Genomic DNA, 144,179 nt, shown 5'->3' on the forward strand with positions numbered 1-144,179 from the left:
CCTCTCATGAAATGGAAAATATAAACCCACTCCCTCCAAAACCTTCTAATTTTGAAATTAAGGGGCTCTCAAGCAAAGATATGGGAATAGGAATAACAGTTCTTTACTAGGAAAAATTAAAATAGAAATACTTTAATACAAAATTTAAAAAAATAATTAAAAAAATAAGTGACAGAGTCAGAATACAACCTGTTGGTCAGGGTGTTGGTAGCGGTCCAATTAAATGGTGGCTGCAGTCGTCCTGGAGTGACAGATGTGGTTCAGTTGAAGCAGTGGTCCTGTAGAAGGGTGCAGTTTTCCTCCAAATGTCCAGTGATGATGTAGAAGGGCCTGGTTTTCCTCTGGAAACCAGTGGCAAAAGGCTGCCCTGATGTTCAAAATCTCAATTTTTATCTAGGTAGGAAATACTTGGCTTCTCCCCCTGGCTGTAGCATCTCACAATGGGATGATGTAATTTTATCAGTCATGCAGTGGGACTCAATGGCCTATTAATGGAATATATCTCCCTGGACAGAGGATGGGTTATGGAAGAGATAAGGAACCCTGCCCCACCTGGTTTCAACAGATGGTGATAGAATACAGACTTTTGGTTACATCCTGCTTTGCAAGCCAAGACAGACCAAGATCTGCTTTCTAACAGGGGTGTGAAGATGGTTTTATTGGCAATTCCTGAACACAATTTTTACTGTGTGCTGCCACTGGCAGTGGTGATCCAGTTGGAGGCATATCTGAGGCATAACTTCTTGAACTGGTTAAATGAAAATTTGATTAATCTGCAAACATTTTTGTCCTGGTGGCATCTTCATGACTGAAGAGGAGTAGCAGTTACCTATGTATTTTCCTTCTTACATGTCAGGTGCTCCAAAGAGACCGACACGTAAAAGAATGTCCTGGTATTTTATAGTTTTCAAGGAAAATCTAACAGTAAGTATGCCAGTTAAATGGCTATATGTATGGAAAAGTTTTAGGTAGACACTGGCTTTCTGGAACAGGACTTGACCATTCTTTATCCTGTAAACTGCACTAAAAAAGAGCTAGACCTCTGTATTACATGGTGTCAGATCAGTTCTCTGATTTTATCTCAGATGGACTAAGGTTGTATAGAATGGCTTTTTACTTGCAGATTTAGCATTAGGTTTTATTTGAATTTTTTTATTTGTGTGCTATTAATTACTCCTAGGCAAGGGTTCAAATTAGACTTATATTCTCAATAACTTGTCATCCATTTTAAACATTATGATCATTATCAAAACCATTGTTAAAATGTCAACAAATTATTTCATTTTAGAATGCCAAAGGAAAATTATTTAATATACTTAATTTAAAACATTATTAAAATGGCCATGGGAAATCTATGAAAACTGGCTATTATCATCGGGTGTTATTATCATTATCATATTATCATCATTAGAAGTGCATGTTTTTGTAAAAAAAAAAACAAAACTATTTCCATTTAGCAAATTCCTTGTCATTTAAAATTTCAAATAATTCTAAGGCACTACAAAGAAAAATTGGAGACAATTTCTACATTTTAGAATTATTTCTGCATTTTGTAAAAATACAGCATTTCTACAAAGATCCCTTGCAAAGCAGTAAATACAGGAAAGTCTACTGATACAATTGATGTTTAACTTTCAAAAAGCCTCTGACCTTACTGCCCACAAGAGGCTACTGATAAGATCAGTGCTGTGATCCAGCTTCTGCTTCCATCAGTAGCATTCTTCACTCATGTGATGCCCCATTAACATTAAGAGACCTATCAGTCTGCCCACATGAAAGAAATTGCAGTCTGCTCCCACAAAGACACTGATAGGGTAGTATATGATAAAATGGCACTGAGATCTGAAAAAGTGTTTCTCACTCTAAATGTTTCCTTGTTTTCTGCTACTTGCTCAACTTCCTTTTGAGGTTTTTAAGCCCTTTGGAGCAGAGACTATTCTCCACAGTGCTTGGCTGTAGACCAAGCAATGAGCTGGTTATACTTTACAGACGTATGAAACATCAGAGGTACTGTCACAGGATCTGGGGTTTCTTTGTGCATCATAGTACAACCCATGCTGCCCCACAGTTCTGGGTCCATTACCATAGAAGCAATAAACCCAAAAGGATACCTCATAATTTGAGAACAAAGTTATACTTAATTTAAATAAGAAACACAGTGTGACCCTTTTTTTCATAGTTCTTTTTACAATAGCATATGTGGAACTTTTACAACAGTCTGTGGAACTTGCTATCTAAAAGATACTTCCAAACCCTAATTCTGAGGGCAGTGTCAGGAAGCATTTGATTAGGGAAGTGCACAGTTCATGGTAGGAAAGAATTAATTTGTCCCCCAGATAAGATTAGACCATGTGTAGATTGAAAAGGTGCCTGTTTCATTCTCGATAGCATACCAGCTATGTTGAAGCATTAAGCCAGGAGTACCTTCCCTTTCACCTCCAGGAAACAGTATTGGACGCATCTGAATAAACAGCAATGTAAAATTTACTGTCACTGAAAAGATAATTTTTCCCTACAGTCTTAATTTTCTTCTTTGAGTGTGTTCAGGGCTAAAAACCTAAGGAGAAAAGCCAAGACATCTGATGGTAGCCAGAATTTTTCATGCTCAAAGGAATTGCTCAGGAACTTGATAGGTTCCTGATTTACATTACAGGGGCGCTGTCAGATATTTTAAAACTGTTTCATCTTTTCTTGTGTAAAGTTTGTGTCTGCATCTCTAATTTCAGCTCAGGAAAACACAAACAGAAAAAGGGATGCAGGCATCTCCTGTCAAATGCTCAAATAACTGATACCTGCACAGTAACTGTGACATGCTCCAAATACCTTGGATTTTTACTCACTTCAAGTGCAGTTGATCTTTATATGTGTGCTGGCCATTTATCAAGACAGACTTCACTTGATCTGCACTACTGCATATCCACTCAGGTTGGTAGCTGTCCAGAAAGCCCAGACATAAGACCAAATTTCTGGTTTTCTCAGTCAACAAAATTTAGGGAGGGAGGGCAAGAAAGGACAATGCATGAAAAGAGTTACGATATGTAAGTGAATTCTCAGCTTTTCACAAAAGAATGGATTTCTCCTCCACTAACCACTACAGGTGCTGTTTGTCACCAAGCACCTCCCCAGCTCCCAGAACACAGCACAAGGAAATTACAAGGGCAGAGCAGTGCAGCATTGCCAGTTCTAAGCCTTCTTCACCACGCTCTGTGCATGGCATGGCCCAGCATCTTCTTTCAGTGGCACCTGTAGGACAAGGAATAGAATTAGGAGTGTGGTTATGGCAGAATTGTCTGGATGAGAACAAGGTGCAGCGGGCTCAGTGATGAAAATGCTTGGAATTAGCAAGGCAACTCCTCCCTGCTTGCAACTCTGGTGTAGCCATTATTTCCTGGCAGTATCCCTCAGAGCAATGCCCTCGGGATTTCTCTCTCCCCCTGCACCATACAGTCTGTGTGTCAGCACTACACAGGTGAAAATAACCACACAAGTAATTCATTAATTGGGAGGAGAGCGTGAAATGCTGAGAATTTGCCTTTTGTGAAGGGGCAGAGGAAAACCTTTAAAAACTGCTGGTCTACTGATTATAAAATACCTATTTTCCCTCATTCTTGCCTTTATAGGCCTTATTATTATTTATAACAAAAATTATCAAATGCTTGCTAAGTTTTATCTAGTCCATAGAAAAGAAACCATCATTCTTCAGAACAATTTATCATTTCTGAAGTTCCAGTCATACAGGTTTGCAGATGTCTCTGCAAATGACTGAAGACTTACAGACTCTAACTAATAACTTTACTCATGAGCAGTCCCAGGAAACTTCCTGCATCCATTTCAGTGCATAGGTATTTACAGAAACAAGATCCAGTTGTCCTGGAAATCCATATATTTTGTAAATTTATAATTTGTTATGTCTGAGCCATTGTCTCAGGTCTGTTGTGATGACATTGTCATATATTTTTGAGTGGAAACAAGCTGGTTAAATTTTGCTTCCAAATACTTTGTTTCCAAATGCTTTTCTATTCTTGTTTGTCTTTTTAGGTGTCATCCTGACATCTGTACTCTGAAAAATATAACCTTCTCAGTCTGAAATGCTGTTCTTGCAACGAAAAGATTTTATAATAAGATTTATCTCTGTCCACTAAACATCACACTCTTATTTAAAGAAAGATTTTACAAGTTCTTGAATATTGTAAGAAGAGTCTTGAGTCTCAGTTTAAAGTCTCAAAAGCTTGTTGGTCATATTTGTGGAGCTTTACACTGTGTTCTGAGAATCCATAGTCGCATCTCATTTATAATAGCAAGATGCAATGAAATAACCTAGGAGGGGTAATTTGCCTGCAATTCTTGGTGCTTTGGCTTTTGTTTTTTCTAAAAATTGCAAAGGGATTAATTCAGCCTATGGATTGTGTAAGCAATAGGGGTTAAACCTAGTTATAATTTAAGCCATATAATTCAAGCCATGTTGAAGGGGCTGCAAGAGGAAGAAAGAAACAATTTCCTCATAGAGACACTTCAAAGAGAAGTCTTAGCTGTGTAAATCTGGATGCTCCAGTTCTAGCAAGAAATCCTATGTGTGTATGTAATCAGCCTTCTGTCTAACAGAGCACTTAAGAGCTTCCTCAGCAGCACTGTGGTTTACATGCCTCCTCCTAAAACCAAAGGGAGATTGTGGGACTTCATGCACCATTTGTGAAGACCAGGTTCTACAAGCTGTCATGAGGGTACTTGGGCAGACTCAGCTGCTCTGGCCAGCCTTGATCCCTACAGTCATTTCATAACTGTATGCCAGACTTCTTGTATTGACAGTCTGCTGTTTGCTACATTTGCCTGAGTGCCTTTTGGACTGTGAACAGCTACTTGTGCAGCCAGTATGCCAGGTATTTTCTCAGTTTGCTGCCACAGACATTGCTGCTGCTAAACCTTATATGATTATTAACCAACAGAAGGTTGGTAAGAGGGAGCTTCTTGACTCCTATCCAGGATCTAGGTGTTGCCGTAACACAAATGGTCTTTAAAATCAGTATTTCATGCACTTTCATTCAATTTTCACATCTGTCATTATAAGTTGCATGAACTTGAAAGGTTCTTTGTTTGTTTGCTTTAATGAATCTTTGGCAAGACATGGACTTACTGCAAGACTCTTAGGACATGTGAGCCCTCAGGTCACATAGGACACGGGGTGTTGCATGTCAGGCTCCATTTTCAGACACCTGCATCAGCACACAACTTACAAACAGCTGCTAAACACAATTAAAGATCCTCAATAACTCCCAAGCCAAACCATCCCCTTATTTTGCCAGGCTGCTCCAATAAGATTGTGTTGATGACCAGAGTGTTTCTCTCCCTTCTACAAAGTAATCACTGTTCAGCAAACACCAACCTTGCTCCTCAACCATGAAATGTGATGCCATCTCATGCTTGGGAAAATATATGGCACATGCCTAGGAGTTCTTATTCACACAGGTACCTAACGAGATGTCAAAGTGATGAGTAATAGGGAGACTCAGCAAGTTGCTAATCAGTTATTAATTGTGTGCTTCAGTAATTAGCTTCTGCTGAAAACCAGTTCTTCACAGTCCACAATTTTAGGATGGAAATGGCAAGTTAAATGAGAAGCACACAAAGATGCTGTGGTTAACCTTGTCAATCAGTAGATGGCTCTATTGCTTCTAGCCAGCTTCAGGGAGCAACACTGCATTGCCACAGCCAAGAAGGAGAGTTCCCTTCCCCAGGGATACAAGGAGCCACTGACATTGCACACAGGCCTTTTTATTTCGTTGTTTCCAAATGGTTCATGTTGCACACAATATTGTTCATCTTTTTATTTTTTTTAAGTGGTTTGTTAATTGCACAAAAGCCTTGTAACTCTCTGGTTGAGCAGTCTATGCATTACTGTTTTATACAGCTTAGTTTAAGTAATTATCTGCTCTTGACATCACCATAATTTCACAGCAACAGGTTACAAATGCCCCACTGTGAAGGAACTGGTTATTTCAACTGTTTAGAAGTGGACTGTGAGTTTCTTCAGTTGTGTATCATAGTCACTGAATGGTTCCTTCTCATTCTCACCTTGTGGCCTAGCAATTGTGCAAGTGATGGGCTTCCTGTCAGCTTAAAACATGGCAACACTCTCATCACCAAAAAATTACATTGCTTCATTGATTAGCCCCAGTAGACAGAGTGAATAAGCAGAGAGTTCAAGCGACTCTTCCCTTCCAAAGAAGCAGTCACACCAAATTGGAATTGCATAAGAATGCCAGGGCATCAGGAGGTAGCTTGCAGTGTTAGGCTCCTTCTATTCTGCAGATAAAAACAACATTTCGCTTACCCAGAAAATCTACTTATGAGTTTTCTCATGCATTAAATAACCACACAAAACCCTCTTCACTTCAGTCCTAAAAACACAAATCATCATGATGCCAGAAGAACTCAGTGCTGGCAGAATTTGCAATGGGCACAAAGGAGACTGTATTGGCTGCAATGAAAAAAAAGTGAAAAAATAAGTTTTATAAAAGAAAAACAAGTTTATTCTTTGGCAGTTGTGAGAAGATACATCAAAACTAGCAGCAGATGTAAAAAGTTCAGGAAAAAATATGAAACACTTTCAGATGCAGGTGGATTAATGTTCAGAGGGTGGTAATACTATCTGAGATCCTGGATCAAGGAAAGTAGGTCCTGTAGGCAGGACTTCTGGAGGCACTGCAAATGTTTTTATGGGTTTCAATAGCCTGTAGAGCTGCCAAATGTCATGCATTTCACTCAGGCTAGTGAGGACTTTCTCACACTGGCCTGGCTTTCAAGTTGTTTCTCAGGCACTCAGGCTGGCAGTGGGAAAATGTGTCAGGCTTTTGGCTTGTAGTTCTGTCTTTGGACTGTCAGTGACCCCCATGGCTCTACTCCTGTGTAATCATGATCTCTCTGTAACTGGAGTATGGCCCTAAGCAGTGGACCCGATCCAGGACAAGGGTACCAGGATAAAGGTTCCCAAGCTGACACATCTATTGTCAGTGATAGCAGGATACCCAACATTTTGCTCCACGGGTAAAGAAGCTTCTACTTCTGGAAAGCCAGAATGTTGACTGTTTTTCTCACCCAGCAATGTCTTACTCATTCATCATCCTTCTGCACTGGAACCACATGGGTCTGATGTTCTCTGAGCTTCCCGTCTGATGGTACTACTGTCAGCCTTCTGACCATTTCTTCCCATCAGTCCCCTTGCTACTTCCCAGCAGCATCCATTAACCCTCTCCAACACTGCACTACCCCACACCTCTGTTCTGCATGGCTTAGACTAGTGGCCTGCTAGTCTGAAAATTGTTTGCAAGCATGTGTAAAATTGCACATAGGGAGTGTGGCACCCTTTGGAATAGGTGTTTCAGTCCCAGTATGGGGCAATATAATGAGGACAATAATCACAAAATCGAAACAAATTTGCAACTTGTGGAAAATGCCTGCAGTCAAGGAATGACTGCACTGCATGTGGAAATGAATGACCAAGGTCTGGAACAAGATTGGATTTATATTGCCATAGATTTCATATTGGATGGCAAAAAACATCACAGAGATTGAAATAGCAGAGGAATTTATCTATAAAATGCTGCCTTACAGAGCTATGAGAACATGGAACATTGAAAATCCATATTCACTGAGGGGTCAAGGGAAATACTTAACTTTTCCTGGGTTGTACACATACAAAAACTTGTGTTAGATAGTTACAAGCTTTAAAGAAGGCTGACCCATTTTGCTGTTTAAAATGTTCTGAGACTTCCATGGAGACTTATTTGACGCCACCTATATATAATGACCTCGATTTGTAAAAAAGTTGAGAAGCAGACATCTGGAAATCTGCTGTGCATTTTAAAATTTTCCATACAAAGATGGAGTGTAAACTGGCAGTTTAATTTCACTTATGAAGGACCAAAATGCTTTTAGGACTTCCCAATTATATAATTAGGATTGTCTTGTTTGGAAGATGGCTGTGAAGTGACAACAGAGCCATACTTTCCCTGTCTGTTGGGGTGACTTTATGATGCTTCTATCCCCAGTTGTCTATTCTGTTGGTGTTGAATATTGAGTTCTGCAGCTTTAAGACTGGTTCCAGGAGTGAAGGGGGAGAGAAGAGGTGCAGAGTTTGTTATCAGAGACTGCACTTGCTCCTCTGCATCCTTCACACAACACATCCCTGTGTTGCTGGCAGTGGACAACAGGAGAGAGCTCTCCTTTGCTTTTGTTTTTGTTTTGTTTTGTTTTGTGGTTTTTTGGTGTTTTTTTTTTGTTGTTTTTTTTTTCTGCCTAGCTGAGGCAAAGTTCCCTGGACTGTGGATTTTCTTTCCTTTTTCTTGGAATTGTTCGAACCTGCTCTGGACTGAATACCCCAAAGAGCACCAGGAGCTCACACCTGTGTCCCACCAGGCCTGGCCTGGGCTGCAGCATTTCCCAGGCTGGAGGGACTGAGAACAGCCTGAGTGAGCTGAGCTGCAACCCACGGAAGGGTCTCTTCTGAATCTGTCATCTCTTCAGAGAGGCAAGAGGTTTAGCTGTTTAGAATTATTCTTTTTTTTGTGCTGGCAAGTGCTTTGCCTGTTAAATAAACAGATTTTTTTCCCACTTCTCTCTGAGGAAATATTTCCTCAAACCAGTTGTGGGAGGGACTTCTTGAATCTGTTTCCTAAACGTACCCCATTCAGAGGTTTACTCCCTAAATTTGCCCTAAACCAGGACACCCCACCCCCACCAGATTCCTGTCCTAAATGATGCTCAGGTAAGCACAGGTCTAACGTCATTGCTATCTAATAACTATGCGGTTGTCTGTGTGTCATATCTTAATATGCTTATTAATAAATGAGTGTCAGTGTCACAAAATTCACAGGCACCACTAGTGCCTGCTGACTGAGTTTTCGCAGTGACTGACTAATGAAGCAGTGAAGAGAATTAATTACTTTGCCAATGTGAACCACTCAGAATAAAAGAGATTTCATGATTGGGATGAAGCACTTTACAAGATACCTTTTCCTCTCCTCAGATTAACAGGCTTCCGTCTGCAGCTATATTCTCTGGAGCTCACTCAACCATCCAAAGCATCCACTATGTGAAGTGGCATTTCCTGGAGTTCAGCAGGCAGGCTGCCAAAAGAATCTCTTGTACTCCTATTTTAATGTGAATTTCTATGAGTTGGAGAAACTAAATCAAGCAGTCATATAAAAGGGAATTGCTGAAAATACTGGGGGTGGGGGGGTGGGAATAGAAAAGGAAACTAAAATGTCCCTTTTCATATTTTAAATAAGAAAAAATATCCCAGAGCCTCGTAGGCTCAGGGATCCAAAGGTCAGCAAAAACAATAAGTAGTAAGCCTTAAAAAAAAAATCTAATAGAGGGGAAAAAAGAACATTTGTAATAATAAGCAAAAGCAAGTTAAAGGGTAATTAGTGAGATAAATAATATTGATTTCCAAAAAAATATTTCAGCTGACAACAGTGGGACACAAATATGTTTTTAGTAGAAGTTGACCAAAGATAATTAAAAATTGATCTATGGGAGAACAATTGGCTTGATTGACACAGCTCTTTTTAAATAAGAGTTTTGAGGTAATGAAAACAGTTGTGTGATACCACTGAAAGTGCTCATTAAAATAAAACTGGCATTTATGCAGGCTGCTAGCAAAAATTTCCTATTAAAAAGTTTGATTAGAGTTAGCTTTTCAAAAACTCTCTGCACAACTTTTGGAGGCCAGAATGCACATGGAGACAGAAAAGTAGATGCACTGTCTCTCACAGTTAAAAACCTTAGTGAGTCACATTATAGTCACATAATAAAATAAATGCTCATTTTAATCCCCTGCAAGTCTCACAAGTGCTGTGTTACACAAACAAGGATGACCCCAGACACAACAGTTACGTTTTGAGAAATATTAAGCTAGATCATCTTTCACCAGAGCAAATAAAGAAAAGATAACAGAAAAGATGACATACTGTGAAATTATGTTATCCTGTTTTTGCAGATGTCAAGGAAAATTCTGTTTGATAGTAGCAATGCTAAATTAAGTCAGAGCTAAATACTAAAGTGATTATTGTTGTGCAGAATGATACAATGGCAGACATATGTGCTATGAATCAGAACATACCAGATGCTTGTTCAAATGAATCTTTTCAAAAATTTGGTCTAGTGCAATAAATTTCAGAGCTTCAGCTTCTCATAAGAACATGCTTTGAATTACTTCTCATAAATGTTTGTTGGTTACTCTTGCAACTCTTCTTATTTCTTGAATGCAGTCCTGCTAGTATGAGATGATGTTCCTTGAGTCTCTTGAAGTCCAATATCAGAGGGAACTTCCACCTGTTTTATGTTGGCCCTGTGGCCCAACAAACTGGTTTTGGATGAGACGAGCATCAAAGGCATTTGAATGTCAACTGGAAGTTCCAGGTGGAAACCCTGGGCAAAGGAAAGCTTGCAGTGGTGCAGCAGACACAAAGAACCTGAGTAGAAGGCAAACAAAAAAGCTTGGAATGGACAGAAGACAAATGCTACCAGATGCTTTAATATGACCTGAGAAATATCAGGCAATTTTCACTTAACTGTTCTTTCTTACGACTGTGTTCTTTTGAACACAAAGAAGCTTTGCCAATGCCTCCCATTCCTAACTGCACTTTTGCAGCAGAGAATTTAAACCTCAAAGTACCCAATATGGTACTGCTGGCAGAAGAATGGATTTTGCACACAATTTTAAAAAAATACAAATTGAACTAAATGTTTTAGTGTATACTATGATTTCCAGAATTGACTAGATTTTCAGAAATTGCATATCTTTTATACCAACTTTAATTAAGAATAACTCAGATAGTAAGAGCATTTAGCCACTTTACCATCTCATAGATTGCAAAATTGTCTTCCCAACAATTTATACCTCATGCCCTCCCCAAACATGACAAGAGTCAATCCCCAGAAGTTAAATGAACCACATCCTCTGTGAATATACCAGTTCCCAACCATATGCAGAAGACCTGAGAAAACAGAGCTAGTAATATAACCCAGAAAATCAACAAACTGATTCTTTCAGATCTGCACTATTTTGAATTTGTAGATAAAAGGCAAAGCTTTCTGAGGCTTTTTTTTTTTCTATATGTAGAGCATTTTGCCAAACTTTCTAAAGACAATTCAGAGCTATGTTAGTCTTCAGCTTTTCACACTTATTTGATATTTCCTAATTACAATTCCCTTCAGTGACAGTACAATTGAAATTCCTATGATTCTTGTTGTAGCTATTTCACAGGCTTCCTTTATCTACATAAACATTACTTGTTCTGATTTCTCATCCTCCTCCAGTGTCATTTAATGGCTTCCTATTGTCATTTTTTTACCCTTTCTTTCACTTGAGTCCAAATTGATTTTCACTAGTGACAATTCTGTCTGTGATAGTTCTTGGGTTAGAAATACACAACTCCCCAAGTGAAGAGGTTTTGTGTGTGCTACCAAGTGCTTTAGGTAAAATATATAGTGCAATGTTTAAAATTCTTGACCACATCTTAATTTTTGACCAGAGCTACAGCACAATTGGTTCAAGTTCTGCATCTCACCCTTTTGTAATTTTTATTCCTGGGTAGTTTATTATTTATAGAACACCATAGGTTTAATTTAGCTACTGTACAGGTGCTGTATTTCTCTGTGATTTATAGTTTAGCACTATGATTTACTATGGAGCCTGCAGTCTGACTGAGATAGTTAAAAACCACACAGCAAAAAACAAGGGAAAGACAAATGCTGAACAGCACCAGTATGGAAGCTAGTTCATTAAAGTCAAGTCAAAGTCAAGCTAAAAAGGAGGAGTCTTAAGGAGGTTCTTAAGTCTTTTTTTATGTGGAGTAAGAGACGAACCTGAGGAAGGTCCTGGAAATGAGCCAGAGTGGTATTTGTCTATCCTCACCCCCACTGCTGTGCTCTGACTGAAAAAACTTTCTTCCAGTGAGTGTTTCGTCCCTCTCTTATTGCCTTAAATCACAGTAGTAACTTTTACAACTTTTGCTTCTCATCATCTTCCTTTCTAGCCATAAAGTTTATCAGTATCCCCCAGATACCACTACTGGCTCTGTCCCCTTACTAGCTTTACCAGTCCCTTGTTTTTTCTCTGCCTCCCACTCTGGATATCACCATCATGTGCACTTAATCTGCAGCACATTTTGCTGCCAGTCATTCAAACCTGACCCACGCTACAGCCCAAGGGATTCTCCCACTAACACTTAAAGGTGTTTTGGGCCCTCTTTGATGGTTTTAATTTCAAAAAATGTAGAAGCCTGGTTCTTTTCCTTTCCCTAAAGGCCCTTCATCAAATACAAGTTTCATTCTCTGAGATGGTGAGTGACTCCATCCTCTACACCTGCAGATCCTGTTCTATTAGTGGGTCTCAGTTCTCAAGTAAGAGTTCTCTTCTTTAACTTGCCTGAATTCCCTCATAATTGTCATGATTGTGTATGGCCACCACATAAAATTTTCTGCTTTACTAAAACAAGTGGGCCATTTTTTAAGGTTCTGCATGTTGTTTAAGAGGAAGATGTTGTACACATAGCTTCTCCTACATCCAAGAATTATATTGGTTCATTCTCAACTGGATTTTCTCTCCAATAGCTTTTATCTTTTGAGAAATTAGCAGATATAAAGTAGTTAAAAGAAGAGACAAGGGAGATAATTTAGCAGGAAATATATCCCTGCTTCTGTTGAAGGAAGATTTATAACAGAATATAGAATATCTGATATAGAATATATAGAAGATAGAATAGACAATTTCAGCTGGATGGGACCTAAGATAATAATCTTGTCCAACTGACCACTTCAGGGCTGACCAAGTTAAAACATGGTATTAATTACTTTGTCCAAAGAAATGCCTCTCGAACACTGGCAACTGTGGTACATCAACCATCGCTCCAGAAAGCCTATTCCAGTGTTTGATCACCTTCTTGGTAAAGAACTGTTTCCCAGTGTCCAGACTAAACCTTCTCTGGTGCAACTTTGAACCATTCCCATGTGTCCTACCACTGGATCCCAAGGAGAAGAGATCAGCAACTCAAAGGATATGACTTCCTGCCCTTTCACCATCTTTTGTGTCCTCTGGACACATCCAAGGATCTTCATATCCTTTTTAAATTTTGGGTCCTAGAACTACACAACATACTCAAAATTAGGTGGCACCAACTCAATACAGTGAGATATTTATCCCTCTTGGCTGGTAAGTTGTGCAGTATTTGATGCATCCCAGGATGAGGTTTGCCCTCTTGGCTGCCAGGGCACACATGCTGACTCCTTTTGAGACTCCTGTCAATTGGCACCCCCAGGCCCCTTTCCATGGGGCTGCTCTCCTAGTTTATACTTGTACCCAGTAGTATTCTCCCCCAGGTGCAGAATCTGGTATTTCAGGTGGCTAAATTTCATTCCATTAATCATAATCCAATGTTCCTGTCTATCCATATCCTTCTTCAAGGCCACTTGTCCTTCAAAACAGCCAACAACACTTTCCAGTTCAGTATAATCAGCAGACTTGCTAATTGTGCATTCAACTCCTGCACCCAAATAATTGATAGATATAATGAACAAAACTGTGCCCAGAATTTAAGCCCTGAGGGGCACTGCTGATGACGGATCTCTATCCAGATGTAGCCTCCTTCCCTCCAGTCAGTTAAAGCTTGAGTAAACAATATGTACCTTGCCATCTTTTTTTAAAAGCAAGCAAAGACCTGCATTTTTTTTTCTTTGCCAGATGAATTTCTGTAGCAAATGTGTGTTCTTCACACTCTGTCTCCTCAACTGATCTGAGTTTCATTTCAGTCAAGACAATTATATCATCCCCTTTGAGCCAAGTATCCCTGGAGTAGTAAGAAGGGAAATACAGTCATTAATGGGGTTAAACCCTATCCTGCAGAAAGCCAAAAAAAAAGATCATTGTTCTGGTTTAAAGCAGTGACTGAATGGGGAATCACTAAGCTGCAGGGAGATATGTTCTGAGTTGTATGTATTTGCCTTTGCAGCTCAAGAGATGCATAGCTGTACAGTGAACTGGTTAGTGCTTTGAAACAGCTTTCTGGACATTTTAAAAGATGGAACATTCCCATCTTCCAGTTTAGAAATAGCTACAGGGATAGATGCCCCAGCCACAAGAAGCAGGTTGGATTAAGATGGAAGGTGTGTAAGATTACTTCATGGGTGTTCACTCATCAGAACTAGATACTGCCTGGGTGTTTATATCCTTGATACTCTCTAATATATAATCTCTCCTTAGCAACTGATGGGAGAAGGGGAAAGATGTGATTTCCTTGAAGTACTGTCCCATCTATCAGCTCTACTCATCTTTTCTTCAAACTTATTTTGAGATAGCTTATTTTCTCCTCCTGACATTCTCTATTCCTAGGTTTGTCTATAGTTGGATGATTGTTATGTTCAGTTACAGATTATGAGATACATACAACTGTTCTCTTTAGAAATCTGAGGTATCTCATCAAGTGACAAATGTTGACAACCAGTTTTCCATGAGGGGATGTGAAGCAAGAAGATAAACAATACGATTCTCTCAGATATTTCTGCAGGGAGTGCAGATATAGCATGACCCCATTGATCCCAGATAGCTTCTGTAGAAAAGCAGCCAGATCTGCAGTTCGTTTGTGTTGAGCTGATGATAAACCTTGCAGACTTTTACCAGAGATAAGAGGATCATATTCTGCAATGGTCATAAACCATGCTAAAAAGGTTTGTATTGCTGTGAAAGCTGTGAATTACTGAACCTGGCTTTTTCATATTTTTCTTGAACTTAAAAAGTACAGTGATCACAATAAATAGATTCTCTTATATGTAAATGTGATTCTTTCATTGAATAACATCTGGATCATGTATGTGGGAAGAAATTACACATCTTTTAAAACTGTGTCTGTTCTGGTAATTGTAACCTTGCAAAGACTGGTTTTTGGCTTTTAAATTTTCTTCTTTTGACTAAAATAAAGTAGGACTTCATTTTAGGGTATGAATTATTTTTACTGGCCCTCTGAAGTCTCTCCAACAGAGCATAAAGGCAGAAGAGGTTAAAATGACAAAAAAAGGCACATCCTCATACAATCAGGAGGCTAAATCCAGCTGAGCAAAGCAAACGGAGTGCAGATACAAGACAGAAGTAAAACATGCAGCAAACTCAGAATTGAAAGAGTAAAGAAGTTAGTATGGCAGACAGTGAGAAACTAAGCAAACACACTGAAAACACAGCCCACGAAAGAAGCAAACACACACTACATGTAATGAGGAAGGAAAAGTCATACTCAGGCCATCCCCACTCATTGGCAACATATGAAGAGAGTCAGCAAAAGCAAGCTGTATGGGTTCCTCTGAAAATAAAGGCTTTCAATTTCAGAAATGCAATGTTCTTCCTACGAAGTAGCATATTGCTTTGTAAAAGTCAGTCCCTCCAAAAAAGTCAATGCAAATACCAGAATGTGGTTTAGGGTTTTGTCTTCTGGGGAAATGTTTATCCACATTAACTGGGGACAATTGGAAAGGAATCATTATAAATTATCTGTGGAACTTTGAAATTTATCTCTTGCATTGTGTCATGTTCTGGCAGTAAAGCAAAAGTAAGTTAATACTGGTGGTTCAGGGAAAAAGCTGGAATGGGAAACATCAGGAAAAGTGAAGGCAGTGAGTATTTACTCACAGCATAATTTGCAATATGTGGATGTTACACATGCACCTGGAGCAAGATGTGAACCTGTACTCACGCATGTATACACACACACCTTTGCCATGCAGACACTGAGACAAGAGGCAGAAAGACTAAAGCAGAAAACTGAAACAGAAAGCTTAAGTACTCTGAGTCCATGTTCACATGTGTTAGACCTCTGTCCTGAGTCCACCCACACCAAGCCCTTTTTGTTCACTTTGGTAGCCTTGAAAAATGTGACAAAGAGCCCTGGCATGTGGGGAAAAGCTAGTGGTTTGCTAAAGCTCTTATGGGTTGGTGTGCTTTTATAATCCTTTGTTAAATGCGATTGCGGCTTAGAATTCATTATTTTTTATGTTTCGCAAATTGAATTAAAAATAAATAAATAGCTAAAAGGAGCTTGCTGTCAAATTTGTTTCATCTGTGTATTGTTAAAATTCAGCTAGCAAACACCAAGTTTTTCAAAGGAGAACATCCAGGGCTTATGGCTTAAAAGATCAAAAAGCAGAAACAAGGGAGCAAGGAACTACATTCTTTGCCACCAGCCCAGCATCCATTACTAAGACTTTTATTCCTAAATCACACAAAGGCAGCAGTGAGCTGCCTTTGAGCTCAGGAAGATCTCATTTTTCACACAGATGGAACTGACAGAACTTTTAAATATGTGTCATATTAAAGGGTAATGAATAAAGATAGATATATCTTGTTCCATACTCCAGAAAGGAGCAGCTATTCAGAATGGGGAACTGAATAAACCTATTATTTCACATCACTTTCAATTATTCTAACATAATTTTCACAGCCAGGATAACTTAATGGGAAAGTGGCACAGGTCACCAATGTAATAAAAAGTTGAATGTTAGATGGCATGCAAAAATACTCAGTAGTTTTAACACTATCAGGAGAATTGGAGGCTTGGCTTTCCTTAAGCCAGGTCTATCTGCAACCTGCTCTCACTGCATTTGCACTGGGGAAACTGCTAGTGCAAACCAGGCAAAGCAAAATGAAGCTCAAGTAAAGAGCTGTTTCTGAAAGGTGGAAAGGTCTAAGCACAACAGACATCTCAGGCTGACAATGTAAATTCTGTAAGGACTCAAACCGAAACGGGCAATTACTGCCTTGTGCTTGAACTTGAATCTTAAATTATGGGATAGTTTCCTAGAGAGGGGGAACATTGCCGGAGACAGCTGTGGTGGACGGAAGGGAACACTGCTGTAATTACAGATCCTTACACATCAGTGACAGAAGCTACCAAACTCCAGGGGGAAACACTTTCATAATGTGTGTTATTGCAAAATCAAATATCATTCTCAGTTTGCAGTTGAATGGATACATTCAAGTATGGGAGTCTTAAAATTGGATTTCAGCCCTAAATGATGAATGTTAGGAGCTGGACTGCATTGGCAGAGGTGAGTTAATGTGCTGGGATCTTAACTCAGGCTTGAGTATACGATAACAGTGGTCAACTAGAGAAATGCAAGATTTGTCAGTGGGACTGGAGAGGGAGAAAAGAAAGAAAACCAGCAGACAAGTCCTAGGCAGAACATATGATATAGCATAATCAGAACAAACTTGTTCCCTTCTTTCAAGATGACTCCTAGCAGCAAGGGTGTTGAATGTTTCATACACTTTCTTGTGACACAGAGAATATTACTGGATAGACTGGAAAAGCAATTCTTGGTTTAACACCTTTTTTTGCCTTTGTAAGCTATATAGTCATAGACAGCAGTCTAAAACATGTGGCCTGCAGACTCCCAGGGTTCCAAAGATTACTTCCAAGGGCTGCAGCAGAAATAACTAAAGAACAAGCTGTTTTCTAGTCATTATTCAAGGATTTGCATCTCTCCAGTGAAGTTTACAGGGGTCTACAGGTGAAGAAAGCTTAAAAGCTTTGCATTTATACTATTACTATTGCATGAGAAGAAATGGATGATATTTTTCCAATTAGCACTTCCAGGGATGACTCAGCTCCTACTAGCATGATACACAACTATATTTTCAGAATATCTTTGCTTCGGCCAGTACACAGAATAAGACCTGATTATGTAATTAGCAACTGTTCAATGATTTGTGTTCTACTGGTTGTTTAATGGGGCTACAGACTTTACTCTGCTGTATTCTTTTGTAAAGAAGGAAAGATTTTTTGTTCCCCAAAATGCTTGTTTATTGGCATTTAACAGTATAAAATCTGAGTATTACACAGATATTTGTTTTAGGAAATCTGTGAGATGAGTGGATAAAAAATAGGGGAAAATAAAATAATCTTGGCAACCCACGTGCGATATTAAAACCTGGTCCTTTTAAGCACTTAATGTTTGGGATTTGTTTTTTTCATATATGAAAAATATAGCCCCCATTGACTTTAGTTACAACTCTGAACACAGAACTTTCTCACATCAGGAGTCACATCGACCATTAGGGAAATCAGGAGCTTCCAGGCAAACATATACAAAATTTGCTTGGAATGCAAGGAGTTCTGGTGCAGTGGGACAGAGTCCAAGCCAGCATTTAAACCCCAGGGGCCATTTATCCATACCACATCTTCTCCTTGCTCTCAGCTTTAAGTCCCGTACTTCTGATTGATGCAGTTCTTATCTCCACTCTGCAAACTTCCCACCCAGTCCCAATATTCTTGCACAGCAAAACCTAGGCCTTAGTAAATCCAAGATGAATGGACTACAGACACCAGCCCCACGTACAGCTTGTTTCTCATACCAGCACTGTTCCCCCTCTCCTTGTCTCAGCATCAGTGTTTCCATTGCCTTTCTCCCTTTCTCCTGTGTCAACGCAGCCAGGTTCAACCACAAGTTCTCTTTGTGAGTATTCCCAAGCTCTGATGGTCTCTTCCAGCTTTCACCTTGCACTTTACTTCATCACCAGTGCTCTCCCTCATCTCTGATTCTGGTTTAAAACTTTTGTCCTTCCTTCTGTCACCTCCAGGATCAGTTTCCACTATTCTGAGGCTTCTGCTGAGCAGCAGCTTCCCCTTTCCTCCACAGTGCTAGCCAGGGGAAGCTGGCTGAAAACCAGGCTGTGCCCCTCTCTCAGTTCAGATCTCAGCATTAGGTTTGACCTGCCACAGAGCCAGCCTTGTAACAACCACACTGGGGAAAACGTTATCTTAAATTTGGCTTGGAGTGTGCTCAGAGAAGACAAGTCATCAAGGAGGTTAGCTGCTAAAACTGTGAAGATTTCTGCTGAACACTTATGAGTGACAAACTTTCAAGGGCCTCCTTCTGACTGAGCAAACTGTGGCTGCATTTGCTGAAGGAGTGTACAAGAAAAGGTCTTTCAGCAAGACCACTTCTCCCTCCTCTCTCCAGACCTCCTGACTGCAAAGGCCAAATCTCCACTCCAAATGCCTTTGAGCTGAACAAGCCTTTTATTTGAATTTTATTTTTTATTTTATTTATTTTATCTGAAAATTACAGCCATGTGCACATAGGTGTACCTAGCAGAACCAGACGGCTCTGAACAGCTCAATTCTAGGAGCTGAATTCAGAAGAAATCATAACTGGTTGTAAACAGGGCTTTGTGAGTATGCAGACAATTTTAATAATACCTGGAGCCACCAGACTCACCTACAATAACTGATTTCATTTGGAGAAATCCATACAAAAACTGTTTTGGTACAGCCTACAGTAAACAAGCTTTTGTTTTATCCTCCTCCTCCCCATGTTAATTGTGACAGATACAGCCTGACATCACTGTAATCTGGGAAACAGATACTTAGGAAAGGAATTGCAGCCACACCATCACCTAGCTTTCATCTGACTTCTTTCTGCTCTTTGATCTCTTAGCTGGCTAATTAAGAAGCTTGAATCAGCACCCTGCCAAAATAGGTTGTGCCTTTTTTCCATACCTGTGACCCTCAGAAAGAACAACCAGTGTACTCATTTTCAGTGAAAGAGGCATTGCTTGTGAGTTTTTTAGCTCTGTTCATTTAGGTCACCATATAAATGTGTGCTGTGTTCAAGTGTGGACCCTCCTCTTTCTGCATTTCCTATTTTAAGATTAATTGAGGGGGGGGGGAAATATAAGCCTTGACAGCACATTTTGCAAAGGAAGCAAATGTGCTCCTCCCTAAATCTAAATGAATGGCCTTTTAAGGTGGCTGCTGAATTAAATTCCTGTATGATGAAATCAACAGTCATGAGAAAGTTCTTATTTCTGAAAAAGAAAAATGCTGCAGGGAAAAAAAAAACAAACGACAACTAACAAAAAATCAGCTAGTATGTGATTGCATGCCTGAGAGCTGAATAGGAGCTGTTTACACTGACTCAATAAAGATACTCTACTCAGCTTTGGTAGTAAGGCAGCTTTGCAGGCTGAAGGGAAATGGGGATATACATATTCTGAGCCTGCTACGCTTCTCTAATGTAAGACATGTGCATTTTGCTGAAGTCCTGAAATACCTCACTTAGAAGAAAGATGACTGAACCCCAAGCACATCTTTCTGTTTATCTATCATATATTACATAGTTCTGACATACTTTGAACAGTACTGTTTGCAGCCAATATCAGTCTTTATATACATGCCTGTAAAGTATGCAGCTAAAACCTAATTTCTGTGAAGACCTAAAATACTCTTAAAAAGTAAATACCCTTAAAAGAGTAAAAATAATCTCATTAGGGGAACAGGATGCATCTGGACATTCTCAGGATAGAAGCTCTACCCAAGCACAGCCTGCTGCTTTACCGTCACAGGGGGAAATCACAGGGAACCAAATGACCATGAAATGCAAAAATTAAAGAATCTCCCTGAAATCTTGAAAAAACGAGCCAGGGACCTCCATGAAGGCCATAAATTTTGTAGAGGTCAGGAGGTCACTAATGGTTGATTAACATTACTGAAGCACTTTTCTCTCATATTTCACAGTGATACTGTAGGAACATGATAATACAGTGGACATGAAATCTGGCTCCAGATTTTTACCTCTCCTTATACCTGCTGCCCCATGTAACCGTAAAACCTGGGTCCTCCTCCATGTCTTCCATTGTTGGGATTTCTCTTGTGGCTGGATTGTTGATAGAAATAATAGCTTTAGGGCAGGAGAGGTCCTTTAAGGTGTTGGTATTTTTATTATTATTCCATCACCCAGACTTTCATTAAGTAAGGTTAGACCAAACACTAATGATGAAACACTGATGCCTTAACTGTTTTCAGTGTTGCTACAGGCAATGATGCTACACCAGAGATAATTTAACGTTAGGGGAGGGCAGCTATTTTAGACAGGTCTACATGTGCAGGAAGGAAGGGGATGTGACACCTTGTTACAAAGTTAGTTTTAAGATAAATGAAGCAGAAAGCAATTATTTTCCTTTTTGAACACAATTCCTCCTCCTATCACAGATTCACAGGTGGTAAATTAATTACTTGGGCAGTATAAACAAGGAATGGAAAAGGAGCTGAATGATGGCTTGAATACCTTTCAGAGGCGAGCGACTTCTATCACAACAGGCAGGGGAATACTGTAGTCAAACCTACTTTCTGTGTCATAATCTAGAGCTAACCCTGAACTGGATGTCTCAGCAGGGGATGTGACAGCACTACATCCTTTTAATTTCTTCTGTCTTCTTTGCTCTCTGTCTACGAAAAGAATGAATTCTGAATTTTGGATTCTATATATATTTTATCCATAGCAACCACAACACTTCCCTCAGACTTGCTAAAATGCAAATCTTGAATTTAGATGAAAGAAGATGGATCTTCCCCCAATACTCTAATTCTGAGCTTGACTGAAATTTATAAGTAAATATCTTTGTCAGCATCAGAGCTTCCGGATGGCCCTTCCCATCTTACAGCCTCCAGACTATGGCTTAGCAAACCATGACATTTGCTAGCAATCAGTGCGAAAGCACTGAAGAAAAATTGCTACTCTACCAGAGCTTGGTTGCCCTATCATTTTCTAATGCTGCTGATGGGAAGATATTTTCTATTGTGAGAGGCTTGTTTTCCTGCTCAATAGGAACAATGATCCATAAGGATTTCCTGAGGAGTGATTTCTCCTTAGAGTAAGTCTTCTTGTCTCTTAGCCCCTGGAAGACTAATTGAATTACCCATTACCCATTTAAAACTATCCTGTTCCCCCCTGTATTTTCAACACTTACTTTAATGCAGAGGACTCTTCATTGGACACAGGAACTGGGGAATAGGGAACTAATGAAAAACTTTCATAAGCCAGCAGAGGAGGAGGAAACATGTAGGACCCACTAAAGGAATTAGGGAACCCATGTGGAATACAGCATGGGGGATTGCACTACGAGTTGAGCAACACGGTCCTGGCAATGCTGGAGAGTGTGAACTCCAGCTTGGAACAGCTGGCCCTGATGAGAGTCATGCCAGAGAACTTCTTTCTTCTCTGATCAGAAATAGCACTTGGGGCTTCTTAAGAAAGCAAAGGCACAAAGCAGTTAAGATTTATCTGTTTGGGCAGAAGTCCCAAAGCCACTACATTCTTCTCCTTGTATTTACAACTTTCAGTGACAAAACCTCTTCTCTGCAGGCTGCAGACTGTAATGTTTCACTGCAAGCACAGCTGGCTGTTTGGAGTGGCTGACACGCAGAGCTGCACCTGCTAGAATAGATGCTAAGAAGAGGGATGAGCTCTGAGAGATATAAAGGCATTGTCTGACCCTTGACGGACTGCATGGGCGAAAGAGATTGTTAAGACCATCCTGCGTGACCTCCTGCACTGACCATCTGCTGGCTCCTGGTTGGGTGACAGAAAGCCTTTCAAGATGTTACCAAACCTATAGAAATTACTCTGATCTGATCTGATCTGATGGTGAGTATTGGTAAATATGTGTGTGTGTGTCTTTAGACTGGTGGTGTGGAAGAGATGTCAGTCATACTGCATAGTTCCCTATTGTCCCTTTTTCTGCTTCCAGGAAGCTAGGAGAAGCAGCTGTACTGCAGAGATGCCAACCATCAGCAAAATACAGCAATTGTATTATGAGTTTAATGCTATTTATCTTCTAATTTATTTACCAGAGATGCATGTAATGATCAATGAAAGCCAGTTTGCTGATGAGAAAATTCTTAAAAACACCCTTCCATTTGCTAATGTATTTTTCTTATTAAATAAATTTGTTTGTTTGTTTTAGAATATTTAAAAGTTTTTTAAAAATAAAAGAAACAAGAAAATGAGGGTGGAGAGCTCAAGCTGAGAGAAGATGGGAACAGGCAATGGAAAGCAGGCCAACCAGGTCTCATCTTCTTGTTTCTAATTACTTGCCCTACGAAGGACAGGGTCCCCACTGCCCTGGAAGCATATAGTATCTGTTCCAAAGGTTCACATACTGAGAGGTGAATGGACACTTTGTGTAACTGTATCTGAAGGAGTTCAGTCTGATCTCTAGACAAACCTGAGAAAGTTGCTGGCTTGGTATTTGCCTGCACAAGTACGGCAATCTCCTGTGTGTTTACTACAGGTATTTGTAATGGCTGGGACCCCACAGTGAGAACTGCCTGCCTCTGTACCAAGTAGAATTAATTGCAGGATAGAGGCCCACTGCAGAACAGGTAAGAGGGATCTAGAGAAATGAAAGAGGCCAGACAGCATTAGATAAAGTGTGGTGAGAAAGCCTGCATTAATAGTAATAATGTAGCTGTGTTTCCTGAAAAGAGAGCAAGAAATTCCCTAGTGTGGACACATTTCTTGTTGGCCAAAACACATTCTGAATTCCTCAATAATCACACAGGAAGTGGTAAAATCCATCAGATAAAATGAACAGTATTTTATTTTTTTCAACATTAAAAATATATTTTAGGTCTATTACTATTTCTATATTCTTACTTACTATTTCTATTCTTACTATTTCTATAACTATTACAGAAAAAAAATTATGGCAAATCAGATTTATTTTTTCTGCCATACTAAATTTTTCAGTTATGTACAGCAAGTGGAATTTCTGTACATAAAGATGTGTTTTAGGAGCTTTGCTTGATCAGTACTTTACCTAATACGTGCATTATTCAAAAGTACTCACTGTTCTTTCAAAAATTCTCTCAAATAGAAATTATGTTTTAGTAGCTTCTCAGTCAAGTGACCAGAGAGAAAAGCAGAATTATAATAGCCATGAATTTTGTGCTTTGTGTAAACAGCTGTAGTTAGGTAATTTCTGATTTATTTTTGTCACTTTGTGTGATTTTGTCTAGTTTGCACCATGACTGAAGTCAATGTTGACTCTACCAAAACAGGTCTACAGCCTAGTACCTACCTTGCCTTGGTTGGCTGTTCTGAGAGCCTCCTACCAGGATTTCCTGTTGCCTCCATTTTAGAGCAGTTCTGTCTTTTCTCTGATGAGTGGAACATAGTAAGACCCAGCAGATGCTGCTGCCTGAGTTCAGTCAGCAGAATAACACTGGGATTCCTTCCAGCATCTTTGCTTGTAGATCAAGAGGAAGGAGGATACTAACTTCATAACTTCTCCCCATTGTGCCCCAGAGGTTAGGCACCTTGCCATATACAGATGATATCAAAAATGGAATCATTTTATAAATAAACTGTGAATTAACAATGGTCTATGTAAATGTATGCTTTGGTTCAAGTCCGATGTATTCCATTCTTTGAGAACATTCTCTAAATAAATGGAATGTTTTCATTTTATACATTGTTATAATTTATCACAATAAATCACACTGTGGTTTATTTAAGGCTTTCAGTGCTCTCTCTTGCATTTGCTGAACTTCAGGTATGGAATTAATATATGCTTTATTGCACAGTCTTCCTTTATATTCAAAGAAGAAGCCATGTAGCTATCACGATGGATTAAGACATCCTACATTAAAACCCTCTCACTTTTGCAACTGCATTTATGCAAGAAGACAACAGTAGCTAATGGCGCCATCTAAGACATTGAGTTGAAGGGACAATTTTTTCATAGCTGAGTTAATTATTAAAACTCTGAAAAAGGCTGCTTTGCCAGTTGTAGTCCAAGAAAATTGAATACTGTTCTCTTGCAAAAAATGCTTTGCAAGTATTCAGCCATCTTATTCCATTACATGCCATTACAAAAACAGTGACTGGTTTATTCATTGGAAGTTTGTGCACATACACTACATCTTTTGGCACCCCATAAATACTGCTTTAGCCTGCTTTCTGTCAAAGGCAAAGGCTCAAGGTAAGAACCTTTCTAAAGGAATACTTCTCCTATTGTTCTCTATGGACAGACCATAACGCTAATAGATGCATGACCTCACAATTAAGCGAACCCCATTCTTTCATGCAAGTTTTAACAGCCACCTTTGCTGTCTGGACTCAGGTACAACAGAGTAATAGGGTGATCCACACATCTGCTTGGAAAGGTTTTCTTTTGGGGGACATCCCCAAAACATCAGGACCAAACTTTCAAGCCTGTCCAAACCAACTTTTTCAGGAAGTAGGGGTTTCCAGGAAAAAATATTAATGGTGTTGTGGTATATTCACAATAAATTCTATCTGCAGTTACCAAACCAATCAACTTCCATTTGGTATTTAGTTATGCCTTAAAACATTTATTTACTGTCTTGTAATGATTCATATAACTATATAGTGCTGCCAAGTGAATTCCATTACCATGGGGACATTTGCAGAGATTTTAAATAGTTGAGATAAATACAATAAACTAGAAAAACCACCAAGAAATAAATTGATATGAAATGCATGATCACTGGCTCATGAAATTGAATGAAATACACTGCATTTTTGAACCAGCTAGCCAACTCAACAGTAACTGCACAAGTTGCTTAATAATACACTACAGGGAGAACAATACTACATTCTTTCAGCAATGAAGTAGCCAAAACACTTTTTAAAGAAAGGTAATGTGGACAAGTATTTTCTTCCTACACAATGGAACCCTCTTTTGATAACATTCCATTTTCCAGCTAGGTATTTCAAGGAAATAATGAAGACACACAGGAACTGGCATGTAAGTGTCATGTCCAGTAGACTATTTCTATCACAGTATCTTTGGTGAAGATGAGTAGTATCTGAAAACAGGCATGGCCATTACAAATACTAGCAAATTCATAAAACATGAAGTCATACATCTAAGTATTTCAGGTGTACGTATGTATGTATGTATGTATCTATCTATCTATCTATCTATCTATGAATCTTTTGTTTAATATATTATATTACAGAGGTGTTCCCATGAACTCCATGACCACAAGATTACTTACAAAAGGTGCTATCAATGTAAAATCAAATATTACATGCTTCCCATATATTTGTCCACAGTTTTTTTTTTACCATGGTTTTTACAGGATTTTGGGCATTATCTGGACTGTTAAGAGGGGGGAAAAAAGTGCTGGCAAGGAGTTTAGAAACATCCTGTGTAGGAAGAGTCCATGCTGCCAATTAATCCAAGAAGGACACTTAATGAACTCATGACCCAGAAGTTGTTTCAAAGAATATATTTATGGTATTATGCAAATTACCCCAACCCTTAATTTTCCACACTTCCATGAAGATTATGTGTTTTGCATTAAAATTCACACACTGTAAGGAGTGTGTCTGAAGTTTGGCTCTGAAACAAGCACATAATTTCTTCAAAAACTCTCTAACACTCTAACTTTCTGTTATTACAACAACACAAGAACTTCCATTATCTGGAAGACTAAGGATAAGTTTTGGTTAAAGCAAATGAATCTGAATTTGAAAAAAGCTCTTGAAATATTCTTGGCTTATATAGTGGATTCATCATGAAAAAGGCCATTATCTCCCACTATGAAGCCCAAATGTCTATATAACTGATTCTTTCAGAACTGTGCTCTATTTCTAGTATTGCTCAATCATCATAGCAAAATCACTAACTACTTTTCTCCTTATGTAAAATAGAAATTCCAAATGTAGCAATTCAGAATATAAATACAAAAGAATCTGAATTAAGTTTCAGCATTTTCCTTGTTTTATGTTTCTAGTGTTTATTCCACAATATGCACCAATTATTTAACTAAGTGGATTGAACCATAATGCATTTTGAGTATTTCTATACTCAACATTATATATTCATATTTTAGCAGTTTATGGTTTTCTTATAAAATATAGTTTTGAGATTATTTCTTCTGTTAATAGAGAGCTTTCATAGTTCAAGTTTGTATAACCCTTAAATTGCAAACTTCCTACTATCACCAGTGGCAGTAGCATTCAGTCAGACCTATTTGTAATCAGATGCCAACTGTCACACATGGCTTAAGTAAAAAATAAAAAAGAGTTTGTCTTTTACTTACTGGTAAGTATTTCATATCACCTTTTGTTGCAAAAGACTGGAGTAGCTCTACCGGATTAACTGGATTATGGATTATATGCATAGGTGTGTTCATCTTAATGACTGCCACTAGATAAACTATCAGCGAAGCCCAAAATGCAGGGGCATATAAGTCATCCTCTGACAAAAGCAGGAGACAAAACCAAGCACTGAACTATAAAAGTTTCTATTCATTTATTCTAGCCCAGTGGTTCAAAGGCTGAGTTTGTGCTGGAACCTAGAGATGAAACGCATAAGAAGTACCTGAAATTGAAATTTGCAACTGAGTGTCTGAAAAGTGACTTTCAGGAGGTTTTGTAGGTTCAGAAGATTTTATGGTCTGGTGCTGAGACACCAATATGTTTGTTCATACAGAGCAACTACTCAGACAAACCAGGAAGGACAGTCTGACTATACATGTGTTTGTGTGGTAGATTAGACAGGAGTGGTGGTGCAAGTCCTTCTCTGTGTGAATTCATTTGCTTCTAAAGGTCGTGCCAAGCAATTGATTTTGCTTAATAAATTCATTTAAGTGCCAGGGGCAGCCTCCAAGGGCAGATCTGGAAGCCAAGTCATGTGCTGAGTAAGCGCAGTGGCACAAGATTCTACACTATAGACTGGTAGAATCAGGACCTGCCTACCCAGAAGGAGCAGAGTCCAGGCTGGTTCAACTTGAGGCACAAATGGAGGGACTGGTCACTTTGGAATTAATTTGGAGAGGATTTCTGATTGTAGGCATGCCAGTAACTATAACAGAAGCTACAGTCACATTTTTACAGGTAAAGGAAACAGAACAAAGTGACAAAGTGATTAAAATGCCAGTTAAGTAGCATGATCTGTTGGCTTCAGCTGTTCAGCATTTGTACCCAAGGGCTTGGTGTGCATACTGCTACCTCAAATCGAATGGCACGTACTACATGTACTGCTCCTTTAGTATGTGCAAAGACAAAGCCAGATTAAATGCTCTTAGGCCGATGTACATGTCCTTTAATCAAAAGGGGACAACTGCAAAATACAAAGCCAGACTGCTGGGGCCACAGTGGCACAGGGTACACAGTACTTGTTTCCCATCAGAACCTGCCATTCACTTTACTTTTTTATAGAAACAACATCCTGATATGAGTAAAGAGAATAAAGAGTTGACTACTGTACATACAGAACTGATGTTTTAATTAAATCTGTAATATTTGATTTATTATCTAATATTTTCCTTCTCGAATTAAAAAAAAAAACAAAACACTGTCTCGCATTTATGCAGGAAATTAATTTTTAGCTCATTAATTCATATTAAGAAAAAACACTTTTCTTTAGTAAAGCATAACTCTTTCCTGAAATTTAAAAAAAAATAAAAAGGCAATAAAACGTCACATTGCATCGCATGTCTAAGTATTTTTTTCCCTTAATCTAATATGCAAAATATGACAGCAGTACCTTATTCTAGGCTAGAAAGCACTTGCTAAAGTAAACAGGCAGCAACCCCAGCTGCCCAAAGGCCTCGTTCTCGTAGCAGTGGCAGCCTGAGCAGCCACTTTGTGCCCTGCTCAGACACAACCCATCCTGCATGCTCAGCTGCAGCACAGCTCATTAACGATTACACATCTGGCTATAGGGAAAGCCTTGTAAGGAACTACTGAGACCTGCCCAACTCCAGTGGGTTTACTTATTAACAAATAATCAAATGGAGAACTGGAATAACAGGACACGTGACACACACGATCGCCTTACTCCTGGTCGTACCAGAAGTTGCTGCTATGCCTGCAAGCAGAGGGGTGGAAGGGCAAGAGGGTCTTTGCTCAAGGCTCAGACTCCCTGGCACAGGAAATGTGTTTTTCTATCTGTCAGCTCACCAGCTTGCATCAGTTACTCTTGTACAAACAAGACATTAGATGGTGCATTTTTCAAATAGCTTAACACTACTGGCAACCTCCTATGTCTCTCAAGACACGAGTCTCTCACATGGATGAAGGATACTGCCATGAAGGTTGTATCTCACCTCACTTAAGGAAGTAATCTTTGTTGGTGTGAGTGTGGGGCTAAGGGTTAGGCTGCCTTCCTACTTCTACTGAGCTATATTCCCTGCTACACCACTATAACTGCACAAAGCAACCATTTTCTACCTTAAACAATAAGTGCATGTGTGTGCCTCTCACAAGGATCACATCACTGGGTCATAATCTATCAAAGCCTCTTTCTTTAGATAATTGAAGTAATGGATGTACACCAGGACGATACAGTAAACACACTACAAAACAAGAGATGCTGTATTTTTCCTGTAGCAATCGTACAATAGAAGCCTGTGTTCATAACTTTTACAGCATTTTATAAGCACTTGCGGGTGAATGTGGCTCTTTCTTATCGCCACAGAGCACTTTTTTAAAAAAGCAAATGGCAAGACTTAAAAGGGGGGCAAGAGGTGAACATTTTATCTTGCTTCATTTGAATATCTGCAGCATAATCTTACAGGTGGCAGCCAAAGACAACAGTCATGATGCAGCAGTAATGATAGTTAGGATAGAATAATATAATGGCCTGGGTTAGAAGATGCTTTTAAAGATCATCTAGTTCTAAACTGCCTGCCATGAGCAGGGACAAGTTCCACTAGACTGGGTTGCTCAGAACCCCATCCAATCTAGCTTTGAACACTTCTAGGGAGAGGGCAGCCACAGCTTCCCTAGACAGCCTGATGCAGTACCTCACCACCCTCACAGTAAATATTTTTTCCATATGTATAAACTAAACCTACTTTCTGTTTGCAGCCATTTCCCCCTTATCCTGTCACTACATGTTCCAGTGAAAAGCCCATCTTCTTTCTTGTAGGCTCCTTTCAGGTACTGAAGGATGCAAGCAGGTCACCCTTTTCAGGATGAAAAAAACCAATTCTCTCAGCTTTTCCTTGCAGGAGAGATGCTCCTAATTACTGTGCTGCTTGTAAGTTTGCAAGGGTTTTTTCATGACAGCCCTCGTCCTCTGAGAACAGAAAAATATAAATACAGGCCTGACTCTGGAAACATTTATTTAGGCAAATGGCCATACTGACTTGGTATGTCCCTAACGGACAGGGTCAACAGACAAGACAGATGTGACACCTGATGCCTCAAATAACTGTTAGCATTTGTATTACTGCTGTTTCTTGTGCTAGAGAACAAAGCAAAATGGCAGCATTTACAAAGATATCATCATCCAATGTAAGAGGGAACAGATGTCCAAGAGGCAACAGAGTACAAAGACAAGAGACACTTCCCGTCAACATGACAAGCAGGGGTCAAAGAGTGGTCAAGATGCTGGTAGGCATTATTACAAATCTGAAACATAAGGATAGGTTTGAAGGAGGATGCTGTGCTCATTATTCTCCATTGAGCATCCTCAGCCTCCTTGCTGAGTTGGACTGTAGACAGGAGCAGAAATTTAGGACTTCACCCAGCTGGTGTAAAAAAACCGGTTGTTTTGGCAAGACATTGTTTGGTACACAAAGATCTGTCACACTTGCACAGTAGCTCCAAAGGTGCTACATACTTTGCTCTGACTGAGCAAGCATGATTCAGTCTGGAGATGCACCATGTGCCCTACAAACCCAGAAGGGATTGGAGTTGCCATGTAGGAGCAAGTCAGCAGACTACAAGTGCAGTAATTCCACATCTCATGCTGGAGCTAATGCTGTGTGCAAATTCACCTAGTGAGTCACATCTGCTTGCATTAGAAGAAATACAAAAACAAAATAGTCTTCCTATGTCTCACTGGCATGGAGAGACTGAAACTGGCTAGGCTGGTTGGGAAGCAACCTGGAGGCAACCCTAGTTAGCAGATTCTCTATATAAGGTGAGTGGTTTTTGTTTCTGTATCTGAAGACAAGAGGGACAGGGATGGGGGTTGAGTTATGGCAGGCTGCATCCTACATTTAAGTTTGCAGAGCTTTTTATTAATTTCACAAAAAGCAGTTACAAAATTTTATCTTCCATGTTCAAATAAAATAAATAGAATCTACAGAGTCCTGAAATTCACTTGTCAAGTTCAGTTTTTTAAAGTTCAATGACATTTAATGAAGCCTTTGCTTTTGAAGAGGAGCAGCAGATCATTACAGGAATGCAAAAAAGTTCGGATTTATTATATTGTACACGGAACACAGTATTTTTCAAACCTCAGGGACCCATTTGCATTTGCTTTATTTCTCAAAATGAGCACATTTTTCTCAAAATGAACACAACTTTACAGAAGCCTGTGAATTGCTGTATGAAAATAGACACTCCCTCACATTGCTGTTCACAGCCCAGAAAAATGGGACATTAACCTCACATAAAATCTATTGGCTTGTATCTTACTTCCTCATTAAGCCTGTGGCAGTTTTGCAGTAAGTTTCAAAGGTGCAAGCTTAGTTTTGTTTTCCCAACAATCAATTCACAAAGCAATGTTTTACTTAAAAGGGAATTCCCCAAAATCATGATTTCCTACTTGAAGATATCCCCATCAGTTACATGCTATTTTCTCAGCATTACGTATCTGAAAACCAAGATACACGTCTTTAAGCAATGTGAAGCCCTTACTACAAGAGAGAAAACAAGTATTATTCATACTGTTTGTTTTCCCACAATGTATTTTTATGGGAGAGCTGTGGGAACCATATTTTGCATTCAGTGAACAACTTCTTTGGTGTAAAATGTCTTGTTTGGTATTCAAATAACCACAAAAGCAATGTAGCTCTATCTCACCACTATGGACATTACCACCTAAACCAACTAGAAGAAAGAAAGGTTATTTCTTGCTTCATCCATTGTAAAAGGCATGAATTTACGAGATAACATTTGGCATCCTGTGACCAATGATAATAAAAATCTATTTCCCCTGGCACCCAAGAACCACAGTATATTGTAACACTTCCAGTTCTTAAAGAGTGCTGAACCACACTGTAAAGGGCTGCATACCCTTCTGAAAAGATTATGCATTTTCCTTGTCATAAAATGTATTTGTTTATCAAATGCACAAAAAAAGTACATTAGGAAAGAATTGGATGGAAGTCTGTGAGAAACAAAGGCAAACTTAGTGTCTTCATTGCTGCTCTTGCCTGCCTAGCTATGACTGCCTACAGAAATACTGCATTATTGAAAAATTTCATTTTGTTGCTGAAATGAAAGTTGCTATTTTCATCCTCCAGGGCATGTTAAGATGTACTTTTAATAATGGCAGCAACAAATTATATAATAAACAGTAAATTAAAGTATTTTTACCTTTTTGCTAACCACCTTTCCCTATTAGAGAAGTACACTGTGCCTCATGTAAAAGAAAAGGCCAGGAAAGGACCTTACTTGAAAATCCCTGACACAAAAGCATGCTAAGGTTCAAATCGCACATCATAAAAACAGATCTCCAGTATTCCAGTTTGGGCATAAAATATCCCAGATTTTAAAAGGCTCTTGGGAGTCTTTGGAAGATACCTGTCCAAAATGTAAAACAGAAATACAACATTGAGAGCTCTATTGGAATAGAAAAGGCAAAAAGCATGTTTCTGCCTCTCTTGGAATCCATGTTTACTCATGAAACTTCTCTACTGCAATAGACATTTATCTCGGCTGGCAGCAGCTTTTCCAAAGAGCCAATTCAGGGTTTCAGGAACGTACTAGACCAGCCCAGGCGGTAGGGCTTGGAAGTGGGATTCTCAGGGTACCCAAGCATCCCTTCGGCCCCCTAGAAGGATTTTACCTAGTGCCTGCCAACAGCTGCCTTCAAATGGTTTGGTTGTGTTTTGATTTTTTTTTTATTGAGTCCTCATTCATTACAGGGCACTTGAGTACCCAAGCGCGACTATGTGGCGGAGCGAGCGAGCCAAGCGCCGCAGTGCCGCAGCCCAAGGCTCCCCGAGGGTAAGGGTGGCTGAGGGCCTCGCTCGCTCTGCCCTGGGCTAGAAGCCGCAGTCGGCGCAGAGGCCCTGGCCCGCCCCGGGCTCCGCCAGGCGCTCACGGAACAGCGCCGCTCAGAGCATGGCCCCGTAACAAGGCGGAGGCGGTGCGACCGCCTCGCCCCGCGCGTCCAGCCCAGCGGACATCTTTCTTGCGGACAGAGCCCGGCCCTCCCGCCGTGCGGCCCTCGCTCTCCTGCAGCAGGCGCCCGGTTCCAAAATGGCCTCTGAGCGGTCCCTCTGTTTTAAAGCGCGGCGCGGGAGGAAATAATACCGACACCAACCCCAGCTTGGGAGAGGTGGGGGGAGAGACGAGGGGACCGAGCCGGGCGGAGTGGCTGAACCGGAAGTCGCTGCCTGCTCGGAGAGGTGGGTGGGAAGTGTATGAGGAGCAGGGCGGAGGCGGCGAAGGAGAAGGAGGAGGGGCAGGAGGAGGCGGAGCCGCTTAAGTCCGTCCAGCCGCGGGAGCGCGTCGGTACTGTGTGCGGAAGGGCTGCGGCCCCTCGGCGCAATCGGCGTAGGAGGGGTTGGAGAATCGCCGCCGGGTTGGCTGGCAGGAGGCGCTAGGGGAGGAGGGGGCGGCCTGCTCGGTGCCGCCGCGGCTGAGGGAAGCAGGGCGGGAGGACGAGCAGCCAGCCGGAGCCCAGCGTCAGCAGCGGCAGCCGTACCGCCGCCGCCCAGCGCCATGGGTGAGTCTCCAGCCCGGGGCCAAGGTCCAGCGGGGACAGTGCGAACCTGTGGCCGTGGGGTCTCCGCGATGGGTGGGCTGAGAGGTGTCGGCGCGGGGGGGGGAATACAGCGGGCACCGCCGAGGCTCCTATCCTGGCGGCCCCGCCGCGGGGCCCCCCGTCCCTTTGGCCGCCCCCCCCTCCTTCTTCGTCCTCCTCCTCAGATGTGGCTCCAGGCCCCCTTGCTGCCTCCTCTGCCCCGCACCCCCCCCCCCCCCCACCCGTCACTTCCTGCCTCGCCGAAATTGTATAATGCCTGCGCCGGGCTCTAGGAGCCGGGTGGCGAGAATGCTGGAGATATTTCTTCTCCGTTGCTTTTCTCCCCTTCCCCCTCCATCCCGGTCTCTCCTCCCTTTTTTCTCCTTTTGCGCCTAAATTTGGTAGGGAGGAATTTGCTGCTGCAGGAATTAAAGCAGCCTTTCAAATATGCGGGAGAGGAGCGGGTGGGACTGGAATCGCGTGAGGAGGGGGAAGAAAGGAAGGGGGCGCCCGTGCGCGGGTGTGAGCGTGTGTGGCAGCGGGAGCCCGCCAGCCGTCTGTTCGCCTCGCTTGCTGCTTTTTCTTTTTTTTCTTTTTTTTTTTTTTCTCCTTCCTCTCTAGGGCATTTTTGGAGGGAGGCAAATATATATATATGTTTCACTCGGGCCTGGCTTTTATTGGCCCCTGTACGGACGCTCGCCCGTGCGGCCCCCGGCCCAGCCCGTGTCCCTGCAGCCTCGGCCGGTCGTTTGTAAAAAGGAGAAGGTAGAAATTACAGTTTTCGAACAGTTGCCTCGGGAGTCTATATGAAATGCCTTTTTGAGCAGTTTCTGTTTGATCTGATGGCTTAGCGAACCAGTCTTGCAGATTAAATTGGAAGGGTGCTTGGTGTTTCAAGAGGGTGGCTGGGAGAAGGGACGATAATGCGCGAAGATTTTTTTTAAATGGGTGACTTAAGGAAAAGCAGCTAAGCTTATTTTAGCGTGAAGTCGTTGGCTTGACGCTGAACCACTTCTGTGCAAATGTAATTCCAAGAAAAGACAGCATTCAGGAATCTGTGTGCAGTTTGTGTGCCACCTCCTGCAGATGAAATATTGCTGAACAGAAAGAGTGTCAGAGCTACTCATTCACTGAATGTTTTTTCCTGGCCATTGTAATCTCCCTCTGACTGACAGTAGCTTCAGGTTGTGCTCAGTGAAAGAAATGCTTCCATATACTGAAATACCTATTAATATAATGACCAAAAAAAGTCAGTTTATTAAAAATATGCAGGTTTAGTTCCCATGAAAGTTAAAAAGGGCCACTGCTGAATATCGGGGTTTAAGAGGTAGACCAACCTTCTTATGGAAGCGAGTTTTTTTGTAGTAATAGCTTCTCAGTGTTAAATGATAATTTAATTTATGACTAGAACTTTCACTGAGATATCAAACTAATACTATTTCTTCTTTATAATTATATATATGTAAAGTTTTTACCTACTGAAATGTTGGGAAATAAGGGAAGATGTATTTTTGTGTAATGTTTAGCATCTTTCACTTGATACCTGCTTAGTTTATGGGGTTGCTAGTATCTTTTGCCGTTGATTTCTTAACATAAGAGCAGTAATTCAGTCTGACTTTGGATAACTGCATTTTTCTTTTAAGCTGACTCACGAATAACAAAAAACAATAAATAGAAATTTTTTGCCCTAGTAGTGTGGGTTTCAGGAAGCCATTGCTTTATTACTACCTTGTCTGTGTTGAAACCTGAATCCAAGAGCATCACCTGTTCTGTGTGTGCTACTATGGAAGAAACAGTTGTTACTTAAGTCATTTTGAAATTGGAGGAGATGTAACAAAAATTGTGCATATCATCCATACATTGATAACTCACAGCATTTCCTGCTCTTTACCCCTAAGGACAAGTAACTGGTCTCACTTAAAACAGTACTTCAGATACATACTTACTGCATACATGTTTCTGCATGTATGGGTAAAAACTTGATTGTTTATCTTGTGCAGAAATGAAAGGTCATATTGAACTGCTTTGTAAGCTGTAGATGGAGGAGGTTTTGCTTTTTTTCACGCATAGAAATGTCTAAACGTGCACAGCAGAACTTTTTTTGCTTTAACTGGCTGTCAACTTAGTGGTATTTAGTCTCTTCCATGGGGCAGGTTCACACTTCATGTGCTTTATTTTCTTCAGTTCTAGTATCTCAGTGCTGCTGAGGTGGTGTTTGTATTACTACCTTAAAATACCCACTAAGACAGCAAATAGTTACAAAATACAATGGTTGCAGATTCAAAGTCTCATTTTAAACAAAGTCTGTGAAGGAAAATTTGCCTCAGAGAAGGTGTAAGGAGAGAGGTCTGTAGTATGACAGACATTTTTAGCTTCAGCTTATTGCCAGACTATTTACTTAACCTGTCTAGACTAGAGATGTGTATGTATGAGCAACGATCTGTTTTCTATTAGTTAGTGCTCCAGCTTCTGAAATTAACTAGTTCATTGCAAATTCGTGCTCTGTAATTAGAATGGCATTTAGTCACCATTTAAGTAGTTTAGTTAAGCCTCATTTAAATTAGTAATTCAAATTTGGAGTAGTGTTAAACTGTAGGCAGTCGCAAGCTATTCCTTAGGAGGGTTTGCAAGTCTTGAGCTGATGTTTGTGGACTACGTGTCTTGCAGAGGTGGGGATGGTGGTGTGAGCAAGGTAAAGGCATTCCTCAACTGCAAGGGCCAGGAACTCAGTTCACAGAAACCAGTCATTTCCTGTTCACCTTGTCAGGGATGAGTAAAATTTTTTTCCAACCCTGGTTTAATGGCTGCATACCGATAACTCCATAATGTCATCAGGTAGCTCTTTTCTATTCTGTGGGGTTTTTAAATAGGAAAGAATCAAGTCAATGTTTACTTTCATAACTTTAGTTTAATACAACATCCCCGTTAAACCAGGTGTTGGCTTCATTGCGTGGACACAGCTGTGGAACTCCTATAAGCTATGGCATCCTTACTTTGCATTAAAAACCAAAAAGTAGCCAGTAGGTTCATAAGCACTTCAGAAGCCGGTATGTATTCACTTTCCTTTAGACAGAATTTGAGTTAGAGTAATGTAAAACACATGCCTGACTAACCCTTGTTCTGATGTATGTCCTGGACTTCCTTTGCCCAAAAGCCACTTGATCTTCTGCTTTTTATGCATTGGTGCTATTCCATGCTTCAGATATGTCTTACAGGAACCTGCTGGTCGCATGGGCTGGCAGGGCTGCTGCTTAGAGTCACTGCCTGGCAGCCCTTCTCAAAGCCACTCGTGGGGAACAGAGTACTTCTGTATCTTATTTTCAAGTGGCTCTTTGTGTGGCTGTTTTCATGCCACATTTCTGTCATTTAATGCAGTGATAGCTCAGTATGCATTTGAAAATAATTTTGGAAGCAGTATTGCTGAACAATATCACTCTGGGTGTTACATTCAGAAGCACTTGAACTAAAATAGAACTGAATTATTTCTTAGTGGCACAGAAGATTTAGAAATTTTTTTGGCCAACATTGAAAATAGCACCTCCAGATGCAGCTTTTCTTAATTGCCTTTTTCCCCCCTTATTACTATTATTATTCTTATTACTTTATTAATAGCTGTGTGCTTCTTATTTTCTATTTTTTAATCTGAATACTTAAGGTGTTGACTTTTAACCAGGGGAAGGATTGATTGAAACTTTAGGTAGATTGCTTCCTCCCATGACGTATTGTAGCTCTAGGGGGATCAGTATGAAGATACAGTACATAGTTTAGTCTCACACTTATAAAATAGAGCTTTTTAAATAGAAAGATTGCATCATACTCACAAAAGATGTGAGACCTGAATAAAAGAAAAACTTTACTTTAGATTGCTCTTTTGTTTGACAAAAAAAGATTAAAGGATGACAGTGGTCTTTAGAAGTGTGCTCTTAAAGCAAAGAATACCCCATATGAGGCTTCTTTCCAGTGCTGTGGGGTAAAGCATGACAGGAGAATGACCAGAAAAATAGAAATAAAAACTAGGTATATGAGGTATGCTCTTCAACATTGTTGGTGAATGTTGAGCTATGAAGTAGTAGTTTATCAAATTCCTATTGAAACAGTCTTAATATATACAGAAAACAGTCTATCATACAGTGATTACAAAGAATATACGTACAGTTGTTACAAAGAAACCTTTCAGAAAGGCAGCTGAAGGCCTTGATGACAGAATTTCTGGAGTGACATTTGTCTGAAAAAGCACTGTAGGTCATCAGAGTCGGTGCTGAGAAAAATGTAAGATGGCGTGAAGGTTGGTATTACTGCCAGTGATTGTCACTGAATTTTGGGCAGGTAGATTCTTAGAAGAACAACGCATTACAGATTGCCTATTTTTATATCTTGTGTGTTTAAAAGACCATTTGTGTAATGATTCATATTGAACTTTAAATGAAATGGAACTTGACCTAGTGAGGTTGTCAAAATTGCCATGAATACTTAAGTTAACATTAACATAAAGCTTGGATCAAACCTTTTCTGGTGTTGGCCAGTTGCAATGTTTTAATTTCATTTATGTGTACTTCTGTCACAGTGTGCAGGGAATTCTTGTGTGCCCAGTAGTGTCCTCTGCTTTCCATTTGGTTTGTAAGAACCTTGCCATGTGATTTTATAGCTTAGACTAACATGTAACTGGAGTGCAGTTGCAAAATCCTGTCTTGATTCTGTGTTTTTCTATGCACAGTGTAGAAAAGCTTCCAGTGTTTATATAGTGGTGTGATTAGATGAGCTTGCTGATGTAATGGAAAGTTAACCTTATGGTAGAGTAGTTTTCAGCTGTTCATGCAAACTTTTTCTCAGTCTCACTTTTTCAATGTGCAGTTATCAGAACTGATTGGAGGGCAGCCTGAGCTCACCCTGGTGATGCAGTTCCTGGGTGAACCTGTTGTCCAGCTGCTTGAAAGGAGGCAGTTCTGCTTCCCTGACCACCCTGGTGCCTCTTCAACCCAATTTCAGTTCATGGAGCTCAGCTCACAGAGTCTGGTCTGTTTTTCCTTCCTCAAAATAATTTTTCTTTCTATTAGTTGAGCTCCCTGAACCTTTCATTATGTGATCACAGAAGTGTTGGCATGGAAGAAGAAATGCAAGCGGGCTCAAGGGAAGGGATGGAACTTCAGCTGACAACTTGGGCAGTCTAGAGAGATACATGCAGCCTTGGTTTAGTGCGTGCTTTAGACTGGTGTAACACGGCGCTGTGCAAAGAGAAGAGAGCTTGATTTTCTGTTCCCACCCAAACACTGAATCTTAACATAGGATGGAGGTAGCTACGCTAGTGTGCTCAAAGCAGCAGACACTCAGTAGTTGATCTAGTTGTACAACTTGTTTATTTCCACTCTGCCAGTGGTTGAGATAGGGAAGGAGGAAGACTGTATCCTGTTGTAAAAATTGGTGCTAGTGGTTGAGAATGTGGTACTCTCCCCTTGGTGAGACCCTGGTGACTTATTTGAGGATAAACACAACTGGGCAAAGTGTAATGGCTTTTGTTTCAGCTCCTGTTGCTTACTTCTTGATCATTGCATGGGTGAGGTGAGGCTTTTTATTACAAGCTGTTGAATCTTTGCCTATGATGTTTATGTTAATATTATATTAGTATTAGGAATTTTCTAGAGTGGTTTACAAAACTAAGGCTGTCATTAATGATGGCTGCAGAACTCTCACAGTGAGGAGGATCTTGCAGTGATGACCAATCAGATCCTGACTGTGGTGGTATCTTGAGATACCAGTTTTGTATGACTTCCTGTTATTAAAAAAAAAAAAAACCAGGCAGTTTTGAGGCGTTAAAACCTGTTGCTGGAGAAATGTAATTCTCTGGAAGCTTTCTGACAGCAGAGGCTTTTCTGAATATGTGATCTTACCAATATGCACTGCAGTAAAATTCCAGGTGCTGGCTTAAATGTAATTTAATGTTTTCACATTTGGAACAGTGAAAATTTTTGAAGTAGACTGATGCCAAGAAACCCATCCTCTTATTTCTCCCCATCCCTTGCTTCTGGGAGCAAACATGTCCTAATTGTAGTTAATAAAGGTGTGTTAACTAACCAGGAGGTTCGAGATTATCTTAGTTTTTTCTTGGGAGGCTTTGCGAGATGGTGTGCAATCAAAGTATGAGTAGTCCTTTGATGATGGGTAAAGGGAAGCCATTCTGTTGCCTTCTGTGTTCTTTATTTCTGTAGCACTTTGTTGAGAGAAAACTTAGAAGAGAATCGACTGCATACTGCTGCAGTATGGTACTGAAGTTTGCAGTCACCTCCTACTGTTCAGATGTTGCAAATATTAACCCTCGGTGGTCTAATTTGCAATTCTGTGGGCATCTGCAAATCAGTAAGTTCTCAGAGCAGTGGCAAGAACCTTCAGTTTCTGTGTGAAAGACTGAAACAATGAAGAACATGACCTTAAAGAGACTGGGACAAAAACCATAGTATGTGGTTGTTAGTTGTACAGTTGAGGACTGTGAATAAAAGGAATCTCCTTTTCAGTTAAAGAAAAAATGGCTAAATGGTACATATTCCAAGCAATGCTGAAGACTAGATGCTTGAAGGGAGGAGAAGGTAGGGGTAATGTGCCTCCATCCAATAATAATTTGGCAAGGAAAGCTGGGAATTTCAGCAGGGAATTTTTCCTTACTGGCAGTAACAAATTTAGCAAGTTAGTTTTTGAGCTGGATGGTGGTGTTTCTTTTCATGTCTTTTATAACAGGGATTCTGTAGAAGGTCTCTTGAGGTTTGTTGTGTTCAGAATTCTTGAACAGTGGAAATTTTCAGCTGGGGAGTTCAAAATTATATTAATACTCAGTATTTTATGCAGACCAAGTTAAGTTATTTCAATGTCACTATGTTAGTAATGAAGGGTTACTGATGTGTTGTTTGTGCAAGTACATGCAGGAGTTGTTTTGGAGAAGACTTAGTTATTAAGACACAGCTTTGGCAAAGAAGTGTTAATGGATGGCCTCTAACCTGGCTGCTGAATGATTTTCACTTGCCCTTGGCATTGTGATCTGCTTGCAAGGCATCCAGTGGTCATCCTAGGTAAACCTAACTCTTTTTTGCTATGTTAACTCTTTGTCACTGTGGGCATCAACAATGATCCTGGTTTTCCTGTTGCTTTGAGTTGTGTTTCTGGGTGTGAATTTTGCCTGCTGAGTACTCTGGTGTGGCAGCAAGGTGTGGAGAGTAACTCCCACTTGAAAATTTGGCAGAGCTAATCATGCGGGATAGCTGCTCAGCTAGTATACATGTTGGACCATGTAATGCATACTCTTCACGGACAGCTTCCTTCCTCACTAAAATCAAAAACAAAAGGATTTGGGATTGAGAAACCAACAACTTTGGTGGTGTTAATCACTGGGATGGTTTGTAATCCAGCTGTGGCTTCACTCCTTACCTTCTTTAGATTTGTCATCCAGAGCAATTTGACTGCTGGTTATTTGGTTGCTCTCAGATGTGTTGTCTTCCTCTTTGAAAAACATGTGCATTAAACACCAAGTTAAAAATTCAATCTTTGACATAGAGTAAATGAAATAAAACCCGTGGTATCTCTCTAGCTTAAAATAAATAAAGATAATTTAAAAAAATGCAGCCAGTCAGCTTTGTTTCAGAACATCTAAGTTTAACAAATGAAGTAACTTTTAGTACTTCATTTGGCATAATTCTTGGAAATAACACCTGGGTCTTTTTTTAATCATGTTGGGCTGGGCTCATTAGAATTCTTTATGTTCTGAATAGAGAACTCAGTGTGGAAATAGTTAAATTCTCTAAGTATTAGTAGTGTAATAATATCCCTACAGATCTCTCTCAAGGTTTGGTGAAGCTTGTAACAGAAGTATTGGAACACAAAAATATGATTTCAGCTTAACATGAAAATTATAATTAAAAATCCTAAATTCTATGTTTTGGTATCCTTAAAATATGCTCTTATAGTGTGAACAGGGACACATGCATTAAAATTTTAGCTCAAAATATCTGTCATGGTGAAACCAGTAGGATTTTTGAAAGCTTTTCTATGGCAGACGGTAAGGAGTTCAGCATAGGAACTAGTATAGAAAAATACGAATATGCAGAAAACCAGACAACTTCCATATTGGAATGAATTGCATCCCCCATACAGAAATATATGCTAAAAGCCCTTCACCCTAGTTACTTCTCAAATGCGAGTTGTCCACGGTAACGGAAGAATCAGCATGAAATACTCTAATTTCTCTCTTGTTGAATGTACGATTCACCTTTCATTAGCATTTCTGCACCTGCATGTTCAAGAAATTTTACTAGATCTGATAGTAAACCTTTGGGCTAGAACTATAGTAATGCTATTTCTTGTCCTGCCATCCTTACAGCTGCTTGATGAGGAGGGAGAATGGGATGTACTGCTGGGGATTTCACTTCTGTAGGGATTCCAGGCATCAAACTGAAGGAAGTGCAAAGTGCACACCTGTAAATGCCTTTTTCGGAGTCCCTTCCTTCTTGGTTGAAATACTGCCAGTTGGATTGTAGCAGTCTGCTGTTACTGAGAAACTCATTTCTGTGCTTGGGCTTATATGAGAAGCTTGTGGTGTTGCCTCACTGGAGATTTGGTGTGGTAATCAGTTGGTTTGGGTTTGTTCTGGGGTTTGGTTTTTTTTTTAATTTTATTTTTAATAGTCACCTGCTGAATCTTTCAGTTAACTGATGAATCTATACGAATTTTGAAGGAAAATGCAATGTTAGCGTGAGCTTGAAGCAACTGAAATAGGATATGACATAGGAACTAAATGATACATTGCAGCATGACCTGTTAGTTTGTTTCTTAATACTTACTGTGCTTTGTTGCTTTTTTTCCTTTTGTGTTTCCAGTGCTAAGTGAGACTCAGGAAATGGTCTCCACCTAGAGGCACTGACCTACCTGGGGGAGAATTTCCATTTCCTTAAGAATGGCTCTTTTCAAAACCATGGTTTAGTTGCTGTTGTAGGAGATGAAAACAGTGTGAGATAAAATTGTCTGAAAGATGCCACCATTTTGGTACTGGTTGGTATGGGTTGTTTTGGGGTTTTAAAAATTATTTTAAAATCTTTTATTTGCATGTCTTTTGGGAAATATCTGCAAGCTAAATAGGCATGAGATGTTAAATATGAAGTGTAATAACAGCTTGTTTTAAATCTTGTTGGAGTTGTGTTTTGTGGTGGTTTTTTTTTCCCTTGAAAGCTTTGTATCCAGGGATGTTCCATAGTTGGTATTTTTTGGGGGGGGTTTTTTTTAATAATTTCTTTTTCTTTTGTATATCTTTCATCTTCAGTCCTTGGTTCAGTGTATTGGAATAAACATTCAAGGACAGCAAAACTGAGGAGGAGGAGGAGTTAAGGAGGTTAACAGTGGTGATCAACACACAATGTGTGGTCAGTGCTGCATAATCTGATGCTTTTCTTGACATGAGGTCCCCAGCTGCCATTTCATTTCCACCTGACTGTATAGAATGGAAGGTAATAGGTCACTTCACTGTCAAATGTGATTTTGAATTGGTCATTTCAGTTGGATGCAAGTTGCTGTGTGATGGTGGTTTGTGCACTGCTCTCTGCAGGCAAACTAAGGGGGTTTTAAAACCCGGAATAAAAGGGGAAATGCACAAACACACAAGAAGCTTTAAAATAGTATTCTTGTACTTCAAAATTGCATCTAAAATGCAAAAGCAATTTATTTTCAAGAAATTAGTTGCCTAGCTAATTCTAGTGGAGGTTGAACTATTAGAAAAAAATTGTCAACCTTTGTGGCTACCTGAATTATTCTGTAGTCATCATGGGTAGAACTTTTTAAGGTTGTATGTTTTAGCTATATGGGCCTGCTTTTTTAGTTTGACAACCTTCCTCCCTCTCTGCCCCTTTCTCCCCCCCATTTATCTATAATAAGCTTTTGTTTTTCTAAATACTTAACTGGCTTAATTTTCCTGTAGTTCTCTGCTTTCTTGCACTTTGACTGCTCAAAGAAGTGCAGCACTAGCTGTGTCAGCTAGAGCTGTGGTGCATATTTACTGTACACTGGCTCTGAAGTCTCTGATTTCTTTTGCTGGACAACCTAAGGTTTAGCAGTGTGCCTACTATATTATTACTTATTTACTTAGTTGGCTTGCTACTAGAGACTGAAAGAGATCCTCATTTCTTAATTGTGATTATGCATTGAAAGGATCTTTTTTTCAATCCTTTCTAAAAATATTCTTTATTTTTTTCTAATGTAGGCTGTACCCTCAGTTCACACTTGGAAATCAAGTTGTTGTCTTCCAAAGAAAGGCTGCAGCTGAAGTCTGTTTGAGGGAATAGAAGTGCTCATTTCCTTTCCAAGAGTGCTAGGCTTCTGCCATGCAGATTACAGCAGATGCTGACCCAACAAATATTTTTACTTTGAGTAGTGGAAGGAAAAACATGTTCATAGATGTTCAGTGTAAGTTTAACTTTACAAAGAGATCTGATGAATTTTCCTTTTATATTATTATTTCCATACTTTGTTCTTTTGTTGTTTGATTTTTTTTTTCTGTTGGATTTTTTAATATCTATTATTTTCATCTTAAGGGTTTTTGCAGAAAAAAAAAATTATTGTGGAGGTACTACACATTATCTCAACAAGTGCTTATGGATTGTAGAATCATTATTACATTAAATACTGCTACCTGAAGCCTGTATTTTAAGAATGCAGTAACAAAAACTGTAAGTTGCAAGATGTGTAGTTGCTGTCTGTCTGTGAAATGTGGGAGGACAAGATGGGGATATGTCTTACTTATTTTCTTTATGTATTGCCTCCATATAGACAAGTTGAAAAAAATGCAAAGTTTGATAAACTGTAGAGAATTTAAAGGGGTTTTGAAAATATTGGTAAGGCCTTCTTGCAAGTTTTGCAGGCTTCTCTGTATTAACATGAAGACTTCAAATAAGTAGCAATGTTAGAAAGAAGAAAAAAAAGTTACCATGTTAGGGATAGTGGAGGAAATAGAAGTAAACAGTGTTTATAGGCCACTCTTTATGCATAGAACCAGGAACTGTGAAACTGTTCATACTCACACCATGGTGGTAGGATATTGCATAAAAATACTGTGGCAAAAACGTTTGCAGAAATTTAACTAAAAGTTGTAAAAATAGTATTTTATTTATTGAAGTAATTGTTAGAGCAGGTGCAAATTCTTGTGTTTTAGCAGTACTGACATATTTTCAAAGTAAATTGCATATAAAGAAAACTTGCCCTACGTCTAGTTACCTTACCAAAATAAATAGTCACCATAGCAAATGTAAACTGTCGAAAAAAATACTGTGTTCGGAGGGTGTTCCTGGTTTCAACTGTGTGAAATGTGTGAAGAATGATCAGCTTTTCTTTTTATTGCTGTTGACAGCAAACATTGCTATCATATGCCAAATGCGGAGGGTATCTGCCCTTTCTAATATCACTGTGTTGAGGTCAGATTTCAACAATTTTTGGGTTTTCTGTGATATTCCTGGGTACTTTTAAAAACAGTATTTCTGAGGAGGTTACTAGAGGAAAAAATAAATATTTCTTTCTCTTGGAGTAAGTTTGATTGAGAAGCACTAAAGCCGACTTGGATTGGAAAGGACAGTCACTCCCTGATGTCACACTGCTTTTCTGTTTGGTCTTCTATTTTCTCTCCAGCTGTCTTAATTAATATTTGCTGCAAGTTTGACTATGTCATAAATCCTCAAAGAGTTTTCATAACATCATACTACAGGCTGTTGGTTGCTACCAGTGCACAGCAGCTGCACTTACCCATATTGAGTGTGATCTGAACTCTCAGGTTGCACATCACAGGTGAAAAATGGCTTTAGCTCACCTTGGACTTTGATCTCCTTTAGATAGAATGATAAGATATGCTCTTTTTTCAGGCACTGAGCCTTAGGCCAGAGTCTCTTATCTTTTGGCCCAGATGGTAATACCTGAAGAATGACTTTAAACTTAATTCCTGAACATGGTCATCTCAGAATAAAGGAGAAATGTAAATTACAGTGTCTGGGCAATAACAAAGATGATAGACTTTTTTTTAAAAAAAAGTGGTTGTTTTTTGTTTTTTTTTTAAATCAGTTATCTCCCTTAGAACTGCTTGGGAAACCACTGATGCCTTGTTCCTCTTTTCACTCATTTGCATAATTAGAGAAGTTTACTGGTGGCTTGTAATTCATTGATTCAGATGATGAATCCAAAAACACCAGCTCTGCAGCTGGTTTATGTGGGCTGTGACATTTTGCCTGAGGGAGACCTATATTAAAACAACATTGAGTACACAGAGTGGATGCACTGAAAGTCATCTAAGGCCAAATTAATAATTGTATGGCTTGCCTTCATTTCTGGTAAGTTCGATTGGAGATGGCTGACAACTACAAGAACATGAAAATATTAGAAGACTTGATATAAAATGATAGCGGGAATATGTCATGACTGAATGTAAAAGTGATACACGTGGACTGCTGTGCTGTATGTTCAGTGACAATATGTGACCATTTTTTAAAACTGAAGAGTGGGGTTGGGCGTTGGTTCTTTCCCTTTTTCCCTCTGTGGAATTTTCCCCACTGTCATGCAAAGATACCTGTTGATTAGGCCTTAATGACAGGGGGAAGGGGGTAGGTGAGGGAAGAGAGAAACCCCGAGAGATTCAAAAATCCGGAAGAACAGATGGAAGACTCTGGCTCGGCCCATTTCACCCACGCTCGTTCCAGGAGCGGGGAGCTAAGGAGCGCAGACAGCTGCCCGCACGGGGGTGAGCCCGGGGGCGAGGCCCGTGCCTCGCCTCCCTCTCGCGCCCTCTCTGTCAGCCCATGGTGACATCTTTGGAGTTCAGACGAGAAGGACGATTGCTGCCATCCCTTTCCCCATCCCTGCCATCCCAGCTCCGGGAGCCATCCTCACTGCTGTTGGACCCTGCACTGCTCCCTTTTCACTTTTAACCTGCCATCATCCAGCACTCTGCTGAGCACCAGGACCAACACCATGAGCGGAGGACTCTCTCCATCTCTCTGTGCCACATGGGACAGCACTGCCATCACCCCCAGCTCTCCTGCAGCTCTGTGGGACCTGCCTGCCCCCAGCACCAGTAACTGCAACTCGGGGAAAAGGTGCCTGCAGCCAAAAAGGACTGGGACCGAGTTACTGTTCTGTTTAATGCTAATTTCATAGATTTTTTTTTTTTTTTTTGGTCTTGTTAGATATATTAGTAAAGAACTGTTATTCCTATCCCCATAGGAGTCTGAGAGCTCCCTTAATTCCAAACATATAATAATTATAATAAGGAGGGATCACACTTTCCATTTCAAAGGGAGGCTTCTGCCTTTCTTAATAAATACCTGTCTTTCACACTAAGACAGAGTTTGGTGCCACAATGTGAGGCCCGAGGGCATTGAGAGGAAAGGCTGAAAAAGGAATAACAGTTCTTGAGTTACCTCAGTTTTGTGTTAGGTGGCATCATGTTGTCCAGCTTACCATGGTTTGGGCTCCATGTGGCCACAGCTTTATCTGTCCCATTTGCAATCCCTTACTTGAACATGGGTCTTGTAACTCAGGCTACTGTAACTATTATCCACTTCATTTTGTGGGTTGATAAGGTGAGGAATTCATGGATTTTTAACTTTCTCTGGAAGGTGGGTACATGGATTCACACATCTAACTATATATATGTAACTATATATGCTATCACACTCTAACTGTTTTTTGGGTTACTTTAATAATGGTACATACTGTGAGGATATGACACCAGGAAAAAATATGTCACAACCCCTTATGCTGTTTTTTGGGTCTACTCCACCAGTTTTTGAAGGGTTCAAATCTCTTCTGAGTGGTAATGATATAATACAGTGACTGGCATTACTAATAGGCCTTGTAAACGTGTTCTATTTAACATTCAGAAATGAGGGGAGATGGACTTGGATGACAATCCTGATAGGTACCCCAGGAAATAGGGATTCTGCCCCTGAGCCTGGCCCTGCCTCAGAGACTAAGAATTCTACCCCAGAGCCTAACCCTGCCCCAGAAGTTAAGGATGTTGCCCCTGAGCCTGACTCTGCCCCAGAGCTCACCTCAGAAAGGAACTATCCAGAGTGGGTGGGGTTTCTAGTGAAGGAGATGGGCCAGATGCTGAAGGAGTATCTTTCCCCAGCTCTTGAGAAACTCCCCCTGCCTTAAAGAGGGAGAACCTGATGGTGCAGCAGTGGAACCCACAAATGTTACATCTGTCCAGGTTGCAGCTGAACTGCAAGGGCACTCATAGCCAGCAACAACTGCCCCTGTGGAAACTAGAAAGTCTGAGATGAAAACAAAGCACCTGGATAATAAGGATCAGAAAGGAGGGCCCTCACAACCAGCAGGGGAGCCAGAGGTTGAGATTGTCACAGAGTCCCTGTCATACGAGAGTCTCCGTAATCTGCGTAAAGACATTGTATGACGGTGCTGTGAGGCTTTTACAATGTGGTTACTGCGGGTCTGGGACCTTATGGGTACAGGTGTGCAGCTGGATGGTACTGAGACAAGGAATTTGGGACCCCTGACCCAGGACTCAGGCATGAATCAGGTATTTGTAAAAGTGCCAGGCCTCCTTTCCCTCTGGGAATGGCTTTTAATGAGTGTAAGAGAGAGGTTTGTCCATAGAGAGAGAATGCAGGAGCACCACCATAGAATGCGCTGGAAGACCGCTGAGGAGAGGATCCAACAGCTGAGAGAAGTAGCAATACTGGAGGTACTCTTTGGGAGGGGTGGACAACATGACAATGACCCCAACAAGGTCAGGTGCACAGGGCAGATGTTGTGGAATCCGGCACACCTGGGGCCATCTCAGTACACCACATTCATTGCAGCCATTAATGCTGACACCAGCCACGAGACAGTGGGTTCTGTTGCCAATAAGCTCAGAAATTTTGAGAGTATAATGAATGGCCCAATGCAGGCTCAGGTCTCTGCCATGATTTGGGAACGCAAAGAGGAGTTGAAGGAGGAGATAAGAGGGGTGAGGGAGGAGATGAGGAAGGCCAATGCAGCACCAGTGCGAGTCACAGATCCCAGAGTTAGAGCCCAATGTCCCCAGCTAGGGAGAGAGGACGCGTACCATCAGCTGACCTGTGGTTCTTTCTGCGTGACCATGGGGAAGGCATGAGAAGGTGGGATGGGAAACCCACTTCTGCCCTGGCAGCGTGGGTGTGTCAACTCTAGGAGGGAAACACTAACCAAGGAGCTCCACTAAAGTGAAGGTAGCCTCAACTTCCCATAACCAAGATGCAGGATATTACAAAAGGGAGGGTGATTTGTCAGATCCCCTTGAGGGAACCTCCAATATGTATGCCCAGGAAGGAAATAATAACCAGGGCTAGAGGGGCCCCGCCTCTAGCCAGGGAGAGGCATGGGAAAACCAGGACTTTTGGGTGGTGTGGATCCGATGGCCTGGCACATCAGAGCCACAGAAACATAGAGAATTAGTTGATACTGGTTCACAGTGTACGCTAATACCATCAGAACATGTGGGGGAGGAGCCTGTTTCTATTGCTGGGGTGACAGGGGGATCACAGCAATTGAGTTTGCTGGAGGCTGAGGTGAGCCTGGCTGGGAAGGAGAGGCAGAAACATCCAATTGTGACTGGCCCAGAGGCACCGTGTATTCTAGGCATAGACTTCCTGAGGAATGGCTATTACAAAGACCCAAAGGGACTCAGGTGGGCTTTTGGAATAGCTGCTGTAGAGGCAGAAAACATTAAGCAATTGAACACCTTGCTTGGATTGTCAGAGAGCCCATCTGCAGTGGGGCTCCTGAAGGTGAAGGAGCAGCAAGTGCCAATTGCCACCTCGACAGTGCACCACCGGCAGTACAGGACAAATCGAGATGCCGTGATCCCCATCCACGAGATGATCCGTGAGCTGGAGGGCCAAGGGGTGGTCAGCAAAACCCACTCACCCTTCAACAGCCCTATCTTGTCTGTATACAAGTCTGATGGAGAATGGAGATTGACTGTGGACTATCATGCATTGAATCAAGTGACTCCACAGCTGAGCGCTGCTATGACGGACGTGCTGGAACTGCAGTACGAGCTGGAGTCCAAGGCAGCAAAGTGGTACGCCACCACTGACATTGCCAATGCATTTTTCTCTATTCCTCTGGCAGCAGAGTGCAGGCCTCAGTTTGCCTTCACCTGGAGGGGCATTCAGTACATCTGGAACTGACTGCCCCAGGGGGGGAAGCACAGTCCCACTATCTGCCATGGACTGATCCAGGCTGCACTGGAAAAGGGTGAAGCTCCAGAACATCTGCAATACATTGATGACATGATTGCCTGGGGGAACAGGGCAATGGAAGTATTTGAGAAAGGAGAGAAAATGATCCGGATTCTGCTGGGAGCTGCTTTTACCATCAAGAGCCAAGTCAAAGGTCCTGCCCGAGAGATCCAGTTCCTGGGAGTAAAGTGGCGAGAAAGACAGTGCCAAATCCCCACTGAGGTTACCAATAAGGTCACCGCGATGTCTCCACCAACCAATAGGAAGGAAACACAAGCTTTCCTAGGTGCCATAGGCTTTTGGAGAATGCACATTCCTGAGTACAGCCAGATTATGAGCCCTCTCTACCTGGTCACCTAGAAGAAGAGCCATTTCTACCCTGGGGTCCTGAACAGCAGCAAGCCTTTGCCCAGATCAAGCAGGAGATCGCTCATGCTGTAGCCCTTGGCCCACTCAGGATGGGACCAGAGGTGAAGAATGTGCTTTACTCTGCAGCCAGGAACAAGGGCTTGTCCTGGAGCCTTTGGCAGAAGGTACCTGGTGAGACCCGAGGCCGACCTCTGGGATTCTGGAGCGGAAGTTACAGAGGGTTTGAAGCCAACTTCACTCCAACAGAGAAGGAGATCTTGGCTGCTTATGAAGGAGTTCAAGCTGCCTCAGAGGTGATTGGCACAGAAGCACAGCTCCTTCTGGCACCCCGACTACCAGTGCTGGGGTGGATGTTTAAAGGGAAGGTCCCCTCTACCCACCATGCCACCGATGCCACATGGAGCAAGTGGATCGCCCTCATCACACAGTGCTCCGTATTGGAAACCTGAATCACCCTGGGATTTTGGAAATAATTACAAACTGGCCAGAAGGTGAAAACTTCGGTCTTGCCGATGAAGAGGAGTAAGAACAAGTGACCTGGGCTGATGAAGCCCCACCATACAACCAACTGCCAGCAGATGAAACTCGCTATACTCTTTTCACCGATGGTTCCTGTCGCATCGTGGGGATGAACCGCAAGTGGAAAGCAGCCGTATGGAGCCCCACTCGACAGGTTGCACAAGCTACTGAAGGAGAAGGTGGATCAAGTCAACTTGCTGAACTCAAAGCCGTTCAGCTGGCCCTGGACATTGCTGAAAGAGAGAAGTGGCCAAGGCTTTACCTTTACACTGATTCATGGATGGTAGCCAATGCTCTGTGGGGCTGGCTGGAAAGATGGATAAAGGCTAACTGGCAATGTAGGGGAAAACCAATCTGGGCTGCTGATGAGTGGAAAGACATTGCCACTCAGGTAGAGAAGCTACCCGTAAAAGTCCACCATGTAGATGCCCATGTACCCAAGAGGAGCACCGATACAATGAGCAAGTAGATCAGGCTGCAAGGATAGAGGTGTCACAGATAAACTTAGACTGGCAACACAAGGGAGGTTGTTCCTGGCTCGATGGGCCCATGAAGCCTCAGGTCATCAGGGCAGAGATGCCACCTATAAGTGGGCACGAGACCAAGGGATGGATCTCACCATGGACAGCATTTCCCAGGTTATCCATGACTGTGAGACGTGTGCTGCCATCAAGCAAGCCAAGCGAGTGAAGCCCCTCTGGTATGGGGGGCGGTGGTCCAAATATAAGTATGGGGAGGCCTGGCAGATTGACTACATCACACTGCCTCAGACACGCCAAGGCAAGCACTATGTGCTGACCATGGTGGAAGCCACCACTGGATGGTTGGAGACCTACCCTGTGCCTCATGCCACTGCCCGCAACACCATTCTGGGCCTGGAAAAACAAGTCCTTTGGAGACATGGTACCCCTGAGAGAATTGAGTCAGACAATGGGACTCATTTCTAGAACAGCCTCATAAACACCTGGGCCAGAGAACATGGCATTGACTGGGTGTACCACATTCCTTATCACGCACCAGCGGCTGGGAAAGTGGAACGGTGCAATGGGCTGCTTAAAACCACCTTGAAGGCACTGGGTGGGGGGACTTTCAAGAACTGGGAGATTAATCTACCAAAGGCCACATGGTTAGTGAACACCCAAGGTACCACTAACCGAGCGGGCCCTGCCTAGTCTGAGCCCTTGGGTACACTAGATAGAGATAAGGTTCCAGTGGTGCATATGAGAGGTATGCTAGGAAAAACTGTTTGGGTGAACTCTGCCTCCAGCAAAGACAATCCAATTTGTGGGGTTTTTTTCGCTCAAGGACTGGGTTGTACCTGGTGGGTGATGCAAAGGGATGGAAAGACCCGATGCATACCCCAAGGAGACCTTGTTTTAGAGTGAACTACCTATGGTACTGTGCCTGTATCTGCAACTACATGTATGTCTATAATTTAAAGATTTTAATTTGATGTAGTATGATGGTATGGGAAAAATTCGGGGTGGATAATGTTGGGGGTTGGTTCTTTCCCTTTTTCCCTCTGTGGAATTTTCCCCATTGTCATGCTAAGATACCTGTTGGCTGGGCCCTGGTGACTGGGAGAAGGGTCGAAGGGAGGGAATAGTGAAACCCAGAGAGATTCAGAAATCCGGAAGAGCAGACGGAAGGCTCTGGCTCGGCCCATTTCACCCGCAGAGTTTGGACGAGAAGGATGCTCGCCACCTCTGCCCCATCCCTGCCATCCCAGCACCGGGAGTCATCCTCACTGCTATCGGACCCTGCACTACTGCCTTCTTGCTTTTAACCTGCCATCATCAGCACTCTGCTGAGCACTGTGACCGACACCGTGAGCAGAGGGCTCTCTCCATCTCTCTGTGCCACATGGGGCAGCGCTCCCATCACCCCCAGCCCTTCTGCAGCTCTGCGGGACCTGCCTGACCCCAGCACCGGGAACTGCAGCTCAGGGAGAGGGTGCCTGCAGCCAAAAAATGACTGGGACTGAGTTACTGTTCTGCTTGTGGCTAATGTCATAGCTGTTGTTGTTTTTGTTTGTCTTGTTAGATATATTAGTAAAGAACTGTTATTCCTATCCCCACATCTTTGCCTGAGATCTACCTTAATTCCAAACTTATAATAATTTGTAGGGAGGAGGGGGTCACAGTTTTTCTTTTAAAAGTGAGGCTTCTGCCTTTTTGAGTAAATACCTGTCTTTCAAACTAAGACAGAGGTCTTGTGTACAGTTCACAGTGTCATCTGCTCAGTCCTTGGAAAGAGTCAAATGTGACATGTTAGGAATCGGTAAAAGGATCAGAGAGTAAGAGATAGCACATGATCATACATTGCATCTGTGTTTTGCCTGTTGGATACTGTGTGTAGCTCTTGCCCTGGCCTCTTCAGAAGAGAGCTAGAGTAGAGTTACGTAAGAGCAGCAGGAGACATGAAGTGGCTTCTTTTGAATGCAGTATGTTAAATGATTAGGGCTGTTTTCCAATGGAGATGCTACTGTGTAGCAGTTAAGGTAACAGGAGTTAATTTTGAAATAACAGTCCTCCTTTTAACAATGTACAGAGGGAGTGTATGCTACAGAGATTTTTGTGGATGCTTTTTCTGTGATTATAAGAAAAATGTGTGTGGAAGAGAAATTGGTCAAATGCTATTCAAGTGGAGAAATGCTTGTGAGGTAGATCTTTGGTCATTGTGGAGGTTAAGAGAAACACTGCTCTGTGTATTCTGCTGTATGGGCTACCTTAGATATTTCTGGCCACTGTTGAAGGCAGGAACTTTGATGTGACCCCTGTGGCTCTTCTTGCTGGATGATAGGTTTTGAAGTAGTACTGCTGTTCTCCAGCAAAGGAGGCCCTCATGTGCACTTGGTGAACTTGTGCTTGATGATGTTACCTTGTTTTGTAGTTGAAAGTAGTGATACGCAACATAATACCTGATTGTAATACAGTACTTAAGGTGGTTGATAGTAAAATCTTTGAGTACTGGGACTGCTGCAGGATCTGCAGTATTAGTTGTTTTCTGGCCTGTACAGCTTCCTCCAGTTCTGCTGCATATGCATCTGTCTTCCAGGGCGTTTTGTGCCACCTTTCTGCAAGGCACAGAGAAGGACTGGCATTGATCAGCAGTGCTTTGCTTTTTTGTCCTCTCAGAAGAGTCCAGCAGCAGTGTACCCAACGTGTTGAGCTGTTATGGCTCTGGATGCTGATAGAACATGAAGGGGGTTGTAAAAACAGAAAGCTTATATTGCATTAGGTAGAAAAGGCAGAACGGAACTTTAGTGCCACTTTGAACTGCAGTTTCCATCACAGTGTGAAGTTTCTAAAAATGGATTCAGACTCTGAGACTATGGGATTGCTTAAAAATTAGATGTTAAGGTGCAGAAGCATCTTAACTGCTGGCCTAGAATTTGCTATTAAGTTTTTTTATTATTTTATTATTTTTTACTTATTATTTTGGTATCAACATCTTGAACTTCTCAGGCATGAGAAGATGTTCAGTGACAAACAGAAACTTAAAGGATCTTTGTGATACAGTTTTGTAGTTAAGGTATTATAAATGGTGTGTTGGAGAACTGTTGTAGACCTCTTGTCATGCAGAGAGTTAGATGTTGTTGAACAGATGCTTAACTTGTGCTCCCTACTTTGTTCTTTATTTTGTGACTGTTGAACCATGACAGTTGTGGCCAAGGTTGCGGCAGTGCTCTAATGCTCAGTGTTGCAAATTAAGTGAATTGACAATGTTCACTGAATGTATAAAGTGACTTAGAAATACAGAATCATGGGAGACATTTACTATGATGATGGCTTTTACCTTTGTACCTTTTCCACACTAAAATAAAGATACTGTGCAGTAGTGTGGTAAAATGAGATTGCATATTCTAGTGAGCACCTCAGAAGAAGAAACACCCCTGAATACATTACTGGTTCAGGTACTATATGGCAAACAAAAAACACACTGAATAAATGAAGTAAAAAGTTTGTATAGCTACCTGTGTTGATCATTAAATGGCTGGAGTTCATATAGTATATTACCATGGAATTAGGTTGTCTTGTGTATAATCCAAACTAAATTAAGGTTACTAACAAAGTAAATTAAGGACAGCCTGCAAGAAAGGTGAAGAGGGAATTTTAACAAGGGTATGAATTGAGAGGACAAGTGGAAATGGCCTTAAATTGACAGAAGATAGATTCAGATTAGCTATTAGGAAAAAATTCTTTTTTGTGAGAGTGGTGAGGCACTGGAACTAGTTGTCCAAAGAAGTTGTGGATGCCCTATCCCTGGAAGTGTTAAAGGTCAGGTTCGATGGGGCTTAGAGCAAACTGACCTAGTAGAAGGTATCCACGCCCATGACAGGGGGTTTTGAAGTAGATGTTCCTCAAGATCCCTTGCATCCCAAACCATTTGTGATTCTGCTTAAAATGTGCATACTGAGCATACTAGATGGAAAATACTGTGGGTTACTTTGATCAAATGTAAGTAACTTTTTCTTCTTTTCTTTCTCATACTTCCCCTGTTCCTCTCTCCGGATTGCGGCTGCACCTGTACGGACTCATTGCTGCAATGGTTCAAATTCATCATTTTATTGGACTACTTCTGGATGTATTCTCTTTGATATCTTCAATCCTGAAAATGATGGAAATGTGTTGTTTACAAAGTAGCTGTAAGTATTATTTTGATGCAGATGTTTTACAGCTAATGTAGGAATAGAAGCAGCATTAGGTTTTTAGTAGATGAACTAAAATTGAGCTTAGGTAGCAGCTGGTTGAAAATTGGGAATGGATAAAAGGGGAAGATACTGTATGTATTAGAAAAATGAGATGTCATTTGGCACCGTGTTCAAACAGTGGAAGTCAATTCTTTAACAAAAAAGTACTAAGTTCTTTTGAAAGCTGTTGCAGGAATTAAAGAAACTCAATTCCTAATTTGTTTTGCTCTCTTTAGAAGTAGCAGGTTATGAACAAAGGCAACCATTTTAAAACTGGTATGTTGAGATCTTCCGTTTTAATTGGTATGCCAGAAATCTGAATCTGGCATCCAGATGCAGTTTTTTAAAAGGCTCTTTCCTATTGACAGCAAATGCTCACATTAAACACAGCATTAATGGCCAGTGTAGCATTTCATACATCTTTATCTTTCTGGTTACTACCATTTATGTTTCATTATCTAATTGTGGGTGAAATTAAAATAGAGCAAACTACCCCCAAAATTGCCATTTATTCTTTTTTAGCATTTCATATTCAGTGATCTCAAAGTTCTTAGGAGTAGAACAATCCTAAGTGTGGAGCCCCTTATAAATGGGAAGAGAAATACCATTCATTCAAAAGAAGAATTACATGGAAACTCATTCTTTTAAGCAAAAGAACTAGCTAAAGAGGGGGTGAAGTGTTTCTGGTAAACATGACATACATTGAAAGGTATGTAGTTGCCAAAGAATGTAGGTGGTTGACAACTAGAACTATTAGGAGTGTTTGACTGTGATTAGATATTTCATAGAGGAGTTCCACATCCTTAATGGTTATTAAGGACCTGCACTGTGAAGGAGCTTTTAATATCTTTAAAAGTACTGACCTGCATGTCATATAGTATCTCTGAAGCATTGGTTCCTGCTCAGGGTTTTAGATTGTGATAAATTCTATTCCTTACATGTAGTAATAGATTAGAAAATTAAAACAAATATTTGGATTTTAAATTCCTGGCTCATTTTAAAAATACTTTAAAACTTTTCAGATGAGATTATAGCTGCATCTGAGGCTCTATTGAAGCAAAAAGCTTCTTTTAAAAATTTCTTTGATGACACTATGCGAAGATTCCTACATTTAGGGAATTAATAGCATTTGTTGCATTATGAATATTTAGACTTGAACCTCTAACTTAGTCTTTGCAATGGTGTAGCTTTGTTTGAGGTGAATAGTTTATTTGCCAAATGGAGAAATCAGTCAAGTGACTTAAAGCAGAGTCCATTTATTGACTAGTGCTGTTGGACTGCCGAGAGTTTAGTTCTTCTTGCATTCAATACTTTAAAGGTGATAGTGGTTTTATATCCTCGCTTTAATGAAAGAAATATTTTTAATTTAAAAATTCAATTATTTATTACTGCATTGAACATATTCTGTCAGTTTTAGAAAGAAAAAAAAATCAAACAAGTCAACTATATACCAAACTTCTGTTAACCATACTGTACCATTTTAAGTACCTCCAGTATTTTCATTAATGTGGTGAGAAGAAGTAATGACTAACATGCACAATTCTTCTCTTTTTTCACAGTAGGCACTATTTTGGGTAAGTTTTTCAGAGTATAAGGCAACTCAAGTTTTGCCTGTATGGAGAGTTTATTGCAAGGTGTGCTGCATTAGTGTAAGTCTGGATTTAACATGAAAGCCTCCAGTTGAGTAACACAGCAGAGATGTCAAGTTGGTTCCCATCATGTTGAGGCAGTACCACCATGACTTGGAAATATAGGAAAGGTACATTCATGCCTGTGTTTCAAATGGGCATTGGTACCAAGTTGATTGTGTTTTAATTTGTTTGCACATGCTCACTCTTGTGTCATTATGCAGTCACATGGCAATTGCTTTTGCTGAAAATATTCTTAGTGTACCTGAGTTTCTGTGACAGTTTTTTGGCCATCCAGTAAAAAAAAAAAAGTATTTTTTGCTGCAATTCATTATACTTTCTTGAATGTAGACAGCTTGGGCTGTTGAGAGGTTGGGTAGATAGCACTTTTCTACAAATGTGAAAATGAACATTTCAGTAACTAAGAATGCAAACCAACTAAGAAATTACATGCTTTCCTTTTAACTTTTTTTCCTAAATATCTCTTGCTTTAGCAACAGAAGAACCTTGAAGGATATGTGGGGTTTGCAAATCTTCCAAATCAAGTTTACCGAAAGTCTGTGAAGAGAGGATTTGAGTTCACTCTCATGGTAGTAGGTAGGTTTCCTTCTTTGCTTTGAGTGTTGATAGTGAGAAGTATTTTGACGTAGCTCTTAAAAACTGTGATGATGATGTATGGACGTTTTGCATTATCTCAGGAGAAAACACGGATCTAGGTTGGTTACAAAGAACGTGTCTGGTCTGCAAGTTGATGAGGAGATTACTAAATGATGGAAGCTGTATAGTTCATACAGTCTTTAGAAAAGCAGTTTGGTGATGATCTGGTCTAAAATGCTACTTGCAAGTATGACAGAAGTAATTTGAACTTGATTTTCATTTGAATAAAAAAAAAAAAACTGTTTTTGTGGTTGAGTGCAACACAGCAAACCTTGTACATAACCAGGCAATAGGATCCTGTCTGTCCTACACTTCTGTGGTCACAAAAGTGTGCTACAAAATCAAAGCTTTAATTTGAACAAACCTTTCAAGTTTGTATGGTTGCAATGAAAACCAAATGTAAGCAGTTTGTTCCCTATAGACTACAGAAAATGGGAAATTATAGTTAGTTTGAATGAATAATACAATTCAAAACAGTTCATTTAGTCTTCAATGATGACCCAGATTTGTCATCTTTCCTTCTAGGAAGTCTTATTTCTTTCCTTTTTGTTTCTTTTTTGATACTTTTATTATAATAGACTGCTAGTAAAGTTGGATACATTTGTGTGTAACTGATGCTACTGGTTATTCGACCCTGTTTTGACATGCTAATTAGCAAAATAATAGTAGTTTAGAAAGTGTTTTATAATAGCCACATGTCACTTTATCTGGCTATCTCTTTTGTAATTTGGCTAGCTTGATAATGCTTTGTTTTGTCATCAACACGGTGGATATCTTGTGTGTAATTTATGTGCATGTAGCATGTAACATAACAGTACTACAGAGCTAGAGATCAAGGGTAAGTTGGTGCAAACTCATTGTATAGATCATGTATGTTTTTCTTTTGATTACAAAAGTAAGCTATAATTTTAAAATTTGAGGGTTGCTTTTTTCTTTTGGAACTTGATGAATGGTTCCTTTATAGTCTAGCATCCAAGTACATAAATTATTATTTTATACAAAACTGTTTAATCTAAAGTAAAATTTGGTTTTCTGCTACCTACAGGTAATAAAAAGGAGGAAGGGATGAAACTGTTCTCATAAGTGGTAGATGTAGGGATGTGTTAGAATTGGAGAAAGTCTGCAAAATTATCTCTCTTTTCTCTTGTTTCCCTGTGGTATAGTTTAAAGCAATTATATTTAGGAAAGCTGTAGAAGATTCTGACCCTCAAGAAGAAAAATTATTCCAAAATTAGATTGAAAATGAGATGTTGGCTATTTTTACTATTTTTGTGCTTACTATGAAGACTTCATTTGTTTGCATGGATATTTGTGCCACTGTCTGGAAGCTAACTAGGATAGGTGGCAGTATTTTCCTAAATTAAAAATGCCTCTAATTCTCTTATTTTTATTCCCAATTATAGAAATCAGATACTTGAAAGTGAGTGTTTAAACAAAATGATGGTTGATCTTTTAGTACTCTTGGGACACTGGGGAGGGGTGGGGTAGAGAAATTATTTTGTTTCAAAGTAAAGTGTCTGGTAATAGTATACCCTGAAAAATTGTGCTTGTTTTTAAATACGAAGATGAATTTTTTTGTGTATTACTGATCACTTGTGTTGGTAAAAACTGTATTGTAATTTGCAAGTAGATTGTTAGGATTATAATTATTTGTTGCTGTATTCATCCTGTGAGGTAGTGTACTCTGACCTCTTTTGAGGTCAGTAGCAAATGGAACTATCTGTAATGGAACTATATAAACTTTACTACTTGGTAAAGTTTGAAAATTAGAATGTAGTGTTTATCTGTGTATGGTCAATGCTGGAAAAATAATAATACTAGATGTATTATCTCTTGGAGATTATCTAAAATATTCTATTGCTCTTTCTACTAGTAAGAGTCATGTGTGCATGGCTACCTTTTACTGCAGACAGCACAACTACTGATCTGCTGGCCCTGCTTTATTTGGAGGTACTCTGTGTTAGTGTGTTACCCATTTGTTCTGAAAGGAAAAAAGAGAAAAACAATGCTTGTGGTTGCTAAACAGGTACAATGAATAAAAAAGATCATGTTTGGGATCTGTGATCTCTGTGTCCAGCTCTCTTCAGGCCTTCATGAGGCTTGATGTTACAGCTAATGCAGTTGTATAGAAATTGTTTTCCTGTTGCTGATTCAGTCCGGAATTATCAGTTAAACTTAATAGATACCTAGCTTTTTTGTCTTTGGAATGTGTAGTATTAAAATTCACCAGAGCAGTGTTTGGATGCCAGTATGGTTGTACTATCGTGTGTGTTTCCACTGCTGTAGAAACAATTAGGTTTTCAGTTTAACAGTGTAAGATCTTTGTGATTGTGCAAGTAGTAAATACAGCATCAAACAGATCTGGTGTTTCCAGTAAGAATTTTTGCAGGGAAATAGATTAGTTTTGCAGAACATTTCCTGTGCCTAAAGTATGAATGTACTCCATAAAATGCATATTTCCCCAGTTACTGTCATTGCCCTAGAGTGGTGGAGCTGCCTATAGCAGTGTGGTGGCTTCTGGCTCTTCTTTGTCCCAGTGAAGTTGGGGAGTGGGCTTTTAAACGTGGGCATGCCTAAGGTTGAGTTGTTGCTGAACAGCCTAGAGAATGGATTCTGGAGCAGGTTTTCTCCTCCTGAGCCAAGTTGATTGGTGTCATTGCTTTGGACCCATGTGGACAGTGTTCTGTCCTGTAACTTACTCTTTTGAGTCAGGACTTGGTAGGATTGATGTTTTTGAGGCTTGTAATGTTAGTGAGCTCTTTTCTGTAAGTGTAGTTGCTGATTTCCAGGTGTTCCGGTGTTTACATTAAATATAACTAAAGGGTGAAGTGATTATGAATTACACATGTAGAAGTATAAAAAGAGGATGTCAAAATGCCTTTTTTGTATCAAATGTTTTAAGAATCATTGAAAAGTAAACCATAATTAGAAACTGGTATTACTCTATCATATTTAGTCATAATAAACATTTTGACATTTCTATCTCAAATTGCTTATTTTCTCTAAATTGTATTCCTTCTTTTGTTAGTGTTTACTAACAAAAAACTAAACTTATCTTGAGAAACTGAAGACTGAAATAGTCCTTTGTTTTTGTTATTAAACAGATTTCATTGATTTGTCCTTAATCTTCATGAGACAATTTCATATTAGTTATATTCTCAAAGGTAGTTTTCATCATACTGCTTTTGCAACAAGTTGGTTTTGCAGAATAAAAACTCACAAGTGCCTCCTCTGAAGATATGACATAAAGTGAGCAGAAATTACATACAACTGAGCTTTATTCTTGATGCTTTCAAAGTAAGACATTTAAGTAGTGGTTTAAAGCAACTAATGCTATATCTGAAGCATTAAAGCTCAGCAGTGGAAAAAATGTCAAGTTTGCCTTGGTAGCCTGCTTCCTTCATAATCTTGTTTAATCTCTTCAAGTATAAGATAGTTGTTGAAACACTTGAGAACCCGACATAAATATTTAGTCTGTCTGAAATCCAAAGAGTATTCTCTGTATTTCTATGCTGTGTGGGTTTTTTGGAGGAAAGTACATGTTTAAGTCAGATGCTTAAGAAAACTTTCAGAAGCGACACCACTGTGGTTAGTAACTCACAAAGAAAGTCTTAGTTGTAGAATTGTAGTTCTGTCTGTTAATATGATTACACTTGCTAAAGTAGTGGGTGTATGTTTTTGCTTTAGTGTATATGAGGTGTGGAACAAATAGTTATTTTTCAGTTATTTTCCCTCTAAACGCTGAATCAGGAAACTCCTCTTTTGTTCTTATATTGAAGTGATGCTGGTAACAAGATTTGAACCAACACCCAAATAGATGCAGTCATAATTCTTAAAAATTCCTCTCTTCTATAGACCTTATGCACTTAAGAATATGTATTTGTGGTGACTTTTCCTAGAGCTGTATATTTCAATGTGTTCAGGTTTCATGAGTCACATAAGAAGTTGGACTTGTAAGTTTGTTGGGGTTTTTTTTAGTCATCTGATTTCCAAAGTACAGAACACTTACAGTTGAGTGGCTTTCCAGAAGACCTTTATACGCAGTTCCTAGTTCTTGAGCAACTGCTAACTTTGACTTTGAAAGTTTTCAAACCTCTCCTATAGTAAATTGCCTGTTTTGTTTCCAAATTGTTCCTTTAGCCTTGTAGATCGCCTGTGGATTACAACTTAAAGGAAAATGCCATGCAATATAGTTGGCTTGCTTAATTTTTAATTATATGCACACTCAAGTGATTTGGTTTAAACATGTTTTTTTGGCTTGGATGCAAAGAAAAGGACCTGTATTTTGCAAGATTTGAAGTTACATTAAAGAGGCAGCTCACCCTGATTTTAAAATGCTTTTATTGTTCACTGAAGAAAGCTTTATTTATCAAGCCAACCAGTGGTACCAAGCAACTCAGCTGCTCACAGGTACTTATTCTTTACTTGCCGTCAATTTTAATGCCAGGAACAAAATCATTTGTCACAGGATAGGAAGAATAATTAAATGTAACCTGTGGATGTGCAGTACAACTGAGTAGTAACAGTTTTGGGATGTTGCCAGTTCTTGTTGATTTGCTGTGATTTGAGATGCTCCTAGTTAAGATTTCAGTCATGTCTCTACTACCACAGTAGCTGAATAGGTGTTTGGCCTTTGGTGTGACCTTCATTATCTGGCTGCTTAGGATTCTGCACTGCTGTTGCTGAGTGTGGAGTGCCTTGTGTGTACAGTCAGGGGAGTACAGTCTTGTTTACAGGACTGGAGTCCTCTTGTTTTTACAAAGAAAAACCATGTGATGGAAAAGACCTAGCAAGATTTCTTTCAGCCTCCATTCCCCCTGTAAGTTCACTTCTTCAGGATACCTGAATTCCTCTAATTCTCTTATCCTCTGAAAACTATCTTGTACATCTTTGGCATCCTAATTTTCCAGCTGCTGAGAGCTACACTTTTACAAGTAACGTAGAAGTCACATCCTAGAGAAGTGTGACATCTGAAGCTGCTTGTTTTTGTTCATGCGGAAAACCCAAATGTACTGTTCTAACAAATCAAATGAAGCTTGAGGCTTGCTCTTTTTGGGTAAGAAGAGAGAGCCTTGTAGCACTTTTAACTCAACAGGAAGCTGAAAGATCAACTTTGATACCGAAATACTGCAGATTGCAGCGTCTTTTAGAAAGGTGGGTGTATATGCCCAATTCAGATTGGCAATAATCACCATATTGTCCTGGTTTGAAAGACAGGTGTCCGATAAGAAAGGCAGGAGCCCCTCTTTGAAATGGAGAATGTAGACCCCCTCCCTCCAAATTATTTTAACTTTGGAATGAAGGGGCTCTCAGGCAAAGATATGGGGAGAGAAATAACAGTTCTTTACTGATATATATGTGTATATATATGTATGTATGTATATATATGTACGTGTGCGTGTGTGTGTATATATATATATGTATGTATGTGTATATATATGTGTGTGTGTATATATGTATCTGTAACAAGCCAAATGAAACAGCAACAACTAGGAAATTAACAACAAACAGAACAGGAGCTTCGGTTGTGGACACCTTTCTCCTGTGGTGCAGTTACCATCCCAGTTGGCAGTGAGTGCCAGCCGCCTCCCGATGGACAGGGGCAGATGCTGCAATCCCGCGTGGCTGCAGGGGCGCGGTGATGGCGGCTGCAACCCGGATGGGAAGGGTGGAGGAGAGATGCTGCTCATGGATCTTGGGGGCAGAGTGTCTGTCCCGGTGCTCCAACAGGATGCTTGGAGGTGGAAGGCTGAAGCAGGAGGGAGTCTGAGCAGGGGGGTGCAGGGGAGGAAAGGTAGCAATGAGGTTTTCCAGCGACCATCCTGCTCTGAGCCAAACAAGAGAGTGAGCAAGCAGCTCCACAACTCTCCTTGACCTGCACCCTTGTGTTCTTGCGGTGTTCTCCCTCTTCCCCACCCTGCGAGAGAAACTCCAAGAAAGAGACAGGGAGTCTTCCCCTCTCCCGGTTACTAGCCATCTTAGCATGTCAATGGGAAATTCCAGACAGAGAGGGGAAAAAAACCAACACCCAACACATATTTCCCCATAAAGTATCTATCCTGTTCAAACATCTGGGTTTTTTCATGTTAGATATTGCTGTCACATATATGAATGGTATTATCTGAGTGACTTGGACAACTCAGTTAATGTTAAAGAAGCATAAATGTGCAGTTTCTCTTGCTTGTAATAATCTGCAGCCTCAATTTGCTGATCCCTTTTTTTGGTTTTTGAATAAAGCTGCTTTGAAAATGAAATTCTATGGTAAAATCTTTTACATGGAGATGCAAAAAGATGTAAACTCAACTGGGTTTTCTTGGTACAGTGAGAAACTTCTAAATCAAGTTTCATTAAAATAAGTATTAAAAATAAACATAAAAAATCCCAAGGATCTTTTATTTTCCAGCTAAGACTAAGATAACTAGAAAGACTGTTTCTGTAGATGTCCACATGTGACTTCTTGGTTAAATTGTATCTTGAATATGTTTATGCCTCTGAGAATGGAAGATCACAGGCTGTTTCTTGCATGCCTTTTTACCTGTTTAGTTCAAGCTGCTGTGTCATAGTAGTACTGTTAAGCATATTTAGCATTCTTTCATGCCCAGTAAATTGTAGTGCTCTTGTTTCTGATATTTCTGGCTGCAGCTCTTTTGTTAATACACTCTGAACCTTTTCTGAAAGGCTTTCTATTATTTACTGTTCAAAAACCATTTTTAGCTCTTTCCACATATTCTGACAAAGTGACTGCATATGTCAAAACATTATGTATAACTTCAGAGTTACGTGCTTCTAGCAGCAAGCAAAAGCTATGGTTCTTTGAGCTATTCTTGGAGAAAGTGAGGACCTGATGTGATGGGTGTGAGGATGGGAAAGTACTGAAAGGGAAGGTGAAAATAGGAGGCAGTGGAAACTTCTTATGTTCATAGTGTTGAGATTTAAATTTTGATTTGCAGAAATAATTAGTAATTGAATTTCCATGGTTAAAAATGGGGGAAAATGTGACTGGGACAGATATACCTGTTGTGTGCTGCCCTCTTGGTTTGAATTCCATTATTAAGATTTAGCACTTGGGTGCTGTTTCTTTCCAGAAGAACTGGAAACCCTGTGACTGGCTGGTGATAAAGTAGGCAGGAGTAGCAGGGAGCTGTGGCTCATGGAGAACCTTCTTCCTTGGTTGGATCTACTAACAGGTGAATTTCTGTTCAGCCTCCCGCAATATGCGGAAAGAGATTGTCAGTACCCCACATCCCACAAGGATTTCTGTTATCTTGCATCTGCTGAATACCACAGCATTTTTTCATCAAACTTTGAGGTGAGATCACTTTGGAATGGTGAAACTGTGTGAAGCAGAGGTGGTGTGTTCCATGTTTCCCTAAAATATTAGGACAAATTGAGCTGCCGCTTTTAAGTTTGTTACAAAGCACATTTGTTAGGGGCAGGCTTTTTGCCAGTCTTGAGTCAGGTGTGCCTGGGACACTGTGCATAGACATTGTTCAGAATTAATGCAATTCCCTATATTCTACTTAAGCTTTTCTGAAATGCTCTGAATATTGTATCATGGGGAGTTTTTGAAAACATGAATTCTCTCTACCTCTCTCATCAGAAGCTTTTTTGCTGCTTTTGCTATAGGTGAGCTGGTGGGTGTTTGCTGCTGAAGCCTTAGATGTGTTTTGGTCCTGCACTTTCTGTCATCAAGTACCACTAAATCCACAAAGTAATTCTTGGGGTAACTCTTCATCTGGCTCACGTAATTCATGTGTTACAAAGACAGGCAGGCACGGTAAAAGGTTAAGTGCAGAATTGTTTCTTGCACAGATGTAGTGATCCATTGGTTCACGGTCATTCTATGGATGTGTTGACCGCTGCTATTCTGAAGGCGTTTCTCACTTCTTGCTTTGTAACTTGCTGAGAAGTTGGTTCAGTTTGCTGCTTTCAAAGGGTGCTTGAATCTCAAGTCTCTGTCTAAAACTACAGATGGCTGAGAAGAATGAAAAAAAAAATATGGAAGCTATTCTGAAGCTCTTGGTCCTTAATAGCTCTTTTAAGACAAGTAATCCCAATCTCATTTAGTTATACAGACCTTGAGAGTAAGGTCTGGATTTTGTATTTTTTTTAATAAACAGAACCTGGATATGAAAATTATGGTTCTATGTTTTGGCTGTTTTTTAAGAGTCTTACAAAATAGCAAAGAAAATTTTGAGTATTTTGTTGATAGCCTTTTTAATATAAAGTACGAGTTTTGCTAATGCAGTAAAACCTTCCCTTTTATATTTGCTTATATAATTTGTGTAATGCTGTTTTTGAAAGGATTTGGGGTATTTTTGAGGATTTTGGTCCTTGGTCATATTTGAGTTTATGCATAATGACTATGACTTGTACTATGTTGGTAATTTATCTACTCAAACCCATTGAAACTACTCTAGCTTGCTTTTCAGAACAAACTTCTTAATATTTCAGTTCTAATCCTGCTAATTATTAGCCAACCAAAACTAAGCACTATTGTATATGCTCTGAACAGGATGAATTGAAAAAGCTTTTTGCCTTGTCACAGGCATGTTTTTCTTCGCACTTCTTGTTTATGGATATATGAAATGTAGTTGTCTAATGTTGATCCTTCTGAGGCAAATGCACTGAAGAGTAAAACAGTGTTTCTCCTATGCTCTAGGTCCAGTAGTGATTATGGAAACAAGCAAGTAAAGATAAAATGACTTAAAACTGCAATGTTGTGGGATTTTTTAATTTTTTCAGTAGTACTGATGTATTTGCTTTTATATAAAACTTGTATGCTAAAGGGTGCTCAAATATGTTGTTTTTTATGAAGTCTCATGAGATCTGTTATATAATGATGCATTTCATGTGGGCGTATGTTTGCTATGTACTGTCATCCTTCATTTTCAGAATTTTAAGATCTAGAGATACTAAATTCAGTTTCTTTTAAGACATTCATGTATAGTTGCCAAAATACTCCTCAAAATAGCCTAACCATATTCTGCAGCATATTGCTGCCTGGGTCAATGGACCAATGTTAGAATTGTAAAAAAAATTTATTCAGTGGGTTATGAAATCTCTGAGGATAGAAGTGTGATTGCAAAAATTGCGTAATTTTACATGGACTCTTTCAGGTATATTTTCTTGAGGGGGATTGATTAATATAATCAAATAGAACTAATTTCTCGTCCCTCCCTAATAGTAGAGTCAATGAGTTGCTCCCTGTAATTACATACCAAGGCACTAATGTTAAGAGTTCTCAGCTTTGGCTCTGGAAGAGGGGAATCTCTGCTATTTTGTGTGAATGCTGCTGCTTTGATTGGAAGACCATCACTGTGTTTTGATGGGGCCAATGAAGTATCTCTTGGCTTACACTTCAGGCTATCTGAGGGGTTGAGGTGCTGTTCTGCTGTAGGTGAAGCAATGCTTCTGCACCTGAAGGGAAAAGAACTGAACAACAACAGCAAGGCTCCATTTAAGGAAGCTGGAGTCAAAAGCATTAATACATATATATATATATGTGTATATATATATATATACACACACACACACATATATATATATATATATATATATACACACATATATATATATGAAATAGAATGTAAGGAAAAAACTGTTTTGGGTGTGTTTCTGTTTGGTTGAATAAAGCTTACTTCCTCGCTCCCGATGCTGGGCGTGGAAAGACAGACATTTAAGTTTTGAGGAAAAGGAGAGAAGGGACATTTGTTTCCTTCCTGGATTGAATATAAATTTTTCACTTATAATTAGATACATTATCTATGAAAAAACTTTTAAGATAACTAAGGCCAATAACAGTGATCATACAAAACAGCTCCTTGAGACTGGGGAAGTATTTTGCATTGAGGTTTTAAAATTACTGCTTTGATAGCCTAATTCTGGATTATAGATGTTTGTATGAATCATTGGAGCTATTTTCTCCCTATACCTTTTGCCTGATACCAGAATGCTTGTTATTCCTTGTGGATGGAAGTCAGTGATCAAGCTTCCTGTTCTCAGTTCCCTTCTATTCTACGACTTCTTGATGACTCTGAGTATTTAAAAAGGTGCTGAAGACTAGAAATGTCAGGTAATTATATAGACACTGTTACTACACATTTTTTGTGGAATCATATGACTTTTCCTGTGAGAGAACATAAATAAGCTTTTTCTATGCTGCATTTGGTGTTAGTTGGACAATTAGTTAGCACAAGTGTTACTGGCTAGCAAGTCTCACTGGTGTGCTAGATGGTTGCATGTGCAATCTGGTTTTAGCTATCATTTTAATTTATTTTTAAGTAGATCTCCCAGTTGTTCCCATTTACTGGGCTTTCAGTTACACCATGGGGCAGTCTGGCAGCATGTGAACTTGATTTTTTTTCTGAAAAAATATTAAATCAGAAGGTCCTGTCAAGGATTACAGGTACTAGGGTCTATTTGCTGACAAGCAATTAGATAAGCATTCAGTCCATCTACCTTGAGGCTTTCATCCAGGAGGAGAAAGAGTCAAGAGGGCTAAAAGAAGAACCTGTGCTTAACTGCCTGGTAGGAAGGGATGGCCACTGGTGTCTAGAAAACCAAACTTGGTTTTGCCAGTTGTGGAATGTGTGCATTAAAAGAATTTATAAACCTTTTTGTAAGTCTATACTGGCAATTAAGCCCATAATAACTGCTTACAAATGAGGGCAATTTTTATGAGCATAGCTGTTTCCAGTAAAAGTGGGCCTTAGGTGTAGTAGTGAAGTCTTAGTTCCTGTAGTACAACTTTTTATGCAAATTTTGCAGTGTTTGGATTTCTTGTATGTAGGAAGTAGTTCATACTTTCTGTTAGATGAGGCTGATTTCTTTGAAAGAATAAAAGGAAGCAAGGTGTCTAGTACAAGCTTTAGAAGTCTGGGAGATTTTTATGTGTAAAAACTCTGAGAAACAATAAAATCACATTATTTGTTTAACATGCAGGGTGTAAGCTATAACTTTGTCCTGGTTTGAAAGACAGGTGTTTGCTAAGGAAAGCAGAAGCTTCCCTTTGGACTGAAAAAAATGTGATCCTTCTGATTATTATGATTTTGAAATTAAGGGAGCTCTCAGGCAAAGATATGGGGATAGGAATAACAGTTCTTTACTAGAATATCTAACAAGACAAACAAGAACAACAACAGCTAATGAAATTACCCACAAACAGAACAGTAACTCAGTCCCAGTCCTTTCTGGCTGCAGGCACCTTTTCCCTGAGCTGCAGTTCCCGGTGCTGGGGGCGGGCAGGTCCCACAGAGCTGCAGGAGGGCTGGGGGTGGTGGCAGCGCTGTCCCAGGGGGAGAGAGAGATGGAGAGAGAGCCCTCTGCTCACGGTGTCGGTCCTGCTGCTCAGCAGAATGCTGGATGGTGGCAGATTACAGCGCTAAGGGAGCAGTGCAGGGTCTGACAGCAGTGAGGATGGTTCCCGACGCTGGGATGGGACACAGGCAGCGATCGTCCTTCTCATCCGAACTCCGCGGGGGAAATGGGCCGAAGCCCAACCTTCCACTTCCTCTTCTGGATGTTTGAATCTCACGGGGTTTCCCTCCTCTCTCTCCCCTCCCCCTTGTCACCAGGGCCCAGTCAACAGGTATCTTAGCATGACAGTGGGGAAAATTCCACAGAGGGAAAAGGGAGAGAACCAACCTCCAACAAACTTGAACATTTCAAGTTAGATTGAATTAGCCAAAGCAGTTCTGGCTGCATTTTATTGATAGATTACTTTGTCAAGTGTTGCAAACTTCTCAGTGGTAAAAGCTTAATGCTCCTTCAGATTAATTCAGTAAATGCCAAGGTGCTTAGTGTAAACAGTTAACACTTCAAGATTTGCTGTGGGTTTGCTGCATTTATTTTTCCTAATGAAGAAATTAGCAGATAGTTCTGTTTCCTCTTTGATGGGTGATGGGATTTTAATGATTCCAGAGCCCCTAGTTTGTTCCCATTTGTGACATTTCAAGATGACTGAGTAAGCATGAAGACGGATGCAGAAACATAGGTGTGGTGTGTCTGTAGTAGACTTGAGGAACTTACAAATATTTGTTAAGTAAAGGCTTACAGTCATAATGATCTATAAGATGAGGAAATTGATTCTGACAGCAAAAAGAAGCCAGTGAAAAGCTCTTAAAAAATCTAGTTGGTATTTAAAATGTGACCATTTTTTTGTGCTACTGTACAAATGCTGTGAAATGAATGTAGCTTGGAGCAGATTTGACCTGATTTGAAATAACAAATTTAATGTTAAAAGAGTATCTTGTATCAGAGTCACTATAGCAGAAAATGGCTTTTATATTTCTTCCTATGCTGCAGACATCCCTGTTGTTTATCACATTAGAGATCTTAATGTAGCACTTTGTGGGCTCTTTATACTTAAAGAAGAAGTTTACAAAAGACATACTTCAGGACTGAAAGATGCCACCCAGGTCACTTTGTGGTTTCCCCCACAAAATAATTATTTAATCATTGAAACTAAGCATTTCAAGTTAAAAAACACTGTGGGCCCCTCCCACCAAGAAAAAACAAACCCAGAATACCCAACCTGGGAATATGTATTGTATTGAAGTACCTTTAGTACACTTGGTACAAGGACTTCAGTGGTAGTTGAAGCACTTTATTTTTCAATAAATGTTTCCATTTAAATATTCATTGTTTCTCTTTTAAATGGCTCCTTTCAGAATCAGAGCTGGATAAGTTTTAGGAGAAGTTTTGACTCAAATATGCTCACTTTGCATCCGGTCTTTCAGGATTGCTTCAAGAAGAAGAAAAGGCACAGCTTGTGGTCATGATGGGGAGGATAGGCATACACATCTCATTACTTTTTCAGGGGACTAGGGACGTTCTAGATACTGCTTTTCCAGTAATTGGGCAGTCAAGTAACACAGCAGGATAATTTTTATTCCTTTTTGAATTTACAGGTATGGTTGAAAGAAACAGTACTGCATCCTGATAGTGATTACAGCCCTGCATCTCCAGTTGAGGGGGCAGAACATCTTGTGAAATGCTACTCTGATGTATAAATAGCAAGTTGGGTCCAATTACAAATTTCTGTTGGTCACTTCAGTGTCTGAATTACTTTTGGAGCAATTTAGGCGTATAATTCAAATGAAGCATTTTTACAGATGAGTAGGGAGTTAAAAATAAATCCTAATGGAAATCTGGAGGAGAAGGTGTTTTAGCAGGGGTGTGGTGTTTATTTTACAGAATAGAAGAATTAAGATCAAACTGTTCAAAGTAGTTAACTTGAAATATATTCTAGAAAGAGGAGGTTTGTTGTGGTTGTTTATGGTGAGTTTATTTTTGGAAAGAATGCTATTGGAGCAGAGGACTTATTGATGTATACTGTAACACAGCTCAGTGCAACATATTTTTGCTGAAGTTTGGATCTTGCCTAAAACCATTTTCCACAGCTTTCCAATTGATTTTTTTGCTGGACTGTTTTACTGTAGCATATAACTGGATGCTGGGGTGACTGGTGCTGAGCCCCTGGTATTATACTCAATTTGGAACTCCATCCTTGTTTTTTCTCTGTCCACTGTGCGTGACTTAGTCGCTTCACTGCTGAGAAGTCTTTTTCAGAAGCAGCGTAGATTTGGGCTGCCTATGTGTAACTGCTGTTTTCAGTTACAGTTAGTTTATTTTTCAGTTTTATTCCAACTGTCTTGTACTTTTTGAATACTTATCAACGTTATCTTCTCACAGTTCTCCTTATTCCAGCCCTAGATTTTTTGTTGATTTTGGTGTTTGCCTACATGCTGGTTTTACCTCTGGATGGGTACTGATATTTGAGACACCTTACAGTGCGGCATAATCACCGAATTTGCTATCTTCATACTTTTAATTCCCTATCCTTTAGGCTGCTTAGTTACAGCTTCATTTTCGTGATGCTGACTTGGCTGTTGTTTTGCCTGTACTTTTGAGAACAGAGTTCCCAATAACACTACAGGTATTCAAGTACAAAAAACACCCTGTTTTTTTAATCATAATAAGTTTCAACAATAGCTGATGTTACTGAAAAAGTAAAAGCCCCCCTATTCCCGACTCTTTTTATAAGGCTGTTTTACTAGTAGTGATAGCATTTGGAAATGGCTAGGAAAAACCCAGACTTGGATCTTCCTTTCAAAAGTATTCAAATCAGCAGAAAGTCCTTGTCAGTCAGTGCCTTAGATACAGCTCTGATTTGGAGTTCTATACTTCATCTGGCTGCATTTAAAAAATAAAAAAATACCAATACCTATGGATTTCTTTGACATGGTTGTATTCTCCACCAAGCAATGGGGTGGTGGCAAACTGTGTTTTTGTAGGCTTCCTTTACTACAACTACAACTTTAATGTGTAACCAGCATAAAGTTACCATTGAATAATAAGCAGAGCTGCTGTCTCCAAGATTACTGGGTCCTTTGAGAGGTTTCCCATCAGAACATGGCAAGAATGATGAGCATCACAGATGTTAATGGATAGAATACTATGCAGAAAGAAAACTACTTTTTTATTGTGGCACTGGGCTCACTATTAGACTTATTTTTTTCCAGTGTTCTCAATTTCTTCTAGCTTTTGAACTATTGCACATATTTAAAAACTATAAAACCTGGATGCGTATTTTCATTTAAATATCATGCACTTGTTAGCTGCTTTTCCTAGACCAGATTATGGTGGCTCTTAGGAAAATGAGATTTGAGTACTTTCCATTGCCAAAAAAACCTGCAAAACCAAAACCCAGACACAAAAAAATACAAACACACAATAACCAGAAACAAACAAATCCACAAAAAGCCACCCCAAAACATAAAAGGTTTGCTTGTTTAATGAAAAACAGAGAAAAGTGAAGGGGGAGAAAATTATACTCTGCATTTCATATGTGGTCAGCCTCCTTTTGACTAGTTTTTCTGTAGAACTTTTTTTTCCCTAAGTCCTTGATGTTTTTTACTGATGCTGGAATTCTCTTTTCATGCTGCTTATTAATGTAGTGGACAACCCTTTAAAGATTCTTGGATGAAAAAATTTAGTTGATGTAGAGGATGTCAGTGTCATGAGTAAGAGCATGGAAATTATTTTCATAATTTTTAAGTACTTGAAAAATCATAATATCCTCCGTGGCATTTATAAAGTGTCCTCCTAGTTTAATTAGAAAAAATGTGATCCAACAACAGCAGCGGTTCCTCTAGACTGAAGTTCAGATTTCAACCTGGCCTAAGTATGTGCTGCTGCTGTAGGAACTAATAGCACTTGGCCTGAATTGGATTAGTGTGCAAATCCAGCTGGAGTATTTTCTGGGAGCTGCTAGGAAAGTTAGTCTTCAGTCTACTTGCAGCACAGCAAAGGAAAATCTTGTGTGAGCACAGAGGAATGGCATGGAGGCTGGGATTTAATTTTTTAAAATTTTTTTTTGTGGCAGTACTGGTTGATATGACAGTCCTGAGGCATTTGTTTCAGAAAGTTGTCGAACTGAGCCTTGCTTGCATTGAACTAATGTTTTGACTAAAAATCTTGAGTGTTATGTAACGTCGTGGTTGTACAGAAGATGTGTGTTTATGTCAGAGATATTTTTCCTTGAAGAATTTTGACTCTAATTGGAAGAGCAGCTTATCCTATGGATAGCTTCCTACAAAAATACTAAATAAGGCTATGCATACATCTGTCTTGTAGGGTAGAATTGAAAATTATTCCTAGATACATTTTTAAAAACTGTACTTTGTGAATTCTGTATGCTTCTGAAATTTTTGAGAGCTCAGGGGAAGAGCACAACTTGTAGCACTTCTCAGCTTAAGTCATGCATCAGATCAGCTGATGTGGAGGTACATAACTCTGTACTTTGGCAACATGCTTTTGAGTTTACACTTATTTCAAGCACTGGTTGTTGCAGCTGCTGCCCAGTGTGGTGTGGGATGAAGGAAAATATTTGTTCTTGGTTTTAAAAGTTTGTAAATGACACATCCTTTAGCATAGTGCAGTCTTGGCTTTAAACTAGTTATGTGTTTGCAAATCAGGATGTTTGTTTCTAAATCAAACATTTGTGGAGTATGGAAAACTTAGTACTGTGCATTTTCAGATGGCTCCCCAAATGGGGAGCTTTCACATATGAACTGTAAATAAATACCTACATGTTAATCAGGTCTATCTTACTTGGACTTCCATGCCTCCCTGAAGTTAAACGTAATTTCCTTTTTTTTTTTTTTTTAAGTCTCATTACTAAAATGACTATTTCAGGAGAAATGTATATCTGATATATCATTTTGGACAACAGACCTGAATAGGAATATGATAATTGCTCAAATGAATTTTTAAAGATGTTGTATGAGGTGTGGGAAGATTTTTTCTATGGGAGAGCAACATTAGACTTCTTCAATTCAGATTTTGAAGTTTGGATAAAACAAAAATGCATAGTACTGCAAAGGTGATATCCTTGTATTCTAATTTAAGTAATATAAGAAATTATTAGATCATTTCATGTCCTTCTAGCCCTGTAGAAGCAAATAACTTTGAAATCCATAATGCAACACAGCCTTAGCGTAGCATAAATATTGAAATAAAAGATGAGGTGAAACTGATGGTTTGTATTAAAAGGGTTAATTAGAGTTAATTAAAGTTAATTTTTTTACATTGTCGTGAAGAAGAAGTTGCAAACTTTCTTTATTATTTAGGTCTTGGAGACATACTGCTAGTTAAAGTATGGAATAGATATGAAGTTGCTAACATAAAGGAAATTGACAATTGACAAGTATTTTCACAACTTTTCTGCTACATCAGTGCCAGGCAGAGCAGAACAAAACAGCTGCAACTCAGCAGGCATTGAAATAGAAAAGAGCATGTCAGATTTTCACTTACTTACATGTTAGGGGTTTTTGTGCATTGTATTTGACTGAATGATCTAAGAATTTATGTGAAAAAACATTTTAAGAATTATGTTTTGTATCTCTTTTGACTAAACTCATTGTGTGTCATTCTCACCTTCTGTAAAGGACAAGCCTATGGCTTACCAGATTCAGTGTCCTTGGCTCTGGGCTGTGTCCTCTGTAGCTGGCAGGAATTCCAGAAGGAGTTGTGGTCCACCTCCCATGTGTGTCCTTCAGGCTTAACTGCTGTAAAACATCGCAAGCACTCTAGACAGGTTTTAGGGCATCACCTTATCAGCCCTTTCCATTTTCTTTTCACTTTGTAAACAGATGATTCTGTTGATGGCTACAAAAGCAGCTCACTTTTCTTGTAAGTCATTATTAGAAAACTTAAAAGTGGTGGCAGCAATTTGCAAACAGTGGCTTAGCACTTAAGCAAAATGGTTGTTACCATATAAAAAAAGGGTATATAAAAGACTTGACAACACAAGCTTATTGCAGCCTTCCTCGTCCTTTTTTAGAGCTAAAATACCCATTTTTGCAATACTAGTGGAGGCTGTCTTATGGAGACAAAAGTATGTTTTTCCAAGGTTGCTTAAAAGTGGCAGCAGTGTATCTAGGAGTGCACATCTCTGTGATCCTCTTGCTCCTGAGTTGGCTAACACCAGACCAAAACTGCAGAGTTTTCCTAACTTCCAGACAACACTGCCCTTATTTCTCTTTCCTTATTGCCAAAAAAATCACTGGGGTGAATTTTCAGAATTCTGTCTCTATCTTCCTCTTGCCACTTGTACCAATTAAGGGGTTTGTCATAACATAGTTTCCAGCTACAAAAAGTGCTTCCAAGGATATTAAAGAGAAAAGGCATCAAGAGGGAAGGTATAAGATCTTGAAAGAAATTTTTACTACCACAATAAATGTTCTAAGTTAAGTCCTCTGACAAAGTTTTGTGGGTTTAATAGCAGAGTGTCTCATTTGGGTTATTTTGAGAGCACTCAATATACTTCCAGTAGCTTTTATTTTGTTCTAGTGTAAGAGCTGATGAAGTGTTGAGTAACTCAATCTAAGTGCTCTTTGTACTCTTCTGTAGAGATTCATTATGTTCCATGTAAAAATAATGTTGGTTTTTGTCTGTCTAAAATTTTCTGTGATACTCATGCCTTAGATGTATCACTTGGGTGGTGTTTTGAGGAAGATGCCTAAAGTGCTTCACCTTTCTCTCCTTTTGCTCAAGGTGATGTGCAGAGCTTCTTGTTCTTGAGTTGCATGCATGCCACGCTCTCTGAGATGTTTGCCCTGTATCTGTCTGTACCTAGCGTTTTAATCCTAAAGATTAAGTAAACCCCATCACTCTTTATTTTTTCATCAGCATTTTGATCGCTGTGTTGGTTTTGTTTCTGTCCAAGTAATGAAAGAGCCTACTGTGACTCGTCTGCGATCTCTGTTCATTAATATATCTTTCATTCTTTAGTCAGCAAATGTTAGCAAATATTTACTGGAAATGCTGTACAATTGGTTGTCAGCAGTAATGTAGAGATGACAAGTTTCAAAATTTCATGTTCCTATAATAGTTCCCTTTTTTTTTTTAAATAATTAGGGAATTCAATTCTATTTATCCCTGTATTTGCATCCAGAGAGTAAGTCCAGCTCTGCAACTTTCTCTAGATGTGTAATTCTTTCGCACCAAGCAATGGTGGTCTCAGATATTTGCTTTCTTGCCTTAAACAGATCATCCTGCTTTATCATTTTTCACAATAGTTTCTGTTACTCTTGCTTTGATTTTTGAAGCAATAAGGTTTTTTTCTTCTCTTTTGAAGGCTGTTTATTTTGGCTTTGTAAAAGCCTGTGAAAATTGAAGGTATATCCTGGTTATAAGGTTTCACCATAGAAGATTTGTCCCGGAACTCTGCGGCTGCTGTCATTTCCAGTTGGAATTCTTTAACCCAGCTACTTCACAGAGAGCTTGTGCATTCAGATTTCTGTGTAGGTCAGTTTTGACAACTTCCTGTTGCTTGTAATGTCTCTAAAGCTGCATTACAGTATGACTACAGCTTAATCAGACACAGGAGTTTTATTTCACCTAACACAAAAAACAAAGCAAGGTAAGCTTTGGCAAGCCTGGACTGCAGCTGATAATGGTGAGCTTGTGTGCTGGTTATGCCTTGAAAGCACCTGGGAGGACGTCATACTAGGAAGTTTTTCTCCATGAGAACTTCCTCTGTCAATTGATGGGACCAGTTGTAGGCTGGTTTAGTTGTTGATAGTCTGAGAAACCAACTGGAGAACTTAATTCACTCTGTGAATCACATTTGAAGCAAGTAAACGCTGGGAAAAGCTCTCTTTCATTTCCGGCCTCTCACAAGGTAACACTGACCTGGCACTGACCTGGGCCCCCTCCCAATGCGGCCCAGACCAGGCAGGGGTGGGCTTGAGAAGCTGCTGGGCCCCGTTTCCAACCAGGGGCCTCAGTAGCCAAAAAGAAGCAAAAACCCATTGCTAAGATCCTAGGCCCTCCCCCGGGTGTGGCCGTGGCTCGTCAGGGCCCTGCCCCGGCTCGGAGCAGCCCTGGGGTGGCCGAGCCCGCCCAGCCGCCCTCACGGCCCTGGGGGGAGGCAGCCGGGCCCGGTTCGGGAGAGCCCCCGCGGCTTTGTGTGCTGGGCAGGGCAGGGCAGAGGGAGAACCCCCGGGCTGCAGCTGGAGCTGGGTGCAGTCAGCACCGGAAGGCAGCCATGGAACCAGAGCCTTGTCACCGACTTCTCCTCTGGCTGGACATTGCAGTTTTTATGTGGCCCGCCCCCCCCGTCCCCCCGTCCCCCCCCCAGCGCAGCCTGGGCGGCCTGAGATCCTGACACAGTTTCAGCATGGCCTGGCCCAACCCCTGCAACTTCTCTGTGAAATTTTAACTTTTCCAATGATCGGATAAGACTTACAGACCTTCCATCCTTCCTTGGGCGAGAGGAAAAAGAACAGAAAGCTTTTACTTCATTGGCTTTGGTGTAGCCTAAGTTTTTAGATGGGAGGAGAATGAGGAGACGCCATGAAGTTTGGCTAAAAAATCTTTTTGTAAGCTACAAGGTTGGACTGTACTACACTAAAAAATTCCTTTAAACCATGGAAAAAGACACGGGAGGGTGGGGTTTGAAGTGTTTTGGAGGATCCTTTGCCCCGAGGGAAAAAGGGGATCTCTGTTCCTGGGAATGAAGTATGAACAGAGAGAAGATAGCTGAAGAGAACTTTTGCCTTTGAGCAGCTCATTCTTAAAAGTAATACCCCGTGAGTTTGACATGGCCCACAAGCACAGCTCTGGGAAGGCTGTGAAGATGGGAGGAGTTTCATGATTGCGGATTCCTGGGCGGCTGCTATTCATGAAAAAAGTGAAGTCAGGAAAAGAACTGTTTTTTTCCTCTCTTGAAAAAGACCCCTATAGTTGAACAAGAAAAAACTCCTCTCCCTAAAGTGAACTGAAAAAGATTATTTAAGTAAGGAATTGACTGAAGTGTCTCTGTATGTTGTTAAGAAGGTGTGAAAAGGGAAAGGAGGGAGTGGTCTGAAGATCTATTCTGAATTTATTATTATTTTCTTTGTGTTGTTAATAAAGTTTTTCTTTATACCCTTTTAAGTTTTAGGCCTGCTTTGCTTTTGCTCCTAATTCTATTTCACAACAGAAGGTAAATATTTAAAATTGGCAAGCACCAATGATGACATTTTTTGGTGTGTTGGCTGGGAAATTCAAACTAAACCAAGACAGCTTGTAATTCTGAAGCTCAGACTTGCATTTCAGTGGTTCTCGGTACTAGGTATGAGTGAACCAATGCCATGGGGTGTTTTTGTCAACTGCAGTAATGTTGAAGAACTAAAAGTGAAGAGAAGCTTGTGGGTTTGGTTCCTTGGTTTTACTGGACTGCAAAGTTTTTGTCCAAAATGCTGAAAGATTGCTTCCCTTGCCTCATGTTGAATAATGTCCTATTCTAAGTGGCTACTTTGCAGACACACTGTTTATCGGGAGCAAAGCCTGTATATGCAATTAGAGGGAATACTATTTTCTTCAGGAAGTGCCACAAATTCTTTGACTTGTGAATTGTTGGTGATTCTTTTGTGACAGAGAAGAGGTCCGGTTTTTTAAATTAAGATTTTTACCCTTGTTTCCAGAAAGAGAGGAGAGTATTTGACTTAGCTCGTCTGTCAGGTGTCATCTCCCCCTCATTTTCCCATCCTGAATCCCTATGTGCTGGATCGCTTCTTGCCTCACATGCTGCATTGTGAATTGCAATGTAAGAGTTGGATTTGGAGTAGGGGACCATTTTTCATGGCAGTAGCCAAAATTTCACCCATGAAGTTAAACCAATGTTTTGTGGCAGTTTTAGTCTGTCAGTTGTAGAAACCTGGGCCTGCTTCTGCTTTGAGAGGAAACAATAGTACTTGGAAAACCCAATGTAGAATCTGTTGCAATATTTTTTGAGGCATTTCCCATCCCTAATGGCTTTGGCTAATATCTTTTCTGAATTATTTAAATGTCATTTTTGACAAGAATGATATGCCAAGAGTCTGCCCTCAGTTATTGCACTTTAAATTCTGCTCTAAGAAAGTTGATTAAATTATCTTGCTGTATGCTGTGCTGAAATTATGTTGCCGCTGATGCAGTTGCTGGCAGGCAGAAATTAATTTATTGCTGCTAGACTTCTCTTTTCCTCTCTTTTGCTAGGAGCATCTTTGTGGCTCTAAATGCGTTGCATCTATAATTTATGCTTCACATTGAAGATGTGAAATGGTGGAACTTTGGCTTTCTTCCGCTTATAAATGTCTATAAAAGACAAAATTGATCATTTGCAAGATTTCACATGACACCATCCTACACAGATAAGTAGATAAGTGGCAGCAGCCTGGTCCTGCTCCCATCTTCCTCCTGACTGATTTCATTTGGATATTTTTACATGTTTGCTGGAATGTTGGTTTATATTTTGTAGAGCACTGAAGACAGGACCTAGCCTTTGCGAAAGCTTCTAAAATCAGACTTGAAATTAAAAGCATCTTGTAGTCTCCATTTTTTTGGTTGTCTAGAATGACATGGCAGAGCATCATCCCCCTCGGCAAAAGGATGGTTCCATCATACCACTCACCGTAGTTCAGGTTCTCTGATTATTCATGTCGCTTCCCTTCTGTATAAAAGCAAAAACCTGCATGTTACAGTGCCATCAAAGCCATTGCACATTTGCATAGAGCTGCAGGTGCTGTTGTGCACATAAACTCTGAATAGTACAAGGATGAAAGAAGATTAAATGCTTTATTTTGTATGACTTCTGACTAGCTTTTTACTCTTCTTTGTCACCAGCATCAAACTAATGGGATTATATTTTAAGCAAAAACTGTCACAATAATTAGAATTTATAAAATGGAAAAATTCCATGAAAAAACTTGCCCAGCTAAAAGTAAAATATACTTTGATGTAAGCATTCTTTGTATGTAGGTTGTGGAGAAGTACAGCATTTTTCTGTTGAATTTGATCCCCTTGTAGTAACTCTTCGTGGATGTCAAATGCAATTCATCACAGGAGGAACATACTGTTTGATATCTTCATTCTGAGAAAGCAGTGAAGCAACTGCAGCTTATGCTTGAGTGTATCAAGGAACTCTAAATACAGATGTCTACTTAAAATGCAGTGGAAGCTTCCAAAAGCCCTGTGCAATTTGTGTAAACCTGGTTACCACGGACTTACTGGTGGCTCATCTGTAATGAGCTACAAGTCCCACTGGGATGAGTTGCCTTCTCTCAACAGTCAGTGAATCTGCAGTTCTTGCTGTGTCAGGTTAATAGAGACAGTGACAGAGGCTGGGTGTTGAGGGTTAGTTCTCTCCCTTTTCCCTCTGTGGAATTTTCCCCATTGTCATGCTAAGATACCTGTTGACTGGGCCCTGGTGACAAGGGGGAGGGGACGGGAGGGAAGAGGTAAGCCCCGGAGATTCAAACAGCCAGAAGAGGAAGTGGAAGGCTGGGCCTCGGCCCATTTCCCCCGCGGAGTTCGGACGAGAAGGACGATCGCCGCCTCTCCTCCATCTCGGCCATCCCAGCGTCGGGAAACCACTATCAGACCCTGCCTGGCTGTCTTCTCGCTGTGAACTACCACCATCCAGCACTCTGCTGAGCGTCGGGACCGACACCGTGAGCGGAGGGCTCTCTCCATCTCTCTCTCCCCCTGGGACAGCGCTGCCATCACCCCCAGCCCTCCTGCAGCTCTGTGGGACCTGCCCGCCCCCAGCACCGGGAACTGCAGCTCAGGGAAAAGGTGCCTGCAGCCAGAAAGGACTGGGACTGAGTTACTGTGGGTAATTTCATAGCTGTTGTTGTTCTTGTTTGTCTTGTTAGATATACTAGTAAAGAACTGTTATTCCTACCCCCATATCTTTGCCTGAGAGCTCTCTTAATTCCAAAATTATAATAATCGGAAGAATCACATTTTTTTCAGTCCAAAGGGAAGCTTCTGCTTTCCTTAGCAAACACCTGTCTTTCAAACCAGGACACTGGGACACCTTGGTGATGATACATGAAGCAAATCACTTTGAGCAATTTAACTGAAGTCTTGGTTTCCAGTGCTGCAAAGCATTTTTCATGCTGGTGGGTGGTTCCTTGACAGTCTTGTAGTCCCACCTGGAGCTTGGGAAAGCAATTCTAAGTACACTTGTGGTCATGTTCCCAGTGGTGCAGTTGACTGTCAGAGGGCATAGGCATGAAATACTGTTTCTCTGGTAGATAGCCAAGTAATTGTTAGTGAAGAGTAGAAAACTTCTGGTTACTTCTGCAAGAGTAACTTATAATGAAGAGGTATGAAGTCATGCAGAGAGCATGCTGAGAATGTTCAAGATTGGTTAGTCACCTTGATCACTTGATATGTTTAATGAGCTCTCACAATGAGATTATAAATCTAAGAATGCAAGCCATGCCCTTTTCAGGGCTTGAGTTTTAGAAAACAAGATTCTAAAAATATAGAAGAAAACTGATCCTGGATTTTCAGAATGCTGTAGTATCTAGAAGATGTAGTGTGATGCATTATTGAGAGGGGCAATATTTGCCTGTGAAGCCAGTGGTCTCTACCAGAAGTTACAAATAAAGCTGGAAGAAAGCTAGGTTGGACTGGACTTCTTGTCCATTTTTCTTGTTGATATTTGAGTATGAATGGCAGGGGCTGGAAATTTGGAGGAGGTTGAAAAGATGCCATTCTCAATGTGCCACAGCAATGAATGATGAAAAAAGAATCATTAAGGGTAGCAGTTCACTTCTGTTATCACAGGGAGCAGATGCTGGCAGATTGAGGTTTTTGTAGTAATAAAGTCATAGTAAGAACTGATGGGAGCAAGTTAGTGTGGGTAGATTTTCTAATGGATCATCACAGACTAAGATTTCTGGTTCACTTATGGGAAGGGATTTGGAAATGAAGGTGAAAGATTTATGTAGCTCAGTTAAGCTAGTTACTTTTTTTTTTTTTTTACCTGAGCACTGCTTTCCTCGGATTGCACACCATTGTTCCAGTTTTTTAATTGTTCATTTCCTTTACTTACGTGCTTTAATACTATTCTGGAGACTACTGACATGGTTTGCAAACCATCCCAGTGGTCTCCTCTGACCCCCAGAAGTTTGACATATATATGCTTAAGATATAAAAGAGGAGACTGAATGTGTTGGGTTTGGGGTTTTTTCCTTCGTTTCCCTTCTCATTAACAGCTAGTCTTATATGGGTAGAAAAAAAGGAAAGTACTTGATCAGTGTTTTGTTGACAGAAGTAAAAATTTTGCTATCCAAAGATAATTTAAAGTGATGTGCTATGGGCTATCTTTATAAAGATGCTAATGGTCAAGAGGTAATTGTTAACCCAAGTGTATAAGAGGAGTTCCACTGTTTGTACAGCCATTTAGAAATTCATGGACTTGAGAAGAGTTGGAACTTTTGCTAGTTCTGTAAGGGCTCATAAAAGGTCTTCCTTCACAAAAGTATGTTAGTTAAATTATTTGCTTATTTCCACCAAGAAGAGTGGCCAGGTCCAAGTGTTTGGATGTTACTATAAAACGGCTTGATAAAATGTTACCATTTGGAAACACTAAGTTGCTGATAAAGATGAGACACAAAATAATGAAGAAAAAGAATTATATTTAGAAGAACTTGAAGCCTATGTGAAATATTTAGTAGGAGAGTGAGGGCAAGGTAAAAGCAGTACCTGGATACCAAAGATAATTAACCTTTTGGATTCAGGATTGCACTGCAAAATAAATATTTTCCTTTTTTTCTTTTTTAAACAAATTACTGAAAATATCTCTCACTAAATTAGGCACCTAGGTTTAACTGCATCATAATGAATTAACTGATTGGAAGTTATTGCTGCTGAAAAGGTTCTATTACATTGCATCCTATTGTCAGTTCATGGTCAAAGGGCAGAATCTCATCAGAATTGCTTACTGAAAGTGGAAAAATGCATTTTATTTGGCATGTATCTTTTTGTTTCTGTGAAGAAAAAATTAAATCTCACTTGTTATCTGTTCTCCCTTGCGGGTTTTAGTTGTATTCATAGCCTGTTGCATGCATGGAAGCTGATTTCCCAGCCTTTCCAGTAGGAAATCCTTTTAGGTAATTTTGGGAAGGATAGAGAGTTTTGTTTGGCTGTGGATTTAAGGGTGTTTTGTGTGTGCTTGTTTGGGGGTTTTGGGGGGAGTTGTTTTAGTTGGGGCTTGAATTTTTTCTTCCTTTTTTTTCCTTATTATTTTCTAATGAAGATTAGAATATTTCAGTATGTCCAGAAAGGCTGCTAGAATGTTCAATTACAGTTGGTCTCTCTAATTCTGTTTTCACTGTAGTCATCAGAGAAGCACTTGTTTTATTACACTGCATGCAGCATGACTTCTGATAGTGCAATATTAAGTGTTCCAGTTAGAGTTTTTGCCTACAGATTCAGTGCAATTGTTTTATTTGCTATTATTACTTCTTGCTGCTGTTGCAGATGTTGACCCTTACATGGTCTTAAGGCATGCATTCAGGACTGTTGCATTGATGCAGACTCTTACACGTAATGCTTCAATTACTGGTAGCAGTTAAAACTGTTATAACCTGCACTGGCTGATTAAAGTTACCATGGTGGGTAAGGGTATCTAAAATGCTGGGCACCTTTGGGAAAAAGATTGAGCATAAATACTCTTAGCATACTTTCTTTTCGCTAATTTCAGCTCAAAATTGTCTTCGCATCTTGCATCTGTGAGGGGGATGAAGGGTGAGGAGGGAAACAAACCTTGGATCTGTCAGAATGTAATGCTTCAGCAGTTCAGGGACTGCTTTGTATGGAGTGCTACAGCTGCCCAAGCCATCTAGGGCAAACTGCTGGTTTTCCATCACATTCTTTTGAAGCTGAAAATCTTACTTCCATATGTTAAGTTTCAATGACAACTTGACAGGCACTCATTTTCAGGAGAAGTGGCTGTTCTCAGTGTTTTTCACCTGAAATACTTTAACGTATTAAGACCAGCAGTGGCCCTAATAGAAGGGAGAAGGGGCAACCCCTTTTTATATACTGAAGTAAAATCTGATGCTAAAATCTTTCTTCAATACTGTAATAGGGTGCCTTTTGCAAGATGATGGTCAAGTTAAAAAGTGAAAGTCACTGAAAGGATATGAATTGTACATTTCAAAATCAGAGCCACCCTCTTGAGAGCTCCGTTAGGTGGGTAAATACTTCAGTTTAACTGGAATGGTATGTATCTCTTGAGCAAGGTTGTGAGATGGAGGTTAAACTTGAACTGGGATGCACCTATGAGATTGGAAAGTTGTGCATTTCAGAAGCTTTGTTCTGTTGCAGAATTGGTGGGGAAGCCTCTGGGCTGCAGCTGACCCTGCCCTTAAAGTCTTGCAAATGCAGAGTAGAAAACGCATGTCCTTTATAACCAGACTTGGAGGCACTGTGTTTACTACAGAGTTCATAAGTGTCTCATGCATATGACCACGGAAAAAGGCAAAATCTGCAGGGCAGTGATGCAATCTTGTCAGCAAGCATGTCCCTGCTGACTTACATAAACCTGTCCTAGTGGGGTTAGTGTTCATTGCTATCTTGACACTCTACCTTGAGTATCTTCCTTTTCCTTGGCTGCTGCAGCCCATGAGCCTGGCTGTGGACAGCTGCTGCTCGAAGCAGGGGTTAGCTTATCTCTCCAAGAGGGTGAGGTTTGAAGAACAAGCACTACTTCGAGTGCAGACAAGACAGCAGGAGCTCTGGTTTGCAGTGTTTCATCAGCTGCTAATCCGTTTACAGTGTAGCTAATGAGTTTGCTCTGCTTGGTACTGCTGACACTCTGTGCTACACCACTGTAATAGAGATGGCTGCTGTGTATGAGACAGCTCGTGTAGAAAACCCACGTACCTATTACGGAGGAGACAGTTCCTAACTGCATTCTGTTATGTAACTCTTTTGCATTAACCCAGGACATTTTTCTCAAGACAGGGTTGGAAGTTTCCTCTGTTTAGTCTCTAAATCAACACGATATTTGTTGGGGCTGGTGTGATTAGTGCTTTAGTTAAGTTTTACCTTTCAATTATGGGCCCAGTTCAGGTCATTTTCCTCTCTCAGTGAAAGTACATGGTTTGCCCTCAAATTTGTTTGTGTGAGAGCAAATTTCTCTGTTTCTCTATTTCTGTTTAGGTCAATGTACTGACAGACTGCGTATGAAACTTAAACAGAAAGAAAGCACCATTTTTTTATACTTTTTTTCTGTAGTTCTCCTGCTCATGTGAATTGTTGTGTTGAAGTAGTTTCTTAACAACAACAACAAAAAACCTATGCGAAAGACTTTTCTTTTGAAATAATAAGTAGTTGATCTGAAATTCCTGACCTTGTCTCTGTAGAGCTGTAAATGGAGGGTAATCTTTACTGTGGGCTGTTTACCTGTATTTGCTTGGATTGTTATGGCAGAAGTGTCTCCAGGTACTTCAGCAAGGCTGACTTACTGTTGCTCATGAACAAATTGCCAAAAATACCCAAATAAAATCCAAATAAAATTCCCAGGCAAAACATGTAGTTTGAAACTTCATTTTATCTCTTGTGGCTTTAATTATTATAGCAAACTAATCTCAGTCTTTCTCCCTCCCCCCACTCCCACCCCTGCTTCTTTCTTCCCTCCACATTAATAAAGACTCTTAAATAAATAATACTTGAATAAGTTGTATTAAGTATCTGCTTTGGTATTACAGTGAGTTATACGAGGAAAATAGCTTGTGTGTAAAATTTAATGTAATATCATCTTTGCCTGTCATAATGGGAGCAATGGACAAAAGTGCTGAATGCACTCATTATAATCAGAAAAAATACTGTTTATAAAGCCCAACAGTGACAGTTGGATTTGAAAGGTTTTCCTTGAAATTGGAAAAAATTAGAGATTCTCAAAGTCTTAGAGTGGAGCGCACATTTTCAGGTATTGTTTAATGGGCCTTTGAAATACAGATCTAAATGTTTATATTTGATGTGATACTCCTGGTTTTACTGAAACTTTTCTGTTTTCTTTTAGGTGAATCTGGACTGGGAAAATCAACATTAATCAACTCATTATTCTTAACAGAATTGTATTCCCCAGAGTATCCAGGTCCTTCACACAGAATTAAAAAGACTGTACAGGTATGTTTGGGGGAAAAAAAGAGCAGCCTGAATATTGTGACTTGCATTTTAGTAATGTAATGTTATGTACAGTTGTCACATAAGCGCCTGAGTTTCAAGATACATTCAGTCATGATGTGAACCACTAAGAAATATTCAGTGTGTGTTTCAATGTATCTGAACAACAGAACTTTTGGGTTCTCAAACCTGTAGCCTGTAGAAATGTGGGAGCCCTGAAGTGTTTTGTGTTTTGCCTGTAGATTAAAAAGCACATGTATGTGCAGAGCTTTTTGAAAGTGTAGTATCTATTATCAGTTAAAATAGAGAGGAAATCTGTAGAACTACATAGATGTGCAGCAAGACCTGTCTGTTTAAGGCAGGCTTTTAGAGACCAAATATTAAAGGATTTGATAGAAATGCAGAGTCCTGGGTATAAAAGTATCTGCGAGCCTTCTGCAGACTATATCCTTAGTGGTACCTTGTTTACCTGTTACAAGCTGTTATTCTGAAACATCGGGGGCTAGGGTGAACCTGTCTGGCTTCAAGAACTAGACTTATATAAAGATGATGGCAAAGACAATGTTCCTGCAAGTGCATAATGCAACTGAAGTATTTCGTCAAAGACTGAAAAACTGAAGTTGATCCATTTGTTTTGTGTTCCGTTATTTGTAATAACTTGCTACTGATCAATAATATTTTCTCTCAAGAAAAGGAGTATGTTTTCTGTGCTATAAAAAGATTATTAAAAATAACAACTAATGCTAAGCAATAGTAATATTATGGTAGTTTAGGAAATCATTGTGTTTGTGAGGTACATTTTGCTTCCATAGCTGAGCAGCTGAATAAGGATGCATGAACTCTGCTTACCTCTTTTGATGTGCATTTGCTTAAGACTTCACTGAAGATAGCTTGTGATAATCTTACTTTGTATAGGTGAGGGCCAAGGGTGCTCACCATTGCTGCTGTTGTCCAACAGAGTTCCTTCTGCTGCAAAATTCAACTGTGGCTGAAGTGACTGGGCAATTAGAGAGTTGTCATGAAGTGATGAAGCCCTGTGTTGAGTCAGGGGAGTATGCAAGGTGCTAAACAGAAGTTGTAAAATAAAGTGGTTTTTTTTACTCATTGGAGTCAAGTAATTAAGTTCCATTGCCATGAACTACTATCCTTACTGCTTTGTGAGACCGTGGGTTTTTTTTTTGTTTGGGGTTTTGGTTAAGACATTCTTTAATCAAATGTCAGAATAATTACCACAGTAGAAGGAAAAAGTTAGTTATTGTGTCCATATTGAGAAGTTTAAATTGCATTGCTTATCAGTTAGCTCAATGTTAAAGCTTGAATACTATTGCAAAATAAATTCATTGCAGAATATCAAATTTTTTTTATTTGCAGGAAAACTTGTGAACATCCAGAATTTGATTAACAATATATTTATAGTTTCTAAGCTTTGTTCATATCTGTTAGGCTATTTTATCAGTTTAATGTAAAACCGAAGTGACTGACAAAATGGACTTGAAAGCTTGTTAACAGGGGATCAGACTATTGAATATTTGAATAAGGGTTAAGCTTACCTGAAAGAGATGTTAAGTGGGATTGGAAGAGATGTACAAGAAGTTACACTCTCATATAATATGCTTAATATTGAGCCTATTAATGACTGTTGGAAAACCAAATAGATGGATGACCTTTTTTATTGGAAGAGATGTAGCATGATCTCATTGCTGATGATTACATTTGAAGCTAAACCAATTCAGGTTATGTTTATTTAATTTTACTTTAAATAACTGTGGGTTGGATTCCCTGTCATTGGAAGATTTTTGGTTTTTTCAATTGGGAAAAATCTTTGGAAGAATTTGTACATAAGCTAACAAGAAAAAAAAAAAAACAAACCAAGACATCTTTCAAAAATAACTCATTCCCACCCTAATTAAAGGTGCATCCGTGTGAGAAAAACTGGAATTTCTAGAATTTGAGTTAAGTACTTTCATCTGTTACATGGCAAGATTAATGATCTGTTGTTCATTCTGACCATCAGGAGTTGTTTGATTTGTATTGATTTACTGGTTTAAGAAAGACATACTTTTCAGAAAGCCTCAATTAATGATTTCTTTTTTTCCTGTGTAAAGCTGGAGAGGGAAAGAAAAGGGCTTGAAGAGAGCTCCAGCTGCAAAGCCATTGCATTTTCTTCTTAACTTCCACTGCGTGGGAAAAATACTGAGACCAAGGGGCTGCCAAAACTATTTTCAACAGTGAATTGGAGTCTGACATGACTTAGAAAATAATATGGTGGAAATGAAATACATTTAAAGACCATCTTCCCCTCTGGAAACTAATTATGACTTTATCTAATAAGTATTTTTTTAGTATACTTGTAATGCAACCTTGCTTTCAGTTCCTTGGGATGAATGAAAATTCAGTGTAGCATTTTAAGAAAGAAATGGAAGCTATCTTGTTTCATTGTCCATGTAGGTGAGCATAAAAATTTTCCCCCTACAAGCGTGAAAATTGTGCGTGATAGCAATGTGTAGGAGGTGGAGGTGTTTCCTGTCAAATATTAAAGAATAAGCAGTGGGAGTAGCTGTTTGGATCCACTGGATTTGTACTCTTTGCCAGTGAAAGCCTTTTTAAGTTGACAATTGATGAAGGGGTTTTGTACAGTAGGGATGAGAAACCACTTGACTTGAGCATCCTCAAATCTTGCTTGTAATAATCATGTGTTCTTGTACAGTGGGAACAGCTTACTGATCTGGAATTGTGTAAGAGGCTCTTGCATAGATAAAAACAAACTGTGGTTTGGGCTTGAGAACCATTGCAGTTTAGAGTTGTTTTGTGAGGCAGGTCCTTTGCATTAATCTCCTAGAAAATGTAGAAAAACTGTTAAGAGTAAGTGATTTGGTGCTAGATGAATTCAAAGGAAACATACTCAGAAATGAGTGGGTATTGAATGTGTTTTCTCTGATCATTATCTGACTGCCTTAAATGCAGAGTGGCAAAGACATCTTGCATCCAATAAAAAGCAGTAACAAGCAGCAAGTGGTGAACACTGTGTAGGAGCTGCCAAGGAGACTGGTGTGACCCAGCTGACTGGAGTGCGTGGGAAAATGGCTTTTTGGAGGAGACTTTTCTTACAAAGTCTTGCATTCCAAGACTTGAACTAATGTTTTCCATGAATCCCTTGGGAATACTTGTAAATCAGATGATGGGATGCAGTTGGATGCTTAACTGTGAATGGCATTAGTTTACAGTGATTTTCTGGATCTTTTCCAGATATTGCTGCTTTCTCTGCCTTTGACCATGTATGGACACATCCATTTAGGTTAGAAAAATGCAACTTTGCAGAGGCTTTGTAGCAGAGTCTTCATTTACTATTTCCTGCCAGAAAAATCTACTGCTTACAATATATCCTGAATGTGGATTGATTGTCCACAGCACAAGCACAGGACATTTAATTCATTAGCTAATGTTTCTTGTTCTGTAGGTTTGTGCAAACCCTGCTCTGATAGCAAGATACCTACATGAATTTATGAAAAGTAAGAAAAATATTTAAATCCTCACCACCAAGTAAAATATTAGCACTGTGCAGAGATTTAATTGCTGCAGACCATTTATAAGAAGGTGACTTCAAAAATTCAGCCACACTTAGATTTTACAAGCATGCAGAATCAGGGAAAATGCATGGCATGACATTTCTGAGATCTCTTGACCGTTCTTTTCCTTTGTTATAAACATATGTTCAAAATAATGTTTTATTAATTGCTTCTTTTGTGAAAGCATTCCACTGTGAGCCTGTAATAGTTTAATAGTTCTTGCTGAGAATTTTTGTGCTGGAGAATAAAGCTGATACCTTGTGGCTCTTGGCAAGAGTGCATCTCTTAACATTATCATGTCTAGTATTCTGCAGGTGTTGTGGGTTTTTTATACTTGCAGAGATCTTGGTAATAGGAAGGCTGTGTAGTTACAATATGCAAAATAGCCAAAAGAATGCAAGGAATCAGAAGTTAATCTCTTGTGTGCTAAAGCTTGTTGTAGTAAGCTCTTGGTTGAGTTGACCATAGCAGGGGATTACTGTCTTGAGTTCTGATATCAATTGTGTGCAATAAAATTTCTTGATAGAACTCTTGAGGATGGAGGAAAATACACTCACCATAATTAAAACATATGTTTGTTTCTAAAGCAGTGCATGCATTCCTAGGTTCTCATGGCTTTTAGCTGCACGCTTTTGGAAGGATGAGAGTTGTATAGTTTGTGGAAGAGTAACTTGGTGGTGACTTAGGCTCATGTGTGTACAGTTTTGTTTGGTTGAATTCCTGTTTTTTTACACCACCCTAACCTTGCAGTAAGGCCTGTTCATGTTGGAGTTTGAATTGGGTGGTCTTGAACTCCAGCCCAACCTGCATACTTCTGTGACTAGTATTCTGATAGCCATTAGCACTTTGAGAACTAACAGCAAAAGGGACTGATCCAGCTTGGGTAGGATCTCTTCTGATGAGTAGATAAAAACAGTGTACTGCATACACTGAGGTTAAATATGAAACTTTCTTTGTAGGTAGTTACTGTTTTCTGTGGTTCTGGATATTCTCTTCTGAATTGAAACCAGTATTTTGCTTGTGCAAGAGAGATTTAGTTTGACTTTCTGCAGTGTTAGTTTATCTTGTGGATTTACATTGCATCATACAAGTGGTGATTGCAGTGTTTGCAACGAGGTTCAGGTGTGGCTGTGAGAGTCTGTTTCACTTCTATAACAATTAGGGATATGCAAGAGCTTAAGAAGCATTAATATGATATTTCTCAAATCTTGAGCTGGTCAAGAGACCATCCAGGTAGGGTTTATTATAAATAGAACTTTCTTTTCTTTCCCCAGTTAGGGTTTGTGAGACTTAAGAAATGTTAAGCAATGAGCAGCAAGGTAGCATCACCTTGAGTCTCCCAGCTCTTGTGTAGTTCTGGATAAATGGTTTACATGGCTGATTTCTTGAATCCGTATATAGAAAACAGCGTCACTGGTGATTTAATAGGAATTGTTTTAATATCAAGGGGAAAAAAGGGTGATTAAATGTCTGAGCAATTGGAAAGAAGCCAACATTGAGTTTGTCATTTTATACTGCTGTGCATCTCACTTGATATGACAGTGGTGTACAACACTTTCTCAGGCAGATGGACCTGACATTGGCAGTATCAGTAATTACTGAAATTAGTAGGAAGAAGGGAGTAGCTGTCCATGTGTTGCTTAGCCTTGATCTTGTCTGTTACGACATGCTTAATCTTTTTGATGACATGTTCACTGCAAGCTGCCTGAGCTGTGCTGCGAATGGGTGGTCACAACTAGAGGCATGAACTCTCATGTCCAGATCTTGCATCATTCCTTGTGCTGATGCAGTTGCCTTCTGAGGCAGGTTTCCATCAGTGATTTGAGCTAACAGAATCCCAATCCATTACAGTCACATGAGGTCTAGCTCAGCAGATTACAGCCAGATTGTATTACTTTGCAGTATAATTCTGTTTGTAATAGGAAACCATCACTTCGTGATTCCATTCCCAGTCATTATGCTAGCTGAAGAATAAATGTATTCTTAAAAACACATTAACAGGACTAGCAGTGTCTAAGGTGCTTTCAGGAAGGATTAGTTTTGAAAAGTGTCGTTTTCTTTGAAGTGACCGAAGTTTGCAACTTTATCAAGTTTAACACCTGATTAAAGTTTTTCCTGTTTAATCAGGAATTTAAATACTAAGATGTCCCATATACTTATTAGGTTCTTCTATCACTGGCTTTATTTAAATAATGACCTTTTTCTTTTAAAAAAATTAATTATTGTAAAATTACTGGGATTTTATAAGCAAAACACAGAGTGTACCTTCAAAGCACAAAAGTTAGCAATTCTTTGTCAGACTTCTTAATCATTGAATGCTTTTCCCAGTGTTTAAGATAGGTGACTAAACTGCTAAAAAGTTAATCCTACTGTGTTCATTTTACAGGTTGAGCAGTCAAAAGTTTTAATCAAAGAGGGTGGTGTTCAGTTACTACTTACAATAGTTGATACACCAGGATTTGGAGATGCTGTGGATAATAGTAATTGGTAAGACATTCTTTGTGTGTTCTCCCATGATAATTCTGCATTGCATATTTTGTGTATGTAAGATATAATACTTTGTGACATATTTTAAAATGCAGGCTTCGATATTCAGTTAAAATACTAACACTTTTATACTTTTCATTTAGCTGGAAACTTCTAACTACTGTAATCCCAAGTACTTTTATAACTTGTTTGAAGTCAGCCCTTAAACTGAATGGTGCATTTGGCTCTTTATCCACACATGCAGTGTGCAGAACCATCTTCTGTGCCATCACAAGATGTGATCATACGTGAAGCATATGCATTATGCATCATAAGTGAAACATATTCCTTTAGCTGATGCTCTTAAGTAATCTGTTTAATGATTTTACAATGAAGGTGATTGTGTTTGAAAGGTTTTTTCAGTGGACTCACACACTGTATCTTCAGAACTATGTAACTCAATTTTAGATTGAGGAGTTGGTCAATTGCAGTGTTGAAATATCTTAATATAAAAAAGCAAATAAAAAGCAAAACAGAATACCCCAAGCAGTGGGGAAATTGTGAATATCTGTTTCTTAGCAAAACCAGGTTTATTCATGTAAATGATGTAACTTACAGGTTTTTATTCATGTAATCTCTGCAGCTGGCAGCCAGTTATTGACTACATTGACAGTAAATTTGAGGACTACCTGAATGCAGAATCTCGAGTGAACAGACGCCAGATGCCTGATAATAGAGTGCAGTGTTGTTTATACTTCATTGCTCCTTCAGGACATGGGTTTGTATTAGTGTATTTTATGTTTTCATTCTCTCCTATTTCAGATAAATATCCAAATTTGTCAGTTTGAGTTCCAAATTGGATTTTCTTAATGGCCTGCAGATAATGCTTACTTTCAAAGATGAGTTTACTTTGGCTTGTCAAACAGTAGCAAGCCAAACACCAGAAAATATGAGTGCACATTAACTGCATAACAAGAGGCATACAATTCTAGCATTGAAAAATACAAAGACATTCAAAAGTGCCAGGTCTGTCTGTGATCTGTATGTCTTTAGATCACATTAGGAGAAATTGGTTCACGAGAAATTAGTTCACCTGTCAAGCAGCAGGATTTTCCTTTTCCATTCTTCCTCCCTTTAATGTAAATTGAAGATGGGAAGTTTCATGCTTCCATGTAAGCATGCTGTAATTCATTTGGTGTGTAGTATTTTGTCTAGTGGAAATTCCAGCATAGGCATTGCAGATTTTTTTCACTTATTATGTTATCTTCCACTCCTGCTTAATTTTCACTTGATCAGACTTCTGTCTAGTGGTAGACAGCGAGAACTGCATTTTCAGGGTGTATTAGGTACAGCTTAACTATCTGAAACTGGTTGTGTATCTTTTTACTATGGTATCATGATTAAATTTGTCAAAGATGCTGGAGTTACACCTTGAAAACTAGGAGATGACAGTAAGTATTAAGTCTATTCTATTGTGTAGGTCAAAAGTAGTAAAACTTGTTGAAGGGAGTGGTAAAGGAATTTAAAGAGTATTCCTCAGGCAGTAAAAAATTCCAGCTGTTGTACTTAGCTTCTGTAGCCACCATTGGAATGGGTCTAATAATTTTGAACTGGAGAGATACTTCCAAATATGGAAAGAAATGTCAGAGGGTAGAGTTTTTCTTACGTAGATTTGCCTTTATTAAGTATTTTGTTGTTGTTCGACAGGCACATTTGTAGTGCCAGTTTTGCTCAACATGCATGTCCGTTTCAAATGCAAACACTTGAAATCTTGACATAACATTTTACTAGTGTACAAAATCCAGAATGTAATTAAAATAAAGGGAAGACAATTCCTTGTGTTAGTCAATCATTTCTGAGCTAAGTTTCAGATTCTTCAAAGAGCATGTCTTCCCTTCACACCCCCATGTCTGTCAGAATTTCCTAAATTAGTAGGAGGTACAAATTGTTCATAAGGAAAAAGAAAAGTTATGTTTCTGATGGATTAAGATTTGGTCACTAAATTTGTGAGGCTAAAAAACTGTAAAAGTATATTCCCTGTACAGGTATTCAACATTATTGTTAGGGGAGAAAAAGGTGTAAAATTATGCTAGGTTTACATACTGTTTTTCAATTCCTGGAATAAATGCATAAAATTGTCATCTCACTAAGGAAGCTAATGGAGAAATTTAGTACTGCTTTTAGCATTCATTTCCTCTTTTGCTGCCCTCTCTGAAGGGACAGATCTCACTTCCTACCTGTTTTTTGTGGTGATGCAGTCTGCTCCTGTTTCCTCTGCAGACAGCAGCACATCTAACCCACCAAATAGTGTCCTCTCCACTCTTAATGCGTGATTATATTTAAGTTGAATTAAAGCATTTGCAGGTCAACTTACTTCCACTTGTCCTTTTAATACATTTGTAAAAGCCTGCTTTAGAAGTTTAGAAATTAAAAAAAAACAAAAAACAAACAGTTATGGTCATTCCATGTAATGCAACCCACCGTTTTTAGCTAATATTGCAATAAACATGTGAAATTATTGAATTGGTTTCTGTGGAAGCAGGGGGAGAGAGGGAAGGGGCAGGAGGAGCCTTCCAGATAAGTGAATGGGGTGATGATGGCTTTCTGCAATTTTGGTATCTTTATGTAAAACTTTCCTGCTTCAGTCTCCACTGTAAACTTCCAAGTCCTTAGGTGAGCAGACCTTATGAAAAACTCTGCTTTGCCAGCTGCCCTTCAACCAAGTTTTGCTGCCCTACATAGGTTTTTAAAGCAAGCAGAGGGAAAGCATATTAAGGTGAATGGATAACCAAAAAAGTGCTTATAATATAGATGTGCTTTAATGTTAGCTGTTTAAAGGACACATGTTGAGAACTGGTGAAATCAGTGGCGGTAGAAAATGTTAAAATGAAGTTAAGTATGTGTTCTTGAACATATTCTTCATTCTTATATGTATGTTATATGTATATCCTCATTCTTACATGGTTTTCAGAAATTTCAATACCACATGGGTCTGGTTTTAATGTTTCTAATACTAATTTGTTTTAGATTAAGAATAATCTTGTTAAATCCTCTAAGTGAGTCCTTTAAGCCTGATAAACTTGCTATCATTAATGCATCAAAATCTCTTAAGTTTTACTTCAGGAAACAGGAAATATTGACCACTTTGATCCACATAGACGGTGAATATACTACCAGGCAGCCACCCTATACCCATATGATGGTTTAGTTTTTTGTCACTGTCATCCACTTTCATAACTGTCTTTTTTTTTACATACCAATTTAGAGATATTTCTAATTCATTTGTGCATAGGCCACAGAGGTTGCCATCTTCAGCAATCTTAAGGTCTTAAAAGTAAAAGTGTTCCAGCCCTCTTTCAAGAAGTATACTGAGACATGGCTTTCGGAACCTGCAACTGGATGTGTGAACAGAGCATAATTCACAACTGTGAGCTCTTATCAGTCAAGCTTTAAGTGGTATTACCTTCCAGCTAATGACACAAACTTTACTACCTTCATAGGAGAGTTCTTATCTCTTGCTTAAATGAGTGTACTTTCAGCTAGCAGAAGAATCATGACTGCTAGTAATATGAACTTGCCACTTATTCCTCTTGTATTATACAATTTAAAAGATTTCCTGTAATAATTGCAGGTAGCCTTTTCATTTTCAGTTTTCTGTCACTCATAAGTCAGTGTATTAAGAGTAGTTGTCAGGACAAACCTCATAATTTCTGCAATCTTGTTTAATTCATATAAATTGCAAAGCTTAAATGCTGTATTTCAGACTTAAGCCTTTGGATATAGAGTTCATGAAGCGCCTGCATGAAAAAGTGAATATCATTCCACTTATTGCCAAGGCAGACACACTTACACCTGAGGAATGCCAACAATTTAAAAAACAGGTGAGTTGAAAAATTAATATTTACAACATAGGTTAATTTAGTAAGTTGATCCCTATGGAAATGGTGAGATTTTACTTACATGCAAAGTTTAAACCCTGAAGCAATAACTTGAGACAGCAAAGCTAAGTAATTTATATCTCTAGTTTTAATTATAATTCTTGGTGAAATAATCTTGTTTCTGTCCTCAGGGGAAGAGGTTTCAAGTATAGTATATTTCTTGGCAAGTGAAATATTTCACTACTGAGATAAAAATCAGTGAGGGAGGAAAGAAGTTTTCAAGATTTAAGTGCCTAACACAATTGTGTTAAAAAAACAGAAAGTATTCAGCAGTGTTACTGATTGAATTGTGTTACTCACATCCATGTTGATACACTATAATTATTAAAGCTACCTCAGGTATTAGATGAGAATCAGTAAACCTGTTCACTTTTGGGCGTGACAATACATTTTAAAGATGTTGAGATGATTCTAACATTGATACAACTGATATAATGTGTTTGTATTCGTAGAATATATTTGCTGTGAGCGTCTACAGGTGGTTTATGTTTTATTTTCAGCTGCATGATCAAGGTAGAACAGTTCAGCTTTGTAGTATTGTATGAAGAGGATAAGGAGTACCCAGAACAAGACACTACAAAGTTTATTTTATCGAACTCTGTCCAGTCCTAGTTTAGAAGAACACAGAGTTCTTAAAAGAAGGTGGCATTGAGAGGTGGTGTGTGTAAAACTCTTGATTTCATTAGATAAGATTAAAAATTAGATTAAAATATGAAAGGAAAAAATGGTAGAACACAGAATATTTCTCAATATATAAGCAGCTTTATCAATGAGTGGGTGTTAAATAGAGGGGGCTTTCTCAAACCAAACTTTGAAAATAAGTCCTTGCTTGATTTGGAAACTTAACTTCTCTTAAGACTGCAAACCCATGAGCCAGAAATATTCCACTGGGCTTTACAGTGCAGCTGCCAGCTAGATGGTCTAATATTTTTCAGGCCAAAAATTATGCAAAACTAATCAGCTTGTTTTTAAAAATACCATTCAGACAAATAGAGCATCAAAACAGGACAGTCACTTTTTTGATGATGCTCTGAATTATTCTTAAATTTTCATTATTGCTTGCAGATGTTTTTCAACACTGCTAGACTGAGTCCATCAGTCACAAGCTCTATTAAAATAGGCAGGTGATCCTGCTTCAAGCAACTGATGCTCAGATATGCTAGAAACAGAAAAGAATATCGATGACAGCAGTAGCCATTATGGGAACTCAAAGGGATAAATGTGCCTGCAATTATCAGTTTAAGTGTCTGGTGTTTTTTAAGGGACCCAATTGCAAGACTGGTCTCACAGTTTGTTTTTAGGTTTTGCACCAAATTCTATGCAGATAGAATTCCCACTGGGCGTCACCTACAAGTTTTATGTTGTAATTTAAGTCACTTTAATCTAAAGGATAATACTTATCTAACAAGAGGAGGAGAATCAGACTGCAGCAAAAAAAACAGGCTGTTATGAAGCATGAAATCCTCAAACAAATAATAATTTTGTTTCTAGATAATGAAAGAAATCCAAGAACACAAAATTAAAATATATGAATTTCCAGAAACAGATGATGAAGAAGAAAATAAGATTGTTAAAAAGATAAAGGTAAACTAATTTTCTTTTGAAAAGGGCTTATGAAGGGGCAAGAGCGGGTTGAGTTCGAAAAGCATTCAGTCAATAATGAAGAGTCCACCAAAATGTTTAGAGGATAGAAATCAGATGTAAAGCTGTTCTAAGGGTCAGTGTTCCCTATGAGAAGCAATAAATTACATGATTGAATCATCTAAGTCCTTCAATGGCAAAAATTCAGAATGAGAACACTAGATCACATGTTCATTAATGAGCTCTTAAAGATCACTTTTTTAAATTCATCCTTATTTGACTTCTATCCACCCTCCACATTTTTTTTTTTATTCTGATCTTTGAGGGAGGCAAGGGTTGTCTTTCAGACAGAGTTGTGCAGTGGCATGAAGTATGTGTAATGCACACAATGTGTGTGCTAATAGCTCTCTGGCTGATTGATACACTGAAACCTTAATGGAGATAAATGACTAAAGAAAATTAAAAGGATTGTCAAGCTGTTAAAAGGCTTTTTCTTAGTTTACTCATTTTTCACTTTGTTTTTTCCTGTTGAAGTCCAAGTTGTGTTTGTTTCTTGAGCCTTGCTTCTGTTTGTTCAGTAGCTGTAACAGCTTGTAAGAGCTTTTAAATTTTTTTGTAACTGGGGAAATCTCCTTGGATAGATAAATACAAATAGGACAAAAATGGAAGATATTCTGGGACTAAGCCTAGAGAAGAGCAGAATAAAAGCAGACAAAAGTGCAGAATACTGAGCTTCGTACTCTGTCCCTTTCTGCCCCTTGAAGCTGCTCTCGGCTCCTTTGTTGCTTGTTACACTGGAGGCATTCTTGATTCAGCTGAAAACAAGAGCTTGAAGTAGTTCTTTGCCAAACCTTTGAAAACTGGGTACAAGATCCAGTCAAAGCAACAGCCCTTGTAGCTAGTGGGTATATGACTTGGTAAATAATTGTGCAGTTGAGTAAACAGGAAATTGTTTCCCTCTTGCTTAGCTTACTAAGTAACAGTAATTTCTGTTCTTAACTAGATTTACAGAATACAGCAGCATAAGGAATTCAGAGGGAGTGTGTGTGTATATGTAAGTCATTAAACTGGGCAGAGGTCAATAAACATCACTATTCTTGCACTTTTGGGTTAGCTGCATTGCAGTGTTACAGCACTGACCTAGCTTTCGTCAGGTTGATACATGGGCATGCTTTCAGTATGTTTTGGCAGCAGATTTTGATTTTTAAAGTCATACTTTGTCTTGTAGGACCGTTTACCTCTTGCTGTGGTAGGTAGTAATACAATCATTGAAGTCAATGGCAAGAGAGTTAGAGGAAGGCAGTACCCATGGGGTGTTGCAGAAGGTAAGGCTTTCTTGTGATTTTTTAAAATCCATTTAAAACTTATTAGGACATGAGTCTGTGTTTGAAATGCTTAATCTGAATGGTCTTTCATCTGGAAATTAACTGAATATATAATTTTGTTGTTCTGACAATAGTGGAACAAGGTAAAGGTTCTAGCAACATGTAACTTTGCAAGCAGATTTCTATTAAAAGCCTCAATGAGAAATTGTAAAACCAGTAGTAATTTATTGCAGGTAATTATTTAAGTTACTGTTAAATTACAGTTGTTAAACTGTTAAATTACTATTGTTTTCTTGCCTTTTTACCTTACACAGGTTTTAGGTGAAGATGATTATTAAATTCTTCTTTCTAGAGCATTCATGTTATTAATTTGATCAGTTATATTGTCACAAATACAATTTTTCCCAAAACATCTGAGTCTTAAGTGCTCAGATGGTTAAGGGTTGTAGCAACAGAAAGGTACCTGGTAATAGAGTCCTTTTAAAATTTTATTTTTTAAAATTTGTGTAAAACTTACTTTCTACTGCTATTGAGACTTGAAGATAACTGCATGTTCTTCTGGCAGCCATTTCTTGTACTTTCATTCCATTCATATATTTCAAAGGCCCAAGGCATGACTTGCACTGTTCTCTAGTAAAGCAATCACTACTGGACTTTTTCCATCATCATTGAGTTTTTTTCCTTTGGTGTGTATGTATTGAATAAAGAGAACATTTTTTCCCTCACTACTTCTTCCTTCCAAGGGCAGCAATGTAAAACAGACCAAAAAACCCCAGCCAACAAGCAGTGTATGGGCCGGTGTTTTAAAAAGGAATGCTGTAACACTTCGAAGTGCATGTCTGGCAGGAAATGAGGTTTGTCAGGAAGTAAAAACCAGTTGCATCAGAGAAGATCAAGCTTTATTTCAGGCTCTTCTGTTGGCATTTGGGGATGTGCAAAATGGTGTTGTTTTTCTTTATTTTAAAACAAATTTCTGGAAGGTTTCATGTTTGCAATTACATGACTTTTGGAAGGGAAGAGCTAGCCTAACTAAAAGGAACTTCTCAGACTGGCTTTCAGTCTGTCAGCTAAGGACAGAGAGGATGCTTTTTTAAAAGTATGACTTCACATACCATCTGAGCGGAATTTACCAGTCTGTGTAAAACCATGCAGGAGTGCAGATAAAAGAATGAACACACAAGTGGCAATTTTCTGCATTTTTCTGTAGGATTCATTGAATTTACTTGGGCTATTTTAATTCCTTCATCCTGGTTTTCCCCCCTCCTTGCCATGGAAATGTCTGTCTTTACTTCAGTGGCACATTGGAACCTGCCCTATACCTTGTTTTTGTGTGTGGCAAGAGCTTTGCGTTTTGCCTTCTCTGTCTGCACATCAGGAAGTTCTGGAGTGTGCATTTGTCTCCAGTGTCATTTCATGATCTCTCAGGGAAATGCTCTCACAGCATCAGCCTCTTCTATTTTAGTGGGGTGATAGGCACAGTGGAATAGGTGGCATCTAATGACAGCTGCCAGCCCTCTCTTGATCTGTAGGTGGGTGCATCAAATTCAGTATACAACTTTCCTTTGCTACATAAATAAATAACTAAATCTATACAAAAATTAAAATGAAGACTTCTGCAACTTATTGGTCAGGAACAAATAGGTTGCGTCTGTCTTCTAAAGGTTTTTGGATATAGCTAGATCTAGACTGAGGTCTTCACGTAGTGTCTGATCCTTACGCACCTGTGCTAGCAGTGAGCCAAAGGATCAAATAGTTTTAAACTGGCAAAACTGTGCTTGCTTCTGTTATGGTAGCTTATTCTGCTGCGCTATCTTGGAGTTTGCCAGGATGGCTTAGGGGACATAGGAACTCTGCTAATAAGACACATTAATATAGTTATGTTAATGCTTTCCTGCTATTAACACACATGTTGTTTGAGTAAGGAAACACAATGGGAGTAATTTGTATTTGGAATGAATGTAGATGGGTGACATCTTACCTCTGTGTAAAGCAAAGATTTTGGTTGACATCTTAATAAAAGCTTACTTCTTCTTGCAGTTGAAAATGGTGAACACTGTGACTTCACAATTCTGAGGAATATGCTGATAAGGTAAATAACTGACAGGTAACATTAGTTTACTGGTATGCTTGAGAGATTGGGAAGTCATACTGGAAAAAAAAAATTGAGATAGTGAGTTCATATGAATTCCCATATTTTTAATTGTAAACAGTTATCTTATATTTTATGGTAACTTGTTTAACCACTGCTTGCTGTAGTGCTGATATGTACTTAGTTGTAGGCATTTTCTAAAAACTTTAGCACTGAAAATTTACGTAAAGCAGGACTGTCTGTGCTTTGTTGTGTTAGGTGCTGAGTCCTGTGCTCCCACCAATCCGCTAGGTGACATCTGCTGTAAAAACTGTTAGTTTGATTCTTAGGCTTTGCTTTTCTCCAGGCTGACTATGGAAAACTGTGAAAAGAAGTGAATGCTTTTAGCTTAGTCTTGAACTTAACTTTTAGCTTTTGTAGAAATAAAATATAGAAACTAGGAAGTTCTGGCTTGTTGTTTCTTGCCATGCTTTTTCTCACCTACAACAGTAATAATGTGCAGTTTTCTTATTTGCCTATCAAATACCTGCAAGTTTATCCACAGAACTCAAACAGAGTAGTCCTCTAAGTTAGCATTTGGAATATGGTAACCTTTTGTTGCAAAATAATCTGGTATTTGTGTGCCTTTGCTGTCTTGACAGCTCCGATTTAAATGGTAGAGTTAACAACATTGTGGCGAGTGGGATGTTATTGGAGGGATATAATTTAATTCAAGTCAATCTGCAGAATGAACAGGGGCTGATTTTTCAGATAGTATTTTGTATTTATGCACTAAGCTGATAAATTACTCTTATTGACAGAACTCATATGCAGGACCTGAAGGATGTCACTAACAACGTACATTATGAGAACTACAGAAGCAGAAAACTGGCAGCTGTTACATACAACGGTGTTGACAACAACAAAAATAAAGGGCAGCTAACAAAGTAAGTTCCTGTTAAGGCTGTATTGCACTTTAATGTTTTTACTCTCCTTTATTTTGGTTGACTTGTTTTCTGAATGTGTCGTGGTATTTTCAGTTTTGGGTTATTTGGGGAGAAGTGTTGGTGGGTTTGTATGTATATAGCCTTCAGTCAGTTGCCTCTTTGCTGTGTCTGAAACTATATGCCTCTTGTTTACTTGTAATTTGGGTTTTTTTCCTCTTTCACAAAGGTTTACAGTAGTTTCACTGAACATGTTAAATAACAGATTCAGTTCTGAAGAGAATTGTTACATTTACTCTTGAGTTTTATTCCATTGGTACTGTGAAGTTTATGTGCATTAGTTTCTATTTTGGTTTGTATGTTACTTGTGGAATTATTGGTTTTTCTGTGTGAATGATCAATACTCTTTGTCAGGGACGTTTTTGAGAAGAAGGGGTAATATTTGCTTAGAAACTCCAAAAAAGTAGACCTGCTACTGTCATCTTTGAAATGCTGCTCTGGCTGCTCATATGGCTGCTGTCATGGTAGGGGAATTATTGCAACATCATTATCTTTTGTGAGAAGGGAGTTGCAGTGCAGTGTTTGGGGGCTTTTGTAGCTGTTTTTTCAAACTCTGGTGTCATGATTATTACCTATGACAAGAAGTTATTTGCCAACCCATTGAATTTATTGAAAGATTTAAAAGTAGGCTCTACTGTATTCTGAATTGTATAAAGCTATTTGAGAATAGCTACAATCAAATATCCTGCTCTGCATGTAGTAACTGTATCAACAGTAATTAATAATTAGTAATAATTAATAGTGCTCTTATTTTGTACTATTTAAAGTACAAATTTCTCAGTCAAAATATAGGGTACAATTCTTTTCAGCTAATGGTATGTGCAGTTACAGCTGTTCTTCCTGAAAATGATCCCTGAAATAAGTTGAAAATGCCTGCTATTTGCATCCATATGACAGCTACAAAGCCATTTTTCACTAAAGAAATATCTATGGTACACTCTTTTAATGTTTTAAAAGTTTGAGGGAATGATTTAAGTGGATGTGATTTTGTTTCATTTACTGTGAGAATACATGAGACTTCCCTGCTCAGCACTGACAAAAAATTTAATAGTTTATGTCAGTTATAGCAACTCTTCAGAAGTGTGCTTGCATTTAAGTAGAGTTTCTAATGAGGTCATGTCTTAAAAATACTAGTTTTCAAATATATGTGTCCATAGCATTGTGGTTACTTCTTCTCACTGTCATGTTTCTTGCCATCATGTTATCCTTGGCTCATATCTCCAGGCTTCTGAGTGCACATAGCTAGTATGTCAGGTGAAACTGTAGTAATAGGAGCGTAGAAGATGAAAATTCTGCATTTACTCTAGGACTTCTAACTTGTTATTACGATGCTTTTTACTGTACTATTATTTGCTGATTACTGTACTGAAAAGTGAAACTTTTTTCCACATTGGTATTTGGGATATCAGAGGAGGTTGTTTACATTTTTCTGTGTGTGTGTCATTGAAGACTGAGGTTTCTTACATACCTTTCAAAATCTTAGTGCGTTTTCCTTAAATTTTGGAAAATCTGAATTTTAGTGACAGCACTTTGGCCATTTTTGTTTTGTGCCTGCTTGGATTTGTGTTAGTCTGCACCTACAAACTCAATCTGTTACCTCATTCATGTAAGGACTGGTTATTCTGCATTCTTTAAAATAACAAGAGAGTGACTATTTGAAATTGTTTTTTATTACCATATTGCAACACAATAAGATGTTATTTTGTACAAAAATACATCTGTGAGTAGGTTTCAAAACTTTTTGTGACCTTCATTCACGCCTCCACGCCACTCAGTTTCTGATAGCACTCCTGATACTTCTTTTTGAGCTAGAACCTATACTACAAGGGTCTGGAATTACTTTGCATTCTGGAGCATGCTCACTTTGCATCTCCTGTCACTTCAGATCACTGTGCTGTCCTGAATATTTCCAGGTGAATGTGCCTTATGGAACTATTTTCTCAATTAGAAATCTGCTGCTTGGAACACTGCAGTACTGCAACACAGAGAAGAATAAATACAATTGATGCTCTTTGCTATCAGGATTTTGTTTGGTTTGGGTTTTTTTGGGGTTTTTTTTTGTTTGTTCGTTTGGTTTTTTGTGGGTTTTTTTTTTGTCGTTGTTGTTGTTGAAGAGAATGAGTAAATAATTGCAGTTTGATTCAGCCACCTGAAAGATGGCAAAGTGTATTCAAACTCACAAAGACTATTTTGAACATTTTGTAAGAGTTTGTTCCCCAGAACATAGGATGACATGAAATTTTGAATGCATGTGCTGGTTATGAAGCAGCTGATGCTATTTTTCTGTTTTTACCTTAACCATATGTTGAGTTGCAGCTTTTCTTTTTTTTTTTTAAGCTTTTACAGGCTTTTTTGGCTTAAGTGTGTTTTATAGCTTCTGGTTTTTTAATCTAGTGTATTGAAGTAGCATAGAAGGAATCTTCCTAATAATCCTGTGCCTCCTGGAAATTGAGGGGGAGGAAGAGATATTAACAGTTTATATGTGCCTCCCCGTAGGAATTTTGTGCTTGCCTGCTGGCCTTTTTACCGAACTGTCTTGTGTCTCAAATTGGGGCAGTATTGATTCTTGCATGGGGAACAGATCCTGTATCTCTGTGTGAGATTAGAGACGTGCTCTGATTCTGTCTGGTGGTATTACAAGCATTTGGTTAAATACAGATACAGAAACACCCTCTGGCTCTGAAAACTCCTGAACTGCTGTTTTTTGAGAGACTGGGAGGGCAGACGTACCAGGAGACATGCAGTGGTGCTTGTACTTTTCCAAAAGTATCTCCTGTTGGCGGCTGTTGAAGGCTGGATTGACCTTTTGTACCTTTAAAACAGCTGTATTTTTATGATCCTAGCAGATCTCAGTTTTTCATGCAGCTGTTAACATAACTTCTTTGGACAAAAATGCTAATGTGAAAACAAGTAGAAGTATATACTACAGGTTTTAATAATACTGTGCGGATGAATTGAAACATTTTTCTGTCCAGTTAATAATCCTAACTCTGATTTGCCTCCTTTGATTTGGTGAAACATGACTGTTCTGTAAGCAGCTTGTTTACTTAGGAGCAATGCAAAGCATGTATCTTGGAGCATGGTTATGGAGCTTTGTTTTGTGTTTTAGGTTTAGTCTGTTTTTTCAAATTCTCAGTATCATCCCAACCATTAGAAAATAAAATATCAAGGTAGTCTTCACATATGTAGATAACTTGTCTCTTTAAATTGTGTGGTAATTGTAATTCCACTTGTGTACTATGTGGCATGTGAGAAAATTGGCATTTGCTCTGAAATTCGGATGTTGCAATTTGAGAAAACTTTTTGGTTTGGAGTATGAAGCTGGTATCTTAAGTGAATTTAAAAGTAAAATCTTATTTTTATTGCAAGTCAAATTGTACATTGTAAAGATGGGTCTTACCTATCATCAATCCAGGGTAACAAAATACACAATGTTCGAGTCCTTCTGACTGCTAAACATGGACTACTTCCAGCTCTCCTTTTGCCTATATTCTTAGCGAATTCTGTGAAACGGCTCTAATACCATGAAGCCCATGTGTGAGGATGGTGAGATCAGAGCTTGTTTTCAGCCCGTTTTTCGCTGAGCTGAGGCACGCTGAGTGCGGCATCCCGGTGCCGGGGGGTGGTGGCGCTGCAGCCGGACCGCCGCTGAGACCTCTGCTGGCCGTGGGAGCCCAGTGCTCTTCCTGCAGCGTCTGAACATTCCCGGCTGTTCAATACTGGTCTCTACTAGCTGACAAATTCTAAACGAGGAGATAAGCCTCCAGGTGGCATTGGTTTCTGAAAACTTGTTTAGAACAAGTGGTGGTTCATGTCACTAAAATATTTAAAATCTCTTTTTAAAGCATAGGCGTTGTAAGAAAACTATTCCTGAAAGCATCTGCACGTCAAACCTGAGTTAATGTTGACATTATGTAGTGATTTGAAAAAAATGTAACAAGCCTTAACTAACATTTTTTCCTTTTAGTATGAAAAATCTGCTTTTGGGGGAGCACATAATTAGCTTTAGGAATCTAATAATATTGAATATACTTTTTTAATTACTGCTTTTTGGTTTTGTGGTTTTATTTAAGCATGCTAAGCTAAGCCTCTGTATTTTTTGTTTTTTAGATTTGACACAGTTGAAGGCATGTAAGTGGTCATTTAAATTTTTCCAAAAGACTTAAGACAAAAATTCTATAAACACATAAAGGATTTCACTGTTTGATGTTTCAAATTTAAAACAGTTTCCTGATATCCCACTCTTGGCATTGTTTTTTCCACTAGCAGTTGGTTTGTTTTTTTTTTCCCCCTAAAGCTGTGCTACTGCAAATATTAGGAATTTATCAGTGCTTACAGTGATAAATACCTCTGTAAAAATGCATCCTCTTTAGAAACCTTTTGGCTAAGATTCAAGTCAAATTTGATCAAATTTCAAAAATCACTAGAAGTACATAAATTAGGAATTCCCCTGGTTTCTATCCATAGCTCAGTTATCTTTATATAGATGCTTATAAAGAATTAGTGGAATTTCTATCCTTACCTGTAAATATACAGTTCCTCATTGAACTGGGGATTTAGTAACTTTGATAATTTCTGACCATGATTTTATCTTGTTACCTGCTTGCAGAGGTTCTACTTTGCACATATCTAGAATAATTTTTAATTTCTGCACAATAACTTAGAGGATTGTTATTAGAGCACATGTCCTCTGAAATCAGTTAAATGTTTTAGATTTTATATCTTTGTTTAGTAGTTTGTAGGTTTTTTCCCTTCAGCTCTTTTTTCTTTTTTTGAGTATGTTTTTTGATTGTTTGTTGTTGCTTAAATCCCTGTATAATTTTGTCCTGAAACACAGGGTGATGTGCTTTTACGTGTGTCACATCCTCAGGACTTAACAAAACCAGTTGTGACCTGTGTTGTAAAGCTCTCAGCTGTAAATGCTTGCTTGTCAGTTTAATCCGATTTTCTGTGCAGACTTACTTTTACCACTTTCTCAAATACAGCTTTGCATGACATCTCCTTTGGATTACTAAGTTTGCAATCAAAGGACGGTTTTGCACCCCTTTCAAGTTAAAACTGCAGCAATGATTCCTCAATATTTATTCTACTTTGTAGATTAATTTTTGAAGAGCAGATGCATTTGAGAACTTTACATCTCTAGAAGAAAATAGTCTTGTTTTGACAGATGCTTAGCTTCCACAAGTACTGCTACTCACCGCTTCTTTCACTTCCTTGGTATTTTTGTGCATTATTGTACCTCACCTGTGTTTAACCATAAATTCTTTCCTTGTAAAAGATTGCCAGCAGTTGGCTTTTTGAAGGACTAAAGTAAAAATTGAACTGAAGATCAATTTCCATTCTGTATATTATACAACATTTTGCTCGCAAGTTCAAGCATTGCAACTATTAATTCAGATTCAGTTTAATGTATACATTAGACGTACTCTGGTGATTGATTGTAACGATTCCAAATATAATCAGTTCTTCATTATCTCTAGATCTCAATCATCCTGGTTTTTTATTAGATATTTATAGTGAAACTTACTATTTAAAACCATATCACCATAACATGGATAGCAGGCTTATACAGCTTTAAAAATTCAGAAAGTATCAATCTAAGAAAGTATACCATAAAGTATATGGAAAACTCATGTACATTATTTTTATACATTACATTTATTAATAGCTTTCTGAAGGAAAACCTTCCAACTAATACTTTGAAATACTGATGTTCAGTTGCCCAAACTTTTCTTTTGAAGCTGATCTCTCTCTAAAACTATGACCAGAGCATTCAACACAATTGTAATGTTAAATGTCTCTTGGGCTCACTTGGAAACAGTGAAGGTTTAGAGAGAAAATAGGACTTTAGCCTGCAGCACTCTTAATTTTCTTATTATATCCATTAATTTTTTTATATATTTGAATTATGGGGAAGAAAAAGATGCCTGAAGATCACTTGGAAGATGGTAATTTTCTTTTTCTTGTTATAACACTGATTTCCTCTCTTCCTAAGACCAGGTGGTGCTACAGATAAAGTCAAGAGTTTCTGTTAGCTTAAATGTAGTGTACATCAATTGTGCGGGAGGAAAAGACATAGTATGAAATATCTTTTTGAGTAAACCTCATCTGAACAGTTAATACAATAATGCAAATTGAATTTAAGCTATCAGTGCCTACAGCATTGTGTTTCTCTTACTGCATCAGCATTTTTATCTCACTTTTTCCAGATACCCTAATCTAACAGACAGAGAAAAAATTTCTTACTAGCTAACTATTTCTTCTGGATTTATGGCAGGAGCCCATTGGCACAGATGGAGGAGGAAAGGAGGGAGCATGTAGCCAAAATGAAAAAAATGGAAATGGAAATGGAACAGGTGTTTGAGATGAAAGTCAAAGAAAAAGTTCAGAAACTGAAGGACTCTGAAGCTGAGGTAATCAAAATGTTTTAAACACCAATATAACTTGAGGCTGAACAAGTGTAGAGATGGGACTTTTTGCCAAGACTGCAGCATAATTGATTCCATGTTGGTTTGTATGTGTAAAGACAATACCGTTCTTCTTTCTCAGCTTGTTGCCTTTGCTGAAATGGTATAAGCCTAAACTTAAAATGTAATTTTAATGTTCACATGCATTCTATTTTTATTTTCAGTCATAGCATGTTAAAATACTCCTGAACTTCCTTACCCTCTTCTTCAACCCTTTTCTTCAGAATATTTTGTATTTATTCTTCTTGAGACTTTTATGCCTTACATAAGCTAATGCAATAATGATCATTTGTTGTGTGTATTGAAAAAGCATTTCAAGAATTGGACACAATACCTATAAGACATCACCTAAATGAGAATTACTAGGCAAAAGAAGAGGCAGATTTGTTTTTGTCAATGTTCTGGTATAATTTGAACAAATTTTATGGATACATTAACTCTGTCATCTCCAGGTGAAGTCCTCACAGTCAAACTGATTTTTACAGGCTTCAAGGGTCTCTGAAAATGATCTTTTTAAATGGACTATTAGAATTAAAAGTTTAAGTAAAACTTAAGTAAAACTTAAAAATTAAGTATTTTTTTTTTAAGTTTTGAGAAAGCAGTTTCTCACAAGAAGCCTAATAGAGAACTGTCAAAGTTCCTAAAGGAAGTTTGTCTTTAAATTTGAGGAAAAATGAGGAAACTTGAAATGGTAGTTGAAATGCTTGGCAGCCTAGGCACTGTAAGGTGCCAAGACTTACTGGATCAGAGGAAAAAAAAGTGAATCTAGATTTTTTTCTTTTTGAGAACTGAATAGATAGGGATATGAATAGTAAGATACACCAATCAGCAATCTGAGGATTTTAAAGCTATGTGTTTTATCTGGATCATGTTTTTTTGTAGTCACTTGATTTATCCTTTCCTTAATTTCTGTCTTGAATCTTTTTGAACCCTGTCATACTTCTGGGCTTCACATTTTCCTTGTTATGTGAAAAAAAAATTCCTGGTTTTCTTGTACTATCTGGTGACTTTTTGACTAAGTGTATCCTGTGATACCAGTTTATGTTCATGCAATTCATTCTTCTTTCTTCTTCACTGTTCATGGCTCTTTAAACTTCGGTTGTATTTATCTAAATGTAGAGAAGTAGGCAAGACACAGTGCCATGTAAAAATATGTGAAAGGAAATACATTTTTCAAGGGTTTGTGTAAAACGGGGTCTTGCAAGAGAGTAAGGAAAGAGGAGGTCGCATCACTTTCTCTGAAGTGTGGACATGAGGTCAGAGGAGGGGATTCTGCCCCTCTACTCTACTGTGGTGGGACCTCACCTGGAGTGCTGCATCCAGCTCTGTGTTCCAGCACAGGAAGGATGTTGATATGTTGGAGTGAGTCCAGAGGAGGCCCACCAAGACAATTAGAGGGATGGAGGACCTCGTATAAGCGAACGCTGAGAGAACTGGAATTGCTTTTTAATTGGAATTTGAGCATCTGAGTCCATGCCCTTGGCGGGAAGGTTGGAATGAAATGATCTTTAAGGTCCCTTCCAAACCAAACCATTCTATGATTTACCTCAATTCAAAAAAACATTACACCACACAAAAGGAAGCACTTCTTGTGACAAATGTTTTCTTCCTCACAGACAGTCAGTCTGTCCCATCAACTGGCAGTAGAGAATTCTTATTCTGTTTTGGAATGTATGCAACTCACTTCCTCAATAATACTAATTCATTTTATTAGTGAATAAATTAATCCACTTATTTTTTTTTTTTTCTAAATAGATCCACAATACAGTTAATGCTATCAGATGAAATCAATATTTTGGTTTTTTTTGCCCCACACAGAAAGTTAAAGGTACTGCTCTTTTATGCATTAGTGATACCCAAATGCTCTGCAGTTTGCTGCTTAATGTTTGTATCAAATACCAAAGTATTTTCAAATTTCCTTTTATTTGCCAAATGCAACTGCTTACAAATACTGTTTGTAAACTGGGGCAGCACTTGGGCCATTGTCTGTTAACAGTAAAATGAAGTTATGGGATTAATAACCTTATGGTTTCTGTAATTGGCAATATGTGTTTCATTGGAGTTTTTAGTCTGAGCTACTTTCTCTGAAGAAAAATAGAATATATACTTTTGTTGCATCAGTAAGTTCAGATGCTGACGTTTGTTAGTACAGTTCCAAAAGTTGCTGTGCTTTCTGCACCTACTGACTGTTTGTAATCTCCTACAGCTGCAGCGACGCCATGAACAAATGAAAAAGAATTTGGAGGCACAGCACAAAGAATTGGAGGAAAAACGTCGTCAGTTTGAGGACGAGAAAGCGAACTGGGAGGCTCAACAACGTATTTTGGAACAACAGAATTCTTCCAGGTAAATTGGAGTCTTGTCCTGCAGTTCTTGGTAAAAGTTCTGTAGCTCTCTGCTCAAAGACAATTTCTGAGACAGTAATGGTCCATCATGGTCATTGACCACTATGGAGATGTCACTTAGAAGCTAAGAAAAATCTTGAGCTCTTTTTAGTTACAAGTGACCATATTTCAGGAATAGTGGGAAGATTATTAGCTTCTAAAGCAGGTTTTAGCCTGCAAAAACATGGTGCCCACATATAAATATTTATATGTAAAAAAATAAGTGTTTATATTGATAGATGACATCAGACTTCTACGGGATGAAGAACTAAAGCTTTGAGAACGAAAATGTTTTAATTCCCCGTGTTCTTTGTAGGGGAAATCTGGTGATAACTGCATTGCTTGATTCACACAGTACAAGTACTGTGTACCTAGTAAATTTCATCCATTGTGTTGAAACCAGTAAAGCCCTATTAAAATGGCTGTTTTAAAGGGTGTATGTAATTTTTTTTTTAAAAAATCAGAACATATATGCCTTATTTAACAATTTTTTTTACTGTCATTTTAGAACCTTGGAAAAGAATAAGAAGAAAGGAAAGATATTTTAAATGCATCATTTTGACCACCAGTTATGTATCAGTTGCCAATATGCCAGCCTGGACATCTGTGTTTGTTGGATCCGTTGACCAATTTTGCACCAGTCTTACCCATAGTAATGGATTTAACAGCATGACAATTTTTTGTTAATTTTGATGGAGAGTGAGATTCCTTGAATTGTCTAGGGTGTTTATACTTGGAAAAATAACAGCTCCAAGTACCTTTTTTCATTTTTTTTTTAACAGGTATCATTTTCATGCAAAAGAAAACCTTTTACTGTTGCACAATCATGTACTGGTGGTTTGGCGGTTTACAGGATATCAAAAATGCAGGACTCTAGACAGTTTTAATGAGGATAAATTGCCATAATATGATGCAAACAGTGCTTCTGTATTATTATAGTAGAAGAATTCCATTCAGTGCAGCATATACAATAATGTAATTTAGTCTAACAAGTTGACCCTATTTTTGACACTTCCATTGTTTAAAAGGACACATGGAAAAACAAAAGTTGTAAGCTTACAGTGCACCTAAGCTTTTTATAATAACCCTTTTATGTTTTGAATTGTTTAAATATATGCTATTCTCATTTAGTAACTTCTTTAGCCAGAAGGATCTCATTACTGCTTCATTTTTTGTAATAACATTTAATTTAGATATTTTTCCATATATTGGCCCTTCTAAATAGAATATAGCTTCTTTCATATGGTAGGAACCAGTGAGCAAAACTTTCCTTTAACTCCCTTTTTACATTCTATGGTTAGTAGCAGGAAAATGCATTTATAGGTCATTTCTAGGCAAAATTGTGGAGTTAACTACCAACCTGTTTCTACCTGTGTATGGTCTTTATTTTACTAGAAATGGGAATATGGCCTCAAGAAGAGCATCAACATTTTACATTTAGCTGTATTCATATACTGCATTTCTGTATTTTTGTTTGTATTGTAAAAAGTTACATAATAAACAATGTTGTGATGTAATACCCTGCTGTGTCAGGAATTGTAATGGAGTTGAACAGCTGGGTACTTCTCTGGAAATGTGTGAACTTTCTGATTGACCATTGACCTGTGTCTTTGATTCATCTGAGGAATCAGTTTAGGGTGTAGAAGACCCCATTTCCATGGTCATGCTCTGAATTGGCTAAACAAGGATCTTTCTGTCTTGCCCAGGAGAGGGCATCAAGTGCTTGCACACCCTGTGCTATGTCCTATCAGCTCCCCTACCAGCAGTTCTGCTTTTCCTGCTGTTCTTACTGCCTTCTTGCAAGCTTTTAGGAGGCTGTGGTGGATGGGTGGGAAACAACACATTTGTAAGTTGTTAAAAAATGATGGGGATTTCTTATTTCTATGTTTGCCTATGGAATGATGAAGAATATATAAGTTTTTTGCAGATGTTCCCTGTATTATCCCTGTTATCACTCTGTTTCTGCTCATTTTACTTTTACTTGAGTTATGGTTACAGAAATATGATTTATTCAGCTAGCTTCTCAAAGAAATTGCATTTTCAGTAGTCTGCATAAGGGCCTTCTTGTAACTAATTTCAAATATTTTGCCTATCTCTTTTTCAGAGAAGACACTGAGTATCAGTAAGTGGACATCACTTCCCTTGCAAGTAAATAGAATTGCAAAATTTGGTCTGTGATATATCTCAGAAGATGCACACTGCTTGCATCTACCCCTCAAGTTTCAGTTTAATTCAATAAATTGAATTATTCTATAACCAGGTAACAGTTACCCTCTAAGACAGAATTCTGAACTGCTTTTTGGACTCATCAAAATTGAGGATGCACTGTATGTGGGTATATGCTGGTACTTTAGCATCCCCATTTGCTCTGAAATAGAGATGTCATTTATCAGAAAACTTGGTTTCACTATGCTTGTCTTCATCCTCCCCACTGTTATTCTCTAGCTTCTCACACACACTCAGGATGATCAGAAACTTGTGTAAGCCCATTAGATCTTTTGTATTAATCATAAAATCATGGAATAGTTTGGGTTGCAAGGGCTCTTTAAGTTTAGTTCCAGCCCCTACATCATGGATAGGGACACCTTCCACTAGACCAGGTTGCTCAAAGCCCCATCCAGCCTGGCCTTGAACACTAGCAGGGATGGAGCATCTAGAGCTTCTCTCGGCAATATAAGCTATAACACGGCATTTGTATTTAAATGAAAATGCAGAGCATGTGTTTGGAGTTCTCTCCTGAAATAGAGCATTGCCCTTTTGGGGAAGACTTCTATCACCTCAGCTTTTTTGTTAATGCTTTGGCTTTTCATGGTGACTTTGGGCTGCACCAGGGCTTTTGTATGAAAAAAAAAAATGAGAGTGATGTGTGAACCTCTGCAATACAGTAGCTGTGTAGCAAGTACAAAACAGCTAAAGAAGGACTATGAGACAGCCCAGGCTTGTATTTTTTTTCATTTACTGAATAAAACATAATTTAAAGGTGTTATTTTGGCGAAGCCAAAACTCATTTTACTTGCTAATATTTTGGTACTAAAATTTCACTGAATTAGTGTCACAACTCCGAGCATATGCAGCAGAGGTTTTGTGGTGTGTCTGCTGATTAGCCAGAAACCTGTTGCATCCAGGTGTTACTGGATACTACTGGACTTGTCTCCTGTTTCTTTTTAAGTATTCAGAGAAACACCACCTGCTCTGCAGAGGCACAGAAAAAGAGCTGTTAAGGAGCAGTTCTGTGCATCTTCTGGACATTTCCGTATCAAGACTTGCTCCAATAACATAGTCCCGGGTAGTTGTGGGGCTGGAAATTTTGCCGCTTTCATATGAGAATGAAGACCTCCATTCAGCTTAGTGTATGTTATGTGAAAGAGGTAGTGAGGGAGAGAAAATCCTGCTCCTGCCAAGCATGGCACTGCAAACAGCCTGTTCAATGTGCAGTTGCACTTAAATATAGGGGGTAAGAATATTTCATTTTAAAGCTGGGTACAAAAATGCATCTTTATATATGAAGAAGTGAGTAAAGACTGCAAACTTATTCTTTTGATAAAAAAATACATTCCCACATTGGGTTAGCTTATCTGGCTGACCACAATGAAGGTTCAGCTTCCCGAGTACCACTGCTGAAATTGCTGCTTCCAGCATGAAATACAAAGTTTTGAGGGAATGATGTAGTTCTTTTGGCTTTCACTGCAATTTTCCGATTTGATAGGCAGTGAGCTGCTGATGCTCTGACTCCTTGAAAGGCCACATGTTGGACCTCTTTTGTTCAGGTGACACTGTCACCAGAGTACTCTTGGTCAGGCTGCCAAAACCATTCCTCAATTGGGCACCTTGGGGAATGCAAATCTACATTTCCCCTTCATCATTTCCACAGTAAGCATAAGAGATTCTTAATTGTTAAGGATTGCTTTTGTTTTCATTGATTCAAGAAACCCCTCAATCTGAATTTAAATATAAATGGTTTAAAAGAATGCTTTTAAAGGTTTCAATACAGATAAATCAATATGGAAGTCAAGAATTGGGCCGGATCACTGGTTTGTGCTTAGACAATAAGCAGGAACTGTAGCTGAAATTGTGGAGCAAGCCAGTACATGAAGGGTTCATCTTCCTGTTTGTGGAGCATTGTCAGGCTGATTTGTCTGTGGGTAGTGAGGGCAGGCTGTGTTAGTGCCCAAGGTAAAGATGTACTTTTCCTTGTGGATTATCTGATGAGGTTGTTTTTGCACACAGTTCTTGGGTTTCCAGCCCTTAGTGTTTACAAGCCTTTCTTAATGCAGTTGATGTTTCTCCACTGCCAACATCTCTGTTTCTTGACCTTAAGCTGTTTAAGGCTCAACAAAGGCAGTTGCTCCCTTCTTCACAACCCATACCCACCTCATCCCACATTCTGGTATCTTGTTCTGCCAGGTTCCTGGTGGGTTTGGTGGCCAGCCATCAGTATAGCCTGCTTCTCACACCAGGTTCTGCTGTGCTACTCTTCCTGAAAATGGGCTGTGCCTGCCAGCACCTTCAGGATTGGAGCATGTCTCAACCTTAGCTGCATGCTGTGGGTTTGCCCACCCCTGCCTTCCTGTTGCCACTTGGTTACTTCTCCCAGGAGCTACTCGGCTTGTTCCTCTTGACAGTTTCCCTTGTTTCTAACTAGTCACAAGTGTTCAGTGGTAAAAGTGTGTGCTATATCCTGGTAAAAATGACACTGGTCACCTTCAGGGGCTGCCAATGGGATTCCTACCCCACACCCAGATCTAAAAACACCTGCTGGTGCTGGAAAAAAGCACTGCTCCTGTCCTCTTGCCTTGATGGAGGTTATTGGCCATCTTTGGCTCTGGGCAATAGAGAGGAATCTCGGTAAGCAGAAGGTCTTCCCTTGCTGTGGTCCCAGGAATATATAGCTGTGAGACTGGAGAGTTTGATCCATTCATGGGGTGTTTCTGCATGAGCAGAAGGGGATGCAGGAAGGCATCTTAGACTACAGGTGGGGACTCAGCAACAGCAGTGGGGGAGCTGCAAGTGGTGTGGGGTGCTAAGCAGTGCTGCTGTGGTACAAATAATTCCTGCATGCTGCACCCTGTTCTCTTCCCTTGCACTATTAAAAGGGGATGACCAGTGGAACGGATTCTTGAGCAATGTCATAAGAAACTGCTGACTGACAGGAAAACAACTCAAAATTTTTATCCATTCCCCTTGTGGTTGAAAAAGTAGCTCTGGTTCTGTAATATGTCACCTCTGCACTGTTACCTGGAGAGGTTTATGAGGCAGCTGAGATGCATGCTTTGTGCAGACAGGGCAGTTTTTTAATGAAGGTGATCATATTTCAATTTGCCCTGGGACAGCTACACACATAGGTCAAGATAAAACCTGTGATTTCACTTTACTAAGGGAATATAATTCCTCTGTCTTATCAGATAGCCCCTGCTCCAGTCTGCCAGCAATAATCTTCACAATGAAAGGAAATGGAAAAAGCAGTCATGTCACAGTGACCAGATTTTGGTAGTGTAGCAAGATTACAGAGAGGCAAGAGGAATCCCTTTTCTGCTCTCAAGACCTCATTTGGTAACCTTTAGAATGTCCTCCTCTCCTTTGGGAGCTGCTGACTCACTTGTCCCCAGACTTGACTCATCTGAGATCCTGCATGTGTTGGGGCAGTCTCAAGCAAAATATAGGCTCGGCAGAGGAGAAGCCCTAAGGAGAAGGATTTGGGAGTGCTAATGGATGAGAAGGTGGGTGTGATCCAGGAATGTGCCTTTGCAACCCAGAAAACAAATGTATCCTGGGCTGCTTGCAAAGCAGCATGGCCAGCAGGGAAAGAGAGAGGATTCTGACCCTTTGCTCTGGTGAGACCCCACCTGCAGTGCTGCATCCAGCTGTGGGAATCCAGCACCGGAAGGAAATGGACCCATTGGAGAAAGTCCGGAGGATGCCACAAAAATGATCAGAGTGATGGAGTATCTCTCCTGTGAAGACAGGCTGAGGCAGTTGGGGATGTTCAACCTGAAGAAGAGAAGGTTCCAGGGAGACCTTAGCACACCTTCCAGTACTCATAGGGGCCCTGTAAGAGAGCTGGAGAGGGACTTTTAACAAGGGCTTGGAGTGATAGGACAAGGGGGAATAACAGCTTTGAACTGACAGACAGGAAGTTTAGATTAGGTATTAGGAAGAAATTCTTTGCTGTGAGGGTGGTGAGGCACTGGAACTGGTTGCCCAGAGAAGGAGTAGGCACCCCATCTCTGGAAGTGTTCAGGGCCAGGCTGCATGGGGCTCTGAGCAACCTGGCCTAGTGGAAGGTGGCCCCTCCCGTGGAACGGGGGTGAAACTAAGATGGACTTTCAGTTTCCTTCCAGCCCAAACCATGCTATGGTTCCTGGTGAAGAGGAAGGCTTACTTTGTATGTGCCATGCCTGAGAACTGTGTTGACAGCATTCAGGCCTTCACATGAATAGTAAAGTCCTCTGAGAACTTTGGAAAGTCACCTAAAATTGCAATTTTCCCCAGTTTTTCCTCTGTAAACAGAGATTCATGCCTCCCTGCAGAAGCAACAGTTTCTTTACTTGCAGGAGATGTAGGCAGGGCAATGAGTCTTGGCAAAGTAGATGAAGGACTGAGTGTCCTGCTACCTGGCATGTCATGAGCTCCCTTCCTGTTCTGCTGCTGTGTTGGTGATTCTAGACCCTGCATGGAACTGGTTGAGCCCTCAGAAAACTAACCAGTTGCAGAGTAATTTCATCATGTCTGGAAACCTTACAGAAATAAAATTCATATTAAATCTGTGTGATTCCCAAGGCTTTGCATCTCCATTCCTGTGCACCGGACTCTGGTAGGGTTTTTCCCCTGTCCCCACAGATGGTGTAGCATACTCGCTGCTGTTCCTTCCTGGCCACAGCCACTGGTCTGGCTGCTCAGCCCTGTCTCCAGTATCCTAACTGCATCTGCAGCTGAGCCTCCCTTCCAGATAGTTGCGATTAATAGATTTTTTTCCCAGAGGCATTTTACCAGGGGGAATAGCAATCCAATGCTGCTGTTTCATCAGCTCTGACTGCAGAGCAACCGGGGCTCATTTTATTTAATTTCTTATTATTTGCCAAGCTACTGTCTCACAGAAACATCAGCATTTTTATTTAATCCTGCACAAATAACATATGCTCTAATTCTCAATATTACAGCCTAATTCTTTGAATTGCAAATAAGGGTAGCCATTTCACTCCTATTCCTAGTGTGTTAGGCCATAGACTTTTTAACAGTTCTTTGAAAATAATTGTTAAAAATCCCTTCTGTCTTTAATTTGCTTTTGGTTGCTCAAGATTTGGCTCTCTCCAAAGGTTTGCACTCCATGCTAGGTGGCACCAGGGAAAAGGTGGCAGCTAAGCTAAAATGGGCTCATCTGAAGGTGATGTTTGCTTGCTGTGTAGCCCCCACGATGAGCCAATCTGATTACAGTGAAGGGTGCAGAGAAAGGATTTTTGTCGTCTGTTATGTTTGCCAGCAGTACAGTGGAAGAGGAGCTGCTGGAACCTGAGTTACAAGCAGAAAAAAAATAATCTGTTAATCCCTGGAACATGCACAAAAATTCAAATCCCATGAATGACCCAAACCATAGGGAACTGATGTCTGCCCCTATTTAAGCAGCAGGGGCAACATCCTCTGCCTGATGAAATTCATCTTAGGTTTCTATGAAGGGTTTATTTTTTCTTCTTTTGGAACAAGAAAAGCCTCAGGATCTGTTTGCAGCCTCTTCCTTTCCAGGGAGCACCTTGCCAGCGCCTCCAAAGGAAAGTCTGCAGAAGAACAGTAGGAAAGTGTCTTGTCTTCTGTGCTACAGCTCCTGTTTAGAGAAGGTATTTCTTCCCCTGTGAGTTGAATGGCCTTCACTGAGCATAACCTGAAGTTAATCAGTGGTGTGTGCAAGGGCACACAGGAATGCGTCCATGTGTACTGACAAATGCTTTCCCTACGTGGTGGCTTTAGAAGATTTGGGAAAGATGCAGAAAAAGAGATTTCCCTAAATACAAGAATGTGCGCAGGTGTGTGTTTTAGTGGCTTCTCAAATTGGCAATTGAGAAAAACATCTCCATTTTCCTATTCCCAGCATTTCCCTGCAGAGCAGCTTTGTGACCTCCAGGACTTTCCTCATACTGCCTTGTTTTCCCAGCCTGCTGCTTGCCTTCCCTGTGGTCATGCCCTGATCCTTCTTCTCCTGCTTCTACAGTGCCTGATGTGCCTGTAGAAAAAGACCCCCCCAGAGCTGCCTCCTCCCCACCCATCCTGCTCTTCTTCACCTCCCCATTGTCATCGCCTGCCACTACCTCATAATTCCTCTCCTCACTGTGCTTGCAACAGCTCCTTGTACTGAGGGTTCTGTTGCTCCACTGAGCAAGGGGATAATGAGGGAAAGCTGCTTGGCAATGAACTGCTGCGCTGGGCAAGTAGCGCTCAGCCCTCATGTGCTCCTGTTATTGGCTCCTCATGCGCTCCAGCTCTCCACCTTCTTTTTCCAGCTGTTGGGCACAGGGACTGCTCAGCTGTCCCAAGGCTGGGTTTGGCCTGCAGGGAGAAGTGTCCTGAAGCTGAGATGGGAGGTAGCAGAGCTGTAGTCCCAAGTGTTTGGGATGCATCTGATTGCAAGCTGGGCACCCATCTTGGATGATGTTTTAAAGCATGACTCCGTGCGTCTTGTTCATACTGCCTTTAATGAAGCATCAAGTTTAAAAGGTGTTGCTGCTGCTGTTCTTTCTGCTCCCACTGCTAAATCTCAGTATGCTCCTGAAGTCTTGTGTGGGCCTTAGTGGGCCACAAACAAAACACTTGTAAATATGAATTCAAGCCCTAACTTGAAATATCCTGGCAGCACTCTGGTATCACATTGGTTAGGCCTGAGATATGGTGGCTTTACCACAATCCTTGGGACCTCAAACTCATAAATAGTCCACAGTCTAACTTCTGCATTTTTGAACCTCAGCTTCTCAAAAAGGCTTCTGTAGACCTGCTCACTCAATTCACTGTTTGTTTCTGTGTACTTCATCTACCACCTTGCTCAGTCTCAATCTGGTGGAATGGGGAAAGACATTTGGATTTATCTCTAAGTGGGGAAGGCTAATTTTTAAATGAAAGCTGCTTGAAGAAGCCTAAAATTATTCCTGGCATAGGAGGGCCCAGAGTCCAAAGTGGTTTAATTGTATGATTTCTAATGAATCAAAGAGAACCTCAGTAATTTCTCCTGTGTGCTGTCTTCATCTTACATCTGTGTTCTTATGAAGCATACTCAGTCTCTACTCTCCAACTCTTCTTATTGATGGGTAATCTCAATGGCCAGAGGTAAGGTTGTATTTTGTTTTAAACACAGAGAAACTAACAAATTAAGTGAGTCTATTATGGAGAAAGAAGCAGCCAGAAAATTATGTCAAGATCACAAGATCAAGGTACAAGTTTGAGGTTATGTCTGTAACTGTGCAGACAGTAAAGGCAGTCCAGAAATTCCTGGAAATTGTGGAAGAGACACACGACACTGATTTAAGAGATACTAAAATATTTCTGTCTGTAAAGACAGATGATCAGCAATAGATGGCTGGAAGCTCAGGGGATTTCATTTGATCTGGGTGAGAAGGCCAATTTATGAAGTCACAGAGTGATTATAAGCAGTGAGGCTTGCCATGGGCATTGGCAATAGACCTGCTTCCACTTTCTATTTCACCTTCTGCTCTTGTGGTTGTATTTCTGGTGTGTGATTCATACTGCTCTTTTCCATTTGCCTTAAACTTTTCCTTTTTGAAACCTCTTCTAACCATTGTTCTTCCTTAATTCCAGGTTTATATGTCTTCCTGTCTTTTTGTTTGCAGGTACTATCCCTAGCCCCATGAAGCTAGAGAAATGCAGTTGCATGGAGAAAGCATGCAAAGAAATGGTCTTGTGTATTTAGATATTTAATTTTCACATTCAGAAAAGGCGGAAGCAGGTGTTAAACCCACTCCTTCCTACTTGCTGCAAGGGAGAAGGACTAACTCCTGAGAGCAAACTTGGAGAGGGACTGGCCAGGGAGCAGCACTGTGGAAAGTCCTGGGGGTGGGACAGGACCTGAGTGTGAGCTCCCAGTGTGCCCTGGCAGTGATGGAGAGGAGCACCTCCCATACCTATGTGCACAAGCACAGCCCGTAGGTTGAGGGAAGGAGTTCTCTGCCTCCACTTGGCACTTGTTAGACCTCATCTAGATGCCTCATTCCTACAGATACCTGATGGATGCCAATGAACTGCAGCGAGTTCAGGGAGCTCCCACGGCTGTGCTGATGCCCAGGAGGCTGGGAGGCCTCTATCACTGGAGGTTTTACAGCCCAGCTGAATAGAGTGTCCCAAATACCCTGCTATGAGCTTTGAGCAGGGAGTTGAAATAAAACCCACTGTGATCCTTCCACCTATTTACTCTGTGCCCCTCTGTTGGAGTCTGTAAGTCAAGAGTCTGAATTCTTCAGAGCGAAATCATAATGCAGGAATTGAATTAAATCCTTTAGATGGATTGAAGTATGTTAAGCCACTCACACATAAAGTAGAGGCATAAGTTTGTTTTAGAATAAGCAAGTAATTAAGTAAGAATAAGTTTTAAGTGATTTTAGTGAGTAAAGGTCTTATATACCAGAGTAGAAGTGCAATTTCTCGAGCCCCTCGGCCACAGGGAGAGATGTCCAGACCCCCAGAAGCTGCATCTCGGGGTGTTTATGTCGTAGTGCCTGAGTGGCGGTTGTGCCTAATCCCCGCAGAAAGGCAGCTGCGGGGCCAGATGTTACAACTCCACTGAGCTAATTCGGGATGTAGGGGCTGGCGCCTGCCCCTCCTGCCACATCTCCCAGCATCCTGCAGCAGCAGCTGCTAGGGCAGGAACAATCATCGCATGTTCAGGCCCCTGCAGAGCACCGTGTCCCGGGGCTCCGCTGCAGTGTCCTTGAATGTGCCGCCGGCAGCGTTCCGGCTGCGGTGTCAGCTGTCCCCCAGCCCCGCATGAGCGCCGGAGAACGTGAGTGGTTTTCAGTGCCCTGAGCCGATATGCTCCACACCGTGAAAGGATGGCGTGCTGGGTTTTCAGTGAGAGCCGATTTCCCAGACGAGGAATTTCTGTCAGGGATACTAACTCCCTGCTGGTTCAAGCTGAGTGCTTCAAGTGGCTCTCACTGATGTCTTAAAAATAGAGATATCCTTAATAGATCCCTAAGACAGGAAAGGTTCTTGTTCTCCAGCAAAATATGTAGTCACCCTTGCATCAAGCATCATTGTTCCTGCCGCAGTCTTGCTGGCGTTTGGCTTTGTCTGGATGAGAGTCAAGAGGCTGCAACCTTTTCCTCAGGATCATTGCTTTGTCAAAGAGGGGTTTGGGTTGATTGAAACCCCAGGGATTTTCACAGACCTTGGTTTTATTTTGATGCCTCTTAAAAAAGTCAGTAAGTTACACCCCTCTGTTTCCTCACTCATCAATCTGAATGAACTAGCATCCAACATGGGCTGGGCAGTACCTACCAAGGAATAGGTATGCAGAGAGACTCTCACAGAATCACAGAATCATCATCAAGGTTGGAAAAGACCTTTAAGATCATCCAGTCCAGGTGTCCACCTAGCACAGCCACTGTAACACCTAAAACACATCACCCACAGCCAGATCCAGATGCCCTGTAAACGCTCCAGGGATGGTGACTCCACCACCTCCCTGGGCAGCCTATTCCAGTGCCTGACCACCCTAACAGTGATTTTCTTTTTTTAATCTAAATCTCCCCTGTCTCATGTCAAGGCCATTCCCTCTTGGAATGAGAGTCACTCCAGGCCCAGTAGAAGAGAAGAGCCCCCACCTGGCCATAGCCTCCTTTCAGGCACTTGTAGAGAGCAATGAGGTGCCTTCTGAGCATTCTTGAGACTAAAGAAGCCCAGCTCCCTCAGCTATTCCTCACAGACATGTTTCCTAAACCTTTCAGAGCCTTGTTGTCCTTCACTGGACACGCTCCAGCACCCCTATGTCCTTTTTGAAGTGCGAGACCTAGAAATGAATAGACTACCAAGGTGTGGCCTCACCAGTGCTGAGTACAGGTGCTGATCACTACCCTGGTCCTGCTGGCCTCACTGTTTTGATTTTTCTGTAAGGAATTAGCCTTGCAAGGACCCTCACAATGTATGGTTTTCTCTGTCACACCAAGGGAAGCTGCACAGGGACAGGGAGACTGGATTAGGAGAATATGGAGAGCTGAGTGCTGGCTGAGGTCAGACCTCCTGCTTCTCATTTGCTGTTTTTTGGCCAGCTCTGAATCTGGATGGATCCATAAGAGCCCAGCTCTGGTTATAGGAGCTCGGGCATGTATAGGAAAGGGCTCTGCACAGCAGGAGAGCAGTGGTCAGGCTTCATATATTATCTGAGAAAACCCCACACAATTTTGCACTATTTTAATCTTTAACTCACATTGGCTGTTCCTCCTAATCTTCTCTGATGCTGTTTACAGAAACACTGGGGGAGGATTTGAAGCACACTGCCGTGGCTCTGACCTCAAAGACTAAACCCCATGGAGAAATGGGATGGTTGGTTCAACTGTGGAGTCCCAGAATGCTGGGAGTTGGAAGTCAGCAATCCTGGCAGTGGGTCCAGCTGCTGGCCATGGCTCACAGAAGCCACCAGTGAGTGGCTCACACTGCAGAGGCACCAGCTGTCCCCCTGGAATGCTGAGGGAGGAAGGTAAAGATACCTCCTCAGTCACACGTTTGCAAGATTCCTGGATGAAAGATGCTAAAAATAGCACAATGTTTTTGGACATGCTGGGTTTCTTGATAAAGCTGTCAGCAATTAGTCTTCCTCCTGGCTTTGAACCAAAATGGAGGTGTGGGGGATTATGGCTGGGAGAAAGCAGAGCTACCCTGGGGTTGCGTGCTGGAGGATGCATAGGTGGTGCAGCTTTTTCCCAACTTTCTTTCTGCCTTAATACATCCTGACAAAAGATCTTCATGGCCAAAAGAAGGATGCCCTGAAATCATGAGGCTGGCTGGCTGAAGCAGAGCAGAGCAGGGCTGGACCATCCCATACTGGTTTAGAAAATCAGTGAGTGTCATATGAGAAAAGGCATTGTAATGGTCAGACATGGGTTGAACAGATTTGCCCCATGCATGTAGCAAAGGGAAATTCTCAAGGACATAATATAATGGGGAAAAGCTGGGATTTTCTTCCACAGCCCTGCAAACCCTGCCTGTGGCTGCTCAGAGCCCTGCAGCTGGGTTGCTCCGCAGTATTAATGCAAGCAGATTTGGTAGGTGTGCAGCCAAATAAGCCCCAAAGAAGCTGGGTTGTGCTGGGACCTCACAGTGGCAGGGACATGGGCAAGAGGTGCCTCTTGACAGTACTGCCCACACCAGTGATGGCTGTTAAACCCCTGCTGCAGTCACTTCCCAGGCTTGACAGGGAGCACAGAGCAGTGAGAAATATTGGAAGGCTGAGCCATTAGCAGGCAGCTTCTCATCAGTTCCCCAGCCAGCAGGGCTGCAGCCAAAGTAGTAATGCAGTGAATGACATATTCTTGGCAACTCTGGGTCTTGAGTTACTACCTCAGGGAGGAAACAGCCTGTGAAAAATGTCTTTGAAAACCAGTTGCTAGATAATCATCAGGTGGAGCAAGATGTAGCTTGAGTCACCTGCCTTTGGGCTGACTACCAGAGCTGCTCTCCTCTGCTCACCCTCACCCAGCAGGTTCACAGCTCCCTTACCAATGAACTCAGTCATAGCTGGCACTGCTGTGGGATGTCCAGCTCCCAGCAGTGCTGCTGCTGTTCATTGGAGAGCCCAGATTTCTGCTCTTCATGCAGGGAAAAGGTCTCTTTGCCCAGCAGAAGTAGCTGAGATACCCATATGGGATAAGAACACTGAAAGCTTGATCTGTGTTTAAATGTGAGTTTCTTAGCAGTGCTCACCTGGTTATCTTAACTAGCATAGACAGGGAAAGCTAAATAACTTTAAAAATACCCATCTACATGCTATGCAATGTCAGCTGGCTGTCTTGGAACAGTTTCTGCAGAAAGTTTTCCATCCCAGCTCTCACAGTGCAGGAATGAACCCGGTGGATGGGAAGTCACAGGAAGGAATAGTCAATCAGGAACCAGCACCCTTCCCATTTATTTTTAGCAGCAGTATCCAGTGGTATTTATGGGAATTTCCACCTCTACCTGTGTGTTGCTGTTGACTTCCTTCTCAGTGATATTACAGCTTCAGTCTTCACCACCTACAAGCAGATGCAAAGCAATCAACAAGCCCTTGCCTGGCCATGGGGAGGTGTGGCATGAGGGGGTCTGGCATGGTTACTGGTGTGGAATGCTTCCATCTTTTGTGTCCCCATGTTTAGCCTGAATGGCTTAATCCTCAGTGATGCTTTCCTCAAGTCAGACCTTGATAAGAGTTCAAACCATCCCTCTGAAACTGTAAATGTTCCCAAATCTTCATCCCCACCTGCCTGTACGAGAGAGTGAGCCAAAGCATTGCTGGTAGCAGGAGCTGGCCCTCACTCACTGGTGTCAGATGGATGCAGGGGATGCTCCATGAAAATGCTCTCTCCAGGCAGAAGTGGAAAAGCAATCACAATTTTATGATGTGTTGGGTCCTGCTGGGCATCTGGCATGCTGATCCAGATCCTGCAACTTCAGCACAATGTAGCAGCACAGACTATTTAATTAGCCCACCCGTTCAGCAGTGGGAAAGGGATGGAATTCACAAGCCTTGTATATCACCTTTTCTGGGCTCCACAAGGCCTTTAGACCCAAGAGCTGGCAAGGAGCACACCAGGAAGCAGGATGATGTTTCCCTACACTGGCAGGCAATAGCAAGCCTTGCCTTCCCTCTCTACCAGCCCTTTCTGCTTCCCTTCTCCCTTTTTGGCAGGGCTTAGAAAACCCATGTTACATCCATCCCTGGTATGACAAGACATTCCAATATTTTCTTAACCCATGAGGGCAGCAGTAGGGCAGCTGAGCTCCCAGCCTAGCATGCAGATCTTTCAGAGTACCATGACATCAGTCACGATTTGCCATTTAACCATTTAACTAATTTTACTGATCAGGTAACACAGGATGACCTTGCCTCCTGATGGACTTTGCTCTAGGGGCTACAGAGGGAATAGACAGACTTAGGGCACAAAGAAACCCAACCCCATTCCATCCTGGTGGAGCCAGGGTGTTCTGTTGCTTTCTGGCTCAACATATCCATCCTCTCCTGGCACAGGGATCCCAGCACCTTCCTGGAGTGGTAATAGTGCTGATTTCCATCAGCTGGGGTTTAATCTCCAGTAGCTGCCAGTTGTGGGCCAAGTTATATCGGGACCTGAAGGACCTTTCCTAGGTAAGGAGTTTGAGGTTGTTTTGTTCCCGTGGATGTGTTTCTGGTGTGTTCCACATGCTGTTGTACCAGGGAGCTCAGAAGATGTTTCAGCATCTGAGAGCAGGCATGGCAGGTAAATCACACTCCGGAGATGAAAGAAAAGTAAGGTTTTAAAAAAAGAATACTGTTTCCCATTTTTATTTCCTATAGATTAAGCCCTAAAATTTTAGGTGCTCATGTTCTTATGTAAGTGCTTCTTTCTGAAAGATTTGTGCTGTAAGCTGTTGTACTAAAGCTCTTCTCACATGCTAAAAAGCATGCTTTACCTTCTAAATATGACTGTGGGCTGTTAACTCCGCAGTGAAAACCAAAAAAAGAAGCAGATTATGAAGTCCAGTAGTAAAATGAAGAAGTGAGGGTTAAGATTTTAAATCTCCCCTGCCATCGGTTAGCTGGCATGTGGTTAGAAGGGTTTGTCTGGGCAGATATTGGGAAGGAGGGCAGGATGGTGTGGTGAGATGCTTTGTGGCCCACCTGGAAACCACTCAGAAAGATGCAAAGGGTGACAATTTTCTGCATGCAAAAGGGGCTGAAAACAATTTTTTCAGAAAACAGCCTTGGGAGATTTATGGAACCCTAGGAATAGACTATGACTGGAGAAGCACTTGAAGAGGGTTTAGCAGCACTCCTGAGTAAAGGGTGTGCAAGAGATGTCTTCCTGTTCTGTGCAGCTGAACTCAGGAAGCCACTGCTTCACCTGAATCTGGCCCAGCTGATTCATGCAGCTGTGCAAACTCTTAGCAGCCTTCTGGCTTCTGGAAGCTTCATTATTCCTTTCTTAATTTCTCTCCTCACATTAAACCAGTAAAAGAACAGCTTCCAGCATAGTAATTTGAATGGTGAAGGGTGGATGAGATTTTGAGGTGAAATTCTCTTACTGGTTTGAGCCTTTGAACACAAACAGTTGTGATGGAGTTGATTGCTGTGACTCTGACTATCAAAGCTTTTGCTTTCTAGGCTTGTGCACAGCTCCTAGACTCTGGCTTGGGGCGATGGTTTTAAGCTGCTTTTGGAGTAGAAACAGCTAGCAGTTGCTTGGAGTGTTGTGCGAAGTGGGGAAAACAGGATGTCTCTTTCCCCATCTTCTTGGAAAGAAAAGGGAGCAGCAGTTTGTCTCTATTCAAACATTGCAATGGCAAAGCTTGGTGCTGCAGTAGGCAATGCTCGTGTGCCTGCCCACTGGGGAACAAGGGCACATAAAGGTTGTTTCATACAGTTTGGAGATGCTGGCCAGGTTACTGGCCCTTTCCTTCAAGTGGTTTGGGATCACTGTGTGGAAAGTTGCTACTGATTTGAAGATAAGGGACTTCAAAAGACCCTGTGTTAAGTCACTTCCTAACTGAGAGGGTGATGAAATGAGCTGCCCTCAAATTTGTTCAGGGAGACTCTGATCAAACATTGCCTCACCTGCTGTGCACATGGAACTTCTGCTGCCCTGCTCCCTACAAATACGTGCAGGGCTCCAGGGGACTTTGCCTCTGTTCTTAGGAGCAATAACAGCAAAACCAGCCCCCGCTCCTAAAGGTTTTGTCTGGGCAAGAACCAGTCCTTCCACATCTGCCCTGCTCATTGGTTCGTGGCATCTTGCTGCCTCTCTCATGAGTGAGCTGCACAACCTTGCTTTTCAGTAAACACTGGTGTTTATGTATTCTTTTTGGCAACTGAGACAAGTTCTTTGCAGCTGTCTGAACTTTGTATTTGTTTAAGCAATTTACTGCTGAGTCACTCAGGGGGGTCATTTGTTCAAAGCTGAATAGCTGTGGGGTTGGAGAATAAACATCAGCCTCCCCACTCTTACCTGTACTGGGTATTAGCCAGCTGTGGGTGATGCAAGATGAAATTAGCTTCTCCCTGTTTAATGAGTCAATGAACCCTGTATCTCTCCTGACATATGGGGTGACTTCTAAAAAAAAAAGATGGTCTCCTTGGCCTGTCCATTCCCCAGCCAGTAGGAGCTGTGCCTCCATGCCTGCCCTGCAGCAATGGGGCAGAGAGTTTGGCCCTGGGGTGCCAGGGAAGGACAAGGTTTTGTGGTGATCTGTCTCCAGAGGTTCTGTAACAGTTGGGTGTTTTTATCCTAAATAAAGCTGCTTTAGAGATGGTGACAACAGCACCATTGGGCACTTGCAGGCAGGAGAGGCTGGCGCCAGAACCATAACTGGACAATCTCTCTCCTTGTTCCCCAGCTGAGACTGATTCCCTCTGGGACTTGTGGCTCTCCTTGTCTCACCTAGCAGCCTTTAAAATCTGAAGGAAGTCCTATCCCATCATCTAGGACAGAAATAAAACCTCTGCCAAGTATGTAGGAATACTCAGGTTAGGGCTTTTTCTGAGACAGGGTGAAAGACCAAATGAAACAATCTTTATCCCTGCAATGGAAATATCACCAATTAGCACTGGTGTGTGTTCACTCTTCATAGATGTATAGTGTTGCTGAGCACTCTTACTACTTCCTAGAGGTCAGGCAGCTTTAGGACTGGTGAGGTGTCCTGCTGTTTCACCCCCAAAAAAGCACAGTGGCATCTCTCAGAGCACACAGTCAAGACTGTTTGCTTCCAATATATAGCTATTGGAACCCTGATAATGATGACTTCTGGGCTTAAAAAAAGAGGGATCCACCTGAAGCTAGCAGGCTCTGCTGGGCAGCCATCCTCACAGCTTTGATGGTGCAGTACAACTTGCTCACTGGCAAGAGGTGTTTGCCAGGTTGGCAGCCCCTGTGTACCCTAGCCACACTGCAGAGCTCAAACTGGGAGTTACACTCTGTGGCTGAAAAGTGAAAGACTACCTGCCCTGACCATTGCCAGGCTGCTCAACTGATTTGCGTGACAAGAGGATGTTAGGCTTCCCAAAATTTTCTTCAGTGCATCTTTAAGGTTTCATTTCCTTGTGGTGGCTGCTTTCTCAGACACCTATGCTTCCACATGCATATGAACACATCTGCTGCTGCAACAGCAAGCACCCCAGCAGCCTGGGCTCTTGAGGCCTGGATCCAGACCTCTGGCTTTTGTTGGAGCAAGTCAGAACTTCTGCTTTGCATTGTGCCAGGTAACACTTCTCCCCTGTCCTGCTCAGGGACCCAAAACCTGCAGTGCACAGCAGGGGCGAAACAAACCCAAAGCTTGTAAAAGCCTCCTGGCTGACCAACACTCTTTGTGCACAGCTTTCTTTTGGGTTCATGAAGCAGTGGAACAGCAGCATCTTTGCAGGCACCTGTTTGTACCATCTGCAGTGTTATGGCCTATGTGTTTTTAGGTTTTCCATATGGTGTAACACAAAAGCAGGGACAAAACTTCCTTAAGGTTGGGTCAAAACAGGGCAGAAGCTGCACAGGCCCCTTTGCTCCCTGGAAGTGCCTGTAAGATACCTGTGATGGGCAAAGAAGAATTTGGGAGATATTGCTGCCTCCTGTGGGATGGCCTTGAAAGAGCTGAGGTGTGCACAGATCTCCCCATGCCACCAGTGGCAGGATCAGAGCCTTCACCATGACTTGGGGATGTGGGAGGAGTCCAAACTACTGGCTGGGTGGGAGCTCAGGCTGCAATGAGTCTAGCCGGGGCAAGGAAGCAACATGAACACTCACCTCATTGCAAACTCCAGGAAAAGTTGCTGATTTTTTTTCTAGCAAGACCAAAACCATAACATGCATAGCACAGCCCCAACCTGACACATTACTCAATGCTGAATGGGTAGGGGAGCCCCTATCCCCCAGAGCATCCCTCCATGCAGTGAGGGTTCTGCAAGTGAGTCCAGCCAGCTTTCCTGCTGTGTCCATAGCATGTGTATATATCTGCAACACTTGACTCCAGACTTTCAGTCTCCCACATGCCACAAACAGGAGGCCTTGTCTTCGCCAAAGAAAGGATGTTCTGTTTTTGAATGCGGTAAGCTGGGGTTTCTGTTCCAGCCTTGATGGGCTGGTGATTCATGTTACTGCTTTGAAAACTATGACTTGATTAGCAGCAACAGGCTGATTGTTGTTCTTCCCTGTCCTTTGTGCCTCATTTACCAATTTATTGCCTGGTCTGAGGCTTTCTCTTCATTCCCACCAAGCCCTTTGTTTCTGTCTTCCTGGCTTTTCTTTTCCTTGACAAATCTTTTACTTGTTTCACTCTTGTTCACTCACATCATGTCCTCAGTCATTCCAGACAAAACCAAATTTTGGGGCTTCTAAAAACCCTTTCTAGGAAAAGAGAGAGGGAGCTGGAGCGCACCTGTCCACCTCCAGCCCCATGCAGGGACACACACACACACCCAGGCAGTTCTGGCGGGGAGTGTGGGGAGTTGTATGGGGAAATGCACTGTCAGGGCTGTCAGCAAGACTGCTTTGATCAGGTGGGCTTTAGTAGCAACCATGACCAAGCTTGCTGTGATGAAGAAAATTTGCTTTTTTCCTTCCACCTGCCCCCCTTGTCACTTCCCCTGTGGCTCGTGGTGGTGAAATAAACTGTCATTTTATCCTTCAAATTTTCCTGAGTATAAAGCAAACTCAAGGTATGATGCAATAGGGAAGAAGAATAAGGTATTTCTCAAGGGAGTATTGCAACCCCTCTTCATGAGCTGAGCTGCTTGTGTCCAGCCAACACCATGGTTTGATTTATTACTTCTGCAGAGTAAGAAAGGGAACATCATCTCTAAGTGCTGTTTCAGAGAGGAAAAAACTTGCATGCTTTTAAAAGAAGAATAAAAGAAGTGAAGTGATTCATCCGGGGGGGGGGGCTGGTTTCTACAGAGACAGCAGCCAAGAGATAGCCTATACTGTCCCCTCTCTCCAGGCCCAAGGACTCCTGGTATAGGGCCTTGTTCCCCATCAATCACTGAGGCAGAGAGCGTGGAGGTGGTTGTTCAGGCCATCATTAGAACCCCAGGGTTTGCTAGGGGTGTCTTTTCTACCTCCTACATACCCATGCTTGAGGCACCCTACAGTGAACAAAGAACTGGTGCTCTTGCAGTAAGACTTGCAAGAACGTTGTTGTCCTTGGTCTGGAGCAGAGCCAGTGTTCGGCTACAGCCGATGAATGACCTGTTGGAGAGATAAATGCCCTTTGGTGACTCAACAGAGTGTTATTTACCATTTATGTAAAGAAAGTTCAGCCCTGCCCAAGGTGGTGCATGACTGGCATAAACAAAAGTGCAGAGACAGCCAGATCCAAAAGGCAGAGCTGCTGGCTTTTCCTGTAGGAGGTTTCTTCCGGAGCACAACTAGCAGAGCTTGGATGGCTTGTGCTTCCAAACAGACTGGATCAGAAGCAGTGAGATACTGGATTTGCAAACATGATGTGGTGAAGCAAAGGCCCTTCTAAGCTGACTTAAAGCTACAAGAGAAGCCAGATGTCTGTGGCAACATTTAGCAAGATTATGTTTCAGGAGTCATTATTTCAAAAATGTATGCTATCTGAGAAATAAGGTAGGAACTCACCAGACCTACCTGTACTGTCACTGCTACTATAGTGCTCTCCTTGAAACACGAAGGTGAAGCTGTGGTGGTTGGCAGAGACAGCAGGCACAGTAACCAGTACCAGCCTCCCTCCAGAGCCCCTCTGCTTCTCTCATTATCTCTGCTCTTCTCCACCAGCTACTGCAGGGTAGAATGGAGGTAGGCAGAACTGGATGTGATCCATTTAATATTTTCTCCTTGCTCAGGGTGAGTCTCTTGATGTGACAATTTGCTCCTGGCAAAAGGAAGAACTGTGCAATGCAGGGCTTTTCTGTCCATGCACCATATCCCTGTCCCACATCCCTGCACCCTGTCCAGCTGGAATTGGGCTTTTGCCAGGCACAAGGTGACAAGATCTTAAGCTGCTGCTTGTGGGGAAAAGCAACCCCAGCAAGGCTGTGCTACCTCTTTCTGGACAGAATGGAAAAACACAGACAAGCCTTCTCACTCCCTGTTATTTTTCCCTTGTGAGGGATTGAGATAACAAACAGTACAGATGGTATTCCTTCAGTGTGATGGTGTTTTGTGGCTGGCAGATCTTGACCCCTTAGATGTGTGGTGAACTGAGCTGTTCCTCATTCTGTGCAAGCATTTGATGATATACCAGACAAACTGTCCTGGTTTGAAAGACAGGTGTTTGCTAAGGAAAGCAGAAGCTTCCCTTTGGACTGAAAAAAAATTGTGATTCTTCCAATTATTATAATTTTGGAATTAAGAGAGCTCTCAGGCAAAGATATGGGGGGTAGGAATAACAGTTCTTTACTAGTGTATCTAACACGACAAACAAGTACAACAACAGCTATGAAATTACCCACAAACAGAACAGTAACTCAGTCCCAGTGTTTTTTTGGCTGCAGGCACCTTTTCCCTGAGCTGCAGTTCCCGGTGCTGGGGGCGGGCGGGTCCCACAGAGCCGCAGGAGGGCTGGGGGTGGTGGCAGAGCTGTCCCAGGGGGACAGAGAGAGATGGAGAGAGAGCCCTCCGCTCACGGTGTCGGTCCCGATGCTCAGCAGAGTGCTGGATGGTGGTAGTTCACAGCGAGAAGACAGCAGGGCAGGGTCCGATAGTGGTTTCCCGACGCAGGGATGGCAGGGATGGGACACAGGCGGCGATCGTCCTTCTCGTCCGAACTCCGCGGGGGAAATGGGCCGAGGCCCAGCCTTCCGCTTCCTCTTCTGGCTGTTTGAATCTCGCGGGGCTTACCTCTTCCATCCCGTCCCCTCCCCCTTGTCACCAGGGCCCAGTCAACAGGTATCTTAGCATGACAATGGGGAAAATTCCACAGAGGGAAAAGGGAAAGAACCAACCCCCAACATTATCCACCCTGAATTTTCCCCTACCATCATGCTACATCAAATTAAAATCTTCAAATTATAGACATCCATACAGTTACAGATACAGGCACAGTATTGTAGGTAGTTCACCCTAAAACAAGGTCTCCGTGGGGTATGCATCAGGTCTTTCCATCCCTTTGCATCACCTACCAGGTACAACCTGGCCCTTGAGCAAAAACCACCCCACGAATTGGATTGTCTTTGCTGGAGGCAGGGTTCACCCAAACAGTTTTTCCTAGCATACCTCTCATATGCACCACTGGAACCTTTTCCCCATCTGGTGTTCTCAAGGGCTCAGACTGGGCAGGGCCTGCTCGATTAGTGGAACCTCGGGTGTTCACTAACCATGTGGCCTTTGGTAGATTAATCTCCCAGTTTTTGAAAGTTCCCCCCACCCAGTGCCTTCAAGGTGGTTTTAAGCAGCCCATTGCACCATTCCACTTTCCCAGCCGCTGGTGCGCGATAAGGAATGTGGTACACCCACTCGATGCCGTGTTCTCTGGCCCAGGTTCTTATGAGGCTGTTCTTGAAATGAGTCCCATTGTCTGACTCAATTCTCTCAGGGGTACCATGTCTCCAAAGGACTTGTTTTTCCAGGCCCAGGATGGTGTTGCGGGCAGTGGCATGAGGCACAGGGTAGGTCTCCAACCATCCAGTGGTGGCTTCTACCATGGTCAGCACATAGTGCTTGCCTTGGCGTGTCTGAGGCAGTGTGATGTAGTCAATCTGCCAGGCCTCCCCATATTTATATTTGGACCACCACCCCCCATACCAGAGGGGCTTCACTCGCTTGGCTTGCTTGATGGCAGCACACGTCTCACAGTCATGGATAACCTGGGAAATACTGTCCATGGTGAGATCCACCCCTCGGTCTCGTGCCCACTTATAGGTAGCATCTCTGCCTTGGTGACCTGAGGCATCGTGGGCCCATTGAGCCAGGAACAACTCTCCCTTGTGTTGCCAGTCTAAGTCTATCTGTGACACCTCTATCCTTGCAGCCCCATCTACTTGCTCATTGTGTTGGTGCTCCTCATTAGCCCGACTCTTGGGGACATGGGCATCTACATGACGGACCTTTACGGGTAGCTTCTCTACCCGACTGGCAATGTCCTTCCACTCATCAGCAGCCCAGATTGGTTTTCCCCTACATTGCCAGTTAGCTTTTTTCCATCTTTCCAGCCAGCCCCACAGAGTATTGGCTACCATCCATGAATCAGTGTAAAGGTAAAGCCTTGGCCACTTCTCTCTTTCAGCAATGTCCAGGGCCAGCTGAACGGCTTTGAGTTCAGCAAGTTGACTTGATCCACCTTCTCCTTCAGTAGCTTGTGCAACCTGTCGAGTGGGGCTCCATACGACTGCTTTCCACTTCCGGTTCATCCCCACAATGCGACAGGAACCGTCAGTGAAAAGAGTATAGCGAGTTTCATCTGCTGGCAGTTGGTTGTATGGTGGGGCTTCAACAGCCCGGGTCACTTGTTCTTGCTCCTCTTCATCAGCAAGACCAAAATTTTCACCTTCTGGCCAGTTTGTAATTATTTCCAAAATCCCTGGGCGATTTGGGTTTCCGATACGGGCGCGCTGTGTGATGAGGGCAATCCACTTGCTCCATGTGGCATCGGTGGCGTGGTGGGTAGAGGGGACCTTCCCTTTAAACATCCCCCCCAGCACTGGTAGTCGGGGTGCCAGGAGGAGCTGTGCTTCTGTGCCAATCACCTCTGAGGCAGCTTGAACTCCTTCATAAGCAGCCAAGATCTCCTTCTCTGTTGGAGTGAAGTTGGCTTCAGACCCTCTGTAACTTCAGCTCCAGAATCCTGGAGGTCGGACTCAGGTCTCACCAGGTACCTTCTGCCGAAGGCTCCAGGACAAGCCCTTGTTCCCGGCTGCAGAGTAGAGCACATTCTTCACCTCTGGTCCCGTCCTGACTGGGCCGAGGGCTACTGCATGAGCGATCTCCTGCTTGATCTGGGCAAAGGCTTGCTGCTGCTCAGGGCCCCAGTGGAATTCGTTCTTCTTCCGGGTGACCAGGTAGAGAGGGCTCATGATCTGGCTGTACTCAGGAATGTGCATTCTCCAAAAGCCTATGGCACCTAGGAAAGCTTGTGTTTCCTTCTTGTTGGTTGGTGGAGACATCGCAATGATCTTATTGATGACCTCAGTGGGGATTTGGTGCCGCCCGTCTTGCCACTTTACTCCCAGGAACTGGATCTCTTGGGCAGGACCTTTGACTTTGCTCATCTTGATGGCAAAACCGGCTCCCAGCAGAATCTGGATGATCTTCTCTCCTTTCTCAAATACTTCCATTGCCGTGTTCCCCCAGGCAATCATGTCATCAATGTATTGCAGATGTTCTGGAGCTTCACCCTTTTCCAATGCAGCCTGTATCATTCCATGGCAGATGGTGGGGCTGTGTTTCCACCCCAGGGGCAGTCGGTTCCAGGTGTACTGCACGCCCCTCCAGGTGAAAGTAAACTGAGGCCTGCACTCTGCTGCCAGAGGAATGGAGAAAAATGCATTGGCAATGTCAATGGTGGCGTACCACTTTGCTGCCTTGGACTCCAGCTCGTACTGGAGTTCCAACATGTCCGGCACGGCAGCGCTCAGCAGTGGAGTCACTTCATTCAACGCACGATAGTCCACAGTCAATCTCCATTCTCCGTCAGACTTGCGCACAGGCCAGATGGGGCTGTTGAAGGGTGAGTGGGTTTTGCTGACCACCCCTTGGCCCTCCAGCTCACGGATCATCTTGTGGATGGGGATCACGGCATCTCGATTTGTCCTGTACTGCTGGTGGTGCACTGTGGAGGTGGCAATTGGCACTTGCTGCTCCTTCACCTTCAGGAGCCCCACTGCAGATGGGTTCTCTGACAGTCCAAGCAAGGTGTTCAATTGCTTAATGTTTTCTGCCTCTACAGCAGCTATTCCAAAAGCCCACCTGAGTCCCTTTGGGTCTTTGTAATAGCCATTCCTCAGGGAGTCTATGCCTAGAATACACGGTGCCTCTGGGCCAGTCACAATTGGATGCTTCTGCCTCTCCTTCCCAGTCAGGCTCACCTCAGCCTCCAGCAAAGTCAATTCCTGTGATCCCCCTGTCACCCCAGCAATAGAAACAGGCTCTTCCCTCACATGTTCTGATAGTATTAGGGTGCACTGTGAACCAGTATCAACTAATGCCCTATGTTTTTGTGGCTCTGATGTGCCAGGCCATCGGATCCACACCGTCCAAAAGACCCGGTTTTCCCGTGCCTCTCCCTGGCTAGAGGCAGGGCCCCTCTAGTACTGGTTATTATTTCCTTCCTGGGCATACATGTTGGAGGTTCCCTCAAGGGGATCTGACAAATCATCCTCCCTTTTGTAGTACCCTGCATCTTGGTTATGGGAAGTTGAGGCTACCTTCACTTTAGTGGAGCTTCCTTGGTTAGTGTTTCCCTCCCTGTGTTGACGCACCCGTGCTGCCAGGGCAGAAGTGGGTTTCCCATCCCACCTCTTCATGTCTTCCCCATGGTCACGCAGAAAGAACCACAGGTCAGCTCGTGGAGTGTATCCTCTCTCCCTAGCTGGGGGGCGTTGGGCTCCAACTCTGGCATCTGTGACTCGCACTGGTGCTGCACTGACCTTCTTCATCTCCTCCCTCATCTCTCTCATCTCCTCTTTGAGTTCCCTAATCACAGCAGAGACTTGAGCCAGCATTGGGCCATTCATTATACTCTCAAAATTTCTGAGCCTATTGGCAACAGAACCCACTGTCTCGTGGTTGGTGTCAGCATTAATGGCTGCAATGAATGTGGTGTATTGAGATGGCCCCAGGTATGCGAGATTCCACAACATCTGCCCTGTGCACCTGACCTTGTCGGGGTCATTGTCATGTTGTCCACCCCTCCCAAAGAGTATCTCCAGTACTGCCACTTCTCTCAGCTGTTGGATCCCCTCCTCAGTGGTCTTCCAGTGCATTCTATGGTGGTGCTCCTGCATTCTCTCTCTATGGACAAACCTCTCTCTTACACTCATTAAAAGCCGCTCCCAGAGGGAAAGGGGGCCTGGTTCCCTTACGAATATGTGATCCACACCTGCGTCCTGGGTCAGGGGCCCCAAATTCCTTGCCTCAGTACCATCCAGTTGCACACCTGTACCCATAAGGTCCCAGACCCGCAGTAACCATGTTGTAAAAGCCTCACGGCCCCTTCGTACAACATCTTTACGCAGATTACGGAGACTCTCGTATGACAGAGACTCCGTGACGATCTCAACCTCTGGCTCCCCTGCTGGTTGTGAGGGCCCTGCTTTCTGATCCTTATTATCCAGGTGCTTTGTTTTCAACTTAGACTTTCTAATTTCCACAGGGGCAACTACTGCTGGCTGTGAGTACCCTTGCAGTTCAGCTGGAACCTGGCGAGATGTAACATTTGTGGGTTCCACTGCTGCACCATCAGGTTCTCCCTCTTTAAGGCAGGGGCAGTTTCTCAAGAGCTGGGGAAAGGTACTCCTTCAGCATCTGGCCCATCTCCTTCACTAGAAACCCCACCCACTCTGGATGGTTCCTTTCTAAGGTGAGCTCTGGGGCAGGGTCAGGCTCTGGGGCAGAATCCTTAATCTATGGGGCAGGGGCAGGGTAAGGGTCAGGCTCTGGGGCAGAATCCTTAGTCTCTGGGGCAGAGCCAGGCTCTGGGGCAGAATCCCTATTTCTTGGGGGACGTATCAGGGTTGTCATCCAAGTCAATCTCCCCTCATCTCGGAATGTTAAATAGAACAGGTTTACAAGGCCTATTAGCAATGCCAGCCACTGTATGATATCATTACTGCTTAGAAGAGATTTGAACCCCTCAAAAGCTGGTGGAGCAGACCCAAAAAACTGTGTAAGGGGTTGGGACAAAATTTTTCCTGGTGTCATATCCTCACAGTATGTGCCATTATTAATGTAACCCCAAAAACATACAGTTAGAGTGTGATAGCCCTTCCAGAGCAAGTTAAAAATCCATTAATTTCTCACGTTATCAGCCCACAAAAGGAACTGGATAATAGTTACAGCAGCTTGAGTTATAGGACCCATGTTCAAGTAAGGGATTGCAAATGGGAGAGATAAAGCTGTGGCCACATGGAGCCCAAACCACGGTAAGCTGGACAACATGATGCCACCTAACACAAAACTGAGGTAACTCAAGAGCTGTTATTCCTTTTTCACCCTTTTCTCACAATGCCCTCGGGCCTCACGTTGGGCGCCAAAATCTGTCCTGGTTTGAAAGACAGGTGTTTGCTAAGGAAAGCAGAAGCTTCCCTTTGGACTGAAAAAAAAATGTGATTCTTCCAATTATTATAATTTTGGAATTAAGAGAGCTCTCAGGCAAAGATATGGGGGTAGAAATAACAGTTCTTTACTAGTGTATCTAACAAGACAAACAAGTACAACAACAGCTATGAAATTACCCACAAACAGAACAGTAACTCAGTCCCAGTGTTTTTTGGCTGCAGGCACCTTTTCCCTGAGCTGCAGTTCCCGGTGCTGGGGGCGGGCGGGTCCCACAGAGCCGCAGGAGGGCTGGGGGTGATGGCAGAGCTGTCCCAGGGGGACAGAGAGAGATGGAGAGAGAGCCCTCCGCTCACGGTGTGGGTCCCAATGCTCAGCAGAGTGCTGGATGGTGGTAGTTCACAGCGAGAAGACAGCAGGGTAGGGTCCGATAGTGGTTTCCCGACGCAGGGATGACAGGGATGGGACACAGGCGGCGATCGTCCTTCTCGTCCGAACTCCGGGGGGGAAATTGGGCGAGGCCTAGCCTTCCGCTTCCTCTTCTGGCTGTTTGAATCTCGCGGGGCTTACCTCTTCCCTCCCCCCCCCCCCCCCCACCCCTTGTCACTAGGGCCCAGTCAACAGGTATCTTAGCATGACAATGGGAAAATTCCACAGAGGGAAAAGGGAAAGAACCAACCCCCAATACAAACATTTTTGTCTCAGGCTGCCTTCAGGTACAGGGCATACTGAGGTGACCTCAGTAGCTGATCAAGAAATGTTTCTATTGAACATGATTCCTGCTCAAAATCACATTCTGGTATATTTTCTCTTCAGAAATTTTGATCTTTAATGAATATAATTATTAAACCAAATCTTTAACAAGAATGATTAAATCATTGCCTTGGTCTCCTTGACTAAATTCAGCCTCCACCTTCAGGAGGTGCCCCTTAGTAATTCCATTCTGGTGGCATGCTGGTGGAAAGTCATTGCAGCAAAGGCTATGGCATAAGAGTGGAGCCACTTGGCTCCTTTGGTATGGGGTGGCAGAGATGCTGCTGTGCAGATAAAACTGCATTGGCAAGAAAGGCTGAAGAAGCTAGAGGTGGAGATACAGGTTGTATGGCAGTAAACTCTGAAAACTGCAGAATGCAGGGAAATTTTGTTTTCAGTTTTGTTTTTGTGATGACAGCTGGCGAGAAAGTGCTGGACTCTAATCTGCAATTCTGTCACCCTCTGACAGCTGGTGGGAAAGCTATTTCTTCATTCTGTGTTGCTATCCAGGACTTCCAACTTGATTCAGAGCAAGTAGGAAACCTAGACAAAATGCTGAGAGGTACCTTATCATAATCCCCAATTTGCCAAGTAACCATCTGGTTTTGGTAGATAAAGAACAGCAGAAGAGGGAAGTCTGGTTTTAGCAGATAGGTTGCAATTGATTACACAAAGGCAGGAAATCTGATTTTGCAAAATCTTCCAGGCTGTGGGAAATCCTCATTTTGCAAACTGGTATTGAATACAATTTACTAAAAAACACAATATTCATAACAGGGGATTTAAACATAATTATTTAATCATATATATTTTTCTCTATCTAATGTCCATGCTTTATTTCAGACCTAAGTATTCTGGTTTATACAAACCCCAATGCTTTTATGATTAACACAAATCTTTTATAAATTATCACAATCCTAAGATACAGACACTGTTTGGTCAGAGAGCTGAAGAGTCCGAACTCCCAACCAGTCACATGTGGGAAATGCCTGGGAAATTCAAACTCTGTATTTAAGGAGGGTTCAGAACAGAAAAGAAGCTTTTTGTCACATGGATCACAGAGAGGTGTGTCATTTGTCTCCAGCCACATGTCCAGTCAATGTTATATCTCGTGACCCTGAAGTGGTCTGAATTAGCCATCCTGTGTCTAGAATGGGGGAGACAGAGCCTGTGTGAAGAGCCAGTAAAACAGCGAAGAAGTTGAAAATCAGAAGAAAAATCAGCCAGAGATATGGGTGGATTTATCTCCATGGAACAGCACCCAGCCATTCAGGTATGGTTTGAATTTCTAAAGGAATGGGACAGATTATGAGGTAGAAACTCTTTTAGACTTAATATCATGGACAAAAACCCAGGGATTGGAACCAACTAAAGAGACTGCATTAGACATGAACAGCTGGATGCAGACTGAGAAACAAATAATAGATGCTGCTTTAAAAGGCAATCAAAATGCAATGAAGATTTCAGCACCTTGGAGGTACATTTTGAAATTGCTAAAACAGATAAAATCTCATTTGAGAAGTGGAACGGGGGGTGGTAGCCAGACACAGGTGAGTAGCGGGGCCAGGGAGCACAGCCGATCCCAGGCGGGCGGTGGCATGGTGGATTGTGTAATTCCTCCATGCATAGTGACTGCAGCAGGCAGCCAGCCCACGGCCACCAGAGAAGCATCCTCTCCAAGCTCCTGTGGGGGGTCGGAGCACCCTGCTCTATCCCAAGCTGCCATGGAAGCACCTGCTAATACACCCAACATGGCGGGGGGAAAGATGCAATGCCTCCTCTGTGGGGATGGCTTTTACCCCCGTCCAACCTCCGGGGGACAAGGCTCTGCCCCAAGTTGCCATGGAAACACCCAGACCACCCCTACCCAAAGTTGATTGGCTTGGCTGCCAAGCCACGCCTACAGCCCTGCGTCCGATGGCCACGCCGGCAGCCTGCAGCTGCACGGGGGCGGGCCCCATGAGATGTCACTGCCAGTTCCCGGACGCCGAGCCTACGCCACTCCTGGAAGTGCACCGGAACCAGGGAATACCAACACCAGGGCGCTGGACCTGATTCCTACTCCCGACTTCGGCCCCGCTCCTGCTGTTGCCACAGCACCTACAGCCTCATTGCATCTGCAACCGAGACTGGAACAGCCCCAAGGAAACACATCACCGATGGACACACAAAACACCCAGGAAGTCTTCCACCCTGCTGCCGACTCCCAGGAGGAAGCAGAGGATGCCGGCATCAACTCCAGCCCCATCAATGTCTCAATCGGATATCGTCTCTACTTATGAGACGGTTGTCTCCTGGACGGAGGAAAAACAAAAGGTGATGGAAAATGTGGATGTAGAGGGAGCTCAACTAATTTCTGTGCCTATTTCTTCATCATCACAAGAGGACTGGCTGAAAGGGGTGGGGGGGGGGGGGGGACAATTATGACATTCCCAGTGATAGGAGGTAATGGAACTAACCCATATAAATATATACCATTTAATTGGCAAAATCTCTCAGAATTACTCCAACTGGCTGTTAAACACGTGTTGGGGTCCCCTGCTGTTGCAAATATGCTTTGATTTATAACTGCTACTGACACCCTATGCTAACTGCTAACTGACACCCTATGATTTAAAACAAATTGCAAAATTATTCTCTACTCCAGTGTAATATATGATGTTTGAATCGCCCTGGAGGTCATGTGCAGAGGATCAGGAACTGAAAAATTCAAGATTTTCACAGCAGGACCCATGCTGTGGGGCAGGATTCTCACAACTCCTGGGATTACCCCGCATGGGAGATCCACAAACCCAAGCTCGCTTGAACTATTCAATATTAGCCCAAACAAAAGAATTAAGTGTGCAGTCCTAAATAAGATCACAAACCTGTCTGAGCCAACTCAAAGATATTAAAACATAAGACAAAACCCCAACAAATTATATATTCAGTTCATAGAACATTTGCAGGGTGCTATGGAAAAACAAATCACAAACAGTGAAGCAAGGAATCAATTAATGCTGCGACTAGCACGAGATAATGCAAACAAGGACCGTAGAAAGGTTATAAATGCATTATCCAAAGAGAAACCATCCCTAGAAGAAATGATTAATGCATGTGCTAAGGTTGGAACTGGATCATATAGCATGGATATGTTAGCTAATTCTACTGCAGCTGCAGTAAAACTGATACCCCATTGCTACAAGTGTGGAGAACAAGGCCACGTGAAGGTAAGCTGTCCCAAAAAATCAATCCCTCAGAGGACAATTCAAGGACAGAGTGGGGTAAATTCAAGCTGCAACTGATGTGGAAGGACCGGACATGCAACCAAAGTATGCAAATCAAAATGTCATATTAACGGTCAGCTTCTTCAACCAGGGAAACTAGAAGCTGAATGTGAAGGAGAAATGTGTGACAACACAAGGTTTTCCCACCCTCCAGTACAAGCCTGTGTGACCAGCTTACAGCAAGGGCAAGAGGATCAGCAGGCATGGATGTTTACACCTCAATCCCAATAACCATACACTCATCACAGGTACATAAAGTCCCTCTCAAGGCCCAGGGACCCATAGGGAAAGGACAGTGCCCTCCTTATGGGGAGATCCAGTGCCACCCTGCAAGGTATCTTTGTATATCCCAGTGTTATAGATGCAGATTTTACAGGACAAATACAAGCCATGGTGTCAACCCCTACTCCACCCATGACGATCCCTGCAAAAAGCAGAATTGCTCAACTTAACAATTTTTAAGTCTTGTGTCCCCAGGCAGATTCTAGGGAGTGAGGAGACCAAGGTGTACTGGACTCAACGTTGTAGGTGATGAAAAACCTATTATAGAGTGTACTGTTACAATGCCTAAGGCTTAGCCTTTGCAGATAGAGGTCAAGGGGATGATTGACACAGGATCAGATGTCGCTATAATTTCTGCCCATGAATGGCCTTCATCGTGGCCTACTACACTTGATGGCATTGGAGGGATCACACAGAGCTACTTGAGTGACAATCTTGTGTTGATCAAAAATCATAAAGGCCAAACAGCTATGATTCGGCCATACATTATTGCAGAATATCTGAACTTATGGGAGAGGGATGTTTTGTCAGCATGGGGCATCTGGGTGGGGTTGGATTTTTGACAGGGGCCATTGTTTTAGAGCAGAATAGCTAAAGCTATCTATACACTAAAACATTTGAGAATAATAGAAAAGTCCCAGAACCCAGTCATCACTTCCTACCACTGCAATCATTTGGTGATGATCAGTTGCTTAAACCCAAGGTGATGGTGTGAGACCTTGCCATCAATAAGTGGGGAGGTCCATGGAATAGTGTTACATGGGGATGAGAATATGCATGTGTTTCCAAGGACATGGGTACACAATGGGTACCTGCCAGATGTGTCTGTCCTGCCCGGAACCACGGACAACATCCTCCTGATGCATGTGGTGGAGCCATGTGCAGAGCAGTGATTGAAACAACTTGTTCATCTACTTCATAGAATTACAGGACTTTTAAAATAACAGATAACTTTAAGATTAATTTGTTTAAAAATTAGTTTTTCCTGCTTACAAATTGTTTCTTTCTGTTGAGTTGGGTTTTCTCACAGTTCTAGAGTTGAATGTTTCTGTTTACAGAGTTAAGTTATAATTTCAGTTAAAGGGGTTAAATATTTTCTTGTTTATAGAGTTAAGTTGTAGTTTATAACGCTAAGTAGTTAAATTGTGACATGCTAAACCAAAAGTAGAAGTTTTGCCTGACAGCTCCTGAGCATAAGTGCTGCAGCTTCAGTGATACATGGAACACATTGCTAACTGGGAGAGCTAAGTTTATTAAATTAGGCGAAAGCCTGGTTCAAATTAACCTCATGCTGTCTGCATTCTTGTCTGCAAAGGGCCCTTGCAGTTAAGATGACAGAGAACAAGTTGCATGTTTTTTAATAAAAAGAAATGGGGAATTGTCACAGTGCAAGCTGGCTTGTAGGTAGAAAATTAATTTGGCCATAGATAAGAGATAGTTTGGTTAGCCTGATTTGATAAACAGGCCCTTAGGTGAACCCTGTATTTAAAAAGGGTTCAGAACAAAAGAGGCTTTTTTTCAGGTGGATTACAGAGGGATGTGTAGTTTGTTTCCAGCCACATCCCCAGTCAATGTTATATTCCAGAAACAGTGCAGCATTGCAGCACACCCCATTTGGAAGAGATGTGAATG

The 144,179-nt window shown here is 40.9% G+C and overlaps 1 protein-coding gene across 1 annotated transcript; it reads left to right on the plus strand.

Annotated features, from left to right (window-relative positions):
* The first annotated feature begins 33,489 nt into the window (after positions 1–33,489).
* On the plus strand, positions 33,490–112,376 carry SEPTIN7 (septin 7). The gene is made up of 16 exons (XM_062505746.1): positions 33,490–33,493; positions 33,917–34,066; positions 55,257–55,282; positions 57,450–57,552; positions 85,967–86,073; positions 92,023–92,123; positions 92,746–92,880; positions 95,866–95,983; positions 97,532–97,624; positions 98,850–98,946; positions 100,984–101,035; positions 101,836–101,961; positions 106,129–106,149; positions 108,296–108,431; positions 110,692–110,831; positions 111,378–112,376. The coding sequence occupies exons 1-16, from the start codon at positions 33,490–33,492 to the stop codon at positions 111,415–111,417; spliced, it is 1,449 nt and encodes a 482-aa protein (XP_062361730.1). The 3' UTR covers positions 111,418–112,376.
* The last annotated feature ends 31,803 nt before the right edge of the window (positions 112,377–144,179 follow it).

The sequence above is a fragment of the Cinclus cinclus genome, chromosome 1, assembly GCF_963662255.1.
Source record: "Cinclus cinclus chromosome 1, bCinCin1.1, whole genome shotgun sequence".
Classification (NCBI taxonomy): Eukaryota; Metazoa; Chordata; class Aves; order Passeriformes; family Cinclidae; genus Cinclus; species Cinclus cinclus.

What these genes read in the sequence shown, in the direction of transcription:
- SEPTIN7 (XM_062505746.1), top strand. An exon ending in GAATTAAAAAGACTGTACAG is followed by an intron (nt 86,074 to 92,022) that starts GTATGTTTGGGG and finishes TTCATTTTACAG; the next exon opens with GTTGAGCAGTCAAAAGTTTT. An exon ending in CTGAGGAATATGCTGATAAG is followed by an intron (nt 101,036 to 101,835) that starts GTAAATAACTGA and finishes TCTTATTGACAG; the next exon opens with AACTCATATGCAGGACCTGA.